The following is a 121,896-nucleotide window of genomic DNA, read 5'->3' as shown; positions in this document are numbered from 1 at the left end:
CTACATATTCACTATAAAATTACGATACTATATATTTACTTTGTACATTGTATTAAGCATAACAATTTTATACTATTTGTTATTATATACTGTACCATTGACCGTCGTGTCAATGGGTGAGTGGGGGTAAAAACTTGCAGCGGAGCAAAGAATCCATTCCCTGCGGAGAATACAATGCCAGTGAGTGGAACGCGGTCTGAAAGTCACCGTAAATGTGAACACAATCAGTTAAGATGTACAAAGTAAATATATAGTATCGTAATTTTATAGTGAATATGTAGCATTGTGATACACTTTAAGGTGGGTAGAATAATACATATTGTTACATTAAAATGACGTATAATTGTAATGTATTACTTACTGTTAGTGGCTCAGCTTATTGTAGATTATAGTGAGTATACTGATGATGCTATGTAGTTTATACTTTAGTTGTTCATGCAGTTTATACTTTAGTTTTTTACGTGGTTGTTTGGTAACTGCAGCTGCATACTATTAACATTCCTTTCCTTTGATGATGCTACCCGCCTTCCCCCTCCCTTTGATGCTGCTAATCCTGCATAATGCACGGGCATAATATTAACTTGAAACCCCCTCCGTCCACCTCCTACGCATTCTCCATATGCTAAATTCCTCTTGATATGCAAATTATTTTGTTAAAGCGCTCTTCTTCGCACCTCCCCCCCTCCAGCCCAGCTTAAATATACGCTCCTAGCTTGGTGGTGTTTCATTCTTCACCTGAGGACGGCTGCTTGCGTTGTGGCCGAAACGTCGTGAGAATTATATTATTTTATTACGTTTTGTTTTTATTATTGTATTACTTCCCTTCTACGTGACTTTACCGAAAGAACCAAGAAGAACAAGATAGAGCTGTTTAAGTCCTGTCTTGTGGATAAGTGGATCGAGGGGGGGCGGGGTGTGGGTGAGTGATTGGGCTGTTGTGGCTGTACAGCTCCGACACTGTGGAACAACGCGTTGTGCCTTTCCTAATAAGACAATCGGAGTCGTTAGATCAATTTAAGTTCTGTCTTGAAAACTCACTGGCCTGTTCCCCCCGCCTCGTCCTGGCCCTGTGGCCTGCAGGTGCTGTTCACTACTCGTTGTTCACGCATGGGGGCGCACTGGGAGCGAAGGATGAAATTCGCCTCTAGACAATTGTACACGATTAGAATTGTTACACTCATCTATCACACACTTCGATAATCGTGCTGTTTGTTGCTGGCTGCTGCCTTTCCATGGCCTCTGCTCAGACCACAGCACACAGGCACACCCATTCACACAGACGCCGGAGAAGCGGTCAATTCACGAGTCATTTATAGCCAGCAATTAAATAACGAGTACCACAACAGTAGCAGCGGTGATAATGTTGGTAATCGTTGTTGGTGGTAATGGTTGATGGTAATGGTTGTTGATGCTGGTGTTGGTGGGAATGGATGTTGATGGTGGTGTTGGTGGTAATTGTGTGATGGTTATTAATGATGGTGTTGGTGGTTGTTGATCGTGGTGGTATTGGTGGTGATGGTAAGCCTGTGAACATTAGGTGCCCTAAACCAACACTTGACCGGCGATAATGGTTCATCACAAACAAAACCTCAACACATTTCATGTCGATCGCAGTCCGTGGCCTTCAAAGGTTAATGACCCTTCTTCATCGCACATTTTACGTGCCATGAAAAGGTGCCATTGCCCAAAACGTCGCATATATTGTTGACCTTTTCGGGCCACTGTGCTTTTGTTGTTATTGACACTGAACGTGTCGAGTCATTGTTTTGTCTGTGCAGCACCAGATGCCAAATCTCAACGGAGGTGGTGCGTGGTAGAAGGCTCCACGCGCCGCGACTCCACCATGACCCCTGATGCCAATGCCCAGCTGGAGTTTGTTTTGCCACCCAGCCCCAGGTCCTCGTTCTGGTGATGTAGTATGTGTGTTTATTTTGTCCAAGGATAACCACCCAGCAAACCGAACACGAACATTACGACTAACGCGAACCAACCAGCCACTAACCCTCATCAGCCAACCAACCACTAGCCCTAACCCTCACCAACCACTAGCCCCAACCCTCAATAGCCCTAACCCTCACTCGCCCGAGCCCTCACTTGCCAACCAGCCACGAGCCCCAACCTTCAACCACTATCCCTAGCCCTCACTAGCTATCCAACCACGAGCTCGAACCTTCACCAGCCAACCAGCCATAACGAGTCAACCCGGCTTGACGAAGTGGCTTGTGAACACGGGCGACCTGTTAGATCCCAGCTGTGACGGACATCCGTGATGAGTGATAAATATATAGACCTGTCACGTGCCTCCCGTAAGACGACTTAGCCTCAAATGAGTACCTGACATGGCGTGTAAACATCAGCATTGGGGAAACGAAGGCGGCTGGCCGTGATTGCTCGTCCCACCACCATCCTTGTGCGCAGTGACGGCTTTAATAGGTGCTCGCAAATAGCAATTGCTCCAACGGTGCGTGTATTCTACGGAGGGGATCTGTGTGTGTACAGCATGAGTGGGTGCTCGCCACCCTTGTGTACCGTGCCGGCCTTCATAGGTGATACTCGCCAACAGCACTCTTGCCCCCTATAGTTAAGGCTATATAGGCGATCTTTGCCTTACGTGTGTACGTGTGATACGTATGCGCGCGCGTGTGCATATTTGTACATACAGTGCACAACAAACAAAAACGACCGGTGTGTAAACAAATCTCTCTCGATTGTAAAAGCGACGGCAAGACACGGACCACTGCCTCCACACAGCCGCGCATCTCCCCCGCCTCGTGGAGCGTTCATCCGGCACGCGCCGGGCGGCTCCCCCGCTCCTCGCGGGGCACCGCACGGGGCCCTCTCGTGCCCAACCACCGAGTCCACTCGGCTGTGACGCAACCCGCAGGTCCCTGGCAAAGGCGCAACCCTGCAATGTCCTGCTCACGGCCACTGCTGCCGGGTCTTCACTGGAGAGAGCTCAGGAGCGCCCCCACCGGGAGGTATATTTTGGCCTACTCTTCCACGCTGGCCAGATCTCTTGGGACGAAGCGGGGGGAGTGCCGCCCGCGCGTTACTCCCATCGCACACGGCCTGCCGACCGACCGGTGTGAAAAACGTCCACACCGCTGGGTGCGTAGAGGCGGTGGCGATGGATTTGATAAACTCGCAGGGCCACCGTTTCAACTGCCGCGTGTCGACACGGACAAACAAACGCGGCGTGCGGCCCCAGTTTCGTGAAGCGGTGGTGTAGACCTCGTGTGGCGGTAGGGCTGCGTGAAACGAAGCGGCGGGTCTGGCCCCACGGCCTATACAGGTTCCTCACCCCGGATTTAGATCTACGAGAACTCGTCCGCGTCCGACCCTCCCAAGGCTCGCGGCCAAACGCGCAACGGCCGACTCCGCGCGAACGTAACAGCTTCTTCCTACTTGGGGGTGCGAAGGCTCGCAGGCACCCCCTGACACATTCCTAAACCGGGGGGGAAGAGATTGGGGGGGGGGGGGTGCAGTTTTGCATCACCTTCGGTCACGGAGAGCTCCAGAACCTCTCTCGGCGTTCATGTCGGGCAGGGGTGGGAAACCTTTTTTCTGCCAAGGGCCATTTGGATATTTATAACATCATTCGCGGGCCACACAAAATTATCAACTTAAAAATTAGCCTGTTATATTTGATCAAATATTTAATTAACTCACCCCTAATGTGATGGCTGGAACTGCTTCTCTTTGGTGAGGCGAGTGATGTTAGCTGGTATTGATGATGTTGCTGCTACTCGCAACTGCTTTTCCAGGTTTGCTCCTGGATTTATTGAATTTCGAGTCCCGCCTGCGGTTGCCTTGGCATGGCCACACCAATGATTTCGCGGGCCTTGTACGGCCCGCGGGCCGGACGTTCCCCACCCCTGATGTAGGGAGTGTTGTTGTTGTTTTGGCCGTAGCCCCGTCCCGTAGACGACTACCTCCGTGCGTAGGCTTCACGGAGCCACCCTCCCTCTGCGACGGCTCGAGCAGCGGGTGGCGCAGCGACTCGCTTCAAGGTCACAAACGGCAACCTGGGCCTCTGGGTGACCTCGGTAAACCCGTTAATATGCGCACACGGATCCACGTGTCACGCGTCTGGCCTTTCTCGGCGCGACTACAAGAGACCCCAGGCCGCGTCTTCGCTAAGGCTGTCCACCTCGTCCCGTCCGGTCTGTGTCAGGCAGTCAGCCTAGCGGCCCGGATGGTGGTGGTCGAGCTTGTAGTGATGATAGTTGGGGTATCTGTGGTGGCCATGACGACGGTGGTCATGATGATTGTAATCATCATGATGGTAGTGATGGCGGGGGTAGTTGTGGTGGTGGCAGTGATGATGGTGGTATTGGTAATGATCATGATAGTCGTGATGATGGTGGTAGTGATGGTGACAATTGTAGCAATGATGGTGGTAGTGATTGTGGTGGTGGTAGAAATTATGAGTGACGGCGGTGGTGATGATCGTGAAGACATTGGTGGTGGCGCTGGTGGCGGCACTGGCGGTGATGGTCAGATGATGGTGGTAGTGATGGTGGTGGTAAGTGACGATGATTGATGATGGTGTTGGGAGCGACAATGAGTGATGATGGGATTGTTGATGGTGTTGGTAGCGCAGTGGCCGTAGTCATCGTCACGCTCGATCATGACCGTCCGCTCACTGTCACGACTCCTCCAATTACAAACGCTCGGATCAATGGGGCCTTTGTTGCCACCCGTATCAAGCCGATAAAACATTAATAGGCTTCATCCTTCCAGCAATAACACAGGCGTTAAGATGTTCAAACACCAAAAAGACATCCATACGTTTTTTTTTAAACCTCTATTATGGATATTGGTTACCAAAGCCTACGTGTTAAACTGACCAAATAGACACCAATTGCAAGGCATCAAGTCTGCATTAACCACACATCACGCTTGTGGTAAAACATGCTCCGATGATAATCATGTATGCATTGTCCTTGACACCAGACAGCCTCCTCTATGGTCCTGTCTCACCACCAGTGTTTGACCAGAGAACACCACCAAAAGGCGACCAACACAAAAGTCACCGCAAATGTCACAGCATTAATAGTTCGGGTGGCACATTTGGGACCCTTTTTGTCGGTATCAAGAGGAACGGGTGGCACGGTGGCTAGATGTTAACTACCTCGCCTGGTATACAGGAGGTCGTAGGTTCGATCCCGACCCGACGCCTGCTGCTGTGTATTTGGAATTTGCATGTCTCTCGCTCTCCCTGTGGTCGTGTGGATTTTTCTCCGGGTCCTCTGGGTTTTCCCTCCACATTCAGAATCAACATCACGCATTGAGAGTATATTGCTGCTATATATTTCCACATGATGATGATAAGCCAATTCGTTGAGCTATCATTTGTGACAGCCAGGTCGCTTCTGAAAAAGACCCACATAGCTCAGTAAGGCCTTAACCTGGTAAAATTTAAATTGTTTTAGTTTAGTTATGAACATCTTAACACCTGTTCGTCAGAAACACTCGGCTGGCTGAACAGTTTACACCACGAACGTTCATGAGCGACGTTCACACGGAGGGCGCTCCACCGCACCGTGCGCCACAGCCACCACCCACCCGTGTGTATTTATTATTTACAAACGGTACCCCACGTAGCCACAGACAACACTGAACCTCGACACACACACGCACGCGCTCGTGCGTGCGTGCATGCGCGCGGGCCGGGCCCGGAACAACTTCCGATGGCTGCCAAGGCGCTACAACTTAATGCTGTCAGAGGGTAGATCATGGTCAAGTGGCCATCCTGGCGAGGGACAGCCAGTCAGGTCATCAACTCCGATCTTCTCGGGGATTGTTGGCTCCGTGTATCCGACGTGGCCATTGAGGACCCGATGAGAGAGATCGACCTAACGCTTGGATCACTGGAGTGCTGGGTCAGTATTTCTCTCTCTCTCTGACACAATCACCAACAAGGCCATTGCAAATCTCAAAATAGACACTTTGGACCTCGGGTTTGAACCCAGGATATGTGGTGCCAGTTAAATAATCTGAAACAGAATCACCGACATGGAAATTGTGAATCTCAATACATAGACAACCACAGGGCCCAAGGGTTAGAACCCTGGATATCAGTGGTGCCAGTTCAATCATCTGATACGGAATCACCGACATGGCCATTGTGAACCCGGCATCTCTAGGCGTCTCCGACCACGGCCGTTAAACGAAGCCCCAGTCCATGATCACGAGGGGACCCCGCGCGTCATTCCCGACAACATTGCCAATGGCTTTAACGTCCATCGCTAAAAAACACACAACACGGTGCAAGTCGCAAAAGGGGCAAAAACAAAATAACACCGCCACGCAACACGCTTGTAAAATAAACGCGCCCTCGCGAGTCAGTTGAGCATCGCCGGGCCGGCCTTCCTCTCATCACCGAACCGCACGGCTCGCATGCTTCCCTGCGGCAGCTTCGTCGACCTCTGAGCGAACAGAAGGCGGGGGGATTCATCTCAGTCGCGTCCGGTCCTGGGTCGACTGACTCCAAAAATATTTTACACATCCTGCAACCTCCCAACGTCCAGTATTTTTTGTGCGTTTAGTTTGTTGTCCTTTCCCCCCGCACCTCCGCTTAGCACGGTTGGTGGCTACGTACGTCGGTGCGAAAGAAGTTCAACATTCATACAAACATATCCTGTGTCTGGGGGGTGGGGGTCACCACCTGCGGTCAAGTGACGCCTGCACTCCCAACTACCATACCAGCAACCCCGAACGCATCTCCACGCCTGGCGTGTACCCCCGGCTGACAAGTCTGAGACCCCACCCCGGGTCCGACCACTCGCCCCCGTCAACTGTCATGATTCCTTGTCGCGATTCGATTCAAGAGCATTGCAGTGAATGCTATGGCGGCCTATAGCGGTTGGAGGGAGGGAGGGGGGGGTCACGATGAAAATCGATTACCTACACCTGTGTGCGATACCCCGTGCGCCTTGTGAACTTAATCAATCACTGATTATAATTTATGCATCTACATAAACGTGCGCACACGCACACCTTCGCCTGACCCGGTACATTGTTGTGGGCCGCAAGCACCAGGTGAAGGGGAGTGGAGTCAGCTGGGTAACGTGGAGGTTGGAAAGAATCGAGACCAAAGGGGGAAATGGAAAAGTAAGGGAGAAACTGGAGCATTGGGTCAGGAGAGGTGAGGATGGATCGGAAGGGGCTACACGAAGACCTCGACGCTGCCGATGCCCCACGGAACAGAGGAGCAGCGTCCATTTACACGGCGGGCGACGGGGAGAGGGGGACAATTCAGAATGATGTTGACCATTCATAGAATCCGCGTGGTTTACGGGAGGCTTTAAGCTTGGAGATATATAGATGAGAGGGGATTCAGAGTGGGGGTGACCACACGGAAGCCGCGGGGTTTGCGGGAGGCTTGAGCCGATTTAGATTGTAAAGTGACAATGCAAGAGCTGCGCTGCGATTGGCCGTTACCAGGTCACATGGCTTTTGTCGCCTCCCGTCAGGGGCAGCCGTGTCTCTACAGGACATCGGAGCGGTGGGCAGGCGGGCGAGTGGGTAGGTCGAGAGTTTCGAATCCTGGTTGACTCAGCCCATCCCTCACTCTGGGGTGGATAAAATTATCTACAACTTTGTGGAGAAGTCATCGTTTTTTTCTCTCCCCTCCCTGTGAATGGATTTGCGCCCGCCATGAGAATGTGGAATTTTCCATCAAAGCCTCAAAGCTCATTTAAGCAGAAAATCACTTTGCCCCTTTTTTAAATTTAGGATCACGACACTGGCAACGCTATTTTATCTTTCAAGGAAACTAACTTCACGATTTTACATTCATTCATAAACGTCGGCCTCCCATGACACGTTCAACTTGTTAATTTTCCACAGCTTAAGCAGGCCGCAAATCCTCGCCTCAACATCCTGCTTGGCTCGAGTGAGCTCCCTGGGTTGTGGCATCCAAGCAAGAGGGTAGGGCGGAGGGGGGGCGACAGGCACCTCGGCCTAAATCAGTCCTGCAACATTAACGATTAAATAAAAGGTGCACATAGCCTGGCGCTATCGGCTGCGGCTACCAGTGACCCGGCAAATATTCAGCCATAAATAACGTTCTGGTCACAAGTCACTCGTGGCTGCGCCTCAACTCAGCGTATGACGTACAAAATTAAGATCCTCAGTTTTAACCTCCATAGTTCTGGAGCAGGTGTTGTTAGCGAGTACCTATTAAGGCGGTCTGCACAGTGCTCAAAGAGTCTGGCTAACACCACCCACCTTCCTTTCACCAGTTCCGATGTTGAAAACCGGTTCCGATGTTGACAACCAATACCATTCAAGAACTGATTCACGTTTTAATATTGTGGTGAATGGTAGCGCCTCTGGTGGCTGCAGGAACCCAAGCGGGCCCACCGTACATGAACTTGTACGATTGGGAAAAATATTTTGACGCATGTGACACGAGGCAGCATACGAGTGTATGTGTTGTACTTGTGTGCCGAGTAGATCATTATGGGGAGCGGTAGTGTAGCCGATTCGCTGATAGCGCGCTGTACTATGAACCCGGTGACCTGATTTCGATTCCCACTCACGGCCAATACCAGTGATGATTATCTTTAACCGGTCCTGGGCCTCCCCTAGGTTGACTCAGCTTCAAATGAGTATCCGGTGCGGTGTGTAAATACATTGCGAAACAAAGACGGTCAGGCGTGGTGTTCATAGATGCTCTCTAACAGCACTTGCCCCAACAGTCTGTTCAGGCTATATGGGGGTCTTTGTGTGTCACGTGCACGTATGTGTGTGCGCGCATATGTGTGTGCGCACGCATATGTGTGCGCGCGCATATGTGTGCGCGCGCGTCTATGAGTGAGTGCGCACGTGTGTGTGCGCGCGTATGTGTGCACGTATGTGTGTGTGTGCACGTGTGCGAGTGTATGAGCGAGTGCGCACGTGTGTGCGCCCGCGAGAGGAAGCCGGTGACCGCTGCGCTCATGAGTGTCCGGCGCTGGCACAGGATGGCGGTGGAGAGGAGGAGGAGGAACAGCAGACGGAGGGACAGGAAGGGCCGCGAGTGAGCGGCGCCAGAAGCGGGGTCAGGAAGCTGAGTGCCGGCCGCTCTTCCTGCAGCCCCAGCGCCCCCAGCACCCCCAGAGTGAGCCCAGTCAGCTTGTGCTCCGTGGGGTTCACCGGCATCAGCTGGGGTGCAGGCACACATACGGACATGTCATCGTGGGCAAAGCCTGCGATGCCACCTCCACCACACCTCCTCCACCACCTCTCCGGACTGAGGAAGAGACACTCAGATCTAGATTTTTTACAAGGCCATAGACTTATCGTATAAAGACTCATTGATTCACACGAGACCCACAGATTTGGCTTATCAGTCTCCCACCATCTGCTCTTAGGTCTGCTCTTCCCCTCGGTCGCGGGACCCGTGAAGACTGCTCCTATGATACCAGGGCTCACCAATCGACTCTCATCCATCCTGCTCAATCGCATCACTGCCACTCACCCGCCACACTCTTCCTCAACCTCCAAGTTGCTGACACTATCCTCCCCAACCTGCACGTGTCCCACCCAGCGCAAACAGTGTTTTGCCGGATCATGTCTACAGCCCTCGTCTGTTTGTTTCTTTCGTACTTCTGCAGTGCTTACCCTAATATATATACACACACCCGTGCACATGCAAAGACCCCCACAGACCCATAGCCTTCACAGACTGTTGGGGCAAGTAGCACCTAGAGAGGCCAGCACAACACACTAAGTGGTAGGTGGCCATGCTTACTACACACCACACCTGGTTCTCATTTAAGATCGAGTCGACCTAGAGGAGGCCCAGGACCGGTTCAGATAATCATGACTGATATTGGCCGTGAGCGGGATCGAACTCGGGTCCCTGGGTGCGTAGCGCAGCATGCAAACTAGGCCTCGGAAAGGTTGGGTAATTTACCCTTTTTACCGGGTAAAAGGGTAAAGGTGGCGCCATGCCAAGGGGTAAGGTAAAGGGTAGGGTAAAGGTAGCGCAAAGTATTTACCAATACCTTGTTAACCGCTCGCTAAAAGCTCCGTGGCGCAGTCCGTGGCCTCCATTTAAAATTGGAATCATCGAGAGTATTCTAGACTAGCTTTACTACCCGGCTTCGCCCGCGACTTGGATTCTTGTCTTGGATTAATACACGGCCTACGCGGAGGGTGGGGAGGGGGGATGCGTGACGTCAGCAGGAACACTGCGTGACGCTGCCACATGCGGGTGACATCACAGATGTGACGTCACCGCTCACTTGCCGTGCAAAATAAATGCATTATTGCGCCCCCCCCCCTCCCCAAAATATAAAAGTCTAATTTTATACTTTTTACATTGTGTACAGTCTGGAAGCTGCCCACATGTCAAATTTCAAGTTTGTTGCATGTCGGGAAGTATGCTAAACATTTCGAACAGACACACATTCACAAATTTCCCTTTTATATCTATAGAGGAATAAAGCGCTCTACCTAACATTTACCTGTTATAAATCTTTTTTATGTGTAGTACCCCAGTAATTACCCTGTAATCGGGTAATTTGTATGGGGTAAGGGTAAAAGGTAGGGTAGAGTGATTGTATTGTGGTAAGGTAAAAGGTAGGGTAAAGATAGGCTCGTTGTTTTTACCTTTTACCTTACCTTGCCGAGGCCTAATGCTAACCACTACAATACTGCCCCCCCACACACACTACTACACAACAGACAAAGATCCCCCTCTATCCTTGAACACTGTTGGGGCAAGTGCTGTTAGCGAGCACTTATGGCTAGAACGGTTTACGAGGGAGTGGGTGGCCAGTACCACGCCAGACCGCCTTTGTCTCCCTAGTGGCCATGTTTACGCATCACACCAGGTACTCATTTGAGGCAGAGTCGACCTAGGGGAGGTCCAGGACCAGTTCAGATAATCATCACTGGTGTTGTGGCCGTGAGCGGGAACCGAACCCGGGTCGTCGGATTCGTAGCGCGGCGCGCAAACCGCTACACTACCGCTCCCCACACACACACAACTACACATACACAGGGGAGGGAGGGAGGACACGGGGAGAAGACGGGAGGCGTAGGCAGAGGAGGATGGAGGCAATAGGCAGAGCGAGTGAGAGCGAGGGAGAGCGAGTGAGAGCGAGCGAGGCTGGCCATTGCAAACTCGTCCTCACCTTGGCCACCTTGTGGCAGTGTATGAGTCCGTCTGGCCCCACGTAGAAGGTGGAGTGTGCATCATAGTACCTGCGCGTCACACAGCAATGGATAAAAAAACAATAAAATGGGAGTACACCGCGAGCGTGGCGAGGGGCGCAATCCTTCCCCTAGCGACGGGCTGACGGTGACGTAGGAAGGCGCCACCGCGGCAGTGAGACGCAGGCTGCGGTGGTTCCGTGGTTAGAGGGTGATGATTGTTGCCCGCTGCTGCTGCTGCGTGCGATCCCAACCGAGTGATTTGCGGAGTCATTTTTACAATTTGGCACGATGGCCAAGCGTTCTTTTAGGATCTGTAACCTATGCGGACTCCTTTGTTGCCACCGGTAACAAGATAATGAATAAAAATAATCGGCTTTAACGTTTTCCGGCAAGAATACAGGTGTTAAAATGTTAAAATACACAGTCCCGTATATTAAACTGCCCTACCCGAGCCATTAATGCTTTGCGTCGTGTTTGTGCCGTTTGGCCTTCTCTGGTCATTAAGGAGGCCGTCTATGGTGTCGGTCAATTGGTTCCAAGGACAATGCGTCCATTATTATCAAATCACATTTGTTTGCATGTTTTACCAGAAGCATGCAGGCTCGATGCCTTGCGATGGGTGTTTATTTGGCGTCTGAATCTTAAACACCTCCTATATTCTTGCCGGGGGCTATATAAAGCTCCTTTCGGGATCCGCTGACGTCCGCTGTAGGGTGAAGCGGGCGGCGTGCGGGCATCTCGCGGTAAACGGCGCGACGGCGGCATGAACCGGGACGGCCTGCCGGAGTCAAACCGTGAAACCTCCGCAACGAGCAGCGAACGCGCCACCGTTGGGGTCATCGCCCCAAGCAACGAGAACAACACAACCGCCGACGTCACGTCGATGTTACGTTGGCGACGCAATGTCGACGTGACGTCGCCAGCACAACCCTCATCGTGTGCGACCTCACGTCACCATCCTCACCCTCTTGCGCCAGCTCGTTAGCTTTGACTATAAACTATTTTTCATTTTACCAAGTAATGCCCACCGAGCTATGTAGCTCTTTTTCAGAAGTGACCTGGACCACAAATGATCGCTCAATGAAGTGGCTCATCATGTGGAAATTTATAGCAGGAGCCAAATACTCCGAACCTCCGATTACCAAGGTTGGCTCCGAGCGGTGCGAAACAAGTTCAACATGTACACATACGTAAACGCACGATGATTCTCAATGTGGTGGGAACAACCGGAGGACCCGGAGAGAAACCCACGCGACCACAGGGCGAGAGAGAGAGAGAACACGCGGACTCCAAATAGACAACAAGCATCGTCAAGGTGAGGTCGTTAACATATCGCCGCCCCGTAACGAGCTTCGAGCACCTGTAGAGCGTGGATTTGTCGCGGCGGTAGAACCGCAGCAGGAAGACGTGGAACGGCAACCCCCGCAGGCGCCAGCGCGCCTGCACGCTGGCGCTGTCGTCGTGGCGCGTGAGGCTGAGCACCTCCATTTGGCTGTCCACGAAGTAGAGGGAGGAGAGGAGGTTCAGCAGCGAGAGGGAGAGCTGGTACAGCACCACGCCTCTGCGCAAGGAAGGCACGCACGCAGCACACATAGCCCCATCAATACACACACGGCACCGTCAATACATTCACACAGCGCACACACACGGCACCGTCAATACATTCACACAGCGCACACACACACGGTACCGTCAATATACACACACACACAGCGCACACACACGGTACCGTCAAAACACACACACACAGCGCACACACACGGCACCGTCAATACACACACTGCGCACACACACGGTACCGTCAATACACACACACACACACACAGCGCACACACACGGTACCGTCAATACACACACACACACAGCGCACACACGGTACCGTCAATACACACACACAGCGCACACACATGGTACCGTCAAAAACACACACGGCGTCGTCAACACACACACAGTGCACACACAGCACCGCAAACACACAGGTGCAGTGTTCCTGCATTTTTGAATTCTGCATTTGCGAACGTTTTCAAGAACGTGAACCCCTCACAGATAGAGACGGGGGTTTAACGTACGCACAGCACGCACACGACAGAGGGGAGAGATCTGGTGTCACCCCCACCTCGTCTTGAGACGGAGGAACTCGACAATGAAGACGACGTTTGACGAGTAGAGTTTGAAGTTGTGCCTCTTCATGAAGAAGTGGGGCAGCTGCAGGTGACACCAGGGCAATCCACCATTAACCACGGAAAACCATGGGCAAGCATTGGCACCCACGGACACCCACGGTTAACACACGGGCAACCCACAACCGCGGGCAATTGTAGAGCCCTGCCCGAGCGCGTCGCAACATTTACAGCAACACGACTCCCCGCCCCACTGCTTACCCTCCCCCCCCTTCACCCTTGCCCAAACACTACAATCTGGAGAGGACAACGTCGCCCAAGGCTCCTTTTCCCCCTCCCCTTCCCCCACCTCGTGCTGCAGGGCGCTGTGCACGTTGATGAGGTGCTCCTGCATGTCCCCGCCGCGGCCTCCCCCGGCACGGCCGCTCCGTGCCGACGACCCCCGCGGCGCTGTCGCGGCAGCAAAGCTCAGCCGGTGGCGGCTGTGGTCGCCAGCACAGCTCCCGGCGCAGTCGGCAAAGTCGGTGAAATCGGGGAAACCCAGCTCTACAACGCCGTACGGCGAGGGGCCGTATCCGTTGCCGGCGGCGAGCAAAGCCGGGCGAGAAGAGTCGAGTTCTGAGCCACTTGGCGTCAGCTCGAGATGGAGAGGGGCGGCTGCCCCCGCGGCCGTGACCGCCAGCGAGTGCCGGGAGTCGTCGCGAGCGGAGAGCGCCGATCGACGATGCCGCGGGGACGTGGGGGGTGGCGCCACCTCGGCGGGGTTGCCCCCCGACGGAAATTCCATCCGGGCCACCGGTCCTCGCCGCGGCTCTTCCGGCGTCAATACCACGGGCGGGCACGGCGACACTTTCGACGCCGGGCCGGGCGGTCCGTGCCAGAAGCCGTCCACAGCCTTCAGCGCACCGTCCCGCCGCGGACCGTCGAGGGAACGGGTCATTGGGTGGCCCGGTGGCCCCGCGCAGTCGAGGCTGTGGCGCACCGCGATGTCATCCCGCTGGCTCCCGTCCACGGCCATGAAGGGGCCCAACAACATCCACTCGAGGGGAGCGGACATGCCGGGCGACATCAAGGCCATCGCCTCCTTCTGTGCGTACACACAGCGTTACACACACACAGAGCGTTACACACACACACACAGCGTTACGCACGCACGCACACACAGCGTTACGCACGCACGCACACACACACAGCGTTACGCACGCACGCACGCACACACACACAGCGTTACGCACGCACGCACACACACAGCGTTACGCACGCACACACACAGCGTTACGCACGCACACACACAGCGTTACGCACGCACACACACAGCGTTACGCACGCACACACACAGCGTTACGCACGCACACACACAGCGTTACGCACGCACACACACAGCGTTACGCACGCACACACACAGCGTTACGCACGCACACACACACACACAGCGTTACGCACGCACACACACACACACAGCGTTACGTACGCACACACACACACACAGCGTTACGCACGCACACACACACACAGCGTTACGCACGCACGCAAACACACACACAGCGTTACGCACGCACACAAACACACACACAGCGTTACGCACGCACACAGACACAGCGTTACGCACGCACACAGACACAGCGTTACGCACGCACACAGACACAGCGTTACGCACACACACAGACACAGCGTTACGCACGCACACAGACACAGCGCTACGCACGCACACAGACACAGCGTTATGCACGCACACAGACACAGCGTTACGCACACACACACAGACGCAGCGTTACGCACACACACATAGCGTTACACACACACACAGACACAGCGTTACGCACACACACACAGCGTTACGCACACACACACACACAGTGTTACGCACGCACACAGACACAGCGTTACGCACGCACACAGACACAGCGTTACGCACGCACAGACACAGCGTTACACACACACACACAGACACAGCGTTGCGCACACACAGCGTTACACACACACACACAGACACAGCGTTACACACAGACACAGCGTTACACACAGACACAGCGTTACACACACAGCGTTACGCACACAGCGTTACGCACACAGCGTTACGCACACACACAGCGTTACGCACACACACAGCGTTACGCACACACCCACACAGCGTTTCACACACACACAGGGACAACCGCCATTAGATGGCGGTGACGTCACAACGGCGCTTGTGCCAGGCTATGTGGCAGGAGGTCACGGGACAGACCCAGCAGGTGCCATGGGTTGACTGACTGAGATGACTGGCTGATGCACAACCTGTGCCCCCTACTGTGCCAACTTTGTGTTTTAGCCGCCCAGCGCTCCGCTCATTGTTTTGAGCGTCACTCCTCTGCCCTCCGTTGTTGCACACACGGTTATACACAGCAACACACACAGCACATACAGTTACACACACAGTTACATAAATACTGTTCATACACACGGCACAGACACAGCGCGCACACACACAAAGGCAAAAAAAATCCCCCGTCCAGCCTTAACAGACTGTTGGGGCAAGTGCTGTTAGCACGAGGCCAGCACGGTACACGAGGGGGTGGGTCGCTAGCACTTTGCCCGGCCACCTTTGTTTCCCCAGTGGCAATGTTTACACATCGCACTTGGCATTCATTTTTTAGGTTAGGTCGACCTAGGGGAGGCACAGGACCGCTTCAGATATTCGTCATTGGTGTTGCCGTGAGCGGGAATCGAACTCTGGTCATCTGGATTGTAGTGCAGCGGGCTAACCACTCCACACCCGCTTCCCAATTACACACAAAACAAAGACCCCGGTATAGCCTGAATAGGCTGTTGGGGCAAGTGCTGTTAGCGAGCACCTATGAAGGCCTTTACGGCACACGAGGGGATGGGTGGCAACGACCACGCCCGCCTTTGTCTCCCAAGTGGCGACGTTTATACACCGCACCAGGTACCCATTTGAGGCATAGTCGACGTTGGGGAGGCCCAGGACCAGTTTGAACTTCGTTCGCGGGGTTCGTAGTGCAGTGAACTTCCCACTAACTCCACCACTCCCCACACGCACACACAGCACCGACATATACACGCAGTTACATACGTACACACCTTCACGCGCACACATACAGATGTGGCTGCGTCCGTAGGGTGGCTGTGTGGGGTGTCTGTCGTGTGGTTTTGTAGCATCTGTGTCGTGTGTCTGCTTGGTTTGTGTGCACTGTGTACGCGAGTGGTTTGTCTGTGGAGTAAGCATAGCGTGCATATGTGGTGCGTGATGAGTGGTGTGTATGCTTAGTGTGTGGTGTGTGTGTGTTTTTGTGTGCACGAGTGGTGTGTGTGGTGTGCGTGCGATTTGTGTGTGTGGTGTACGCGAGTTGGGTGTATGCATCGTGTGTGCGTGTATGGTTTGTGTGGTGTGCATGTATGGTTTGTGTGGTGTGCGTGTATGGTTTGTGTGGTGTGCGTGTATGGTTTGTGTGGTGTGCGTGCGTCGTGTGCCTGAGGGCTGTGTGAGTGGTGTGTATGCGTTATCGTTCCCAGGTATGTGACGTATCTGTTCAGTATGTGCGAGTGGTGTGCACGAGTGGTATGTCTCTGTGGTGTGTACGCTTCGTGTATGTGTAGTGTTCCTAGTTGTGTGATGTGATGTATCTCTGGTGTGTGCCGTGTCCCCGTGGTGTAGATGTATGTGTGTGTTGTAGTCTTGTCGTCTGTGTGTGGTGTGTGTGTGCTGTGTGTGGTGTGTGTGTGTGGTGTGTGCCGTGTCCCTGTGGTGTAGATGTATGCGTAGTGTGGCCTTGAGGATCTGTGTGTGGTGTGTGTGGTGTGTGTGGTGTGCGTGTGTGGTGTGCGTGCGTGGTGTGCGTGTGGTGTGCGTGTGGTGTGTGTGTGCGTGGGGTGTATGGCGTATCTGCATGCTTAGGGTGGTCTTGTTGTCTTTGTATGCGTGTGGTGTGCCCATTGTTTGGGGCCGGCTGGATCTCACCGGTACGGGCCGGGTGATGAAGTCAGGTGATCGGCTCATTTCTAGGGACCAGCACAGCAGGGGCCTCACTGCAGCAAACACAGGCACACAAACCCTGCTGTGATGATCTCAAACACTCCCTTTGTTCTGGCACAGCAGCCTCCATCTGCAGCTCACTGGAGGGGCTTAACCAGTACCAAGAATAATTAATCAAGATGCACTGATACATTGCTGAATTACTATCCCCCAGACACTTCCATGATAAACAATTAACTCTGGTTAAAGGTCCCTTGCAACTGTGTGTTTACTGTGCGTAATAAACCATTGTGGGCCATGCTGACCACCTCCTATTAGCACGGTTGGCTACATACAGTGCAAAAGAAGTTCAACATACAGATGGGTGGTCTCCGGTCTGATTTAAATTGGTTCCACAACGACGACCTTTGTACAATGTCACCATGGATCCATTTCCGACGCAGAAATTCATTTTACGTCGCGTTTTCCGACACGACATGACTCCGAACGCATTTGAACAGCCGCGCTGGTTACCGACGTGAATTGCCGTGGAGATTTTTGTTCCTCGAGCTTTTCTGTGGATGTCTGGCTATTAAACCCGCTAAAATATGCCAATAAATGGCAAAAAAAAACACATCGGCAAGTGATGTTTCTACTGTTTCTCCTGTCTATGGGAAAATGGGGCCCGATTAACAGTAACTTTAGGACGAGGTTTCCAGGAATGCATGCATTGTATTTACTTATTCCTGCATTGTAATTACTACGACGCCTGTTTACAGATTTACATATTAAAAGCCTCACGAGTCTTACGACTCTTTATTAGGAGGGTCCTGCCGGGTTTTGGTGGGGGGGGGCGAAGATTGCTAGAGGGGTGCCTCGGTGGCGAGATGTTAACAACCTCGCCTGGCATGCAGGAGGTTGTGGGTTCGACCCCGACCCTGACGCCTGCTGTATACTTGGAGTTTGCGTGTCTCTCTCCTCGTGGTCGCGTGGATTTTTCTCCGGGTCCTCAATTTTTTTCCCTCCACATTTAGAAACATGCGTTTAGAGTATTTGGCTGCTATAAATTTCCCTGTCATAAGCCACTTCGTTGGGCAATCATTTGTGGCCAGGTCGCTTCTGAAAAAGAGCAATATAGCTCAGTGGGCCTTAGCTGTTAAAATTTAAATTACAGTAGACCCCTCTAAAGTACAGGAAGTACATGTTAGAGGCTTAATTCATTCCGATAGCACAAACAAAAATACTTTGATATTTAAACAATGGATATTAATTAAAATATACTAACAACATTAAAATAAACATGGTTAATCAATGCATTAATTAATATTTACTGTACCTACAACAACCCGTCGTAAACAGGGAAATGGTCGGTAAGCGAACACGTTGTGCTCTATGGAGGCTCGTCTTTAAGCCATTAGCCGTTAACAGGGGTGGTCGTTAAGAGGGGTTCTACTGTAGTTAAAATAGTTAGTTATAACTCCGACTTGTAACACGCAGCCCAGCCGCACTTAGGCATTAAGAGGAACCGCAGCACAAGTTGGAACAGGCGGACACGCGATGAGCCAGCACCAGCAATTTGCCTCAGTTCTGCTGTCCTCTCTATATTAAGGTGTTATCGGCCAACCAAGTGTTTGTATATTGTGAAAAAACCCTCGCGTGCAAGTGGGAAACACTCGATCCACACAGAGAGACCAGGTGGAGTACACACTTTTGCTGTACCGCCTTCTCCAGGGTACAGCTCCTCCTCCTTGACGTCCACGGGCAGAAGGGAGTTTCGCAACATCTGTGCAGCAATCCACCAAGCCCTAGCTGCCGATGCCTTCACAACTGCTGGATCACAGGCAGCCACGCCACGTGTGGCAGCGTAGCCTCCACACTGCTGGATTCCAATGGGAGTATTTTTTCACATGACTGCAACGGCACGATTGTGGTTCGTGATAAAATATAGCATTGAGGACTGTGGGGAGAGCGGATTGGTGGCTCTGCACGTGGCCTGAAATGCGGCACTTTGAAGGCAGCAAGGGTTGGTGGATCGCACACTAACGTCATGAACATTCCTACTCGTGGGCGCTGGGAAGGAGCCATACCCTGGCTCGCCAAGAGAAGGCAGTACAGCAAACATGTGGACTCTGCCTGCCCCATCCGAATGGGATATAGTGTTTCCCCCTCGCATGTGTGGGCTTCCAGTTTCTTCCCACACATGTAAACACTCATTGATTGGCCTATAACACCTTAATATATAGAGGACTACAGAGCTTGGACAACTGTTGGTGGCACCACGCTCCCCGCATGGCTGCTGCCTTCCCAGCTCGCCTGCGGTTCCTACCCACTCATTGAGTCGTTATCTCTCTCTAAGAGAGCGAGCAAACACTGTGCGGTGCGCCATGGCGGCTAGATGTCAACGTCCTCGCCTGGTATACAGGAGACTGTGGGTTCCATCCCTACTCTGACGCCTGTATATTTGGAGTTTGTATCTCTCTCTCTCCCCCCGTGGTCACGTGGAGTTTTCTCCAGGTCTTTTGGTTTTACCCTCCAGATTAAGAATCAATGTCACTGCGTTTTCAAGAATATTTCCACACTTCGTTGAGCTATCATTTGTGATGGTCAGGGTCGCTTCTGAAAGAGCGCTATACAGCTCAGTGGGGCCTTACCTGGTGAAATAAAACCTAGTTTATATAAATCGATTCAACTTGGTTGTTCCATGTGGTCGACGCAACTTGGAGGCTGCGTGAGGCTGTGTGGGGCTGTATAGGACTGCCCGTGTCTGTGCGGTGAGCACTCACGCTCGGGTCTCTCGGGAAGGCAGCGGAGGCCCCGAGGGCAGCCATGGGGGAAGCTGGGCAGGGCAATGGGGGCAGCAAGACGTCGGGGGGGTGGGCCCAGTTGACGCCCCCCCCACGGCCCAGCGCCAAACCATCGCACCGAGACAAACGCCTGCGGGAACACGATGATAGGTTACACACCTCTGATTAGCGTGCTTGGCTACGTATGGTGCGAAAGAAGTTCAACATACATACAAGTAGCAGCACTACACCCTTGGCCAGCCACCGTTGTCTCCCGAGTGGCAATGTTTACCCATCGCACCAGGTACTCATTTGAGGCCGAGTAGACCTAGTGGAGGCCCAGGACTGGTTCAGATAATCGTCACTGGCATTGGCCATGAGTGGGAGTTAAACACGGGCCAAAGGGTTCATAGCGCAGAACGCTAACTGCTACAACTACCTCTAGCCCACCCTATCACACACAAACAAATATATATGGTTAATTTTTATTAGCCATTTGCTTTTGTTATATAATATATACAAAGCAATATAAAACAAGTACAGTAAGCACAAATGAAACCACCAAAAACACAATCCAATTCTGGATTGCACGTCCAATCCCGCAGCACTTCAGCAGTAGTCACTGTGCAGTGTAGAACGACACGGGGACTGCCCTGGCCCGTGTGGCATTTCTGCGCGGTTTGGAAACTCCGCAGCTAACCGTTAGGGGCCATCCATTTAGTACGTACGCATGGAGGGGAAGGGGGGTTAACCAAAATGTGTACGCTTGCGTATGGGGGGGGTCTACTGACAATGTACGTGGGCCACTGGGTTCACGCATAGGAAACGGGGGGGGGGGGGGGTGAAGCCTCGATCATAATTTGCCTACATTGGCCTTCAAATTAGTTAGATAGTCCGCCGGTGGACTATCTGATTGCTTAAACACGTTAATATTATGAATCCTTGACCGCTTCTGCGTGGATTAAATATTGGCCGTTCTATAGGATTGGGGGGTGCGCCAAACGTGCGGGGGGGGGGGGTCAAGTTGTGACAGATTTTTGCGTTCCTACTAAGTAGATGGCCCCTTAACAGTCATTAAATCAAAAAACACTGCGCTCTTAAAAAAGCATACATTATATTCTTGGCTCTTTTGGTAAAGTCACGGAGATAGGTTAAAAGAGAGTAATCAAAAATAATAGAAAACTACGATGTTTCGATCACAACGCGAGTGGTCGTCTTCAGGGAAAAGGTTTTTTCCTGAAAAAGGTTTTTTCCTGAAGGTTCAAAGTTTTATCCCTGAAGACGACCACTTGCGTTACGATCGAAACGTCGTAGTTTTGTTATTTTTTATTTTCTTTGAACCTATCTACGTAAGAATAGGTTTTCCCCTTTTTTCTGGCAACAAAACTGGTGTTAAGATGTTAAAACACCAAACTGAAATCTTTGACAAGGAATCATGTCTGCATTAACCACAATACTTGTGGTCAGAATGCAAACCATACAAACTTACTCTGATAATATATGCATTTTCTTTTAAACTGTTTCAAAGAAAATGCATATATTATCAGAGTACGTTTTTGTTTGCAAAAAACCTATTCTCATATTTTGGTACTGGCAGAGGAGAGCCCATGATCTTACACGTGACTTTACTGAAAGACCCACGAATATGAATTCCTGCAGTCACGAAAGCTTTCAGTCAAGATTTAAGCATTAGTCGACGTTTCGGAGGAATGGCCCTCATTCAAAGCACAAACATAGCACAGGGCACACACAGGGAGTGGATAACAAAAGTTGGAGGGTTGCACAGGGCTATACCTAAGAAATGAAACTGAACAGTCATCACGCCTCTGCATGCGGCTCCTTTCTTGAGTTTGTTTAAATGTTTTACATTGTTAGGGCCCCAAAAAAGCCCGATGTACATCCGCCCACGTGGTCTTAAGGATGAACTGGAACTGGACTCTGGGCGTGACTCTCAGATGCCCCCCCTAGACTCCCCCCCACTGTGCAACCTCTTACGTGTTTTATCCGTCCTGTGGCTTTGCATTTAAATGAGCATTCACATTCCCAACGCCACGTGTTGTGCGTGCCATTGTCTATGCGTTCATTCAAATAACCTCACTCTTCCACGTACTATTCACGTGTGCATATCCTCTATATGCGTGCACGCTCTTTTCTCCACCCGACAAACCTGACCCGCATTCAGATGAACAATTTGCGCTGGCCTTTAACATTCAGGCCGGCTAAGATACCACGATCCATTCCGGGTTTAACCAAACTGGATCGTGTGAGGAGATCGCACAACCTTGAAACATCCGGACAGTGTCTACGCTAAACGATTTATTTGTATTATACCAGGTAAGGCCCAACTGAACTATTTAGCTCTTTTTCAGAAGCGACCAGGCCACAAATGATACTTCAACGAAGCGGCTTCTCATCACTTGTAAACGTGTAGCAGCCAAACTCTAAACGCGTGATGTTGATTCTAAATATGTGGAGGGAAAAACGGGAGCTCATTACAGTGAGATCATCACCCAAGTCACGTGCATGTATACATGCATGCCCTGTCTCTTGCTTGTGAAAACGTGGACCCTCTTGTTACATTCAGCTTAGCAGGTCTATCCTGGTCTCTTGAGTTATCTGGTTAAATAAAATACTTGGATGCCTGAGTTCAAAGGTTGTCTGGTTTCCTTTCACAAGAGGCCAGACCAGCAGCATCCATCACTCATCGAATTTAATGCCAAAATTCCCCACTGCGGTTAATAAACCAGCCAGGGTCACCTGTATCTTTTGAGTTATGTGGCTGCGAGACATTTCCACGCGATGATGATGAAGCCACTTCTCGTCGCGCTATCATTTGTGATATAACCAGGTCGCGTCTGAAAAATATCTATATAGCTCACTGAGCCTTTACAGGTAAAATAAAAAAATCGCATCTGTTCCGTACAAAATACATTGTCTCTGCGCTGTGAAGGCCATTGCATTTCAGGGCATTGCTAACGTATCGATTTTGTTTTATGTTCGTGATTAAAATAATAATTATGGTAAATAACGTTAACAATTCACGTTATTTACCCAGCAAAGCCTCGCTTAGTCTCAAGGCTGTTGTGCTCATGAGGGTGCTGCTAACACTGCGATATTTGTCCAAGGTGCACGTCGGGGTCTGTAGGCCGTTGGGGGCTGTTCGCGAGCTGATACAGCGCCTTTGTATCTCCAGTAACAGGAAACCGTTTAAGGTTGAGCCAGCTGATGGGAGACCCAGGACCACGTTAAATATTCTCCACGTCAGATGTTAACCGTGAACGGGAATCAAACTCGGGCCCGTTGAGCCCGTTGAGCTCCTAGAGCAGTGTGCTAACTGCCCACACTTCACAGCGCAATAGCCCGAGCCTATAACACCTCCTGGTATTCCCGGGCAGTTTTTCCCAAGCATCAACCACGATCTATCCACTGCTGGCTGAAGGCCTGCCCACCCCGCCACCAGTCTTCACGGTCCAGCGCTGTTATCACGATACATTTCACCCCCCCCCCCCCACCAGCACCAACACTGACCTCGCCGCTCCGTCTCAGCGGCTTCCGTCCCTTTCGGTCGCATTTACCCGAGCACTTAGCCAGGCTCAACCCCGCTTAGCTTGCGAGATCGTGGCGAGATCAAATTTTAATTTACTCGGAAATAATTCGAGCTCCGAGCCCGTGACCTCGTTCACCTTCCCCGGCAGCCAAGGCCTAACCAAGAGCCGAGGCGTCGACCTCGCCTGGATTCCCTACCGGGATCGGGGCGCCTAGGCCCGTGGGGAGGTGAGGGTGAGGGGGGGGGGGTTTGAGTGATACGGGGGTCGGGGTGGTGGTCATCCTCACCGGCGTCTGATCGCGGTCCTGCTTGGCCAGGGCCCGCAGCTTTAGCCTTCTTCCCGCGGCCAGGCAGGGCGAGGCGAGGAGGCGCTCGTAGACGTAGGGCGACATGCTCGGCGGTTGCGTCCCGCGAACTCACGCACGCGATGCCGCCGCCTTCATCGCGGTCTCTGCACTTTACGAGCAACGTGCAACGCGATTGGCTGGGAGAATCCCCCGCAGTGAGCCGAGACGTAGCTTCTTTAACCCCCCCCCCGCGCCATCTTAGGTAGGGATGAGGGGGAGTACGTAGTGAAAGAATGGGGGCGGGTGGCCATCTTAAGTAAGGACCGACGCGATTGGCTGTGAGACCTCCGTCAAGGCGGAGAGACGCGCGCTTTCAATAAGATAAAATGAATCCGCGACGGAATTCATGATAAATTATGTTAATGTAGAAAAGGAAGCCAATCAGCGGGCGCGTGTGGCTTGATGCGCCATCTTAGGTGAGTGGCAGTGCGGAGGACGCCCAAAGGGAACGTTGGATAGCCATTTTAGGTAGGGGTGAGTTTGATGTGGTTCGTGGAGCGATTCTCAACTGGGGGGTTAACGACGCGGACCCCCTCTGGGGGTCACGTGGCAACGTCCCAGGGGTATGTGGGGGTCACGTGGCAACGTCCCAGGGGTACGTGGGGGTCACGTGGCAACGTCCCAGGGGGTACGTGGGGGTCACGTGGCAATGTTCCAGGGGTATGTGGGGGTCACGTGGCAACGTCCCAGGGGTATGTGGGGGTCACGTGGCAATGTTCCAGGGGTACGTGGGGGTCACGTGGCAATGTTCCAGGGGTACGTGGGGGTCACGTGGCAATGTCCCAGGGGTACGTGGGGGTCACGTGGCAACGTCCCAGGGGGTACGTGGGGGTCACGTGGCAATGTTCCAGGGGTATGTGGGGGTCACGTGGCAACGTCCCAGGGGTATGTGGGGGTCACGTGGCAATGTTCCAGGGGTACGTGGGGGTCACGTGGCAATGTCCCAGGGAGTGTACGACGAGGAGATTTATAAATGTTAAATTATATCGTACGTGGAAGTCATTGGTGACGATTCATAAATGTATGAATCTGCCAATATAAAATAACTATGATAAAGTGTAAATCCATATGGTAATCTAGGTCGACGTAAAAAGGACCTTTCTAAATTCGTTTATCGTAAACAATTGGTTTCCAAGCAGAACCAGCGAGCGCGAACAAATTACTCCGCGCGATTTATTCGCTAGTTCAGGATATCTCACGACCAAATGGACAATTGGTTAAAATATTGACTGACGTTCATTCATTTATACATTTATTTCTCAGAACCGTGTTGGGTCAGGCAAGGGGGGGGGATACGGGGCCGTCCATAAATGACGTCACGCACCTAGGGGGGGGGGGGGATCAGATATTTGTGACGATGTGTGAAAAATGTGACGTCACATCAAAATGCTCAACTTTAAATAAATATAGAAAACACGTTTTACTTAATTAAATAGACTTTTTAATAAATGTTTTCTACAACATCAGAATGCGGCGCCACATTAAATACGCACTACAATGACAATAGTTTAAAGCGATTTGAAGCATTTTTTGGGGGGCGGGGGGGGGGGGGCAGAGCTTTGTGACGTCATATTTGAGGGGGGGTCTGACTTTTTGTGACGCTGTGTGACGAGGGGGGGCGGGGGGGTCAAAAATCGTCCAGAATCGCGTGACATCAATTATGGACGGTCCTTAGTCATCTCGGTGATCCATCATCATGGATAGCCGTGATCAATCCCCTGCTCGATAGAGGCCTCCTTTCCACGTAAACACCCTCCCGCGCACGACCATCCACCCGAAAGAATCCACGGCCTCTGCGCAAGGGGCTAGAATTCGTGGCTTCGTCTCCTCAGTCGACGTGTCCCCTCCGTTCTGGAGTCTCGACCAGTGACGAGACTGGGACTATAAATAAGTAATATAAAAAAAACTTTTTTTATAAAACACGCTTTTGTAATAAAGGTCGTGGAAGTGACTTCTGGAATCCGGTCTTTATTTGTCTTTCGTTCACAACACTCCCATCTTACTCCTTCACGCTGCTGACAGACAGCGTGAGAGGGAGAGAGAGACACGCGTGGCCACGTGGCAGCCTGGACCCCGCTCCAGCGTCGCCTCACCCTCCGTTCGTTCCAGATCTGACCACGTGTTGTTCGTCTCCACCCCTTTTAATACCTGGGTCACGTGGTACCTTTCCACCAATCCTGGTTAGCCTCTATGGAATCTTCTAGACTCCATGCTACGCTCCCAGGACCGCGCCCCTGACTCGTCCCCCCATTGGCTGTGGCTAAAGCCAGCAGAACCAATCCTCTACTTACAGATGTCACCTTCCCATTACGTCAGGGCCACGCCCCTAGACTTCTCCCCATTGGCTATGGGCCAGGACCGGCAGAGCAAATCATCGTATGAGGTGTAATCCAACAGCAACCCGGATATGTCCTCATATTACACTTTTATTAAATGTACCGTACTCGTAATGGCAAAACTCCACGACTGCAAGAAGTGGCCCCGAAGCTTGCCATAACGTAAGGGGCCGTGGTGATTTACAGCCAACGTCAGTTGAGTGTGGACAATTAGACCCAAGCCGAAACATAACATAGAAAAATAACGTTTCAAAATATATATATTGATAGAATATAGTATTGTCATTAGTATGGCATAAGTATACCAATTTTTTTGTCGATACCACATTGGGAAGTGGGTTAAAATTGAGTTACAAGATTTGAGGATACGATAACAACAACAACAGACAGATGGAGTTAAATAAAAGCGTGTAAAAAGTAGTCTATTCTCCTATAACGTGGCGGTAGTAGTTGCGTCCCTGAAGAACATAGGGGTAAAGCACAGTCTGCGATAACACGTGAGATGAGTACGCAGGCTGAACAAAGACCGAGGCGCGTGGGTGGCATCTAGAAGCATCCAGCAGCATCCCGCTGCCTCGTGTGACGATGCTTCGCCGACCCAGTCGTACAACCGCTGATTCCTACTCCCGCAACGCAGTTCCATTCACTCAATTGTGTTCTTTTCGATTCGCATCGGCGTTATAAAAAATGTGTTCCCGAATATATTCATCGCGTTGTATCCAATTCGCGTTATAAAAACACGCGGCGGTACAAGAGAGCCAACTGTAACTTGTTCACAGTGACACGTGACCGATGGCTGGCGTCACTGACCACACCACACTGAGCTCACTCAATCGGCATTGATGCCTCTGTAGCTCAGCACTTCGAACGGTTTTGAAAAGTAATTTGTCCGAACCAACATTTGTTCATAGAATGATATGTTATCTACGATTTTTTTACTTATTCTGTAATGCAGTTGTTTTTGCTCCCATTTCTTTTTGGTGAGATGTTATCTCGCTCGCCTGGGTTTGAGCCTGACCCTGACGCCTACAGTATATATTTGAAGTTTGCACGTTTAACTTCTTTCGCACCGTAAGTAGCCAACCACGCTAATCGGAGGTGCAGGAGGACAACAAACTAAATAGAAAAAGCAGTTTTAAAGAAATAAGTGGTCAATCTACTGTATATGTAAAAGTGCATTGCTCCAGTGGCTTTCTAATATCGGAAGGAAGAGCGTTCCGGACGGTTGTAGGAGCGCATCTGAAAGCACGTGATGTGGTGACCATCTTTGTTCGATGGCTAGCCAAAAGCTGCTGCTGCGAGTAGTTAGCATGATGGTTTAGTAAAGTATTGTTGTTTATTTGTGGCACGCATTCTGTGTGTAATGAGTGCGACCTTGTAATGTATTCGTTAGGCGACCGGAAGCTAATGCAGCGCTGGATGTGGTCGTGCGGATTTTTCTCTGGGGTCCTTGGTTCTTTTTTCTCCACATTTAGAATCAACATCACGCGTTCGGAGTATTTGGCTGCTATAAATGTCCACATGATAAGCCACTTCATTGAGCTATGATTTGCGGCCAGGTCGCTTCTATAAAAGAGCTCATAGCTCAGTGGGCTTTACCTGGTAAAATTAAAATAGTAAGAAAACGTATGCTGTTTTGCTCCGGTTCCTATTTGCTTTCATTATTGCTCTCGTCTTTGTGTTGTTTCTTTTGTCACTGTGATGACGCAGATCATCAACTCTTGCGACTGAGACTCCAATTACCCTGCTCTCTCTCTCTCGAGAGAGAGACTTGTCAACAAGTACGAACTGCAGACGTGGGTGGCTGGCTCGTTGGAGGGCTCAAGACACCGAGGCAGCCCTGCTGAGATCCTGGCTCCGAGCGACGTCAGTCCAGGGGGTTATGGCGACCTGGGACCGAGCTGGATTCGTCGGTGAACGAGCAGTCCCGGTGACTTTTATACTCTTGAGACATTGTGGAACGGTGACAGATTTGTTGCCAGAAATGCGACACTGTAAGCAAAAATCAAATTGACTTGACATGGGTGCGTAGAACGGCCTTCAACAGCTCCACATCAGCCATCATCACCATCATCGTCATCAGAATAATCGTGGAACGTTGACAGATTTGTGCCAGAACCACGGCACTGTGTATGTGAGTAAAAATGAAACTGATTTGACTTGACGTGGGTGGTTGGGTGGGTAGAACGGCCTTATACAACTCCGTGCCTGCAATCGTCAACATCGTCATCATCAGAATCGTGAAGGCGGCGAGATCCCAGCGGGGCAAGTGGCCTTTTGCAGGCCACAAGGGGGGCCGATTTAGAAACCCTCCCAACAGTGGGGGTGGAGGGGGCCCAGTCCATCGGCTTTTTGAAGTAGGCCCCAGCAGAATCGTTAACATCACGTGGTGGAGCTGGCTGCAGTGCGTTGGAGTGCGTGGGGAGACTCTACACAAGACCTCTTAGTTGCGTGCAACTTGAGAGAATGAGACTCAAGCCCAGACATGATAACAACACACACATTAATCTGCACCCCAAAACTTTGCGCGTAACAATTCAGTTTACAACCGAATCCCTCTTTATAGCGTCCACCACGCACAGCTGGGCATCAACACAAAGGCCCCTTTCAGAAACTCGGAAGTTATTCATCGGCCTTAAGCCCTCGGTATTCAGTTTGTAAGACGCAGGAGCTGTAGAGGGTGAGGAACGGGGAGGAGGTTTGTTCGCTGTGCGCATCCCAAAGACGAATAGCAATAGGAATGTCACTTGCAGTGAAGGATGGACGCCTCCGAGGCAACATAAGTGCTGGATACAACTTCATTTGCAAATTTGATCCGTGCATTTGATCGTTCATTCATTCGTTACACATAGTCAGCGAAGGACCCTTGCGCCAAACGTGTGACCCTCTTGCGACGGCATTCACATACATTGCTCTTGCTGCCGTACACCGGTGTCCACTGATATGTTTGATCCACGTATCGAGAGTTCACTGTTAATGTGCAACTTTAGTGAGAAGACTACTGTGTGTTGTTGTTTTGGCGTGGTCTGGGACTGTTGTTGTTGCTGTTGTTTTGCTGCCTCACCCAATATTGCATTTGGTATTGAAACATGGGAAGTACATACTTATGAAATTTGTACTGATATACTTTATATATGTTAGTGACTTGCTTACCTTTGATCTACTTTGCACTCCTGTTGTGTTTTTGTATTGTGTGTTATTGAATCTTGCTGACCTTATGCCTGTCCTGGACATCTGTGAAAAGAGCTTCATTGCTTATCGGATTCCTCCTCCTCCAGTCTAACCAAATATTCTGATTAATACAGACTAGTGCCCATCGAGACCATTCCTCGTTAAAATCAGTCTTAATTAGGACCAGTTACCTTCATAACCAGGCTTAATTAGAACCAGTTAACTTCATAACTAGTCTTAATTAGGACCATTTAATTTAATGTATACATCTGAATTGGAACCAGGAATTTATGTACATATGCACACACATTCCACCACCTCCCCAGCCTCTCGATGATAACAACAATACAAAACGTTCATTGTATTTGCTCTGGGGATACGATTTTATGAACGTTATTTATTTTATAGACTTGTACCGGCTGTAGCCTAAGAACACATTCAGAATCGGAATGATTATTTACATTGGAGGAGGAATCTGATGCGCTGTGAAGCCCTCGTTTCACAGCTGTCCAGTTGGGGCGTGGGGTCGGCGAGTTACACCGACAACAATCGATACAAAACATGAGAGCAAGATAAAAAAAAGGTACGCAAGTCGCTAAAAATAAATATAAATAAAGTAGAGTCTGTGTTCTATAACGTGGCGGTAGTAGTTACGATCCTGAAGAACACCGCTTTATGAAATAATCGCCTCGTAATAAATAATATATAAGGTAAAGCACAGTCCGCGATAACACGTGAGATGCGTAACGCAGGCCGAACAAACACTAAGGCACCTGGGTAGCATCTAGAAGCACCCAGCAGCATCCCAATGCCTTGTGTGGTAATGCTACCTCGAGGCAGCCGTACGAACACTTATTCCTGCTCACGCTGCTGCGTAGTTTCGCTCGCTCGATCGCGTTCTATCCAATTTCCATCCGCCTTATAAAAAAGTTTTCCCTATAATACATTGCTCGCTTTATATATCCAATCACGCGTTACGAGAACACGCGGCGTTACAAGAGAACAGACTGTAAGAATTGCACAAGTAAATAAACTCCTGCCGATTGATCCCCGGTCGCACCCATAGCCCACCGAGACCACGACGAACGGCGGGGAGCGCTCAGAGGGCTGAACCTCCTCCTCCCCGGCGCCGCAAGTCTTGTTTGCTTCATGCGCACGGAGGGACAGCTGGACCGGGTCATAACGGAGTGGTTTACGGACCCATTTATGGAGCCCGAGCGTGGCCCAGCGGCCTCCCACGCGTCACCAACCATCATCACCACCACCACAATAACGAGCACCGTCATAGCCATTACAATAATGATCATCGTCATTACCATCATCATTATAACCATAATTTATTATCATCATCATTGTAATAATCATCACCACCATCATTATGACAGCCATCATGAATGATCACCATCATCATTATAGCCATAATAATGATCATCTTCATCGTTATAGCCATCCACAGAGGCCAATCTGGATACTGCTGGTACTCGTCGTCTGCAGCCCATCTCTTGTCTAGTCCATGCGCAACTTTTTAACTTCCTCTATCTGGCGAAACAGAAGCTGCTTGGTCATGTGGTGGCTGGGCATGCGGAATACGTGACCCACCCAAAATGGCCTCGCCTGCCGGAGGAGTTCACTGATGATGGGACTGTGTCCAGATCATTGAAGCATATGTGAGCTCCTCACACTGTGATCCAGTCTCTTTTTTGGCAAGTTTACTCATTTCCATGACTTCCTGAATGCGCACACAATGAAGGCAAAGCTCTCCCGTATAATCTAGGGGCAAGTTCCGCTGTTAGCGAGCATCTACGAAGGCCGGCACGGCGCACAAGTTGGTGGTGTGACCGCCAGTACCTCGCCTGGCTGCCTTCCTTTTCTAAGTCCTGACGTCTACGCATCACACCAGGCACTCATTTGAGGCCGAGTCAACTTAGGGGAGACCCAGGGGCCCGGTTCAGACGTTCGCCGCTGCTGCCCACGACGAACAAAACCGTCGCACACGCCTCGATCTCACACCACCCTCAAGCCCAAGGGGCCCTCCCCTTCCACCACCGCCACGAAAACAAAAGCCAAGGTAGTTTCATGGCGCCGTGTAATTACGCGGTGCCGTTTGACAGGACCCGGTGGGAGGTGGTTAATAGCGGGACAGGTGGAGGTGCGCTCCTGTTGACACAGAGGATGCTCTAAGGTTGGTGGAGCAATTGTGGTGTGGGGCGGCGGGGGGGTCTGGCTGGACCTTAGCCCCAAGGCCACCCATGCGGCCACTTCACTCACGCGCGGACGCACCGCCGCAGCCACCGCTGTTGCCACCACCGCCGCTGCTCCTGCTGGCTCCAGAGAGTCCCTGCGACTGGTACGCTCTTGGACCAGCCTCCTTTGTTCCTGCATTCACATCAGTCTCGAGCAGGACCGGGTCATTGTTAGAATCGGTTTTTAATGATCACCGGTCATCCTGGTCACTGACCAGTAGTCATTCATAACTGGTCACTGACCAGTACTCATCCCTGTTCAGTGCTGGCTTGGATCAGTCACTGACCAATACTCGTTTAGAGTGGTACCAGTTCCATTTGGTTATTGACCATTACTCATCCAGACCGGCTCATGCCCAGGACTCTCTTTGATGGGTCGCTGACCGGCGCTACTGCTCATTTGTTGATTTGTGTTTACTTTTATGAAAGGCAAGTCCCTTCATGGTCCATCCTGGTCGCTGCTCATCTTGGTACCAGTGTTAGGGCCGCTATTTATTGAGACCAGTCTCGATGGGGCTTGGCCCTCTTTGGAACTCGCCCTAATTTGCCGTAGCTAACTTAAGAACCAGTCAACAATTTAGAACCAATTAACATTAAAATAGACTCTTACCTTAGGACCGATACATTTTTCGAGCCTGTCCTCATTAGGCCAGTCTGTGTGTGTGTGAGGGCCTCCCTGCCATCCAGGTTTTGCCTTATTTCGGAGGAGCCCGGAACGAGTCAACACAAAGACCACACTTCAGTCAGGCGAGTTCCTCGCTACTATCGGCAGTCGTCTCTCCCTCCACATCAGAGACCTCTACCTCGGTCGGTTCTTTTAAATTAAGCCTAAACACGTGCTTTTATCTCCGACTGATTCTATTTCATGGGTAACGTGATATATATTGTAACCAGCTTTTTTGTTTTTTTATAGCAGTAGCTTCCCTGAGCACCAATGCTAGTTGCCTACGTTTCCATATTGGTTTATCTTCGGTTTTTATTGTGATTGGGGTTTTACTGGTGTGTCGGTGTTTTATTTTTATATATATTTTTACCTCTGAGATTACCAATTTGAAAGGCGCTGTATGAAACTGAGTTTATTATAACATTTTTATTATTCATCCACTCTACTCCTCCTAGACTCCTCCTCCTCACACTGTCACCCACTCACTCTGTTCCTCAATAACGTTTTTCCTCTTCCTCACCCTGCTCCTCCTCCGTTCTGTTTCTCCGATGTCACTTACTCACCCTCCTCACTCACCACCTACTCTCTTACTCGGCTGCCTCTGTCACTCACCCTCATCCTCACTCCTCACCCTCCTACTCACTCTGTTCCTCCTCACTCCTCATCCTCATCCTCCTACTCACTCTGTTTCTCACCCCCTTCCTCACCCTGTTCCTCAACGTCTTTCCCCATCTCTCCCAATCCGTTTACCACATCACTCGGTCAGAGTTGTGATTTGTACAATGACGAAGATGATGATCCTAACGAAGAATGGTTGTAGAGTTTACTGGTATGAATTAAGACCAGCTATGAAGTTAACTGGTCCTAATTAAGGTGGGAAAGCTTTCCCACCTGATGACGGACGCTTGTGTTGTGCCCGAAACGTCGTGATTTATTTAATTTTATACCGACGTTAATTGGTCATCATGAAGACGCGGCGGTGGCTTGATATTAACTACCTCACTTGGTATGCAGCAGGTCGTGGATTCTTCCCCGACCCTTACACTTGTACATTTGGAGTTTGCACGTTCTCCCTGTGGTCGCGTGGATTTTTCTCCAGGTCCTCCGGTTCTAAACACGCGTTTAGAGCATTTGGCTGCCGCTATAAATTGTCCACATGATAATGAGAAACCACTTAATTGGGCAGGTCGCTTTTGAAAAAGAGCTGTAAAGCTCAGTGGACCTTTCCTCGTAAAATAGAAGCAGTTTTTCTATATATATATTTTAAGACTGGTTATGAAGTTAACTGGTTCCAATTAATATTTATATATTAAATTAACTGCTTACAATTAAGACTTGTTATGAAGTTAACTGGTTCTAATTAAGATTTATCTATGAAATTAACTGCTTACAATTAAGACTGGTTATAAAGTTAACGGCTCATTATGCCTGGTTCGAAAGTTAACAGCTCCCAATGAAGACTGCTTCTAACGAGGAATGGTCTCGATGGATACTGGTCTGGATTAATCAGAATATTTATGTAGACTGGAGGAGAATTCCGATGAGATCTGAGGCTCTTTTTAGCAGATGTCCAGTAAGGGCACAGGGTCAGAAAGTTACATAAAGTTCCAACAACAAACTCCAAAATGACGATAGGAGTGCAAAGGTAAGCAAGTCACTAAAATCTAATTAAATAAAGACCTACATATGTCTCAAACATATGTAGGGTATTTCTTGACAAGGTAGGAAACTGAAAATTTGAACAAATGAACCTTTGGGCGGGACCCCCGTTACCCATAAGCCCCCGGCTCTCGCATAAACATCAAATTATAATGTAAACAACAACTTTCCTCTTTTTCACCAATGGGGTTGAAGGATGGTGGCACGTGTTGTCTTGTTAAGCTATGTCGCCTTTACAACTGAAACTACTTACCTGCAGTACCTCAATTTAAATACACTGTCGAAAAAAAAATTGCACCCCTCTGTCAATCATCGTGTTTCTCAGTGTGGATTTGTGAACACACTTTGTAAACAGTACTTAAAATAGTATGCGTTGTTCAGATTGTAACAAGCGTTTATACCAATGTTACTCTACAGAGTAGTGGGTCGCCGCTGCTCTTATCTGCATTGATACGAACGGTACGTGGGGACTACGGCTTAACCACAAAAAAAACCTATCTGCACAGATGCATACGGACAAGAGAAGTATTATCAAACAGGAGGAATTAACGGTGCAATGCATCTCATTTGTTAAATATCTGCAGGTAATAGGATTGTCATCGATTGATCCTGGCGGCAGACATTGTTAGGTCACAAATAATAATGAAAATAAGAGAGCAGTTTCACTGTATTGTGCATACCGTGATGACAAATAGAGGACTCAAGTCGTGTAGGCAGTTTGAGCAGCTTTGGATAAGACTTATGATCATGCCCATACTCGAGCATGCAGTGCATTCGCTTGTTCAGCTGCTCTGCGCATTCGTCCTCGCTGCTGCGCATGGACACGACACGACAACAGAATGATCCGCGCCAGGTGGGTCGCGGTGTTTATGTGCGCGGAGTCGCCACAAATAAATAAGTGAATTACGATTTTGACTTCCGTTTATTCGGGACCCCGGGGTCCCGCCATAAGGTTCATTTGTAGCTTTTCGGACACAAACATCAGGAACAATCTGAAAATCCGCGATTTTTCATTTGAAGGCCCCCAACTCTCGATTTTTATTGCCCCATAAACATGTGTGTGCGTAACATTCAGAAACCGTTCAAAATATAAGATTGGGTTTTTTTTTCGTTTGATGGAGCGTTCGACGGCAAATACAATTAAAGCGACAACTACTGTTCTCTCTTTAATTGTTTTTGAGATATCACGGGTTAAATCGGTTTTGTACAAATAATATGCATTGTATGATGTTCAAATCTGAATAATTGGAAAACGGTAAAAGATAGAAGCTTCCCCTCATAGAGTATTAAGTTCATAGAGTTTTGTTCTTTCTAATAAAATAACAATATTAAAATTTTACGTTTTCCAATGGGTACGTCTTTAAATATGAGAAGTTGAATCAAGTCGTCAACAATATTTTTATGGAAAAACACCAATGTTTGGGTAGGTTGTTAGTGTCTGATCGTAGATAAAAATTGTAAAAAATCATATCAGGTTAATTATTATATTTGAAAACTTTTGCCTGGCGAAGACAATCTTCATGAACCAGTATATATAAAGTATATCAGTACAAATTGCATAAGTACATAAATTCCTGCATATTTTTCAACACTAAATGCAAGCTTGGACAAGGCAGCAAAACAACAGCAACAACAACAGTCCCACACCACACCAAGACAACAACGCACGGTAGTCCCTCACTAAAGTTGCACATTAACATTGAACTATTGATACTACGTGGGTAAATACTGGCCCTGACCTCTATTTGCTTTGTCGCTGTACTTTTATCACAATGCAATTTCATACAGCCTCATTCACACAGTTGTATCGCAAACAACGCAATGTACGGTATTGGGCAGCCTATACACATTAGAACGGGCCACAAGACCTTAAACCCAACGACCCTGTGAACATGATTAGGGTTAGGGTAGGGGAATAAATACAATTGACGATGTCAGTCTGATGATGTAGCCAGCTCGTTACGACGGCCTGAGTCACCGTCTCGCCCTCGTTCTGTCTGCAGGTCGCCCCCCACCACCTCCTCCAGCTCCTCCTGCTCATCATTATCCCCATCAGCGTCTCCACTATGACTGAGGCTACACTGGGCCACCCGTTCGCCGTGGTGCAGAGAATCTACTACCCGTGCGTGTGCGCAATCGGCATTCCCGGTGAGGATTGTGCTGCCGCTTCACCGTCCTAGAATCTCAGCCAGATCCACATCAACGCTGCTGCTACTATCGCTATCCTAGAGTCTCAACTAGATCTGCAGTAACGCTGCTGCTGCCACCATCCTACAATCTCAGCCAGATCCGCAGGAACGCTGCTGCTGCTATCACTATCCTCAAATCTCCGGAATAATGCTACTGCTGTGCTGTACAGAGTGGAACTACGCGGCGGACGTCCAGAATAATGAACACCTCATTCGAGACCCAAACATCGTCGCACCCCCGCACCTCCTCCTGGCTTTGAAATCCGCTGGTGGAACCATCAACCGCATCACGACATTGACAGGCCGATGCGCAGCTGTCCTGCATTAAGGGGAAATTAAAGGCACAGTCACAGTGATGCGTGCGATCGTGGCCTTGCAACTCACACTGTTAGACCGTATAGTAAACCCCTATAGACCCACAAGGACACATAGACTTACAGGGACACGTAGAGGCGCCCATCGTGGGTGTGATTTTTATTCCTCATTAGGAGAGGTTTAATAATTTGTATTTATCTGTAGCTTTTCACGACTAACATCTCGATTCATAATTAGTTTCCTGTTGGGTTAGATTGTAGTGGAGGTATTATGCCAATGTATAACTGCAGTCCATTCTCCTGTAACGCTGCTTGCAGTTTTTAGAACACAAATTAGATATAAAGCGATGAATGTATTAGGGAACACATTTTTTTTATAACGCGGATGCGAATTGGATATAATGCGATAGAGCAAACGGAACTACGTCGCGCGAGTCGGAATAAGGGGTCGTACGGCGTAGCATCACGCAAGGCATCGGGATACTTCTGGATGCTTAGAGATGACATCTACCTGCCTCAGTCTTCGTTCAGCCTGCGTACGAATCTCGCGTGTTATCATGGACTGTGCTTTAGCCCTTTATTATAGACTAGCTTTACTACCCGGCTTCGCCCGGGACTTGGATTCTTGTCTTGGATTAATACACGGCCTATGCGGAGGTTGGGGGGGGGGTGCGTGACGTCAGCAGGCACACTGCGTGATGTCAGCAGGCGCACTGCGTGACGTCAGCAGGCACACTGCGTGACGTCAGCAGGCACACTGCGTGACGTCAGCAGGCACACTGCGTAATGCTACCGCGTGCGGGTGACATCACAGATTTGACGTCACCACTCACTTGCCGTGCAAAATATATCCATTATGGCGCCCCCCCCCCCCAAAATACAAAAATATATTTTTATACTTTTTACATTGTGTACAGTCTGGAAGCTACCCACATGCCAAGTTTCAAGTTTGTTGCATGTTGGGAAGTATGCTAAACATTTCGAACAGCCACACATATTCACAAATTTCCATTACATATGTAATAAAAGACTTGACCACGATATCTGGCTCAGTGTCCTTTATTCGGTCCGTACTGCGTCCCCACACGGCTGTCTCTCTTATTCTCTCTGTGCTGGTTCCGATGTCACTCCAGTCCACATCAGCAGCCCCGCTGCTGTTCTTGTCGCTCTTGCAGCCCCACAGCAGCTCCGCTGCTGTACTCTCACACAGCTCCCTTGGCTGTTCCTGCTGCAGCTCTGACGGCCTCGTGCTGTCTCGCCTTCTCGTCGCTCCTGCGACTCCTGGCAGCCACCCCGCTGCTCCTCACACACAGCCTTACTGCCTATCTCTATCTGCAGCTTTACACCTCCCAGTAGCTCCCTACTGTTCCCAGGGTTGGCTCCCGCTTCTGACGGTGCCCCCTCGGCTCGTACGCCCGCGTGGCCCCACACCTTTCCATTCACACCCCGACTGCCTTCTCCTTCCGGTTTACCCGCTTAAGGACCCCCTACCTTTCACCCACGTCACCTGGCTCCGCCTCCTCGTGACGTCACATCCGGAAGGTCGCTTTCGCCCGCATTACACCACCCTCCCCCATAGAAAAAACCCAGCCGACCTCGGCTGAACAACACCAAAGCGTAATGCGGTGAACCGACCTTCCCCCTTAAAGGACACTAAGCATGCAATATAACAACAAGAACAACACACAAGTAACATCGACGAACGTACGAAAGCATGCGATAAATACGACGGCAAGAACAAGAACAATAACAACATACAATCAACGAAACGTAAGCGATTTGGAACGAGTGCGGGTCGCCGGCCCGTCCCGGACGGTCGGCGGCCCACTTGTAGAACGGGGACGCGATGGAACACGAGAAATGACAGGGGGTAATTCCCCTGCTGCGATTGGAAGTCCACCGACATCTCGTGTCCCTGACGAATCAGTCTTGGTCATATTCGGCGAATGCGCCTGCAGCGGGGTCGGAAGGGTCGCCGGGCTTGAAGGTCCCGCAGCCTTGGCAGGCGCCCTCCGAGCAGGCCCACTCCTCCCCCGCGGTGTCACGGTCGGCCTGTCTGGAACAGGTACGACAGGCGCTCTAGCAAGATCAATGGACGCAGGCGGGGAAGAGTCAGAGTCAGCAGCAACAGACCCCGGCAAGGCAACATTGGGAGATGACGCATCACGTAGGGGAGCAACATATGGTTTCAACCGCGACGTATGAACAAACCAACGGCGAGAACCAAACTGAACGCGCGCCGACTGCGGATTGGGAACCGCAATGAGGCGCACAGGACCATGCCAAGGTTTGTGCAATTTAGGAGAGGTCCCCGGCCGCACCTGCGGGCAATGGAGCCAGGCCAGGTCTCCCACCTTCCAGGGGCACTCCCCCTCAGACCGCCGAGCATACCGCTCGTTCCGGGCCTGGGCTTTGGCCGTAGCCACGCGGGCGTTTTCCCGCGCCTCCGTAACCCGGCGAACCGTGTCCTGAATGTATTCAGGGAGTGGTTTACGAGGTCCCTTCACCCCAGTACCCAATTGCACATCCACCGGAGGCACGTTTTCCCGACCATACATAAGGTAAAACGGCGAATATCCTGTAGCCGCATGGGGCGTCATCCTGTACGCCGAAAGCACCCCGGGGATGTGCAGATCCCAATCCGATTGCTGCTCACTCACAGTATGGCAAAGCATGGCAGACAATGTCCTGTTCAGCCGCTCAACCATACCATCCGTCTGCGGATGGTATGGAGATGTCCGTATCTTCTTAGTCCCAAGGCCTGCGCACACTTCAGCCAACAATTTAGAAGAGAAATTTCGGCCCTGGTCCGTGAGGAGTCTCTCCGGCGCCCCCTTGTCCATAATGTACCCAAACAAAAAGGCGTCGGTGATGGCCGCGGCCGACTGATCGGGCAACGGCCAGGCCATCGGCCAACGGGAGAGATACTCGACCCCTACCAGCAAATATTTATTTCCCCTCGCCGATGGTGGGAAGGGTCCCAATATGTCCAGTGCCACCAATTCATTGACTCGAGACACCTGAATCGACTGGAGAGGCGGCACGTAAGGATGTTTAGGCGGCTTACGCCGGGCGCATTCAGGGCACGCGCGCACGTGCCCTACGACATCTGTCGCCATGCCGTGCCAAAAATAATGACGTTGTAACGTCAACAAGGTCTTCTGCACCCCTAAATGCAATAGTGTGTCACAATGGAGAGTTCTAATCAACTCAAATCGCAAGGACGTTGGTACCACCACACGCCAGCTTTCCTGGAACCTTTCTTGCCACATAAGCAGACCATCTCGGAGAGCGGTTCGCGGCCCCACAGCCGAACTCGGACTCCCCTTGTCCCTCATAGACCGCTTCCGCATGGACAACAACGACTCGTCCATCATCTGTTCCCGAATCCAGACAGACCGCGGCAGATTCAAAACCCCATCAGTCGGTCCCGGTTCCATCGGAGTATCCGACTTCCCGACGGCCAACGTGAGCGGCTGAGAGGGGTTGAGAATCGGCAAACACCTATGCGTCCCCGATGCACATTTACAAGGGGCGCGCCCTGGTAATCTGGAAAGTGCGTCAGCGTTCGCATGGCGCACTCCCTTCCGATGTTGAATTTGGAAGGAAAACTCCTGCAGCGTGTCCAACCAACGTGCCCACTGTCCCGATGGCTGGTCCATTTTAAGTGCATATTGCAAGGCCGCATGATCCGTACGCACAATAAAAGAACGACCGTAAAGGTACGGTCGAAATTGCCGTAGGAAAAAAACAACCGCCAAAAGTTCTCTACGAGTGACACAGTAGCGTGTTTCCGCAGGCGACAAGACTCGGCTACCATACGCCACGACGCGCTCTACGCCCCCTTTAGACTGTGATAATACCGCCCCAATACCTGTGTCACTCGCGTCCGTATCTAGAATGAAAGGGCGATCAAAATCGGGATAATCCAATGTCGGGGCCGTAGCCAATAGATCGCGCAGACTCCGAAAGGCCGCCTCTTCCGGCTCTCCCCAAACAAATTTCCGTCCTTTACCCGTAAGGAGATGCAAGGGCCTCGCAATCGTCGCAAACCCCGGCACAAATCTTCGGTAATACGAGGCAAATCCCAAAAACCGTCGAACATCCCCCACAGAGGCCGGAGTCGGCCAATCCCGGACACACGCCGTCTTTTCCGGATCCGTGGACACCCCCTCGGCACTCACAATGTGCCCCAAATAACGGACGGACCGTTGCAGTAGGTGGCATTTCTTTGGTTTGAATTTCAAATTGGCAGAGCGCATCCTCGTGAACACTGTCTCCAGCCGCGTTAAATGTTCCTCAAATGTGCGGCTGAACACAATAATATCGTCCAAATATATAAGACACGTCTCCCACTGCAACCCCGTCAAAACGAGCTCCATCAATCTTTGAAACGTAGCAGGGGCCGCATTCAATCCCATCGGGAGGCAGTTGAATTGAAATAACCCCTGCGGCGTACGGAATGCGGTTTTCTCCCGTGAGGACTCGTCAAGGGGAAGCTGCCAAAATCCCGAAGAGAGGTCCAGTGTGGAAAAGAACTTAGCCCCCGACAATGCGTCAAGGGAGTCGTCCATACGCGGCAGGGGGTACGCATCTGCCACCGATATCTTATTCAATTTCCGGAAATCGACACAAAATCTCAAGTTGCCATCCTTTTTCTTAACCAAGACCACAGGAGCGCCCCATGGGCTGTTAGATGGCGATATAATGTCCGCAGCCAACATGTCTTCCACCGCCCCCCGAACGTGTTCTCGCTCCGCTGGACTCATCCGATGCGAATTTAACCGAATAGGGGCAGCGTCGCCCGTCTCAATGTGATGGGAAAGCAAGGATGTGCGTCCCAAATCCAAATCGTCGGAGCTGAATACATCCGAATACGTCAGCAACAATTTACGCAGCGCATCACGTTGCCCCACGGACAGGGAAGAATTTTCGTCACATAAGGTAGCGATCCAACGATTGTCCGAACTCCTTGGCTCGGAAACACCAGCGACCACTCCTCGGCGATGCGGACAATCGTGCGTCGCAAACGTCGTAGTGGCATGTGCCACAACCGTACCGGCCGGAACACGGATGTTTTCCACCCCCGCATTAAGCACCTGTAAAACCGGTAATTGATCCGGCCGGACGATGGTCTGTGCCCCAACTAACGCCAATCCCGTTGTTATCGTGGCGGATGGTGACAACAAGACCCCTAATGCTCCTAGCCGATTGGGCAGGGGCTTCCGATACCGCAAGGGTATAAGCATCTGTGAACCAGGTGGGATGTCCACAGATGCGACGGACAGCGCCTGCACCTGTACGGCCGAAGCAGGTCGCCCCCAGGGCGACGGCAGAAACGAGATTCGACGGCCCCCCGGCAATTCAATACAATTCTCATTGATTTTAATCAAAATGGGCATCTTAGCCAAAAAATCCGTGCCTAGTAAGCAAGGAACCGCCAAAGATCTCGATATTAACACAACGCCCGAAGCCGACACATCCCCTATAGATATCTTAGCATCCACCTGGCCCACAATCCCCATACTACCCCCGTTTGCAGCGACGCAAGACCCATAAACCGGACGCACAGCCCCCGGCGGAATGCCCAACAGATGGAAAATGACATCCGATATAATAGTCGCAGACGCTCCCGAGTCGACCAAAATGCGCACGTCCACACCTTGTATGGCCCCCGGTACAGTGGACGAACCCGTAGCGGCCGCGACAACTCTCCGTGCCAATTTGCGCCACTGCGTAACTGAATGACAAGGCCCCGTCGATGGCCTTTCTTTAACAACAATAGGATCGCGCAACACAGGTGGTGGGTGAGGTGTAAAGCCTTGCCGAGTGTCTGGTGCGTGCCGACATGCCTGTTTCGGAGGTTCCTTGGTCGGCTTGTCCGGTGTTGTGGGCTCCTGCTGCGGCGGACCCGGGAAGCGGGCCCAGCAATCTCTGGCGTAATGGCCCCTACGGCCGCAGCGGAAGCAATCGGCCTCGTTGCGCCGAAGCGCAGGTCCTGCGTCCCGGCGGCCCCGTCCCGATGGCGTAGCGCGCGGCCCCGGCCTTCCGCGTCCCGGCCATGGAGAGGAGGCAGCCGTCAGCTCCTGTGGACCCCGCTCATCCGGCACATAGATCGCCTTTGTGGGGTCCCACCCCATCGCGCCTCCTTCCTTGACGGGCCCACCCGTCCATGCCGCCACTTGCTTCCAGCGACGGAGATTAAACTGCGCGTCCAGACACTTTGCTGCCGCCCGGGACGTGAGCTTCTCATGCCCACACACAGGCATGGGGATCCCCAGATCCCGAGACAGCTCCAGCATTTTTCCCAATATGAGGGGCTCGAGCAGATCCTGTGGCGTGTCAGGATATGCTGCCATGGCCAGCTCCAACACCGCACCCCTGAACGCCACGGGCGATTCTTCGGGTGCTCGTTGTCGTTGAGCGAATCGCCGATGCGCGTCGTCAGGTGGCTCATAGGCGTCGGCCATTTCCTCAAAAACTCCACATAACGTCTTCTTCTTATCGGCCGTTATGGAACGGAAAAATCGCACAGATTCGTCGTCCAGTAGAGTCGGCAACACTTCCAAGGCCTCCGCATCGGTCCATCTTGCTGAACGAACCGCCGCCAAAAATCGGCAGGCGAAAGCGCTCCAATCGCCCCCGATAGAGAATTCCTTAACCGTAGTAAGGTGGCGACTCCGACTCCTCTTCACGCCGTCTTCCAATGATGGTTGTTGTGGAGGTAAATTCAAAATGGCGTCGGCCCGCGGCGTGGCCAAGATGGCGGTTTGGCGCCGCGGAGCGCGCAAGATGGCGTCTTCTTGCCGCGTGGCCAATGGCGGCGGCAGGGCAGGCAACGTGGCGGCCCGTGGGGCACCTTCTCGTTCCATCGTCGTCCTTGGCGTAACGAGATGACACAGATGCGCCAGGACGTCCTTGAGTGTCTCCAGTTGTTCTGCCACCTGTTGCCATCTTTGCTCAGCGTCCGATGTTGTTGACGGACCCGCCATCGCGCCGACATCTTCCACGCCCGTCCCCGTGCTCGCCTCAGCAGGGCTCTCCTCCACCACCCCAGCAAAATCCGTGGTCGGAGGGAATTCGTCGTCGTCGGACGAAGAAGCCGATGCTGGCGCCGGGGGAATTTTCTTCCTTACTTGCTTAGACATGCCGTTTCACTTCTGACACCAGTGTAATAAAAGACTTGACCACGATATCTGGCTCAGTGTCCTTTATTCGGTCCGTACTGCGTCCCCACACGGCTGTCTCTCTTATTCTCTCTGTGCTGGTTCCGATGTCACTCCAGTCCACATCAGCAGCCCCGCTGCTGTTCTTGTCGCTCTTGCAGCCCCACAGCAGCTCCGCTGCTGTACTCTCACACAGCTCCCTTGGCTGTTCCTGCTGCAGCTCTGACGGCCTCGTGCTGTCTCGCCTTCTCGTCGCTCCTGCGACTCCTGGCAGCCACCCCGCTGCTCCTCACACACAGCCTTACTGCCTATCTCTATCTGCAGCTTTACACCTCCCAGTAGCTCCCTACTGTTCCCAGGGTTGGCTCCCGCTTCTGACGGTGCCCCCTCGGCTCGTACGCCCGCGTGGCCCCACACCTTTCCATTCACACCCCGACTGCCTTCTCCTTCCGGTTTACCCGCTTAAGGACCCCCTACCTTTCACCCACGTCACCTGGCTCCGCCTCCTCGTGACGTCACATCCGGAAGGTCGCTTTCGCCCGCATTACACATATATAGATTAATGATTATAACGTTATTTCTCTAAACGTGGTGTTCTTCAGGAACGCAACTACTACCGCCATGTTATAGGAAAACACGACTCCGGTTTTGCTGGTGAACCAAACCAATTGGCATATTTAGAATCGTGCGTTTAGAGTATTTGGCTACTATAAATTTCCACACGTTGAAAAGCCACTTTGTTGAGCTATCATTTGTGGACAGGTCGCTTCTGAAAAAAGAGCTACATAGCTCAGTGGGCCTTACCTGGTAAAATAAATAAAAAATCGTTTAGTATAGAAAATAGAAAATACAGTAGACTCTTGATTATCCGCATGTGGTTTATCCGATTTGTGGATTATCCTGGCACCTGAGATTTTTGACATGAAGCAATAATTGGCATAGAGATCCGTGGAAAATGGAAATTTATTTGTAATTTTTCGCGATTTTTTATTATCCGCGGCTGTCCTCCCCATCAAGCACGGATAATGGAGAGTCTATTGCAGTTTAGTTCTTAGTTTAAATATTTTCTAAAAGGAATTTATATAGCTCCTTATCTAAGGTGCTTTACAAAGCATTAACAATGGTACAAAATATTAATGTAATGGTGGAGATGAGGCGAATGAAATAGATTAGAGGAAGCAATGGGGGAAAATCTGTGATGCGTGAATTGGGTGAAAACAAAATCGATGACAGTATATGATGGATTGAATGAATGAATGGGGAATGAGAGATAGCCACATATATACACAGTAAAACCTCGTTATTTCGGTACTTGATCATTCGTAATTGGGGATAATTCAGCATGGCTCCGCCTTCGGCCTATATATACAGAATTAGTCATTCACCGTGAGCCGAATTTCCATACCGAATGGTTCAATTTTGACATAAACGTGGAGTGATGCTGCACGCCACAACCAAAACAATGACTCGTTCTGGTGGCGGCGTGCGTGGTGAGCATTAGTGCAGACCTGTTGCTTTGGACTTTACCTTGTTTGTGCACTCTGTCCAAGCCAACCCTCTAAGAATTGCAGTCTCCACCTACATCAAGAAGTAATTGAAAGGGACTGAAGTATAAATCCCTTAGACTGCGAGACAAAGCCAAAGATTTGCATAGAATTGGTGCAGGTGTATCAATGCGTATAGTGTGTGATGAGTTTGACATAAAATAGAGCACCTTTTACCACATCCAGAAAGGCCGGGAGAAGATTAGGAAGCATGCCTTAACCTTGGAGGTTAAGTGCATACTAAGTGCAGTAAGCCCCACTCCACAACCTCTGTCACCTATCACATGGAACCTACCACATCCTCTTTCACTGGTAGTGCTGGTTACTTATGGTAAGTGTAACTTTTTTTGGAAAACAAATTTTGAAAAAAATAAATTTTGGGACAGGATTCACTGGGGAGTACCATTGTACATAATTCGGAATATTGTATAATTCGGCAAGGCCAGAGTCCCATATGTGTAACATTTACAAGGGTTTACTGTAATAGATATTTGCCCACGATGTGACAACGTGATTTGAGTGGTCCTGCAGCCGGGTAGTTACAAATCGGCATGACGCCCATACGATGACGATCTAATCCAGGGGTCCTCAAACTACGGCCCGCGGGCCACATGAGGCCCACCAAGGGCATTTATCCGGCCAATGGTCACTAATTGGGCTGCGCTTGTGAGCACTCATTGGGCTGCGGTGGTGGGCACTGATTGGGCTGCGGTGGCGAGCACTGATTTGGCTGCGCTGGTGAGCACTGATTGAGCCGCGGCGGTGGGCACTGATTGAGCTGCGGCAGTGGGCACCCATTGGGCTGCGCTGGTGAATGGTTCAATGGGCCAATTGACTGGACTTGCCCCCCAGGCCTAAGGCTGCCAGCCCTCCCCTGGCTGCGCTTGACTGGCTCTCCCTCCCTCAGCTCCCTCACTTGCCCCTCGGTTCCACTTCCAGTGATATTCCTGTGTGCTGAGTAAATGAGAGAGGGGTAATACCAGAGTGATCTCTGATCTCTGGAGGGGCTGCCTGCTGTTTTCCCGTGCTGGTCAGTGACAGACAGCCGAGGAGTAGGAAACCCAATTTAAATCACAGTAAGTGCATTTATATTTTGATTGCTATTCAATTATATGAGGTTATATGTTGTATGTTGTGTAAGCCCCGGTTCATACTGTTGCGATCTCTGAGCAGTGCGAGTTCAGCCATATGCTTGTATGGCTGAACTTGCATTAGATTCGGAAGAAAAAAGGCACATGTGCCTTCTTTTTTCCTGCAGTTGAATCGGATCGCATGGGTATTCTCCCCCATGCGATCCGATTCCTATGCGAGTTCGCAGATCGCACTGCGATCTGTGAACAAAACTGCAGGTGTAATTAACTTTTTAATGGCACCCGCACCAGTGTGAGCCTGGGGTAAAAGCGGAGTTCCCCCAATCAGACTGCATTGATGGGCAGTGCAGTTTGTATGTCTCTGTGTGGGCAAAGTTATTGCTGGTATATTGTTTTTGTAGCGCTGTATATATATTGGTATTTTACTAATAGCAATTTTGACTCCCTAGGAAACAATGATGTCAAGAAAGAGAAAAATTGACTCGGAGTGTAGGATATTCAAAAAACAGTGGACTTATGATTACTTTTTCATGTAGTACAAGGAAAGAGCTGTGTGTCTGATATGCCAGAATATAGTGTCTGTGTTCAAAGAATACAATTTACGTCGACACTATGAAACTCAACATGAAGATAAATATCATTGTTTGATCGGAGAAGTGAGAAAAGATAAAATATTAAAACTGAAAAATACATTAACAACTCAGCAAAATACTTTTGTGAAGCAGAAGCAGCTAATTATTTCATCACTGCGAGTAAGTTTTCAAGTTGCCAAGCTAATAGTGTGCAATGGCAGACCATTCGTTGAGGGAAAATTTGTTAAAGAATGCCTTCTTTCTGTTGCCAAAGAGATGTGTCCAGAGAAGGCCGATTTATTTAGTACAGTGAGTCTTTCAGGACCTACAATTACACGGAGGATTGAAGAAATGGGAGACCATTTCCATCAGCATTTGCAAAACTCCACAAAAAAACTTTCCTATTTTTCCTTGGCACTCGACGAAAGCAATGATGTTCGTGATTCTGCACAACTTCTAATTTTTATTCGTGGGACGAATGACTATTTAGAAGTCACAGAAGAGCTTGCTGCACTGCAAAGCATCAAAGGAACAACTACAGGAGAGGATATCTATGAAAAGGTTTGCCAAACTGTGAATCGTTTGGAGCTGAACTGGGCTAAACTAGCCAGTGTGACAACTGATGGTGCTCCTAGCATGGTGGGGTCTAAGAAAGGAGTAATTGCTCGCATTAACCAAGAGATGGACAAACATAACCATTCTCATCCAATAGCCATACACTGCCTCATCCACCAACAAGCACTGTGTAGTAAATCACTGAAGTGGGACTCTGTTAACTTCATTAGAGCTCATGCACTTAACCACAGACAATTTCAGGAATTTCTGTCTGAGCTAAATGTTGACTATGAAGATGTTCTGTACCACACAGAAGTCCGTTGGCTGAGTCGAGGGAGAGTTTTGAAACGTTTCTATGACTTACTTCCACAGATTACAGCTTTTCTGTTTTCAAAAAACAAAGAAGTACCAGAGCTCAATGATGCAGAATTGAAATGGCACCTTGCCTTTCTGACAGATGTAACAGAGCTACTCAACAGTTTCAATGTGCAACTTCAAGGAAAGGGGAAGCTCATCTGTGATATGCAATCACATGTCAAAGCATTTGAAGTAAAATTAGGCCTCCTCATCAAACAAGTGAAGGAGGAAAACTTCTGCCATCTCCCCACAACTCAAAATCTGTTAGCGGAAAAACCATTGGTTGCATTCCCAAACAAAACATGTGTGGATTCACTGGAAAAATTGCAAAAGGAGTTCCAATTTAGATTTAAAGAGCTTCATCTCCATGAACAGAACATACAGCTTTTCCGTAACCCATTTTCTATTGACATTGAAAATGTGGATACAATTTACCAAATGGAACTGGCTGAACTGCAGAATTGTGACTCTCTGAAAGACGCATTCAAGTCAAGCAGCCTTCATAATTTCTATGCATTTCTCCCCTCTGAGACATATCCTCATCTCAGGAACCATGCACTCAAAATGGCAACCATCTTTGGCAGCGCTTATGTCTGTGAACAAACTTTTTCCAGAATGAAACATTTGAATTCTCCAACCAGATCTAGACTAACGGATGCACACTTGCATCACTTGTTACGACTAGCAGTGACAAATATGGAACCGGACATTGACCATCTCATTAGCCAAAATCAGGCCCATAGTTTCCATTGAAATACTGGCAAGTTTGTTGATTTAACTTTACTTGTTCTTCATTTTAAATATTGTATTTGTTCCCGTTTTGTTTCTTCACTTCAAAATAAGATATATGCAGTGTGCATAGGAATTTGTTTATAGTTTTTTTTAACTATAGTCCGGCCCTCCAACGGTCTGAGGGACAGTGAACTGGCCCCCTGTTTAAAAAGTTTGAGGACCCCTGATCTAATCAAACGGGAGAAACTCAGTCATGAATCAGGTTTCAGAACCCATTTCCATGACTGGCCATTTTCTCAAACCTGGCGCCGTGCCAACGTAAAAATCTTTGCAAACAAAATAGAAAAAACGGGGTTAGTTGGTGGGAGCTGTTCCCGCGGGAAATGGCCAAGGGGAAGGTGGGGTTCTGGAGACCTAGGGGAGGGGCTGTGGGGGAAAAAGATGTGAGGGGCGCGGGGCCACAGGTGCAGAAGAGGCGGGGCTAAGGGGAGGGCATGATCCTTGTGTAGGTGGAGAGAACGCTGACCATCTCACCCCCACTGAACCCGCACCTCCCCCCCCCGCCCTTCTCCCCAGCCAACCTGCTCACCACGCTTACCCTCGCCCGGCGCTCCTGCGGCCTATCCAAGGTGACGCGCACGTACCTCGTGGCCCTGTCGGTGGCCGACAGCCTGACTCTCGTCTGGCTGGGTGTGGTGGACCTCACGCTGCTGTGGCTGCAGCCCGAGCCCTTCTGGGGCGCCTACCCGTGGTGCGGCCTCGTCACGGTGCTCGAGTATGGCGCCATGTTCTCCTCCATCTGGATTATCGTGGCCTTCACCATCGAGCGCTTCCTCTCCGTGGCCCGGCCTGCAGGGTCGGGTCCCAGGCCCACGGCTGCGGCGAGTAGGGGTGGTGGCGGCGCCGGTGGCTTCTGTGGTGGCGCCACGACTCGGAGCCGCTCGCGGGCGGCGCTCTACGTGACGCTGGCCGTGTTCGCCGCTTCCTACGCCTTCGCCGTGCCGGGGTTCTGGCTCAATATCACAGAGGTCCAGAACGTCACGGCGGTGCGCGGCAACGTCACGGGGGTGCACGACGACAACGTCGCGGAGGCGGGAAACAACTTGACTGATGTTCGAAACGTCACCGCCTTCCGGGACGTTGCAGAGGTTCACAATGTGATGGAGGTCTGGAGTGACGTCACCGAGGTCCAGAACGTCACAGAGGTGAGAAAAGGTGGCGCCACGGAGGCCTGGAACGATGTACCGGAAGTCCAGGGAAACCTCAAGTCAGTCCGGACCAACGTCGGAGAGGTTTGGAATGGCGTCGTGAAGGTCCGCAACGCCACGGAGGTCCAAAACAATGTCACAACGGTCCAAAAGGGCATTGTGGAGGTCCAGAACATCACAGAGGTCTGGGGCAACATCACACAAGTCTGGAACGACGGAACGCCAGAGATGATAGCAATAGGCGGGAAGAAAATGTTGGAATCTTCTCTCCCGACACGGTCGATGTCATCATCCTCATCGTCATGGCCACCACCGCCGCCAGAAACGAGGCAATCTCAGCGCTGCCACCACAACGTCAGCCCCTATGCGGAGGCCATCGTGTGGGCCCACACGCTGGCTTCGGGCGCCGTGCCCTTTGCGCTGGTGCTGATCCTGAATGGCACAGTGGTGTGGCGCCTGCGCTCCCAGGCGTTCTCGGGGCCCCAGGGCCCCCTGCGGGCCAAGACGCGCCGCTCCGTGGCCATCCTCCTGGCCGTGTCGCTGGCCTTCGTGGGTCTCTCGCTGCCACGCTTCGTCACCTACTGCCTCCTCCGCACGATGGGGCCCGAGTGGGCACGGGACCGCAACGACTTCACACGGCCGCTCAATGTGGCGGCCGACGTTGCCATCATGTTGCATCTGGCCAACTCGGCTGTCAACTGCTTCCTGTACTGCCTGGCGAGCGCGGCCTTCCGCGCCGAGCTTGTGGCCTTGTTGGCCTGCAGGGGCTGCGCGAGGGGGAGCGGCAGGAAGGCCGTGGGGGCGCGTGCGCTCCGCTGAGTGGGGGCGCGTGTGTGCGTGTGTTTGTGCGTGCGTGTGTCCGTGCGTGTGTGTGTAATAGGCAGAGGGAGTGTAATGGTTAGCGTGCTGCGCTTACGGACCCAGCGACCCGAGTTCGATTCCCGCTCACAGCCATGAACACCGGTGATGATTATCTGAACCGGTACTTGGTGCGATGTGTAAAAACATCGCCACTGGGGAGACAAAGGCAGTCGGGCGTGGTGGTGGCCACCCACCCCCTCGTGTGCCGTGTCGGCCTTCATAGGTTCTCGCTAACAGCACTTGACCCAACAGTCTGTTAAGGCTTATTACCAGCTCCGATTTGACAGTGGAGGTCTCACTTTGAATCAGTTGGGTAGCATGTGTGGTAGCTACCCCGCCTGACGCTCCGCACGAAGCTCCGGGTCTTCTCAGCTACAGTTATGCCCTTCCTTCTCTATGCTTGCGAAATGTGGACCCCTCTGATTGGGCATCTGTGACGGTTTAAGACATTCAGCCTGACCCTGCCTTCAATCCATCCTGGGTTTAACCAGACTGGATTCCGTGAGCTCACAGATCCTTGACAGACCTGGATACAGTACCGTACGTGAGCTGCTCCAGCAGGCGAGGCTGCATTGGCTGGGTAATGTAGCCCGCATGGCCAGCCACCGCATACCTAAGCAGCTTCTGTTTTACCGGAAAGAGGAGTGATGTGGTTCAGGAGGATGTGGAGCTGTGTGGACTTGTCGATGACTGCTACCAGCGGTATCAAGATCGGCCTCAATGGTGGAGGCTCGTGCATGATGCTACTGGGTAGTTGGAGGAAGTCGCCCTCCAGCAACAGCGAAGGGCAGAGGAGCGATGCTCACAACAACTAGCGGAGCGACTAAAACGTAGCAAGATGACACAGTGGGGAGCATAGTTGGTGCATCTGCCAGTCATTTCAGTCATCTTATACCACCTGGGTCTTTCTCATGTTCTGCCAGCGAGCCTTCCACACTTAATGTGATGGCCTCGAAGTGCACCTAGCCTGGCACATGCGCTGTGGTGAAATCACCTTCACTCTGTCCATCCATCCATCAATGCATCTGTATGTGGCTCTGTCCGTCTGTCAATGTATCTGTCGGTTCATGCATTTGTCCGTGCTGTCCATCTGGTTGACCGAGGTTTTCATATGCCTGTCTGTCTGTCTTTCAGTCTGTCTGTCTGTGTCGATCTATCCATGTATCTGTCATTTAAACCATATGTCTGTGTGTCGATCTGTCTGAACGAGTCTCTGTCTCTGTCCATATGTTAGTGCTGTCTGCCTGTCCACTGCTTTATCCGATCTGTCTATCCTGATGCTCATTGGGTTGTGTCTTATAAGGGTAGATCTTAAAATTAGTTTTTTGTCATTAAACATCTTATTTTGTCAAGAAGAGATGTCTTTGTTAGTTGCAGTGTGAACGTGTTCGCCAGAGGGCACGATATTTGTTGTCTAGAGGAGCGGGGAGGCACAGGGAGCAGGAGGGGGAGGCACGTGGTTCTCACGCCGTGCTGCGAGCCAGCGCTGTGGGGGCGATGCCGCTCGACCTCTCCAGGATCTACGCACGCGGCATCATCACTGCCGAGCTGTTCCCTGCTGTCCCCTTACCCACCGTGGGTGCTGCTCCACACTCCGACCGGCAACGGGGTGGCGCTATTACGCTACAGCCCCCTGCCTCTAACAAAATACAGAGATCCCCCGTATCTTCCCTATAAACGTAATTGTTCGTCTGTCTGTTTGTCTGTGTGTGGACGAAACTTGCGAAGGATTTGGCTCGCCATAAGCCCCGTGGTGATCCAGCGCTATTCCATTTTCGCATCCGTCAACTTAAAAGTAGTTAGATTAACAATTTTGTGCTATTTACTATTATTTATTTCCTTACGCCGCTCAGCGCACGCCAAAGCACGCATTTGTGCATTCGCGACAAAGCTGACAGGGGTTGCCCCTAGTAACGCACACGCTTTCATTGGGAGGGGGGTAAAAATTATCTTTCGCGTAAAAAATGCACAACAAATCAACACAACGCTGACGTAAATTCTTCGAAGTGTCATGTCCTCTTCTCCTCACCCTAATATGTGCACTTACTACTATAGGGTCGGTAGATACTAATACTATAGCGCTTAGATACTATTATTGTAGAGCGGACGGGGGGATGGTGGGGGGATAGCGGCCCAGCCCCCAGCCTGCCAAGGTGCCACCTCGGCCGGCTGGGTAATCTAGGCGAGGCCGGGGGCTCTGCACGCGACTAGGCCTCACGATGGCACTGTGTCAAGTTCGTAGTTTGTGCTATAGAGTCGATATATACTGCGATGGAGTCAGCATGTACTACTTTAGTGATAGCAGATACAACCACAGTCGGTATGCACTGCTGTAGTCATAGCAGGTACCACCACAGTCGGTATGCACTGCTGTAGTGATAGTAGATAATGCTATCGAGTTGGTAGATACGACTATAGAGTTAGTAGATACCACTACAGTCAGTAAATACTGCTACAGTCAGTAGATACTACTACGGTGAGTAGCTACTAGAGTCAGTGGATACCACTATAGAGTGAGTAGATACTGCTATAGAGTTAGTAGTTACTACTATAGTCAGTAGATACTACTATAGAGTCAGCAGATACTACTATACAGTTAGTAGTTACTACTATATAGAGTCGGTAGACACTACTGTAGTCAGTAGATACTACTATAGAGTCAGTTGATACTACAATAGAGTCGGTAGACACTACCGTAGAGTCAGCAGATACTACTACGGTCAGTAGTTGCTACAGCCAGTAAATACTACTACACAGTCAGTAGCTACTACTGGCTCAGTAGATACTACTGTACAGTCAGTAGATACAACTACAGAGTCAATAGATACTACTTACTCTGTTGTATGTAGGATGTGTAGGTATATATACCTACGCGGGGGTAAAGATATTTTTGAGGGGGTGGGTCGACAATTTTCGGAAACCTTTTATTTTAACTATTTACCCCACACTTTCTATAACTTTTTGGACTTCTGTAAGCTTCTTATAATTCTGTTGGTGAAGAAATGGACAAATGGCCCACCGGGCTTTCACAATAGCTTAGTATCTGTGTATGTATATGTAAGGTTTTTAAGATAAGTTTGGAAATATATATTTTCGCCCGGGAAACGCCGGGTACTTCCCGCTAGTAAGCTTTTATTTTACGTGTCATGAACTTATTTCGCTCCGCACGTAGCCAACCGTGCTAATTGGGGGTGCGAAACAGGCTATTGGGGCAAGTGCTGTTCGCGAGTCGTACCTATGAACGGCACACGAGGGGGTGGGTGGCCAGCACCACGCCGGGCCGCCTTTGTCTCCCCAACGGCGATGTTTACTACACACCGCGCCAGGTACTCATTTGCGGCTGAGTCGACCTAGGGGAGGCCTAGGACCGGTTCAGATAATTGTTACTGGTGTTGGCCGTGAGCGGGAATCGAACTCGGGTCACACCCACACCAACCGAGAACATCGCGACCCGAACATTGATGAACACACCCACACAAAGACAAAGATCCCCCGTATAGCCTGAACAGATTGTTGGGGCAAGTTCCGTTCACAAAACGCCATCAAGGCCGGCACGACACACGAGTAGTGGGTGCCCAGCACCACGCCCGGCCGTCTTTGTCTCCCTAGAGGAGGCACAGGACACACCCACACACACGGAGAACATCCCGACACGAACACTGACAAAAACAACCGCCATTCGCCACCAAGTGGCGGTGACGTCACCACGATGCTTGTGCCAGGCTAGGTGCAGTTTAAGTGGTAGGAAGAGTAGAGTTGGGCCAATGGGAAGCGGAGAGAGAGGGATTTATGAACGGGGGGAGTTGGTTACAGGTGGCGAGATGTTAACTACCTCGCCTGGTATGCAGGAGGTCGTGAGTTCGATCCCGATCCCGACCCTGACGCCTGTTGCTGTATATTTGGAGTTTGCGTGTCTCTCTCATCATCATCACGGTGGCTAGGATATGTTAACTTCCTCGCCTGGTATGAAGGAGGTCCGTGGGTTCGATCCCGACCCTGACGCCTGTTGCTGTGTATTTGGAGTTTGCGGTCTCTCTCTCTCCTCGTGAATCGCGTGGATTTTTCTCCGGGTCATCCGAGTTTCCCTCCACATTTAAAAAAACAGCACTCGTTTAGAGTATTTGGCTGCTACTATACATTGGTGAGTTAATCCTCTTCATCCCCTATGGGACATCAGGTCCACGTGATGGTAAGCCGCTGCGTCGAGCTGTCATTTATTATCTCCAGGTCGCTTATGAAAAAGAGCTACATTGCTCAGTGAGGCCTCAACTTGGTAAAATAAAAAATGTTTTAATACTCTTTGGTTCTTTCGGTAAAGGTATAAACTAAATCACGACGTTTCGGGCGCAACACAGCAGACCATGCTTTCCCACCTGATGACGGACGTTTGTGTTGCGCCCGAAACGTCGTGATTTATTTTCTTTTCTACCCACGTGACTTTACCGAAAGAACCAAAGAGTATGGATCCCTGCAGTCACGAAAGCTTCAAATCAAGATAAAAAAAAGTTTTCAACCTCGACAGCGGTGGCGATGTCTCTCAAACTTTGTTTGGGCTCGCAGACCACTCAGCCGAGGCAAACACAGCACACCACTACCCCTGGCGACAAAACGCATTCACTTATCTCTCTCTCTAAACGGTGGTACAATAATACAAAGTGATGCATGTTAACCGGGACACACACACATTTGTGGTTATTATCTATTCTGTGTTTTTGTTTTGGCGGAGTTTGGGGGGGGAGGAGGGGCGGGCGGGCTTGGACGGCACATTTATTAATTTACTTTTTGTCGTTTACAATGAAGATTACATTTAAATTAATTATATGCACCAGCGATTAATAATTTCGTAATGTGAGCGAACCCCTCCCTGCCCCTCCCCCGAATGTCGTCGCTAACCCCCCGCCTATGGCTTTAGTGGCGAGGTGCATTTCGATGTTAGGTTTACGGGTAAGTTAATCGGGGTAGTTTACCTCACTTGGCACTGTTTAAATGTGATATCACGAGTGAAATATGAATAAACGTCGGAAACTAAAGATGTAATCAATATTGTCATTATTAGACCTCCTTTGTCAGTACCAAAATATAATAATAGGGGTTTCCCCCCCTTTTTCCTGGCAACAAAACTGAAACCTTTTTGCAAGGGATCATGTCTGCATTAACCACAATACTTGTGGTCACAATGCTTGCAGTTAATGCACACACATATTTACAACTTGTCAAAATGCTGTTGATGCACACACATATTTACAACTTGTCAAAATGCTGTTAATGCACACATGATCCCTTGTAAAAAGGTTTCAGTTTTGTTGCCAGAAAAAAGGGGGGACACCCCCTATTTATGAATATTGTCATTGTTTCCGGATCAACCCGAGTTTGCATATCAGCAGCCCTTGCAGGCGACCCTCGTGAGGAGCGTCGCGATCCGGGGACTCCGCTCTGAGAGGCACCGCTGGGCAGGGCGGTCCAGAACTCTTGTGACCACCACGGCGGCTATGAGATGTTCACTCCCTCGCCTGGTATACAGGAGGTCGTGGGTTCGACCCCGACCCTGACGCCCGCTGCTGTGTATTTGGAGTTTGCGTGTCTCTCTCTGTCATCTCTCCCCGTGGTCGCGTGGATTGTTCTCCGGGTCTTCCGGGTTTTCCCTCTGTTTAGAATTGACGCGTTTTGGTTGTTTGGCTGCTGTTGTCCACCTCCACGTGATGGTGGTGGTGGTGGTGGTGATGTTAAGCCGCCAATTCGTTGAGTTGTCACTTGTGATAGCCAGGTCGCTTCACTGGGCCTTGCCTGGTAGAATACAAAACATGTTTCAAGTTTAGCTTCACAGGTTTACTTCTCTAAAACGTAATTTGTTAAGTAAGGGTTATTTACAACGGAAATGAATATGCATGTGTGGGGTCAATAACTATGGATCACCCTGCACAGTAAGTCTGAGCATTGCTTATTGCGGCACCCTTACGGGTCGAGTCCGTCACGAATACGCAACAATCACGCGTCCTCAGCTCTTTGGAGCAACACTGTTTTAAGCCTCCATGTATGGATATTGAACTTCTTTCGCACCAGCGAACGTAGCCACCAACGGTGCCAATGGGAGGCGCGGGGGAAAGCACAGCAAACTAAACACAACAGCAAGCAGTTCTAAAGCAATGAGTTCGTCAATCTAGACCAGGGGTTGGGGAACCTTTTTTCTGCCAAGGGCCATTTGGATATTTATATAACATCATTCGCTGGCCATACAAAATTATCAACTTTAAAATATGCCTGTTATATTTGGTCAAACATTTAATTAACTCGTCCCTAATGTGATGGACTGGAACTGCTTCTCTTTGGTGAAGTGTATGATATTAGCTGGTATTGATGATGTTGCTGCTGATGGCAATTGCTTTTCAAGGTTTTCTCTGAGATTGATTGAATTTCTGGGGGTCCCAACCCCAACATTTTTTAAAACTAATTTCCTGCCTAAAATATAAAAAAAAATCCACTAACACATGGGATGGACTATTTATTTATTACAATAATGTCTAATGGTGTATTGTATTACAGTGCTCTGTTTTTACTGTATGTAATGGAAGAGATTAGGGATTCATAAAGTAAAACCATAACCACAATCATATAAACAGAAATCTATGCATTGATTTATATGAAGACAAGTCCAGATATTGGGGCCAAGGTTTAGCAAATTGTTGTTTTTATTTACAGAGCATTGTAAATTTTCATAGCAATATATTGGGGGGGGGGGACATTTTGAGTGTGGCTGCGTGAAGCTGGGTGAGTGTGGGTGCGTGTGACTGGGTGAGTGTGGGTGAGTGTGGCTGAGTGAGGCTGGGTGAATGTGGGTGAGTGTGGGTGAGTGAGGCTGGGTGAGGCTGGGTGAGTGTGGGTGAGTGAGGTTGCCTGAGTGTGGGTGAGTGTGGGTGCGTGAGGCTGGGTGAGGCTGGGTGAGTGTGGGTGAGTGTGGGTGCGTGAGGCTGGGTGAGGCTGGGTGAGTGTGGGTGAATGTGGGTGAGTGAGGCTGGGTGAATGTGGGTGAGTGAGGCTGGGTGAGGCTGGGTGAGTGTGGGTGAGTGTGGGTGCGTGAGGGTGAATGTGGGTGCGTGAGGCTGGGTGAGTGTGGGTGGGTGAGTGTGGGTGAGTGTGGCTGAGTGTGGCTGAGTGAGGCTGGGTGAGTGTGGGTGAGTGTGGGTGAGTGAGTGAGGCTGAGTGAGGCTGGGTGAGGCTGGGGGAGTGTGGGTGAGTGTGGGTGCGTGAGGCTGGGTGAGTGTGGGTGGGTGAGTGTGGCTGAGTGAGGCTGGGTAAGTGTGGCTGCGTGGGTCTGGGTGAGTAGGCGGACAAATGCATCACCACAGCTCTCGGCAATGAGCTCGAGGTGTGGCGACGGACACGCAGCGAGTCGAACCGGTTTCAGAGACAGCAGCTCTACGCACAGGCGACTGCGCATCGAGTGGACGCGACCCACCCCGTTGCTGGCAGCGTGGGGGGAATACAAAATACAATGCACACGCACTCATCCAGCAGTGGAGTTGCTCGAGGGCTTGTACACCTAAAAATCCCGCAGGTGCGTGGTGAGCGGTGGTGAGCGTGTGGGTGAGTGATGTGGTGAATGATGGAAAGTGCTGAGTAACGTGGTGAGCGATAGTAAGTGATAGTGGTGGGTAGCGGTGATAAGGTGAGTTGGTGGTGAGTGATGGTAAGTGATGTGGGGTGAGTCATGGCGAGTGATGAGTGGTGGGGGGGTGACGTGGTGAGCATTCCTCACCAACCCGTCGTGACATCACGTACCTGCGTCACGTGACCCAGTGCTGCCACACCTGTGGTGGATGTGACGTCACTCGAGTTCCCAGGTAGGTGCCGTGTGTGTGTGTTCATGTCCGTGTGGCGCGTAAACATCGCCACTGGGGAGACAAAGGCGGCCGGGCGTGCTGCTGGTCGCTCACCTCCTCGTGCGCCGTGCCGGCCTTCATAGGTGATACTCGCTAACAGCACTTTCCACCAACAGTCTGTTAGGGCTACACGGGGGGTCTTTGTCTTTGTGCTTGTATACGTGTGCGTATAAATATTTGCATAGGGGTAAGTGCGTGTGTCTACAGGTGTGTGTGTGTGTTTACAGGTGTGTGTGTGTGTTACAGGTGTGTTTGTGTTACAGGTGTGTGTGTCTTTGCATGGAGTAGGGAGCGGTGGCGTTGCGGTTAGCACACAGCGCTACGAACTAGGCGATTCCCGCTCACGGCCACCAACATCAGTGACTATTATCTGAACCGGTCCTGGGCCTCCCCTAGGTCGACTCAGCCGCAAATTAGTACCTGGCGCGGTGTTAAGTAAACATCGCCACTGGGGAGACAAAGGCGGCCGGGCGTGGTGCTGGCCACCCACCCCCTCGTGTGCCGTTCATAGGTGCGACTCGCGAACAGCACTTGCCCCAACAGTCTGTTAAGGCTATACGGGTGATCTTTGTCTTTGTTTATAGCTGTATGTGTGTTTACAATGTGTGTGTGTTTACGTTCCGTGTGTTTACGTCTGTGTTTATAGCTGTGTGTGTGTTGGTGTTTACAATGTGTGTGTGTTTACAGTCTGTGTGTTTATGTGTTTACAATCTGTGTGTGTGTTTACAATGTGTGTGTTTATGTGTTTACAATCTGTGCGTGTTTACAGTCTGTCTGTGTGTAGCTGTATGTGTCTGTGTGTTTAGAAGGCGTGTGTTTGTCTGTTTATAGCTACGTGTGTATGTTTACAATCTGTGTTGATGATGTGTGTGTTTACATGTCTGTGTGTAAAGTTGTATGTGTTTCGGGTTATCTCTGATTTATAGTGGGAAGCAGTCGTGTAGTTGTGATATATTATTTTTTGTTTTATTTTATTTTTCTACCTTCGTGACTTTATCGAAAGAACCAAAGAGTATAGTAGTGTAGTTGTTCGCGTTGCTATTCCCACTCACGGCCACCACCAGTCACGATTCTCTGAATCGGTCCTGGGCCTCCCCTAGGTCGACTCTGCTTCAAATGAGTACCTGGTGCGATGTGTAAACATCGGCACGAGGGAGACAAAGGCGGTCGGGCGTGGTGCTGGCCACCCACCCCCTCGTGTGCTCGCTAATAGCGCTGGTCCCAAAAGTATGTTACGGCTGTACGGGGCATCTTTCTATTTTGTATGTTTGTGTACGTATGTATGTCTTTGTATGTTAATGTATTTGTGCGTGAACAAGTATGTGTGTGTTTGGTTACGTGTCTGTGTTTACAGGTGTTGTTACAGGAGTGTGCATTGTGTATCTGTGTGATGGTGCCTGTGCGTCTAGGTGTGTATGTGGAAAGGTCTGTATATGTGTGTAGGTGTCTATGTGTGTATGTATGTGTAGGTCTGTATGTGTAGGTCTGTATGTGTAGGTCTGTATGTGTAGGTCTGTATGTGTAGGTCTGTATGTGTAGGTCTGTATGTATGTATGTGTGTATGTGTATGTATGTATGTGTGTATGTGTGTGTATGTGTGTATGTATGTGTGTGTGTGTATGTGTGTGTATGTGTGTATGTGTGTGTATGTGTGTATGTGTGTGTATGTGCGTGTATGGGGAGCGGTAGTGCAGTGGTTAGCGCTACGCTGCGCTATGAACCCGGCGATCCGGATTCGATTCCCGCTCACGGCCCACACCAGTGACTATTATCTGAACCGGTCCAGGGCCTCCCCTAAATCGACTCAGCCTCAAATGAGTACCTGGTGCGGTGTGTAAACATCGCTACTGGGGAGATAAAGGCGGTCAGGCGTGGTTCTGGCCACCCATCCCCTCGTGTGCCGTTCCGGCCTTCATAGGTGCTCGCTAACAGCACTTTCCCCTACAGTCTGTTAAGGGTATACGGGGGATCTTTGTCTTTGTGTATGTGTGTGTATATATGTATATGTGTGTATGTGTATAGGTGTGTAGGTGTGTATCTGTGTGTATATGTATATGTGTGTTATTGTGTTTGTATGTGTGTAGGTCTATATGTGTGTGTATGTGTGAGCCTGTATGTGTGTGTAGGTGTGTGTGTAGGTGTGTGAGTGTGTAGGTGTGTGTGTATGTGTGTGTGTATGTATGTGTAACTATGCGCGTGCGTCCGTGTGTTGATGTCGTCAGTCACGGAAGAGATTTGTGGTTTAGGCATTTGGTTCGTGACAACCACAGGTGTATACAGGTGAGTGTGTGTGTGATACAGGTGAGTGAGTGTACAGGTGAGTGTACAGGTGAGTGTACAGGTCAGTGTGTGATACAGGTGTGTGTGTGTGATACAGGTGTGTGTGTGTGTGTGGTACAGGTTTGTGTGTGTGTATGTTGGGAGTGGTGGCGCAGCGGTTAGCGTGCTGCGCTACGAACCGGGTAAGCCGAGTTCGATTCCTGCTCACATTCAACACCAGTGACGATTATTTGAATAGGTCCTGGGCCTCCCCGAGGGAGACAAAGGCGGTCGGGCGTGGTGCTGGCCCAGCCACCTTCTCGTGTGCCTTTCCAGCCTTCATAGGTGCTCGCTTACAGCACTTGCCCCAACAGTCTGTTTAGATTATACGGTGGGGGTCTTTATTTCGCGTGTGTATTGTTGTCTCACTGATTTATTTACTTTTAAAGTTTGTATAATTATTGATATTATGTTCAAGTGGCTGAAGTGTAAAGGTGACGTAAGTACTGTCCAGGAGATGCGTTGGTCTTTGTAGAAGTGTGCGTACACCTAGCCTGGCACGGGTGATGTGAGTTAAACCCCCCCCCCCCCCCATATAATTCGCATTAAGTGGTTAGGGGCCGTCCATAAATGACGTCACGCACCTAGGGGGGGGTCATACATTTGTGACGATGTGTGACGAGGGGGGGGGGTCAAAAATCATCCAAAATCGCGTGACGTCATTTATGGACGGCCCCTTAAAATGTATTAATTGTGCACGCTATATATGTGTGTGTTTCAGTCATGTGTGTAGTCAGTGTACGTATATGGGTGTGTGTGTCTTTGTGTGGGAAAGCGCTGGTCCAGTGGTTAGAACGCTGCGCTACGAACCTGGCGAGCTGAGTTCGATTCCTGTTCGCCGTCAACACCAGTGACGATTATCTGAACTGGTCACGGGCCTCCCGTACGTTGAATCAGCCTCAAATGAGTACCTGGTGCGGTGTGTAGTAAGCATCGCCACGAGGGAGACAAAGGCGGTCGGGCGTGGTGCTGGGCACCCACCCCCTCGCGTGCCGTTCTAGCCTTAATAGGTGCTCGCTAACAGCACTTGCCCCTACAGTCTGTGACGGCTCCACGGGGGGGTCTTTGTCTTTCTGTATCAACCCATGGCACCTGGGGTCTGTCCCGTGACCTCCGGTGAGAGCCCTCGACACTTCACGTGGTTTCAGAGTGCACCTAGCCTGGCGCTGTGATGACGTCACAGTCACTGAGTGACGATCGGCTGTGGTTGTTGTGGCTGTGTTAGTTTATGTATCTATTGTATGTACAGTAGTTTGTGGGTACAGTGTCGTGCATAGCATACAGTAGTGTGTAATGTTGTAAATATAGCAGTGTGTTGTGAAATATGGTGTGTATTCGTGTAGTGGTCTATAGTGTAATATGTGGTGTATCGTGTGTTGTAAGCGTGAGACGTAGTGTCGTGTGAGGGTGAAGGCAGTGAGGTTGACCTGAGTGTGGCGAGTATGGGGTGAGTGTGGTGAGGCTGAGGTGAGGCTAAAGTGAGCGTGAGCAGGGGGTGTGTAAGACTGTGTGTATGTCGCGAGATTAGTGTTTAGTATGAGGAGCTGGTACTATTTTCTATCAAATACCACGGTGGAAACACCCAACCTATCTTGTGCAGGAGGCCCCAGAGGGATGGGCGTTCATGACGCCCCATTGCCAAACCCACATGGCGAAACGAGACTGTGTTGAAAAATAGAACTTTTACAGAGTAGACTCGATTATCCACTTATGACTTATCCGATTTGCGGATTTAACGTGCACCTGAGATTTTGACATAAATTAAGAACGCGTGGATTTTCCCTCAAGCCCAAATTAATAATCTAAAAACAGTTGTACCTTCTTATTCTTGGAAATGTTGATTACAAGTTACGTGCTTAAACCAAACAAATATCTGCTCCGGTTAATCCGAAATCAAGGTGATCCCCTCTACAGTACAGTAGTTGCATGTTTTTACAGTAGTTGCATGTTTTTACAGCAGCGGGCGGAGTTTGATTGATGTTGATTGGCGTGGCTCTGCTGCTGTCCACTTAGTGGGCCGAATTTTCTGCACGGGAGCAGGAAAAGTGTTATTGCTGAGCACGCGCATCGATCAGATCGTTAGTATTTGTTCTAAATCGAAAGAGTAGCAATCAAACTCGTCAGTTGTGCTTCATTTTGAGTGATTTATCCGATCAGTTATTTTGTGAGTTTTCATTGACGAAGCTGTGTGATGGCATAGAAACTTAAACATAATTGACATCTATATTATTGGTTTTTGGCATCGATATCCGCAGAAAATTGGTATTTATGAGTTATCCGTGATTTAGAATAATCTGCTGCCATCCTCCCCATCGATAAGCTACTGTACTTCATATGTATTTCTTATTTCGTGACTTTCATTCCTTTTTTCACTATTTCGCACTTATATCGTGTTTTTGTATTGTTTGTTGTTGCAACGTTCTGACCCCATGCCCCAACTGGACATCTGTGAAAAAAGAGCTTCATAGCTCATCGGATTCCTCCTCCAATCGTCTAAACATAGATTCTGGTTGGGACTCTGAACCACCCCTCCTCGGAGTTCCTCGAAAAACAGAAAGCCACTGTGGTTGGCCACATGGAATGTGCGAATGCCTCCTGTGGACGAGAGGCTGTCACTCCTCTTTCGGGAACTGGACCCGTGCCTGGACTTGCGTGGAGCACAGGAGGTCCTGTGGACTGGTTATGGCTCCAGTCATCGTGAGGGGTGGACAGTCTTCCACTCGGGGCAGGAAGCTGCCCAACAAGGAGTGGCTCTGCTTTTGAACAAGAGCATGAAAGGGGTATGGAAGTGGGGTGTAGGAAGCCGTGAGTCCCAGGCTGCTGTGAGCTCGCCTCCCCATCAACGGGAGGCGAGGAATGGGGGTGGTGGCTTACGCCCCAACCAAAGATGAACATCAGTTGAGGGACGCAGACAAGGCCGTTGAGTCGGATGCCTTCTACAGCCTGCTGTCTCATGTGCTGGCTAAAGTGGCCCCTTGGGATAGAGTCATCCTGTTGGGTGACTTTAATGCCTGAGTGGGTCAAGATGCCTGCATCTAGGCTGGAGTGATTGGAAGGCATGGACCAGACCTGCTCAATAACAACGATAAGGATGCTGCTAAACTTCTGTGCAACCCATGGGCTTGTCATTACCAACACATTGTTCTGGTATCGGAACATCCACATAACATCATGGATGCATACTGGGTCCAAGCAAGAACATCTGCTGGACTAGATAGTGATGGAACTACAAAAGCAGGCCCTTGTCCTTAACACCAGGCCCTACCATAGAGCTGTTTTGCTCACTGACCATCAGCTTGCCATTTATAACATGTGCCTGCCATTTTTCCACTGGATGGGTGTCCACCTGGGACTTAAATAAAACCCAATATAGCCTGGTCTTGGCAAGCTGATAAAGGTTGTAAGTGTGAGTTTCATCATCACTTAAAGCTGGAATTTGCATCGTCTTCCCATCTCATACCGAGGGGAAATGGGTAAGGTTCAGGACTCTGGCTTTTATGCAGCTGCTATGGCTGCATTGGAGATGTGGTCCCAACCTCCCCGGAGACCTTGGCGAACGGAGGTGTTCCAATGAGCTGAGAGAAAGCGGCAGGCCCACTCCCACCATATACTACATTCGAGAATGAGCAGGTTTCCTGCAGCCTTCGCTCGGAAGTTTGGAAGGCTGCATTGTACTGGTGGTCGCAGGTTGCCGAGGAGATAGAATCTGCTTCAGCAGTGTGCGATTATAAGTCACTCTTTAAAGTCATCAAAAAAGTAACTTGCAAGACCAAACCTGTTACCATCCTTACAATAATAGGCCAGGGCTCTAACCCCCAGGAACGGGTTTTCAGGTTTGCTCAGGACTTTGGGGATGGGGAAATTTTGAACTTATATAACATGGGTAATTTGGGATTGACCCTGCTGGGATTGCAATACCTCAAATATTGTAGGAAGTAGGAATCCCCCGAGAGTGACTGGCTGACGTTGCCATCTGTTGAGGAAGTGTGAAAGGCGACCCAGAGCCTGAGACCACATAGAGCCCTGGGCAGAGATGACCTCTGAATTGAACTCCTTTTGGGAGGGTGGTATTTGTGCGAAGGCTGCCCTATATGACATCACTGCTATTGTCTGGTCCATCGGATGGCTTCCGCAGGATTGGAAGGATGCCCTGATGCTCCCCTTTAAGAAAAGGGACCACACAAATTGTAACAAATGCAGGGGCATCTCCCTCCCCAGTATACTGGGAAAGGTCCTGGCAAGGATTCTCATCGCCTTGCCAGGCACACTGAGGAGAGGCTTGCAGACTGGGGCGGTCCTGCACTGACACCATATTCTCTGTCTATCTGCTACAGCAGAGGTATAGGGAATTTAAACGTGACCTCCATCTCTACACTATTGACCTCGTCAAGGCCTATGGTGCACTACTAGGCCATTCTAAATGCTTTTGGGGTCCATGACCCTCTGCTCACAACCATTCAGGACCTTCATGATGGTGGGCAGGCCCAGGTAAAGTTGCATGGTTGGGAGACAGACCCATTCCCTGTTCACATTGGAATGGGACAGGGATGTGCTCAGGCCTCTACATAATTGAACGCAATTTTTACCACTATGTAGTTCATGATGCTCTATATGGCTGTACCGGAGGAATTTCCATCTGGTATAGATACAAAGGGAGGCTGATCGATGCCTGGGTGCAGTAAAGGGATGGCTCCCTATTGGTCAACCATGTTGCGTATGCTGATGATCTGGGAGTTGCCGCTGACTCATTAGTTGGATACTTTGATGCAGAACTTACTAAGAGATGGGACCTTACCATCAGTCTCGCAAATTAGAGCACTTTCCTGGGATTTGATCTCTACCCCCTCCACTCCCTATTGGTGGAGTCTTCTTGGCCACGTTCATGCCCCCCCCCCCCCCCGTTCTTTGCTTGCGAAACGTGGAGTCCTTTGGAGAAACATCTGTGCAGGTTAAAAACATTCAGGCTGGCCTACCTACGATCAATCCAGGGTTTAACTAGGATGGATTGTGTGAGGAGCTCACAAATCCTTGAAAGATCTGGACACATTCCCTTTGGTGAACTCCTGCGTTGGTTGGGTCATGTTGCCGGCATGCCCAGCCACTGCATGTCCAAGCAGTTTCTGCTTGGCTGGATAGTGGGGGCTTAACGGGCGTGGGACGGGCTAGAGAAGAGATGGAATGATGTGGAACAGGAGAATGTAGATCTGAGTGGACTTGCCAATGACTGGCTTCAGTGTCAGTTTAATTTATTAGGTATAACCATGTGAGCCATGCGGCTCTTGACTCGGGTGCAACCGCAACAAAACAAAAACATGAACAAGAAACATCTTAAAGTGACTACACGCAACAGAAAAATTCTGGAAAAACAGCAAAGTCTTCCAGGAAAACCTAAATCAGCCTCTGTTGGGGAGGCTCGTGAAGGATGCTACTGGGCAGTGTTGGAAGTAGTTACCCTCTAAAGTGCATGTGGGCAGCGGTGACGCAGTATTGTGACTCATATATAGTGACTGTGGTGTCTATGAACCAATCGCAACCAATATCCACAATCCTCACCTCTTCCCCTCATTCCTGAACCCTGACCCCCCAAACCCTTACCTCAATCTCTCACCCCTGAACTCTGAACCCAACATTTTTCACCTTCAGCCATCACATCCATCTATCAACCTTCACCTCTACTGCTCACCCCAATCCCTCGCTCCAATCCCATCACCCTTAACACCTCTCCCCAATTCCCAAATCCCTTTGCCCTCTGCTGTCAATCCTCCCCTCCTTCCCCAAACTCCTTCACCTCCATTCATGACCTTCGGCCCTGGATGTTACCCCCCTCCTTGACTCCCACAGCCACCCTCCGCCCCAACCAGCAAACAACCCCACCCCCCCCACCCACTGTAACCCCTCCACTGGGCAACCAGAAGGAAGAGATGGCCGCCCGGCTACCGGACGTGACGGAGCAGGCGATGGCGAGGGACGAGGGCGCGGGGCGGTCTGGGAGGAGGAAAGACCTCGGCGGGTTCGCCGACTCGGCCGAGAGCGCCACCGCCGCCTCTGCCACCCCGGTGTACTTCCTGCTGCACAGCCCCGTGGCGCTAGCGCTGGGCGTGGTGCAGCTCGTGCTCGCCTGTGCCATGCTTGCGCTCGGCTTCGTCGACATGGCCATGCGGCGGCAGACGGCGCTCGTGCAGACACGCATCCCCATCGTGGCCGGCGCGGTGAGCGGGGCGGCGTGCGTGGCGAGGGACTGTGATGATGACGATGATGATGATGACGACGACAATGATGACGACGATGATGACAATAATGATTGTGATGATGATGACCATGATGATGACGATGATGATTATCATGATGATTGTGCTGATGATGATGATTGTGATGATGATTGTGATGATGACGATGATGACGATTGTGATGAAGACGATAATGACGATGATTATGATGTTGATAATTGCGACTATAACGATAATGTTAACGTCAGTGCTTTCTCCCGAAAAATGGCTATGAGCCAGACAAGCTGACACCATCACGCCCATTCAATCGTTATTCACGCCCACATCGAGTAGCCCCACCCACCACTGGTAGCTCCGCCCACCGCTCAGGTAGCCCTGCCCTCTAGCCGAAGCATGTGTAGGTGACGAGGGTGGGAGAGAGCTTAGATGATGGCAAGAGAATAAGAATCAGAATATGTATTTATTCTGGAGGAATCCGATGAGCTATGAAGCTCTTTTTCACAGATGTCCAGGAAGCTCCTCCTCCACACTGCCCAACCTCTTGCCCAACGGCCAGAACTCTGCCAAATGAGCCGAAGGATGGAGTCGATGCTCCCTTCCTCCCTCCCAACAGCCACAACCAGAGTCTCGCCCTCCCCCAATTATGCTCGCACCTCCACGGTTGAAGAGAGGTGTCTCTCCACAGACTCATTGCGAAGCCTCTGATGATGGTCGTCGTGGTCGTCATCGTCGTTGTTGTATGCGTGGGTGTGGATGTCGCTCACTCGAACGTAGCCGCGCCTGACGCTCCTCCTCCTCTGCCCTGTGTCCGTAGCTGCTGGCCGTGCCGGGAGTCCTCGCGCTCTCCGCGGGCTTCAACAAAAACATCAACGTGGTGCGTGCGCGTGTGTGTGCGCGTGTGTGTGCGTGTGTGCGTGTACGTGCGTGTGTGCGCGTACGTGCGTGTGTGCGTGCATGTGTGTCATTGCAGATGAGGAGTAATAGCTTTAACGGTTAGCGTATTGTGCTACGAAGCCAACGATCCCGAGTTCAATTCCCGCTCACGGCCAACACCGGTGACAATTATCTGAACTGGTCCTGGGCGTCCCCTCTTTGTCCTCGTAGTCTGTTCAAGGCTACATGGGGGATCTTTGGTGTGTTTAGTGGGCCCGGGCAGGTGCAAACACAACCCGCACCTCATCGGTAATGTCGGTCGGTAACGCTGCGGTGGTCATGAGCAATGCCACTCACAGCCACCACAGTGGCCAATGGGGAGAACTGGATGTAAACACTTTTGTTTTTACTTCTATTTTACCAGGTAAGGCCCACTAAGCTATGTAGATCTTTTTCAGAAGCAACCTTGCGATCATAAATGATAGCTCAATTATGTGGCCTATCATCACGTGGAATTTTGTAGCGGCCAAATGCTCTAAAGACGTGATGTTGATTCTAAATGTGGAGGGGGAAAACCAGAGAACCCGTAGAAAAATCCACGCAACCATGGGGAGAGAGACAAGCAAACTCCAAATATAAAACAGGCATCAGGGTTGGGATTGAACCCACGACCTCCTCATACCAGGCGAGATAGTTAACATCTCCTACCTACCAGGGCTGGAGACCCCTCCACCTTAATTTCAATTACCACAAACCCACGATTTAAATATCAAACTAAGCCTGTGCTGGATGCCCCGCGGGGTACAGGTGTTTATGACGTATTCCTGGCCAAACCCTCATTTCGCAGAACCAGGAGACTGAATCTGCACCCTCAGGGTTCCTCCAGAAACAGCAAAAAGTCACTGCAAGTGGCCATGTGGAATGTTCGAACACTCACTGTGGTTTAGAGGCTGCCACTCACCTGTTTGGAACTGCACCGGTACCGCCTGGACCTCTGCGGAATACAGTCGGTCCCATGGACTGGTTCTGCCTTCTGGCTTCATAAGTGGTGGACACTCATATCAGGAAACTGCCAAATAATAGGGATGTGTCTGTTGGTACAGAAGGATTTGGAGCTGAGTGGACTTGCCGAACAATGGTACCAGCGGTGTCATGATTGGCTTCTGTGGAGGAGGCTCGTGAAGGACGCTACTGAGCAGTTGGAGGCAGTCGCAGGGCAGAGGAGTGACGCTCATAACAGCGAGCAGAGCGCCGGGCAGATAAAACGCAGAAAGTCGGCACGCTGGGGAGCACAATTGGTGCATCTTCCAGTCATCTCAATCAGCCAACCCATGGCACCTGGGTTGGTCCCATGACCTTCTGCCAGCGAGCCTTTGACACTTCGCGTGGCCTCAAAATGCACCTGGCACAAGTGCCACGGTGACGTCACTGCTACTTTGCGGTGAATGGGAGCTGTTGTGGTGGTGTGTATAGTGGGGAGCGGTGCCGCAGCGGTTAGCACGCGTCGCTCTGAACCCAGTAACCCAGGTTCGGCTCCAGCTCACGGCCAACGCCATTGATGGTTTTCTGAACCGGTCCTGGGCCTCCTCTAGGTCGACTCATCCTTAAATGAGTACCTGGCGTGGTGTGTAAACATCGCCACTGGGGAGACAAAGGCGGCCGGGCGTGGTGTTGGCCACCCACCCCCACGTGAGCCGTGCCTGTCTTCATAGGTGCTCGCTAACAGCACTTGCCCCAACAATCTATACAGGCTATACAGGTGATCTTTGTGCGTGTGTGTGTGTACGCGTGTGTGTGTGTACGTGTGTGTGTGTGCGTGTGTGTATGTGTGCACGCGTGTGTGTGTACGCGTGTGTGTGTGTGTGCGCGTGTGCGTGTACGTGTGTGTGTGTAGGTGCTGGCGTGGCTGCTGGGCTCCCTCAGCGCCGCGGCTGCCTGCCTCGCGGTGCTCGTCTACGCCGCCCTCACGCTGCACTTCAGCCGTGACGAGCTCGCCTACATCCACTCCAGCATGGACATCTTTGTCTTCAACGAGGTGAGCGGACGCTCGCTCGCGGCACGGCTCGGCCACCGCAGTGGAAAAAAACAACCCGGGCTGGCTCGGCACGGCACGGTTGTGCGGTGGTGATACAAAACAAAATAGAGAAGTTGCTTGGTCAATGGGCTCCACGGTGGTGAGATGTTAATTCCCTCGCCTGGGTGTACAGAAGGTCGTCTTGGTTTCGACCCCAACCCTGACGATTCCTGTTGTATATTTGGAGTTTGCGTGTCTCTCTCGCTCTCTCTCGCCGTGGTCGCGTGGATTTTTCTCCGTGTACTCCAGGTTCCCCCCCTTCCCTCCACATTGTGAATCGACGTCGGGCGTTTAGTGTTTAGAGTATTCACTGCAGGCTATAAATGTCTACATGACGACGATGATGAGAAGCCGCTTTTGTTGACCTATCGTTTGTGATGGTCAGGTCACTTGTGTGAAAAAGAGCTACCGATAGTTCGGTGGGGCCTTACCTGGTAAAAAAATACATGTATTGTACTAACAAATTTCATAATAATAAAATATAATAAAAGAACATAAATTATAATCAATGAAAAGGAAAAATATATATATATAATTGAAAAATATTAATGAAATTAAAAAAATGTAAAAAAGACTGCTGCTGCTGCTGTGAATGACACGGGTGCCACCGCTGCCACCTCGCTGACCACGCGCAGTACACGGCACACGACCAGCTGGCGCGTGGCGCCAACGCGGCCCTGCTGGTGACGGCGCTGCTGAGCATGGGCTTCTGTGGTTACGCGGCGTGGTTCGCCATTCGCTGCCTGCGCCACTCCTGGGTGCCACCACACGGGGTCTGCTGCTCCTGCCTGGAGGTCGAGCTGGAGCTGGGAGCGGTGAGAGAGAGAGAGCGAGAGAGCATGAGAGCGAGAGAGAGAGAGTGCGATTGTGGGCATGCAACTCAAAAAATGGACCACATAGTAAACCCATAGAGATACAACATAGACTCATAGAGACCCATAGAGATACAGAGACACATTGAGACCCATAGCGAAACACAGGTATATTAAAGGCAAGTCACAGTCGTGGCACTTTCTCAATGCAACCCAAACTCGGACCATATATGATTTGAAGCTTTCGTGACTGCAGGAATTACTCTTTGGTTCTTTTGGCGAAGTCATGTAGAAAGAAAATAAATTAAATAATAGAATACGACGTTTCGATTGCAATACAAGCAGTCGTCATCAGGTAAAACAAAATTTGAGAGAGAGACAAAATACAGACGCGGAGACACACAGACAGACACACAAGCAGAGAGACACAACACAGAGACACACAGAGAGAGACACACAACTCAGGGTAAGAGGGCAGGGCTAGATATGGTCTCCCTGAGGCTGTGGAAGTGGCCATTGTATTGTGAGAGATTAGCATGTCAATGATGCATTGGTGACAGAGCGAGTAGGACATCCAGCCTGTCAATACAACCTAGTAAAGCAACTCAGAGAGTCAGCTAACATCGTTTATATTTACACGATCTAAACCAAAAAAAACCTCGATTATGAAGCCTTACCATGGGCTAGACGGGTAAGCTTTGTCTGGGTTGACCTCGTGTGTCCGTACACAGGTGGCCCTGCTCGATGAGGATGACGACGACGACGACTCTTTCCTGCACACGGAGCTCTCCGATCTTTCACCTGATCCAGGTGAGAACCCGGCCCTCGAGAGTCGAGCGCCCCTCACTGGCTCCTCGGTGTGTGTCAATGGCGACCTTTTTTGCCGGTAGTTTAGTTTTTGTTTTATTTTCAGGCAATAAAACAGGAGTTGTGTTAAGCACCAAATAGATAATACGTTTGGCAAGGCATCAAGTCTGCATGAACCAGAGGTGTGGACTCGAGTCATGTGACTTGGACTCGAGTCAGACTCGAGTCATGAATTTGATGACTTGCGACTCGACTTGGACTTGCATAACAATGACTTTGTCCCACCTCTGAGATGTGGACTCGAGTCATGTGACTTGGACTCGAGTCAGACTCGAGTCATGAATTTGATGACTTGCGACTCGACTTGGACTTGCATAACAATGACTTTGTCCCACCTCTGGCATGAACCCACATGGACTTGTGGTGAGTATGTGTGGTTGTTTATTGCCAGAAAGGGTAAAGCCTCTTCTGATTTTCTTAATTCTTGATTCGAGCAAGAAGGTATCCCAAAGATATCAGTACTCGACCCGAGCTTTAAGTGCACCGATCCTTGTATTGTCTTTGCACTATCTTGATTTGAAGCTTTCGTGACTGCAGAAATCCAAACTCTTTGTTTTTATCGGTAAAGTCACGTGGGTATAAAATACAATAAATGGTTATTTATTTTATTTCTTCCCCACGTGACTTTACCGAAAGCACCAAAAAGTATGTCGTTGTACTGGTGAGACAAGGCCATAAAGACAGCTGTGTAGGCCAATCGGCTACAAAGACAATGTTTACATTATCAGAGGCATGTTTGTTGGCATGTTTTGCCTCAAGCACTGTGTGTAGTTAATGCAGACTTGATGCCTTGAACCTGGGAATGGTGTTTTCTCCCCACTGCCGGCATTCATAGGTGCTCGCTAACAGCACTTGCCTCAAAAGTTTATTAAGGCTATATGGGGTGTCTTTGTGGGGAGCGGTGGCGCAGCGATTAGCGCGCTGTGCTATAAACCCGGCTAACCGAGTTTAATTCCTGCTCACAGCCAACACCGGTGAAGATGATCTAAACCCGTCTCCGCCTGAAATGAGTACCTGGTGCGGTGCGTCACCATCGCCGCTGTTGTGACAAAGGCGGCCGGGCGTGGTACTGGCCACCCACCCCTCGTGCGCCGTGCCGGCCTTCATAGGCGCTGCTCGCTAACAGCACTTGCCCCAACCGTTTGCTTCGGTTACACTTGGGATCTTCGTCTTTTTGTAATGGCACAGGGGCTGTGCATGTACATGGCTCTGTGTCTTCATCTGCATCGAGTTGTCTCTGTGTCTCTGTCTGTAGGGGAGAGTGCACGAACTTCGTTCAGCACATCCGTCCTTGTGCAGCAGAACCCTGATGATGACATTGGTGGTGATGGTGGCGATGGGGTTGGCAAAACCGTGGGGTGAGGGTGAAACTGAGATTCACACCCTCACCACACACTCACCACACCCTCGCCACACCCTCCCCACACACTCACCACACCGTCACCTCCTCACCGCACCCTCACTTAACCCTAGCCTCATCCTTACCTTACCTCACCATCAACTCACCCTTACCTCATCTACAGCAGGTGATGGGTGAAAGTCTCCTTTTGGGAAGTGGGGCTACAATATTATTTAGAGGGGGTAGGGTGAATTTTTTTTAAATAAATATTTTAAAATAAAACGTGTTTGAATCAATGTTGTAAAATATAAATGTCTAGAAACAAGAGGGGGGGGGTGCCAGGTCCCCACTGACAGAGCACGCGGTGGGCACACAGAGCCAAGGGTACCCCCCCACCCCACGTGCCCCCCACCCACGCCCCCTCCTCATCTCCCCCCCCCACGCTCCCTTCCCACCCCCACTACGCTCCCCCACATGCTCCCTCTACCCCCACCACGCTCCCCCCGTGCCCCCTCCACCCCCATCACGTGCCCCCCACACGCCCCCTCCACCCCCACTACGCTCCCCCCACCTGCCCCGAACGCGCCCCCTCTACCCCCACCACGCTCCCCCCGTGCCCCCTCCACCCCCATCACGTGCCCCCCATGTGCCTCCCACACGCCCCCTCCACCCCCACTACGCTCCCCCCACCTGCCCCGAACGCGCCCCCTCTACCCCCCGTGGCCCCTCCACCCCCACCACGCTCCCCCCTGTGCCCCTTCCATCCCCATCACGTGCCCACCACGCGCCCCCCCAAGCACCCCCCCCCCCCGCACGAGCCCACCCCTCCATGTGCCCCCTGCCCCGTGGTGGTGGGGGGCCACGCGGCGCCCCCTCAGGACCCGTGGGCCTCGGTAAACCATTGTCGGCGCCCTCCTCGCTCCCCGTGGCGGGCTCCTGGCGTCCGCTCGACGCACGGCCGTGGTCGATGCTCGTCCCGTGCCGTCATCTCTCCCCTCCTCGCGCTGGTTTGGTTTCTGCGGTGGATCTCGGACACCCTTCATAGCATATCGAAATGTGTATCAGGGAGACCTCCACATCACGTCTGGATGTGACTCAGGGAGACCCTCACAACACGTCTTGATGTGACTCAGGGAGACCCTCACAACACGTCTTGATGTGACTCAGGGAGACCCTCACAACACGTCTTGATGTGACTCAGGGAGACCCTCACAACACGTCTTGATGTGACTCAGGGAGACCCTCACAACACGTCTTGATGTGACTCAGGGAGACCCTCACAACACGTCTTGATGTGACTCAGGGAGACCCTCACAACACGTCTTGATGTGACTCAGGGAGACCCTCACAACACGTCTTGATGTGACACAGAGAGACCCTCACAACACGTCTTGATGTGACTCAGGGAGACCCTCACATCACGTCTGGATGTGACTCAGGGAGACCCTCACAACACGTCTTGATGTGACTCAGGGAGACCCTCACAACACGTCTTGATGTGACTCAGGGAGACCCTCACAACACGTCTCGATGTGACTCAGGGAGACCTTCACAACACGTCTTGATGTGACTCAGGGAGACCCTCACAACACGTCTTGATGTGACTCAGGGAGACCCTCACAACACGTCTGGATGTGGCTGAGTGACGTTTAAACAGACCAGGTTGAGGGTTTCACGGTGTTCAGTGTCTCTGAGCCACGTGTAGTGGGACCCGCTCGCTCGTCACAGACCACCCCACCTCCTCCTCCAGAAACGTGAGGCCGGTTCTCCCTCCTCGTCGCGCGCTGTTTCATGTTGCCGCGTCGTCTTCCTCTTTTTCTCCCTCTCTCTCGCCACGGTTCTCAACGTTCCCCGTGCTCCGATTTCGTGTCTGGATCGTTGTGGTCGTGGTTGTGGTGGTACCACGTGATAATCCTGGGCGTGGGGACCGTCTTATGCGTGTGGGCGAGCGAGTGAACGAGCTTGTTGTCTGTTACTGAAATGTGTCCTGTTACAGCATGATCGCCCGTGTGTGTATCTGCACCGTGGTTGCTCCCCCGTTGCTCTGACGAATAAATGAATAGATAAATAAAGACAACTCGTGCGGTCAGTGATATGGGCGCTGTCAAGCGATAGAACGAATCCACGAAGTGTGCAGAGATAACTGTATTTATGCTATAAACTACTACTATTTATTTTACCAGGTAAGGCCAACTGAGCTACACAACTCTATTTTCAGAAGCGACCTGGCCACAAATGATAGCCCAAGGAAAGTGGCTTCTCACCATCATCATCATGTGGAAATTTGTAGCAGCCAAATACTCTGAACGCTTGTTTCTAAATGTGGAGGGAAAAATCGGAAAACCCGGAGAAAAATCCACGCGACAACAGGGAGAGAGACACACCGCAAACTCCAAATATACAGCAGCATGCGTCAGGGTCGGCGAGGTAGTTAACATCTCCTAGCCACCGTGATGATGATGATGAGACACGCAAACTCCAAATATACAACAGGCGTCAGCGTCGAGATCGAACCCACGACCTCCTGTACACCAGGCGAGGCAGTTAACTTCTCGCCACTGTGGCGCCTATTTCTATGATGCCAGCGCCCTGCATTCTCTAACCATGCGATAGACACACAGGGAGATTCAGCGGTAGTGATTTAATATCGGTGGTAATGATGCTGATGATTAAGAGCAGCTTAGTACATGAGGTATCATCGCTGACATTCTTGCAGGGCAAGGTGCAGCCATCGCGCAGGAAGGCGCCACTGCAGGGCTTCACATATACAGCCTGCGCGAGATTCAGTCGGGGCGATGATTGTTGATGTGTGGTCTCGCCTAGTGCACTCCCTGTGGCAGCTGCCCCTGTGTATTCGTCTGGTGGGAGGGGGATCTCATTCTTGCTGTGCACGATCCCTTTATTGAGTGATTTTGAGGGTGGGGTGGGGGCGGGAGATTTTCGAATTTGGACTGCGGCTTCGGCCGGCTCACAATGGCCCCGCTCCTCGTGTTTGATGCAGGACGTCACAAAAGGATTTTTAACTCTGGCCGAAGCGCCTCTCCACTCGCGCGCTGTGACTCTGAAATATGGCGCTGGACAAACGAACCTCATGACGGGACCCCGGGGTCCCATAAGCCCCCGGCTCTCGCATAAACATTTTATTATAATGTCAACATTATATTATAATGTAAACATTATATTATAATGTGAACAACAACTTTGCTGATAATTGTTTTTTTACCCTTCTATCTGGCAACAAAACTGACACCTTTTTTTGCAAGGAGTCATGTTTACATAGACCACAATACCTGCAGTCATAATGCAAACAAAAAACATAACTCTGATAATGTGCACTGTCCATGAAGTTGATTGGTCCACACCCGAGACAGCTTTCCGTAGAGCCTAGTCTCACATGGGTTGGACCAGATGACGCCAAAAGGCGCACTAAAAAAAAAGGTGTCAGTTTTGTTGCCAGATAGAAGGGTAAAAAACCAATTATCATATTTTTTACTGGAAAATGAGGTTCCAATGGTGAAAAACTTTGCTCTTTTTCACCAATGGGGTTTGAAGGATGGTGGCAAGTGTTGTCTTGATTTGAAGTTTCCGTGACTGCAGGGATCCATACTCTTTGTTTCTTTTGGTGACGATTGCTTGTGTTGCAATCGAAACATCGTGATTTTATTTATTTTATACCTACGTGACTTTACCGAAAGAACCAAAGAGTAAGTGTTCTCTTGTTAAACTACGGCTTTTAAACTGAAAACTGCCGTACCTCTATTTAAATACACTATCGAAAAAATAATTTACACCCCTCTGTCAATCAACGTGTTTTTCAGTGTGGATCTGTGAACACACTTTGTAAAGAGTACATAAAATAGTACGCGTTTTCAATGCGCTGTTCATGTTGTAACAGGCGTTTATACCAATGTTACTCTACAGAGTAGTGGATCGCCGCTCCTCTTATCCACATTGATACGAGCGGCATGTGAGGACTATGGCTTAACCGCAAAAAAAACCTATATGCACAGATGAATACGGACAAGAGACAGATGCCATCCAGACATCCACCCTACGTTCTTCCTTGTGGAAGAGATACGTACAGTGAGGGAAAAAGTATTTGATCCCCTGCTGATTCTGTACGTTTGCCCACTGAAAAGAAATGATTAGTCTATCATTTGAATGGTAGGTTTATTTGAACAATGAGAAACTGAATAACAACAAAATCCAGAAAAACGCATGTCAAAAATGTTATAAATTGATTTGCATTTTTACGAGGGAAATAAGTATTTGACCCCCTCTCAATCAGAAAGATTTCTGGCTCCCAGGTGTCTTTTATACAGGTAGCAAGCTGAGATTAGGAGCACTCCCTTTAAGAGTGTGCTCCTAATCTCAGACACCTGTTCACAGAAGAAATCAATCAATCAGATTCCAAACTCTCCACCATGGCCAAGACCAAAGAGCTCTCCAAGGATGTCAGGGACAAGATTGTAGACCTACACAAGGCTGGAATGGGCTACAAGACCATCGCCAAGCAGCTTGGTGAGAAGGTGACAACAGTTGGTGCGATTATTCGCAACTGGAAGAAGCACAAAAGAACTGTCAATCTCCCTCGGCCTGGGGCTCCATGCAAGATCTCACCTCGTGGAGTTGCAATGATCATGAGAATGGTGAGGAATAAGCCCAGAACTATACGGGATGATCTTGTCAATGATCTCAAGGCAGCTGGGACCATTGTCACCAAGAAAACAGTTAGTAACACACTATGCCGTGAAGGACTGAAATCCTGCAGCGCCCGCAAGGTCCCCTTGCTCAAGAAAGCACATATACATGCCCGTCTGAAGTTTGCCAATGAACATCTGAATGATTCGGAGGACAACTGGGTGAAAGTGTTGTGGTCAGATGAGACCAAAATGGAGCTCGTTGGCAGCAACTCAACTCGCCGTGTTTGGAGGAGGAGGAATGCTGCCTATGACCCCAAGAACACCATCCCCACCGTCAAACATGGAGGTGGAAACATTATGCTTTGGGGGTGTTTTTCTGCTAAGGGGACAGGACAACTTCACCGCATCAAAGGGACGATGGACGGGGCCATGTACCGTCAAATCTTGGGTGAGAACCTCCTTCTCTCAGCCACGGCATTGAAAATGAGTCGTGGATGAGTATTCCAGCATGACATTGACCCAAAACACACGGCCAAGGCAACAAAGGAGTGGCTCAAGAAGAAGCACATTAAGGTCCTGGAGTGGCCTAGCCAGTCTCCAGACCTTAATCCCATAGAAAATCTGTGGAGGGAGCTGAAGGTTCGAGTTGCCAAACGTCAGCCTCGAAACCTTAATGACTTGGAGAAGATCTGCAAAGAGGAGTGGGACAAAATCCCTCCTGAGATGTGTGCAAACCTGGTGGCCAACTACAAGAAACGTCTGACCTCTGTGATTGCCAACAAGGGTTTTGCCACCAAGTACTAAGTCATGTGTTGCAGAGGGGTCAAATACTTATTTCCCTCATTAAAATGCAAATCAATTTATAAAAATTTTGACATGCGTTTTTCTGGATTTTTTGTTGTTATTCTGTCTCTCACTGTTCAAATAAACCTACCATTAAAATTATAGACTGATCATTTCTTTGTCAGTGGGCAAACGTACAAAATAAGCAGGGGATCAAATACTTTTTTCCCTCACTGTAGATGACACGTTTGTCATCTGGCCACATAGCCTGCCAGCACTGAACCAATTTCTCAACCACATCAATTCCATACACCCGTCTATCAAATTCACCATGGAAGTGAAAAGCATGGCAAGCTACCATTCCTGGATGTTTTGATCGAGAAAGCCACCCCCACGGATGCCTATGTTAAGCCTGACTCCCACCACCATCCAGCCCAGAAGAATTCCCTCATCAAAACACTACACCATAGGGCCCGTTGCATCTCCGACTAGTACCACCTAGCCAGTGAGTTGGAGCACGTACACAAAGCCCTCAGGATGAACGGATACTCGGACCGTACAATCCGCAAAGTTGTCTCCTCAGCCATGCGGAGACAACCTTCTGAGGATCCAACCATAACCATCACTTTACCGTACATAGCAGGGGTTACCAAAACGATTTACAAAATCTTAAACAAACACAAGATCCAGGTTCGTTTCAATACAGTACACAAAATCTGTGATTTAATCCCATCTGTAAAATATGTGATTCCTGACATGCAATACCCTGGCCTCTGCTGTTGCTGATCATTGTTTTACGCTGTGGGCTCACACGAAATAGATTTTTCCAAGACGGAGGTACTCTGCAAACCCACCGGCTACCTTCAGAGATTTGTTCATGAAGCCATCCAGATATATAAACACAGACACAACTTTAACCGAGAGGATGGGTACAAACTGAGCAATCATTGGAAGGACGTTATTAACCAGGTAAAGTCTTAACTGACTGTGATGTTTCCATCCTACCTGCCTATGTCAGCTGTTATTTCGACTCTCTGTGTATCTCTCTCTCTATGTCTCTCTCATGCTCACATGTCCGTTGCATTGCACTCTCTTGCCTTTGGATTACACTCTCATGCTCACAGGCCTTTTGGATTACACCCGTTGGGTTGCACTCCCTCGTCTAGGAGGCCGCTCTCCTTCTTTTCTACAGTTACATGCTAATTTATCACATTAACATAGCCACTTCCGTGCCCTCTAATTTCTCACATAAACATGCTAATCTCTCACAATAACATAGCCACTTCCGTGCCATCGTCGAGGAGGCCGCTCTCCACCTATCTTAGATTTACATGCTCATTTCTCACATTAACATCACTAGCCCCGGCCAATTCTTTATGACCCTTAGGCTACACCCATTTCAAACCTTTTTAAAACAGTTTGCCTCAGCAGCAGGCCGAAACGTTGTGATTTATTGTATTTTCTACCTACATGACTTTACCGAAAGAACCAAAGAGTATGGATTCCTGCAGTCACGAAAGCTTCAAATCAAGAAAGAGAAGTATTATCAAACAGGAGAAATTAACGGTGCCACGCATCTCATCTCTTAAATATCTGCAGGTAATAGGATTTTCATCGATTGATCCTGGCTACAAATAATAATGAAGATAAGAGAGCCGTTTCACTGTATGATGCATACCGTTGTGACAAATAAAGGACTTAAGTCGTGTAGGCAGTTTGAGCAGCTTTGGATACAACTTATGATCCTGCCCATACCCGAGCATGGAGTGCATTCGCGTGTTCAGCTCTTCTGCGCATTCATCCTCACTGCTGCGCTTGGACACGACACGACAACAGAATGATCTACGCCAGGTGGGTCGCGGCGTTTATGTGCGCGGTGGGACGGAGTCGCCAAAAATAAAAATAATAATTACGATGTTGACTTCCGTTTATTCGGGACCCCGGGGTCCCGCCATGAGGTTCAAATGCACGTGGTGCTTATTGTTATAAAGCAGACGGCATGTAGTAGTAGTAGTCGTTTTTTACGATTAATAAGCACCGCAGCATTAACCAGGACAGCCTGCCAGAATCGAGCCGCAAATTTTTGCAACGAGCCGGCCATCTCGTCGCCCGCACGTACATCCCTTTGTCTTTAACAATACGAATTGTAATGTACATTTGTTAAAGTGGCACATTTCATCCGTAGATCCCACCAATGCGCCGCCGTGTGTGGAAAACCAATGAATAACAGAACTTGCAGTGTAGACAGACAGAACTAGGTGGGGGGTAAAGGCTGGTTTACCGACTTACTCACCCACTCACCGACTCACTCACCCACTCACTCACCCACCCACTCACCCACCCATTCACTCACCCACTCACCCACCCACTCACCCACAAGACAGGACTTAAATGTATCTAGCAATTCTGATTGCCTTATTACCAAAGACAGAGCGTTCCACCGCTTGGGAGCTGTGCAGTGGTAAAGCCTGATCACTCACCCATCCACTCACCCAGGCAACCAGCAACCCACCCACTCACTCACCCACTCACCCAGGCAACCAGCAACCCACCCACTCATCCACCCACTCACCCAGGCAACCAGCCACCTCCCCACTCGCTCTCTCGCTCACTCACTCAACCACCCACTCACAGCTTGGGAGTTGCACACTGGCAAAATCGCGATCACCCCAGGCACAGAGCCTTGACCTCGGAGTCCTTAGAAGAAGGAGATTGGGGACCTCGTTGGAGAGTCAACATGGAGCGGTTCCTCTAAATATGTTGGGGTTAACCCATTGAGAGCCGTGTAGGTGAGCAGGAGGATCTGTAGTCCTTCCACTTGATACTTAACTGGTGGCCAGTGCAGAGACAAGAAAGCAGGTGTGTGGTGATGATTATGATGTGTGCTCGCGAAACGGTGTGAGGACTCACGGGCTCGTTCCCAGTTGGGAGGGAGAATCCATTCGGGAAATCTCTCGGAGCAGCGCAACGCCACCGCGCGTGTGACAGAACAACGGCCCCCAGAAGTGGATACCACAGAGCGACCTCTGACATCCCTTCTACAAGTGACAATGGTCCACACAGAACGACCCTTAGAAGAGGATACCACAGAGCTGCCTCTGACATTTCTTCTTTTTCAAGTGACACTCTGGTACACACACAGCAGGGAGCACCCGCCATGCCACCACAGCCTTCTCACCGATGCTATTCCATCAGTAAATTCCAACCTCCACAGGACCTCCACCAGTGGACGTCCACCACTTGGAGCTCCATCACTTGGAGCTCCACCACTGGACCTCCACCACTCGACCTCTACCACTTGGAGCTCCACCACTGGACCTCTACCACCTTCCACCACTGCCCATCCACGTGCTGGCCACGCGAGCCCCCGCTGCCCCCCCCCCCCCCGGCGGTCTTCCCGTGTGGCCGCTCACACGGAGGCGCCCACTCTGGCGGGCCGCCGCGTTGCGCACAGCGGGGGGACGCGCGGCAGCAGCTGCTGCCAGTTGCGGCGCGTCCACAGGCAGTAGAGGAGCGGGTTGAGAGCGCTGTTGAGGAGGCCCACGGCCATGCACAGCTCGCCCACGGTGTTGGCCGTCCTCTCGTCGCCGCTCCGGACCTCGCCGAACCCGCCGCCGCCGCTCGAGTAGAGGTTCACCACCGTGTAGGGGCACCAGGTGACGCAGAAGACTACGGTGAGCGCGAAGAGGAGGCGCAGGACGCTGTCCTTGGGGATGCGGCTGCCGCCGAAGCGCGAGAGGGCGCACAGCCGCCGGCACACGGCGCCGTAGCTGGCGCCGAGCACCGCGAAGGGCAGCGCGAAGCCCACGAAGTTGAGCAGCAGCCCGCGACCCGGCCGATTGCCCAGGCTCCACATGGCGAAGCGGTCTTCGGCGGCGTAGCCGCACACGGTGGCGCCGCCGGTGCCGTTGGCGCCGCCGGTGCCGTTGGCGCGGGCGTAGGCGGAGACGTCGGCCGTGAGGAGCGCGGCGAGGGCGGCCGACGGCAGCCACGAGGCGCAGAGCGCGGCGGCGACGACGCGCGGCGAGCGCAGCAGCGCCGCGGAGGCCGGCGCCAGCACGACGGCGCAGCGCTCCACGCTGATCCAGCTGAGCGTGAGGGCGCTCGCGAAGAGGCCGAGCAGCAGCGAGAGGCCGGAGGCGCGGCACAGATGGGCGGCGGCGGCGCCGCGCGGCCACGCGTAGCCGTCGCGCACGTAGAGGCCCCAGGGGGGCAGCGCGGCCATCACGAGGGAGTCGGCCACGCTCAGGCTCAGGATGGGGATGGTGGTGGTGGCGGTGGCGGCGGCGGTGCTCGTCGCGGTGTGGTCCCGCAGGTGCTGCCGCACCGTCACGAACAGCACCAGCGCGTTGGCCACGGAGCCGACCGCGAATATTGAGAAGAGCATCGACGAGAAGAGGGGAAGAGTCCACGGGTAGACGGGGAGGTCGGGCTCTGCGGTGGCAGACGAGTCTCTGAGGCCACCACCACCGCTGCCATGACCGCCACCATCGACGATTGGGCCTCCGGGCCAGGAGGTGGCCTGGGTAGCCGCCTCAATCACGCTCAGGTCGGATTCCATGTCCCCCCGCGTGCGTCCTCCGAGGTGGCGGAGAGAGAGAAGAGAGACCTCTCGCTGTGGTCTTATCTGCAGAGAGAGACCGGCTCAGTTACATCACCAACATCATCATCATCATCGACAATCATCAATATCTTCAACAACAACCACCATCATCAACCATCATTATCAACCAAGGCCGTAATTATAATATATATTGGGGGGGGACACATCCCCCACAATAATCAAATATGCCCCCCTCCCCATATATTGCTATAAAAATATTTTTAAAAATAATAATTGCGATGCTATGTAAATAAAAACAACAATTTGCTAAACCTTGGCCACAATATCTGGACTTGTCTTAAAAAACAAGGCATAGATTTCTGTTTATATGATTGTGGTTATGGTTGTACTTTATGAATTTCTAATCTCTGCCATTACATACAATGAAACAAGAAAAAGCAATGTAATACAATACACTATTAGGCATTATTGTAAAAAATAAAATAAAAAGCCCATCCTATGTGTTCGTGAATTTTTAATATTTTAGGCAGGAAATTTAGATTTTTTCCTGGGGGGGACCCCAGACTCCCTGGAAGATTTGGTCCCCCCCAATGTTGACTCCGAGGCCACGGCCTTGTTATCACCAAAAAGCTATAGACCATTGAGTCAAGCCACTGGTCTGAGCTTCTTCGACGGAGAAGCAGAAGAGCGTCCGCACACGAACTCTCTCTCTGCTGAAGACCTTTCGTCGTGGCCAGCAGCAGTAGCAGCAGCAGCAGCCGCAGCCGCAGCAGCAGGACCTCCACATTTCCATCTGGCCCCTGGACATGTTTCTGCTGCTGCTACTGCCATGATTCGCAACAGGAGAATATAATCACCAAAAATCACCAGGATAATCCACAACAATCAAAATCATCAAGAAACATTATCAACAACAATCATAATCAACAACAACCATAATCATTAATCAACACCATCATCAACAATCCTTAACAACGATCATCATCAGTATTCAACATCATCATGAGCGGTCACCATCAACATCAACTCAAAAATGGTTACCACAATAATTATCACCGCCTCATCAGTACCAACTATCACAAATAACAAACTCCGTAACATCCGTCAACAACACTGCAGCCTTAAAATAATGTAGAGGGTGTCCGAAAATTAATAAACCAGAAGACAATGTAATCGTGTTATTGTTATTCGAGATACTGACGTAAATTTGGTTTGGATGTGCGCATTAGACGTAAGACAAGTGCAATGTACGGTGCATGTCTACAAAAACAATCCGAGGTTATTCTACCAGGAATTAATCCTAAAATCATACGAACTGATTTATAAAGCTTACATAATCGGGAACAAAACGCAGATCTGCCTCTCTGCATACACAATAGCGGTATTGCATATCGTATACGAGCCATCAGCCCCGCGAACCACTCACATGTTGCAGGGAGAGGCAGGGCTCATGGCTATAAACATCTGGGCAGTTCACCAGCACTGTTCAAGTGAATCCGACTGCTGCTGATCAGAAACTGGATGTCTCAGTTTCAGTTTCATTTATTTGGTATAGCCCTGGGAGCCATTCGGCTCTTGAATTGGGTGCAACCGTAACAAACAAAAAACATGAACAAGAAAACATCTTAAAGTGACTACGCGCAAACAGAAAAATCCAGGAAAAAACAGCAAAAAACAGCAAAAACTTCCAGAAAAAGCACCGTATACCAACGCTGTGTGCAAAAATCCCAGTGTGATGCAAGTCAAACAACAACAACTACAAGACAACTTAGATTAAAGCCATCAGTCTAACTCCGTACTACAACAAACAAACATGGCCAAACCCAAAAACTTTTGAAATCACCAAAATAAAGCCATAAAAGCAAAGTAACAGTGATCATAGGAACTGTGACCGAAATTTCACAATACACGACATAAACAACATGTACCACCAAACCCTGCAGCCATAGCTGGCTGTCAAAACCACTCCTTGCCTATGAACATCTGACAGTTCACCAGCATTGGGTTGAAGCGAGCCTGACTCTGCTACTGATGAGACACTGGATATCTAAACCGGTCACAGAGTGTTGTTTGGACTGAATCAATGCTGCTGCGATTATGCACTCCCAGAAGGCGGTGGGGCTGCTGAGATAGGCAGACAATATAGACTGTACTGGTATTTTGTTGATGTGGAGAGACATTGCCTGCTCATCAAAAAACATTGATGCATGGGGTCAATTAATGTCCAGAACTTTGCTCACCCAAGCCACTGACTCCCCTCCGTACAGGTTCGACTCCCGGTCAGTCCGATAGCCGCGTGGTGAGCAGCATTCCCACCAAAGCCACTGACGTCCCTCTCTAGAGGTCCCACTCCCTGTCAGAAACGAAAGCCATGGAGTGAGCAGCATTCCCACCCGAGCACCGTTGCTTTTAATGCGTTGCACGCCCCTCCCCTCGCCCCCACCGAGCTCCAGGTGAGAGGGGTCGCGCAGTCTAAGCACACCTGTCACCACCACCGCGCACCGTGGGGGGCAGGGGGGGGAGGCGGGGGGGCGGGGGGCGGGGGGGCGGGGGGGCAGGGGGCGGGGGGCGGTGTGGATCGACTCCTGGCGCAGCTGCTCAAAACCGGAGCCCTCTTTTGTGGCGGGGGAAGAGGAGGAGGAGGAGCAGGAGGAGGAGCAGGAGGAGGAGGAGTGAGTCCATCGCGTGGGCAGCCATCGGGTCGAGGAACACCGGGAACGGAACAAAAAACTTCCGACCTGTGAACCAGACAATGGTAATGATGCCATATGGGGGGCAGCCTTCACAAAAAATATGCCACCGCCCCTCAGCAGACCACTTGAGACATCGTCTCTGCCTGACACTTTACTCGCTCTCAGGCTCTGAATCACCTTTCGCACTTCCTCAACGGTTGGCACTTCAGCCAGACATTGACTACTTCCTCCAATATTTGAGATATCGCAAACGCCAGGAGGGTCAACCTCACCGTCCCCCACGATGCTGTCTGACCTGAGGCGTTTCCACTCCACCTTACAAATAACCTTACAAACGTTATCAGCAAACCTGCAAGCCTGTTCCTGGGGATCGCAGATCGGATCGCTATTTCCTTAAGAATGGTGTTAGGCATGGCGCTGCAAGTTACTTTCTGGATGGCGTTGTAGATGGCTGGGAGTGGTCCAACCACTTTCCCTCACCTCCTCCTTCAGCCAGGGTCTCTGGGGAGGTTTGGACCACGTCCCCAAAACGAGCCATGGCAGCTACACGGGTCACAGTCCTGAACCTCACCTATTTCCCCTTGGCATCAGGAGGTTGGGGTACGATGCCAACCGCAGCTGCAAGCATTGATGATGAAATGTGCACCTGAAACCTTCACCTGTAAGCCGAATCCAGGCCACTGCGACTTTGAATGTGGGCCGACGTGGACATCCACCACCGCAGTGGAAGAATGGCAGGCACATCTTACAAACGACAAGCAAGTTTAACACTTAATGTACATATATTATGTAAAGTGTGTGCATTACATAATGTGGCAAGTGGAGATGCACACAGGCCCTGCTCACACTCACTTCAAGCCTCACTACACTCACCTCCTGTTCACCACCACTCACTTAAGCCCACCTCACCAAGTTCCCACTCACACTACGCCTCACGCTCATGCATTAAACTACACACGGGCACTCTATACTGGAAAGGACGCTATATAAATTTGAAATTGAATAGAATAGAATGTTGATTAACTGTGAATAACCCAACTACTAATAGAGGTCCATTGTCATTTATATGAATACGCGAACCCTCCCCACTTCTGGTCTTCACAGCTGATTGGCTCACAGTGACGACATCACATTAATCCCCTCTATTTAAGACCGAAACAGGAGGAGGATTTCTCCACAACTCTGTGGCTGTCGCCTGATGATGCTGGTTGTCGTTGTTGTTGTAATCACCGGGCGAAACGTCATGGTGCTTGAATTGTAAATGTTGTAGTGGGTTTACTTTCGAACACGCAACCGGTAAGTGCTGAACTAGTAACGAATTGGCATGTTTTGTTTACGTGACAAACCTTGCTAATTGGCTGCGTCGGGTAGTGGCGGGTGTAACGACACAATTATATTTATGCAATGTAACACAAACTAACAATAAACTCTTATAAAAGACAAACCTATGATCAGTGTACAGATCAGCTACACGGTAGGTCCTGGTGCCAAGGATATGGGCCCGCATCTGCTGTTCCGTCACTATATAGTCGAGCAGATGTTCTTGCTTGGACCTGGCGTGCATCCATGATGTTGTGGGGATGCGCCGTTGCCAGAACAGGGCATTGGTGATTACAGGCCCATGGGCTGCACAGAAGTCTAGCAGCCTACTACCGTTGTTATTGAGCTGAACTGGCCCATATATTTCAATCAATCCGGCCCAAGTGCTTTTGTCATGACTTACTCTGGAATTAAAGTCACCCAACAGGATGACTCTATCCCGAGGGGTCACTTTAGCCAGCACCTGGGATAGGAGGTCATAGAAGGCATCTGACCCATCGGCCTGGTCTGCGTCCCTCCACTGATATTCATCTTCGGTGGGGTGTAAGCCACCACCTCGCCTTTCTGTGATCGGGAGGCGAGCACACAGCAGCCTGGGACTCCCAGCTTCCCACACCTCGCCTCCACGCTTCCACACCTCCTTCATTCTCTTGTTCAGAAGAGCCACTCCCTGTTGTTTTGCCAGCTCCCTGCCACGAGTGGAGGACTGTCCACCCATCACGATCACTGAAGCCAGATCAATTCCACCGGACCTCCCGCATTCTGCAGAAATCCAGGCGGCACTGGCCCAGCTTCCACCAAATTGGGATTTGGTGAGAAGGCATCATGAACGCCGGTCCTCCTGGGGCCTCCAGCATGAGCTTGGTTGGCTGTTTCCACCGTGGTAATTGGTCGGTAGAAAGTGTCAAGTGGAGACCCACACAGGCCCTACTCGCACTCACTTCAAGCCTCAAGACACACTCACCTCCTATTCACCACCACTCACTCAAGTCCACCATACCACGTCCATTCTCACTTCAAGCCTCAAGACACACTCACCTCCTGTTCACCACCCCTCACTCAAGTCCACCATACCACGTCCACACTCACTTCAGGCCTCAAGACACACTCACCTTCTGTTCACCACCCCTCACTCAAGTCCACCATACCACGTCCACACTCACTTCAAGTGTCAAGACACACTCACCTCCTATTCACCACCCCTCACTCAAGTCCACCATACCACGTCCACACTCACTTCAGGCCTCAAGACACACTCACCTTCTGTTCACCACCCCTCACTCAAGTCCACCATACCACGTCCACACTCACTTCAAGCGTCAAGACACACTCACCTCCTGTTCAACACCACTCACTCAAGTCCACCATACCACGTCCACACTCACTTCAAGCGTCAAGACACACTCACCTCCTGTTCACCACCCCTCACTCAAGTCCACCATACCACGTCCACACTCACTTCAGGCCTCAAGACACACTCACCTCCTGTTCACCACCCCTCACTCAAGTCCACCATACCACGTCCACACTCACTTCAAGCGTCAAGACACACTCACCTCCTGTTCAACACCACTCACTCAAGTCCACCATACCACGTTGACACTCACGCTACGCCTCACGCTACGCCTTACGCTCATGCATTGCATTATACACGGGCACCCTATACCATATACTATACTACACACTATACTGTTTGGTTATTTCGGTAAAGTCACGTAGGTAGGTGATCTATTATTTTTCTACCTACGTGACTTTACCGAAAGAACCAAAGAGTATGGATTCCTGCAGTCACGAAAGCTTCAAATCAAGACTACACACTATATTACATCACATACAACATTTATCTCACACTTCTGTACGACACGCTACACTTTACTCGTCTCCATCCTACTGTGCATAACTGACGTGTATTAGTAGTCCACGTTAAATATAATAGCACGCACACAGAGCCGTGCACACAAACACACACAACACGAATGTTCGGCAACAATCACCTCGACTCACCGTGAGATATCGAGACACACAGCCATAAACACAACTGCGACACAAAGTAAAACGACAAAGATCCCCCGTGTAGCCTTCATAGACTGTTGGGGCAAGTGCTGTTAGCGACTAGCCTTTAAAGGCCGGCACGACACACGATGAGGGTATGTGGCCAGGACCACGCCCGGCCGCCTTTGTCTCCCTAGTGGCGATGTTTACAACACACCGCACCAGGTACTGTACTAATTTGAGGCTGAGTCAACCTAGGGGAGGCCCAGGACCGGTTCAGATAATCGTCACTGGTGTTGGCCGTCAGCGGGAATCGAACTCTGGTCGCCGGGTTCGTAGCGCAGCGTGTTAACCACTACGCCACCGCTCCTCAGTGACACACACACACAGCCACACAAACACAGACACACACACACAGCGACACACACACACAGCGACACACGCACACACAGCGACACACGCACACACAGACACACACACATCAACACACGCACACACAGACACACGCACACACAGACACACACACATCAACACACGCACACACAGACACACGCACACACACACAGACACACGCACACACAGACACACACACACACAGCGACACACGCACACACAGCGACACACGCACACACAGACACACACACACACAGCGACACACGCAGACACACACACACAGCGACACACGCACACAGACACACGCACAAACAGACACACAGAGACACACACACGCACACAGCCACATACAGACACACACAGTGACACACGCACACACAGACACACACACACACAGCGACACACACACACAGCGGCACACAGCACAGTGGCGGCACTAAAACAACACCGGCATATTAAAAACCCATCAGCAGCAGCACGCGGGGCAGAGGTTAAGAGGAACGTGGGGGGTCGAGGAGCTGGGGGGGGAGGTTGTCATGCCGCCGCCACGAAGCCGTTCAGCAGGCGCCCCATCTCCGACCTCGCCACCACCAAGCGACGGAGCCGACCCCGCGTCCCCCTCACCTCACCTCACATGAACACACCCGCACGCATTCCCCCCCCCCCCCCATAGAGCTCCTAGGGGAGGTCACCTGGCCGACCGGTTTTTATCCGAGAAGCCCTTACTGGGATTAAACTTTCACGGTTTCCGGCGACCAGGGAATTGGACGACCTCCCCCGACGCTACTTTGCACCGCGGCGCTGCGACCGGCCTTAAAATTGCAAGGTCGCAGCGAGGGGCCACTCGGCCACCGCGGGTGAAACGCATCCCACACACCCCACACACGCACGTATCGACGGGGCAGGCAGAGGGAATAAGCATTGTGATGGAGGAGCATCATTAGAAAACACGCAGCGCATCTGAATTGCATAATCAGGCACCCCCGCACAGGGAGCGGAGGGACGGCATAATTACGCTCGGGCACGCAGGCACCATTGTTAGGGGAGTTAAAGGATAAGGCTGTTGGTATGAGTAATCGGGAGAGCGGAGTCACGCGGGGAGCCGTGCATAAATTCCCACGGCGCACCTTTGTGACGGACGCCGCCGCATAAACTGCGATAATGGGGGGGCCTGCGTGAGAAAGGGATTGATTGGAATTTGCGCCGCGCAGGTTGAGCATTAATTAGCATATCAAAAGCGGATTGATTGGAATTTGCGCCGCGCAGGTTGAGCATTAAGTAGCATATCAAAAGCGCCCGGAACCGCGGTGCGCGTGCCAGAGGGTCGCGAGCCTATTGTCCAGAGCCGCATTCCCTTTGAGGTAGGGAGGATAAATAGTGGGCGCAAAGAGGAAATCGGGCTCTTACTCCAGCGCCAGGCGACCAGACGCAGCTCAAGCCAGCGACCCGGACGTCCGTGCGACGCGCCGAGGTACGCTGTTAGCACAGGGATCAGCGGACCGCCGTGGATACTTAACGGTGAGTAAGGAGGTAAAAGTAGGATCATAGCCGATAAATAGAGAATAGATTCAGAGGTATCAGCGTAGGCCAGCCTCGTCGACTCACTGATTTTACATCTAGTTCCAGGTAGCGGATAATAAATCATTAATAGCTGATCGTGGCCTCGTGTGATCTCGTGTTATAAGTGCGAACGCGTGTGGTACTGTGTATGCGTAAGCTCGCGGCGTGCGTAATCGGCGTACCCCAGGTGCGCGATCATAACGTGAGCGGCGAGCGCGGCGCAGAGCGGCGCAAGAGTGGGTATCGCGTGTGGAGCTGTATGTGTGTGTGCGCGCACATTCACGACGTGTATAATACAGGTGCGCGATCCTAACGTGAGTGGTCAGTGTTGAGTGAGTGCCGCGCAGAGCTGTGTGTGGGTGTGGGTGTGCGCGTACGTAATTAACCATGCCTACTACGCGGACCCGCGGGGGAGGGGAATCCTCGAGCGACGGCTCTCACCCCATGGGTGAAGAACCCAGCAGCGGTTCGCCTAGCAGCGAGGGGGCGAGTAATGAGGTTAACCCGGCCGTTAGGGGTACCGAGGGAGGGATCTCGGGGGCCAGCGACCCTCACAAGGTCAGTCAGCACCACGGACAGCTGCGTCGCAGACAATCAGCGCGTGTGGTTCACATTACGAGTGCTGGGTTGGGCCAAGTTCACGATTGATGTGGGATGATCCGGGACAACTCCACGTCGAGCCGCTCAACCCGGAGCCCAGTGGCGTGACGAGCAAGAGGGGGAGGCAGGGGGTGCATGGCTCCCTTCCCCGAGAGACCAAAGCTATGAGTATGGGTCCCCCTTGACAACCACCACCGTGGTGAGATGTGCTTTCAACAACAGTGTAAAAGAACAACATTTTATTTAAAACGCGGTCATATATATATATATATTTAAATGCTTTCATTTATTTTCCACGTTTCATAAAAAATTGTAATCAGAGTCAGTAATGTAATACTGCAAAAAGGTAACTACGGAGCTGTATCGGTTGCATTTGTGCGAAGACGAAACGCCCCCTACAGCGCTAAATGTTCGAGACCGTGAGGCCGCGATACATAAAAGCCTCGGTGCGAACGTGCGAGACAAATTACAGCATTGGGGCATCACCCTGACCAATTGCCACACCCCCTGAGCTGATAATGTAGTTACTACACCACTGATAATATAGTTACTACGCCACTGATAATGTAGTTACGATACCACTGATAATGTAGTTACTACGTCACTGATAATGTAGTCACTACGCCACTGATTATGTAGTTACTACACCACTGATTATGTAGTTACTACACCACTGATAATGTAGTCACTACGCCATTGATTATGTAGTTACTACACCACTGATAATGTAGTTACTACATCACTGATAATGTAGTTACTACGTCACTGATAATGTAGTTACTACGTCACTGAAAATGTAGTCACTACGTCACTGAAAATGTAGTCACTACGTCACTGATAATGTAGTTACTACACCACTGATAATGTAGTTACTACACCACTGATAATGTAGTTACTACACCACTGATAATGTAGTTACTACACCACTGATAATGTAGTTACTACACCACTGATAATGTAGTTACTACACCACTGATCATGTAGTTACTACACCACTGATAATGTAGTCACTACACTACTGATAATGTAGTTACTGCACTCCTTATAATTCGATGAGATGTGTAAATATTATATCTTTAATATTGGAGATAAGTGAAGGAGGAGGATTTCCTGGTTATCTCGGGTTTATTTATATTCTGCGCAGTGATGTTATTGGGTCTGAAATAGAAGCGCGTGCTTGGTCAAATGTAGGAAAAGACAACACAGCGAGACACAAACAAAGACAAAGATCCCCCGAATAGGCTTAACATACTTTCGCGGCAAGTACTGTGAGCGAGTAGCACCTATATTGAATGTCGGCAAGGCACACGAGGGTGTGGATGAGCAGCGAGACAAGACAGAGAGGCACACACAGCGAGACAGAGACAGAGCGAGACACAGACAGAGATACACAGACAGAGAGACACACAGAGCCACTGCGAGACACAGACGGAGAGACACACAGAGCGGGACACAGAGACACAGCGAGACGTACACAGAGAGACACACAGAGACACAGCGAGACACAGACAAAGAGATACACACAGATACAGCGAGATACACGGAGTCACAGCAGTAGACAGACAGCAAGACACACACAGAGACACAGCGAGACACACACATTGAGACACACACAGAGACACAGCGAGGCCCAGACAGAGAAACAGCGGGGCAGGCAAAGAGACACACAGAGAGACACACACAGACACACAGAGAGACACACACAGACACATAGCGAGACACAGAGACAACAATACCACGTTTTGCAAGCAAAGCGACACAAAAACAAAGACCCCCGTATAGCCTTCACAGATTGTATGGGCAAGTGCTGTTAGCTAGCACATATGAAAACCGGAACAGCACTCGAGGGGTGGGTGGCCAGTATTATGCCCGGTCACCTTTGTATCCCCAGTGGTAATGTTTACTATGCACCGCACTGGATACTCATTTGAGGCTGAGTCGACCTAGGGAAGGCCCAGGAACCGGTTCAAATAATCGTCACCGGTGTTGTCCATGAGCGTGAATCAAACTCAGGTCGCCGTGTTCGTAGCGCAGTGCGCTAACTGCTACACCACCGCTCCCCACAAAGACAAAGATCTCCCAAATAGCCTAGGCAGACTGTTGGGGCAAGTGCTGTTAGGGAGCACCAATGAAGGCCGGCAGTGTACACGAGGGGGTGGGTGGTCCACACCACGCCCGGCCGCCTTTGTCTCCCCAGTTGCGATATTTTCACACCGCACCAGATACTCATTTGAGGCTGAGCCGACCTAGAGACAAGAACACACACCAGCGACACACACACAGAGACATACACAGCACCGTGGCGATACTAAAACAACTCGGCATATTGAAAACCCATCAACAGCGCCACGCGGAGCAGGGGTTAAGGGGCCCCTGGGGGACTGAGGAGGCGGGGCGGAGGGTGGAGGAGGGAGGGGTCAGTCGGCACCACGGACAGCTGCATCCCAGACGCAAGCAGCCGGTGGGTTTCACGCGAAGAGTTTGGGAGTTCCGGCCACGTTAGCGGATAATCTTGAACAATCTTGCGGCACATTTGTTTCGTCAATAACTCCTCCCCCACCTCTCACCACCACCACCCAACTGCAACGCAGCCAAGAAAATACATTTAAATTGTCATGTGGTGCACTCGCGTTTTAAGGACTCGATCGCGAGCGTGTGAGAGGCAGCAGAAGCAACGGAAGCAGCAGCAGCAGAAGCAGCAGCAACATAAGCAGCAGCAGCAGATGCAGCAGCAAAAGCAGCAGCAGCAGATTCAGCAGCAGGAGATGCAGCAGCAGAATCAGCAGCAGATTTAGGAGCAGCAGAAGCAGCAGCAGATGCAGCAGCAGAAGTAGCCGCAGATGCAGCAGCAGCAGATGCAGCAGCAGAAGCAGCAGCAGATCCAGCAGCAGCGGATGCAGCAGCAGCGGATGCAGCAGCAGAAGCAGCAGCAGATTCAGAAGCAGCAGCCAAAGGAGCAGGAGCAGCGTGGTTCCCAGACTCTCCCAACTCGCCACCCACCTGAGTAGCCAGGGCTTTGTCCCGAGATCCTCGCTGATCTCATCAAGGAGCCATCATCACCACGCCTACTCCCGTCATCCTCGCAGCGGCTGACGTCTGCTGATGTCTATTTGGAGTTAGAGGTGTTTCTTTCTCTCCCCGTGGTCGCGTGGATTTTTTTCCGGGTCCTCCGGGTTTTCCCTCCACGGTTTAGAATCAACGTCACTACGCGTTTAGAGTGTTTAGCTGCTGCTCTCAATGTGCGCGTGATGCTGATAAGTCCACTTCGTTGAGCTATCATTTGTGGTCAAGTCGCTTCTGAAAAATAGCTACATTGCTCAATGGCCCTGACCTGGTAAAATAAAGGTATGGTACATATAGTTGTGGTTAACCGTCGAACAAAGACGGCCAATGCGCTTTCAGATGCACTTCTGCGGCCGTCTGGAACGTTCTTCCTTCTGATATTAGGAAGCAACTGGAGCTATGCACTTTTAAGTAATTTAAACTGAAAACTCAATTCTTTACCACTGCTTTTTGCGTTTAGTTTGTTGTCCTTCCCCCCTCACCTCCGATTGGCACGGTTGGCTACGTGCAGTGTGAAATAAATTCAACTTCTCACATCATGGTTACTTACATAGAGACCCATGCCCGGTGAGGCCGCGTGAGAAAAACAGCGGCGACCACTGCTGGTGACTTCTAAGCAGCTACACAGCAGCAACCTAATTCAACTAGGGGGGCTATGCAAGATCCGACTGTGCCCCCCCCCCCTCCTTTCTCCCACCTCACTTTTACTGAAATAGCTCCGGATGGTTGAACTCGGTGGTTCTTATTAACCTGGGGTGCACGCTGCACCCCCTGGGGGTGCGAGATGCCCTTCATGGGGGTGCGAGACGTGGACAGATTTTTTTCATCGAAACACGAGTTAACTACGGCCACGCTAAGTACAACTTACTTTTATAATTGAGGTTTGTTTTGGGTTAGATCGCGTAAATATATAAATGTGTCGTTAAATCCGCCACCACCCGACACAGCCAACTAGTAAGGGTTGTCACGTAAACAGAACATGGCAGTTCGTTACTAGTACAGCAACACCGTTGTATTGGAGAGTAAATCCACCACATTTACCATCTGAGTACGACGTTTCACCAGTAATTACAACTAGCTTCATCAGACGACAGCCAGATTGGTGGAAAAATCCTCCTGTTTCGTTCCTTATATAGAGAGATAGCTGTGAAGACGTCACTTGTGAGCACTTCTGGAGCGAAGGGGGAGGGGGGGATTAATGAATGCATATAAATTACAATGGGTATCCATCGCCGGCTGTGTTATTCATATGGTAATCAACGTATATTGTTAGTTTACCTCCTGTCGTTTGCGTGCAAAAAAAACTGTTATTGACGGCGTCCACGTAATCCCCATTGATGTATGGTGACCTGTATATGGGCATGCATTTAAACAATGAATTATTTGATGATTTGTTTCCAAGCAACAATAAGTGCGTATTATCCGAACGGTTAAATTGTTTTTCTCAATTTCGATGGATTTACTAATTAGTGTTGACCAGTAGTAGCTAGTTTTGCACAGAACTTCAACATTATCAAAATCAAGGTGGGGTATAAAGGGGGACGCGCGAGAGCACTCGGGGAGAGTTACCCAGTTGAAGACCCGAAGACGGAGCTGAAGACCTAGTGAAGCCGAGTAGCTCAGTGGCGTTAGTCGCCGAGTAGCTAAGTGGATGTTGGTCATCCGAGTAGCTCAGTGGCGTTAGTCGCCGAGTAGCTAAGTGGATGTTGGTCATCCGAGTAACTCAGTGGGCGTTAGTCGCCAAGTAGCTAAGTGGGTGTTTGTCACCCGAGATACAAAGTAGGTGTTAGTCACCTGTAACCAAGTTTGATAAAATAAAGAGTGTGTTACCCGTGAAGTCGTCTCCCGTGGAGTTACTACGTTACAAAATCAATCAGCGAGTGGCGGTCAGCACCCCCCACCCCCTAGACAGCCTCGCTCAGCCCGGCCGCTTCTTCTCGGCCACCCAAGCGAGTGGTGTACACAGATCGCGGGCCGTGTTCAATCCGTGCCATGCTGACAGATTGGGAGGGATCCGTGGGGTGGAAGTGGGGAGGGAGGGGAGGGGAGAGGCGGGTTGACGTTTGCTCAACCGGCTCCGGGCACCGAGCAAGCGAAATCGCTCTTAGCCCGACGCCGCGAGCGATCTCAATCGTCCCCGCGTTCGGAGCTCGTGCGCCGGCGAGCGTGAAAGTTTTTTCGCCGTCGCTCAAGCGGTGTGAGCCCGTTGGTGCTTGTGTTCTGCTCGTCCATTTGCGCGCGATGTCAAGCAACAGGCCGCCGTCCGGTGAGCCAGAGTCTCCAATGCGTGTTACGTTGTGTACGTTGCACTGCTTTCGCACGGTACGTAGCCGACCGTGCTAACCGGAGGTGCGGGGTCTACTGCTGCTGCTGGCGATGATGAAGAGGACTTCAGGAGATAGACAGTTTTGTGTTACTGTTCCTCCTCCTCTGCATCCGTTTGTAGTGACATCGCGGGATGTCGCTGTGTAGTGCCAGCCCTAGAGAGGCACGGCGTGCGGTGTGGCGACATCGCGGACACCACGATGGTGTTGGTGTAGTACCGCCCCTAGAGGGGCGTGGTCAGCGCTGATTGATAGTGCTGAGTGGCACCACGCTTGGCGTGCAGTGCCGGCCCTACAGGATAGGGTGTGGGAGTGCCGGCCGTAGGAATGGGGTTACTAAAGGCCATGGCACTCTGGTTGACCCGAGAGGACAGGTGACCGGTTAAGTCTACAAAGGGCTAGGGGTGGTCACGTGGTCGAGGTCGAGATCCTGCTCGAGGATTCTGGAAGGTGGGCGTGGCCAAGGGCGGAGCCAGCCACGCCGCAGAGGATATAAGTCGGGTCCCCCAGAGGGACTGGCGTTGTTGTTCATCCTGAAGAAACCTTCGTCTACGTTCTACGTTCTACAAGTTTCCAACACGTGGACCTGGACCCAAGCTGTGGTCCCGTCCGTAGTAGCCAGTTATGTTGTAACTGGTGTAGTTAGCCTGGTGGTCACCACCACAGGTTGTTATTCTGTTAAGGGGCAGTTACCCCGTGTGTTGGTGTTAAATAAATGTGTTGCCTCCAAGTGTACGTCTGCGACTCAGTTGAACTCACTACACGTTCAAGGAGCGCAGTCTGCAGTGGTTTACTATGTATCTCTGCGTGTATCTATATGTCTCGATGTGTCCCTATGGGTTTACTATATGGTCCATAGTTTGGTTGCATGGCCACAATCGCACATTGGCGTGTAGTGCATCTCTACGGATCTCTCGGAGTCTCTACGTATTTATGTGACTCTCTATGTATCCCTATAAGTCTATATGTGTCTCTATGGGTCCCTATGGGTCTCTGTGTATCTATATGGGACTCTAAATGGCTTTATGGATCTCTATTTATGTATATGGGTGTCTATTAATCTATATTGATGTCTATACATCTATATGGGTCTCTGTGTGTATCTCTATACGTCTTTACATGTCTCTGTGGATCTCTATATATGTGTAGTGGTTTAACGTGCGCCAAGGGGGGTAATTGTAAATACGTGCGGGTTGGGAACAGTGGGGTCGAATCGGGACATGCTGCTGTTGCTGGGGGCCAACGAGTGAGTCGGAGACGGCCTGTTAGGCAATTATGGATGTAGGGCAGTGATTGGCCGGTTGTTGTTGTTGAGTACAAGGTGGCGCCTCCAAGCCTGGGAATGGAGACAGGTGGCAGCGGGGCGTTAGGGGGGGCGCCAACTAATTAATTGGGAATTAATGAGGACGGGGATAAATAGGGGAGCGTCAGAGCAAGACGCGGAGTTGTGCAGGGAGCTGGACGGAGTCGGTCGGAGCAGAAGAAGAAGTGTAGAGTAGCAGTGGAGTAGAAGAAGAAGTGTAGGGTAGCAGTGGAGTGGAAGAAGAAGTGTAGAGTAGCAGTGGAGACGGAGAAGCTGAACGAGAGAGATAGTCGGAGTGAGACGGAGAAGCCGAGAGAGAGCGACGGTTGGAGTGGGACGGGGAAGCAGAGAAGGGAGAGAGAGAGGGAGGAACGAAGCGAGCGAGGCCGGAGGAGCGCGGCGAGCGAGCGGAGGACGCGTTAAAGGATGGTCGCGAAATGTGCTGTGTTGGACAAATAAAGTGAAGACAGAAAAGGAAGAAGTTGTCCGCGTAAAGTTCAGCACTACATATGTATATGATGGTGAGCGAGATGGCGACGTCCAGGTTGGAGAAGAATGCCCCAACGATGGGCAGCACGATGGCGTGATGCTCGACAATCCTGCGAATGACGGTGCGGGTCGACGGGCCTTCGTATTCATGCGTAAATATGTGGACCAAGGTCTTGAACTTGTCACTGCCGGCGGCTCGCAAAGAAATTCGCACCTTGGATAACAAAATCAACCACCGCGTTCTCAAACTTTACTAGGAGGCGATCCGGGATTGCTGGCCAGCTCAGCGTTTTCTGCATTAGGCGGCTCGCTGACGCCGACGTCCCGACCTCGCTGCCTGGGGCGAGCACATTGTGCTTCTTGAGGTGGGCTCTCCACCCCGACGCGTTCGTGTGGGAGGAAAACCACTTGCGGCAGTGCACGCACTGCATGCCGCTGCCTCTTTCGATTGCTGTTCGCAGCGATCCCAGAAATGTCGTTGCTGGCATCCACGACCTCATCCTCTACCACAAGAACGTCGTCCGTCTCCATCTGGTCCGACATCAATGATTGTAATTTCAATTGGAGGCCACGGACTGCGCCACAGAACTATTAGCGAGTGGTAAACAGGGTATTTACCGGTTAATATTTCACGCTACCTTTACTCTACCGGGAAATTCGTCCGCGCTACCTTTACCCTACCCTTTACCTTACCCCTTGGCATGGTTGATACCTTTACCTTTACCTTTTTATCCGGTAAAAGGGTAAATTACCTTACCGTGCCGAGGCCTATAGTGAGGGAAAAAAGTATTTGATCCCCTGCTGATTTTGTACGTTTGCCCACTGACAAAGAAATGATCAGTCTATAATTTTAATGGTAGGTTTATTCGAATATTGAGAGACAGAATAACAACAACAAAATCCAGAAAAACGCATGTCAAAAATGTTATAAATTGATTTGCATTTTAATGAGGGAAATAAGTATTTGACCCCCTCTCAATCAGAAAGATTTATGGCTCCCAGGTGTCTTTTATACAGGTGTAGGGGTGTTACGGAGGGGCTGTTATACAATGGTATCAGACGGTAAACAAACACAGTGGGCATGGCAATGTCGGTGCACAGGGGGGTGCTCACAGCGACGTCCGCACCGGGCAGCCTGGGGGGCTGACTCAGAGCTGGGATCCCCCGGGGCCCCACCCCTCAGGGGGGAGTTGGTATATAAGGGGGTGAGCCGGAGGGCTCGAGGCAGAATGTATGAAGCTTAACCAGTGAAGAAGGAAGATCTGCTAGATAGAGCCCTGGACTCCCCTGGATCGCCGCCCTTGTCCGGGCCGAACAGGACCGAGCCAGTGGCGTGGCCCCGAGAGCCAGAGCCGGTGCTCTTGTCAGAGCTGGTCTGTGGACTCCGGGCGCTGTGAGCCCAGTTGGCCAGTGCTGGGCTAGCTAGCCTCCCCTAGCCCGATAGTGGAGGACCGAGAGGTAGGCTAGGGGTAGCCTAGAGTGTGTCTCCCCAGTTAGACGGGTGAAGGGGCCGACACCCCTTCCAGTGTTGTATGTCCCGGTCTGTATTGCGCCTTGTACGGAATAAATAAGTGTGCCTCCAACCCCGGCGTCTAAGTCCTCCTGAACGTTATTACATCTGGCGTCAGAAGTGCTCTTCTACGAACATGGACACGCGACGGACGGCTCGTGCCAGAGAACCGGGGGCGGAGGAAACCGATGCCGACTTTGAGCGCGAGATGGCTGACGGTGACGCCGGGAAGCCAGGGCTGGGTCCATCCACACCGCAACGTCTGGACGGATGGGAGCCGTCGGCTGACGGACTACGGCAGGCTCATTCGCGACTGGCGGAGCTACTTTACGCTGCTGCCGCCACACTAGAAGAAATTACGCGGCTGGGGGCTGGTGGAGCGCCGCGGAGCGACGACGGCCAGCGCCGGTTCCCGCCGTTTCCACGGGGCCGGATTTCGAATTTCCCGCCATGACTACAGTGGGTGCTGAGGGCGAGGCCGGCCTGAGCCACGCGCCCGACATCGGGCATACAGTAGCCGCCACGTCATCAGAAGCGGTCAGCGCGTCACCAGCAGAGCGACCGGCGATGCCACACGCTCTTCCCGCCAAAACCGTGCCGAGTGACGGGAGCGACGGAGGGCGACCATCGACTGCGGCCGCCACGTTACACCAGCGCTTACCACCTCTCAAGGAGTTCGTGGGCGAAGACGGTGACTGGGGCGGTTTCCAGAGGCGTTTTCTCGCCCACCAGGAAATGGCGCAGTGGACGGATGCCGAAGCTCTCCGCGCTCTGCCGGCGATGCTCGACAGTGATGCCCTCGCTACTCTCACCTCGGCGCCGAAAGCGAAGCGCGCCACACTGCAGATGGCGTTTCAACTCCTCGCTGCAGTCTATGGACTACCTTCGGACTGCAGACAGCTGTTTTATGATCGCCAGCGGGGTGCCAAGGAGTCGCCCCTGGCGTACCGTACGGCTCTCCTGGCACTGGGGAAAACGGCTTTCCCGCGGATGGATGAAGAAGGGGTGGACGCTATGGTCACGGAAAAAATCCTGCTGTTGGCTGACGAGTTGGACATTGTTGTCTTGGCGCAAGACGACACGGAGATGTGTTCCCTGCAGGCCGCGCGACACATCCATGCAAACTTGCTGTCCCAGCGTCGAAAGGCCAGCAAGGCGGCGGCCGTCCATACCGTCGCTGCAGCCACCCTCCCAGCGGAAGAAATCTGCGCCGTCGACCGCCCGACGGAATGGAGATCGGGAGTACGACCGGCTCGGGACGGACCGAGCCGCCAGGACCAACCCAAGTCATCGGGAGCACTTACGCGCTGCTACAATTGCGGCCTCCGGGGCCATGTGGCCTCGGGATGCCGCTCTCCTCGGCAGCGCGGGACGACGCCTCGACAGGACGTCGCGCCTCTTCCCAAGCCTCACCAACAAAACCCGGCGAGTCGCGGCACCCCACATGTTTGGCCCACGCACACACCCGTCGCACACTCACGCACCGCAATGGACGGGGGTCGTAAATTACCTGTCGTCGCGCCAAAACGTACCACTGTGGGGACTGCATTTCAGCCCAGCCAGTGGTCCGAGTTGGCCCATCGTGTTGTTGCCGCATCGTCGGGGTCGTCGGTCGTTGTTGGGCATATTGACGGGGTTGAGGTGCGAATCCTTGTCGATACGGGAGCATCGGCGACTATTGTTTCCGAATTGATTTATAACATTCTTCCCATTCAAAGCCGTCCTTTGCTTCCCGTTGATGTTCCGTGCTATGCTGCTAACGGGGGCTCACTGGGCATAATTGGACAAATCCGCGCACAAATTTGTATTGGGGATATTAAATTATCTGGCCCAATATTGGTCTCCTCCTCGCTGGCGGTTCCGTGCCTGCTGGGGACGGATTTCTTGGCCAAAATGCCGATTCGTATCCTGGTCGATCAAGGTTGCATTGAGCTTCCGTCGGGCCGACGTGTTTCGTTCCTGCCATCCCCCTCTACGGGTCGGACGGCGTTTGCAACAGTACCGGCACTGGTTGCAAGGACAGTACGCGTACCGCCGGGAGCCCAGATGCTCGTGCCTCTTAGGCTACGTCGACCATTTGCTAAGGGGATTGGGGACCAGGGGGTTCTGCTAGGACCATCTAGGGTCGGGGTTAGCGGACCTGACTTATTACCGGCCCAGACCATTGTGAGAGGGGACGGGGACCCTTTCATCGCGGTCCTTAATGTGGGGTCGCGTACGGCGGTGGTTCCTCAAGGGACCGTGCTTGCGCACGCAACGCCGGTGCCCTGTGAGGAACCCGTCATTAATCACGTAACCACTGCTCCTCCACCGCGACCACATACGGACGGGGATGAAGGGTGGCTCGATGCGCTTTGTGCGGGATCGTCGGACCTGTCCGACTCACAGCATGAAAAACTTAGAATCCTTCTGCGCGAGTTTTCCGACGTTTTCAGTCAAAACAAATATGATTTGGGCTGTACTAATTTGCTGCGACACCATATTGACACGGGTGACAGCGCGCCAATACGCCAGAATCCTTTTCGGTTGAGTCCCGCCGAAAAGGAACATGTCAAATCGGCCGTTGATGACATGTTAGCCGCCGATATCATTTCTCCTTCTACCAGCCCTTGGGGTGCGCCGATTGTCTTAGTTAAAAAACATGACGGCTCGTTGCGCTTTTGCGTCGATTTTCGTCGGCTGAACAAAATTTCTGCTGCCGACGCATACCCGCTCCCTCGGATGGACGAATCGCTTGACGCCTTGGCGGGGGCGCGATTCTTTTCCACATTGGATTTGCTTTCGGGATTCTGGCAGCTCCCTCTGGATGACGAACCTAAAACTGCTTTCTGTACACCGCACGGCCTTTTTCAATTCAACCGGTTGCCGATGGGGCTCCACTCAGCGCCGGCAACTTTCCAGCGATTGATGGAATTGGTCTTGGCTGGGTTGCAATGGGATTCATGTTTGATTTATTTGGACGACGTTATCGTCTTCAGTAAAACATTCGACGAACATCTCCAGAGGTTGCGGGCAGTTTTTCTCAAAATGCGGGCTGCTAATTTGAAATTCAAACACCAGAAATTGCATTTGTTATGCGAATCAGTGCGGTATTTGGGACATATCGTCGGACGCTCAGGTATTGCTACCGATCCCGCCAAAACGCAATGTGTCAGCTCCTGCCCGACTCCCACCTCTGTGGGTGAGGTCAGGAGTTTTGTTGGATTCGCGTCATACTACCGACGGTTTGTCGCTAATTTTGCGACGATTGCAAAACCCTTACATGCTTTGACATCGAAGGGGGTCCGGTTTCACTGGGGACAGGAGGAGGAGGCTGCTTTTCGATCCCTCCGGGACGCTCTGGTGAGAGCTCCGCCATTGATTTATCCGGACTTTACTAAACCATTTTTGCTCGATACGGACGCGAGCAACACGGGAATTGGGGGCGTGCTTTCGCAGGTAGTTGACGGCGTGGAACGTGTGGTAGCGTACGGCAGTCGGGTGTTGTCTCCGGCGGAACAAAGATACTGTGTCACCCGTCGGGAACTATTGGCAATTGTTAACATCATTTAACAGTATCGCCCATATCTGTACGGTCGTCATTTCACCGTCCACACAGATCATGCGGCACTACAGTACGCCCTGCGAGTTCAACAGCCATCGGGGCAATTGTCTCGATGGTTGGAGATTCTCCAGGACTTCGATTTTGAAACCACGTATCGTAAGGGCATTCGCCACACGAATGCGGACGCTCTGTCACAGCTGCCAACCACCTCCGAATGCGCGTGCCTCCTTGAGTCGGGGCGTTGCAAGCCTCCGAATGACATGTCTGATCCGGTTTTGGTGGCTGCCGCTGACGCGCCTTCAATGATGGGTCCGATTGAACAACAGGGAAAGGATTCCTTGCTGGGGTTGCCTGTTGCTGAATGGGGGCGCCTCCAGATGGAGGACACCTCCCTCCTCGCTTTGCGCCGTCGCATCGCGGGAGCCGGTCGGGGGGGGGGGGGGGATGTCGACTCGTGGGGGTTGGTTCAGGGTCTGTTGATGCATTGGGACGGGAGATCCCGCCGACACCGGCTGGTAGTGCCTTCGGTTTTGAGGGGTAGAGTGGTGTGGGCTGCGCATGAGCGTCTCCTCCACCTGGGATCTCAAAAGACCCTTGCCATGCTGCAGCTGGATTTTTCTTGGCCGGGCATGACAAGGGATGTCGGGGATCTGTTAGGGTCATGTCCTCAGTGCGCGCAACGGAAACCACCAGCGCGGGGGTCTAACCCACCATTGCAATCTATCAAAGTTTCCAGGGTGAACGAGCTTGTTGCGCTTGATATTCTAGGTCCATTCCCCGCTATGCCCAGGGGAAATAGATACTTATTGACCGGGGTTGAATATTTTATGCGCTGGCCTATGGCCTGGCCCCTCGCCAACCAGTCGGCAGCAGCCATCGCGGAGACCTTTGTCCAGGGATACGTCCTCGACTAAGGTGCTCCGGAGCGGCTGCTGACCGACCAGGGTAGAAATTTTTCGGGTAAACTTCTCCACGAAGTCTGCGAGCTCCTGGGAACGAAAAAAATTCGTACCTCCCCATACCATCCGCAAACTGACGGGATGGTGGAGCGTCTGCATCGGACTATCACGTCCATGCTGTCCCAACAGGTCTCTGACTCACAGACCGATTGGGACCTTCAGATTCAGGGGGTGTTGGCGGCATACAGAATGGCTCCCCATGCGGCGACGGGATTTTCGCCCTTCTTCCTAATGTACGGCCGCGAGCCTAACCCACCTGTTCCGACACAGCCGCAGATCTCCACGCCGCGGGGTAAATCTAAATTGGCCGAACATGTTAAATTCAATATCGAGAAATTGACAGAGGCACGGGAGGCGGCTATGCAGAATTCGGACCGCCGCCAGAAGGCTAATGAGAGACTCCGGCTGGGTCGGGCGCATGTACTTCAGTGGAAACCAGGTGACAGGGCGTGGTTGCACTGTCTCCAAGTACCACTGGCAACCTCCTCTAAGCTGGTGCGGCCGTGGCGGGGTCCTGTGGAAGTGGTGCAGGTTTTGCGGCCACAGTGTGTGCGTATCAAATGGGGGAAGCGTCGGTGGTTCGTGCACCCCTCCAGATTGAAACCGTTCGTTGCGGTCCGTGTTCCCACTTCACACACGCATGGCCAAACATGTGAGGGGTCCGCCGACTCCCGGGGTCCGGCTTCACTGCTCTCGCCTAACTTGCCGTCAACTGTTCCGCCTCCAGGTGCACCGGGAGTGACGGGCTCACGCCCGCCAACCCCTCCTGGGGATGTCGGGGGTCACTCAGCAGCACAGAATGACTCCCTCGAAACCGGACTGTTGACACCTACCATTGCACCAACCGGGGTTGCCCCGTGTGACGGGCCTGCTGCAAGAACGCGCGCAAAAATGCGCAGACTTTTGTGAGATCCTCAAAATTGTATATATGTTGGTTTCCTGAGATTTGTATATGTGTTGTTTTTTTCCTGAAAATTGTATATATGTTGTTTTTACGGGATTCGGTATTTATTCGGGGGGGGGGGGGGGTGCGTCGGGTTGTTTTATCTTCCTGTTGTTATTGTTCTTGTTGTTGTTATTGTTGTTAAAAATTTGTGAGGCACACACGGGTTCAAGGGGGGGATACATCTTTATTGTTATTTTGTTGCAGCCGGGACGGCTGCGAGCTGTACAGGGGGGGGTGATGTAGGGGTGTTACGGAGGGGCTGTTATACAATGGTATCAGACGGTAAACAAACACAGTGGGCGTGGCTATGTCGGTGCACAGGGGGGTGCTCACAGCGACGTCCGCACCGGGCAGCCTGGGGGGCTGACTCGGAGCTGGGATCCCCCGGGGCCCCACCCCTCAGGGGGGAGTTGGTATATAAGGGGGTGAGCCGGAGGGCTCGAGGCAGAATGTATGAAGCTTAACCAGTGAAGAAGGAAGATCTGCCAGATAGAGCCCTGGACTCCCCTGGATCGCCGCCCTTGTCAGGGCCGACCAGGACCGAGCCAGTGGCGTGGCCCCGAGAGCCAGAGCCGGTGCTCTTGTCAGAGCTGGTCTGGGGACTCCGGGCGCCGTAAGCCCAGTTGGCCAGTGCTGGGCTAGCTAGCCTCCCCTAGGCCGATAGTGGAGGACCGAGAGGTAGGCTAGGGGTAGCCTAGAGTGTGTCTCCCCAGTTAGACGGGTGAAGGGGCCGACACCCCTTCCAGTGTTGTATGTCCCGGTCTGTATTGCGCCTTGTACGGAATAAATAAGTGTGCCTCCAACCCCGGCGTCCAAGTCCTCCTGAACGTTATTACACAGGTAACGAGCTGAGATTAGGAGCACACTCTTAAAGAGAGTGCTCCTAATCTCAGCTTGTTACCTGTATAAAAGACACCTGTTCACAGAAGCAATCAATCAATCAGATTCCAAACTCTCCACCATGGCCAAGACCAAAGAGCTCTCCAAGGATGTCAGGAACAAGATTGTAGATCTACACAAGGCTGGAATGGGCTACAAGACCATCGCCAAGCAGCTTGGTGAGAAGGTGACAACAGTTGGTGCGATTATTCGCAAATGGAAGAAACAAAAAATAACTGTCAATCTCCCTCGGCCTGGGGCTCCATGCAAGATCTCACCTCGTGGAGTTGCAATGATCATGAGAACGGTGAGGAATTAGCCCAGAACTACACGGGAGGATCTTGTCAATGATCTCGTCAATGATCTCAAGGCAGATGGAACCATAGTCACCAAGAAAACAGTTGGTAACACACTATGCCGTGAATGACTGAAATCCTGCAGCGCCCGCAAGGTCCCCCTGCTCAAGAAAGCACATATACATGCCCGTCTGAAGTTTGCCAATGAACATCTGAATGATTCAGAGGACAACTGGGTGATAGTGTTGTGGTCAGATGAGACCAAAATGGAACTCTTTGGCATCAACTCAACTCGCCGTGATTGGAGGAGGAGGAATGCTGCCTATGACCCCAAGAACACCATCCCCACCTTCAAACATGGAGGTGGAAACATTATGCTTTGGGGTGTTTTTTCTGCTAAGGGGACAGGACAACTTCACCGCATCAAAGGGACGATGGATGGGGCCATGTACCGTCAAATCTTGGGTGAAAGCCTCCTTCCCTCAGCCAGGGCATTGAAAATGGATCGTGGATGGGTATTCCAGCATTACACTGACCCAAAACACAAGGCCAAGGCAAAAAAGGAGTGGCTCAAGAAGAAGCACATTAAGGTCCTGGAGTGGCTTAGCCAGTCTCCAGACCTTAATCCCATAGAACATCTGTGGAGGGAGCTGAAGGTTCGAGTTGCTAAACGTAAGCCTCGAAACCTTAATGACTTGAAGATCTGCAAAGAGGAGTGGGACAACATCCCTCCTGAGATGTGTGCAAACCTGGTGGCCAACTGCAAGAAACGTCTGACCACTGTGATTGCCAACAAGGGTTTTTCCATCAAGTACTAAGTCATGTTTTGCAGAGGGGTCAAATACTTATTTCCCTCATTAAAATGCAAATCAATTATAACATTTTTGATATGCGTTTTTCTGGATTTTGTTGTTGTTATTCTGTCTCTCACTGTTCAAATAAACCTACCATTAAAATTATAGACTGATAATTTTTTTGTCAGTGGGCAAATGTACAAAATCAGCATGGGATAAAATACTTTTTTTCCCTCACTGTATGTGATGCCCGTTCGTAAGTCAAACACTTCGTAAGTCGGAACACAACAATATACTGTATTTAAATTCCCATATGGTAAGTGTTATGAAATCTGTTACAGTGCAACGCATAAATAAGAAGTAATATTGTACAATTGCACGTAACACTCTAACATACTCTAAGTAAATAAAACGTAAAATTAAGCAATATAAATAGAGCAACCCTTTGGTAAAAATGATAAAAATAAAACATAATAAAATAATTATCACGACGTTTCGGCCACAACGCAAGTAGCCGTCCTCAGGTGGTGACTTTACCGAAAGAACCAAGAAGATGAATCCCTGCAGTCACGAAAGCTTTAAATCGAAATTTAACCCTTTGGTTCTTTCGGTAAAGTCACATAGAAAGAAAATGTATCATCAGGTAGAACTAAATTTGAGAAAGAGACAAAACACAGACACGGAGACACACAGACAGACACACAAGCAGAGAGAGACAACACAGAGACACACAGAGAGAGAGACAACACAGAGACACACACAGAGAGACACACAACATAGACACAGAGAGAGAGACAACACAGAGACACAGAGAGACACACAACATAGACACAGAGGTCATGACCTGACACGGGTAAACCGTATGGGTTGACAGGTATGCAGTTTACGATCAGTGAGTTTAAAAATGTAATTTATGTTGTTGTAGGTTACCATATGGATTTAAATTGTATCGTAGTTACAGTATTTTTCTATTGCAAGATTAAAATGTGATTATTCACCAATGACTCTCTCACGTACGAAATAATTTCACACATCTATAAATCATCTCACGTGGGACATTGCCCACGCGTATCCCCACCAGGGGAGGTCCGTACGTACCCACCAGGGGGTGAGAACCACTCACTGATTTAGACCAATCGGTCAAATGAACCTTATGGTGGGACCCCGGGCTCCCGAATAAACGGAAGTCAAAATCGTAATTAGTTAATTCATATTTTTTTTGGTCGATTCCGTCCCACCGCGCACACAAATGCCGCGACCCACGTGGCGCGGATCGTTGTGTTGCCGTGTCGAGGGCGAATGCGCAGAAGAAACAAAACGTTGAAACTTTGATGAGCGCACCGTGTAGAGCTCGTCGAGAGGAATAGATCGTCGTGTCGTTCGCCTTCGACAGACATAACATGACGTCGCAACGCAGTTGATGCGAGAGCCGGGGGCTTATGGGACCCCGGGGTCCCGCCATAAGGTTCATTTTGATGTCATACACCTCCACGGTGACGCGTTCTCTCTCGCACCAAACACAACCCCAAATGAGCCTCGCCATGCCCACTCACCCCACGGTGGCTAGGCGATGTTAACTCCCTCGCCTGGTCTACAGGAGGCCGTGGGTTCGATCCCGACCCTGACGTCTACTGCTGTAATATTTGGAGTTCGAGTGTCTCTCTTCATCACGGTGGCTAGGAGATGTTAACTACCTCGCCTGGTTTACAGGGGTCGTGGGTTCGATTCCGACTCTGACGATGCCTGCTGCTGTGTATTTGGAGTTTGCGGTGTCTCTCTCCTCGTGGTCGCGTGGATTTTTTTTCTCCGGGTCCTGCGGTGTTTCCCCCTCCACATTTTTCATGAACGTCACGCGCTTAAACCATTTGCTTGCTGGACAATTCCACGTGGTGGTGATGATGATAAGCCACCCACTTCGTTGATATATTATTTGCGACAGCGCAGCGAGGTCGCTTCTGAAACAAAAGAGATACGCAGCTCAGTGAGGGACTTTGCCTGGTAAAACAAACGTAAAAGAAACGAGTTTAAACTTAAAATATTTTAAAATATATATATTTTAAGTTGAAAAGGCTCTGGGGTGGTGTGGGGGTGGTGGGGGAGGTGGGGTAGGGGGTGGGAGGGTGGGGGAGGTGGGGTAGGGGGTGGGAGGGTGGGGGAGGTGGGGTAGGGGGTGGGAGGGTGGGGGAGGTGGGGTAGGGGGTGGGAGGGTGGGGGAGGTGGGGTAGGGGGTGGGAGGGTGGGGGAGGTGGGGTAGGGGGTGGGAGGGTGGGGGAGGTGGGGTAGGGGGTGGGAGGGTGGGGGAGGTGGGGTAGGGGGTGGGAGGGTGGGGGAGGGTGGGGGTGGTGGGGTAGGGGGTGGTGGGGTACAGCCACGAACAATCTGGAGGTTTTCGCACCACACGCGTCTAATAAACCCTCTGAGTTGGCAAGGGGCTTCTGCCGCAGGCTGCTCAGCTTCCGATCGCTCGCGACATGGTGAGTCCTCGCAGGCCGCCACATCGCTAACACACAAACAAATACACAAACACTCACACACAAACACTCACAAACACTCACACACAAACACAACAACAACAACAACCGCCGTTCGCCACTAAGTGGCGGTGACGTCAGCACGACGCTTGTGCCAGGCCATGTGCACCTTGCGCTGTTCGGTGTGGATCACGTGCACGTGTGTGTCAGTGTGTCGTGGGTGTTCACGGCTCGGCAAGTGAAGTTGGCGGTGTGGGGCCTCTTGAGTTGGGCCCGTTTTGGATGCGGGGGGGGGAGCGGTGGTACAGCGATTAGCGCGCTGCGCTACGAACCTGGCCACCCGAGTTCGATTCCCGCGCACGGCCACGAACACCCAGTAACTATTATCTGAACCGGGCCTGGGCATCCCCTAGGTCGACTCAGCCTCAAATGAGTCGTATCTGGTGCGGTGCGTAAAAAAACCCATCGCCGCTGGGGAGACAAAGACGGCCGGGCGTGGTGATGGCCACCCACCCCCTCTCTAGGTTGCTGCTCGCCAACAGCGACTTGCCCCAACAGTCTGTTGAGGCTTATACCGGGGGGATCTTTGATGATCTTTGTGTGGTGCGGTGCGTTTTGTGTGGTGGTGTTCGCTGTGTGATGGTGTTCACTGTGTGATGTGTGATGGTGTTCGCTGTGTGTGATGGTGTTCGCTGTGTGTGTGATGGTGTTCGCTGTGTGTGTGTGTGATGGTGTTTGCTGTGTGTGTGTGATGGTGTTTGCTGTGTGTGTGTGATGGTGTTTGCTGTGTGTGTGTGTGATGGTGTTTGCTGTGTGTGTGTGATGGTGTTTGCTGTGTGTGTGTGTGATGGTGTTTGCTGTGTGTGTGTGTGATGGTGTTCGCTGTGTGTGTGTGAGATGGTGTTCGCTGTGTGTGTGTGTGATGGTGTTCGCTGTGTGTGTGTGTGATGGTGCTTGCTGTGTGGTGTGGGTAATGGTGTTCGCTGTGTGTGTGTGATGGTGCTCAAAATGTCCCCCCCCCTCCCAATATATTGCTATAAAAAAAGAATTGCTATGCTATGTAAATAAAAATTACAATTTGCTAAACCTTTGCCACAATATCTGGACTTGCCTTCATATAAATCAATGCGTAGATTTCTGTTTATATGATTGGGGTTATGGTTGTACTTTATTAATCCCTAATCTCTGCCATTACATACAAAGAAACAAGAAATGGTAAAAAAGTAAAAACAGAGCAATGTAATACAATACACTATTAGACATTATTGTTAAAAAAAGTATCCCATGTGTTAGTGAATTTTTTCATATTTTAGGCAGGAAATTCGTTTTCAAATGTAGATATTTTTCTGGGTTGGGACCCCCAGACCCCCTGGAAGATTTGGTCCCCCCCAATGTTGACTCCATGGCTACGGCCTTGGGCCAAAGTAACGTCAAGGGGCATTTTGTTGTTGGGAAAGCCGCAAATGCGCGTTCGTCCGAGATGGTGGTTACCTTAAGTAATAAAAGTAAATCCCGTCACGGCGTAGCGGGCACTTCGAGAGCCGCAGATTTGTTGCATCCTGGGCCTGGCGGGTTGTTACAGTGCGTGCGAATAGAGTTATAAACCAGGGGCCCTCCCCTAGGTCGACTCGGCCTTTAAACGAGTTCCCAGCGCGAACTGTGCGAACGTCAATGGCGGAGAGACAAAGGCGGTCGGGCGTGGTGATGCTGGCCGCCCCATCACCGCTCGTAGGTGCTGTCCTGACGCTTCCCCTAAATCCCACCCCACAGATCTCAACCCTAGCCCGGCTGACGATTCATATCAGGCCATTGTGCTAAATGTGTGGTGAATAATTGTCAGGCGTAATACGCCGTCACCACTACTGGTTATATTTAGCGGGTCCGTCCTGTACCAAGTAGGACTGTTGGGTCAGGCACTCTGGGGGGCGGTTAGGAACCGGAGGTGGACACCCCAGGCCCCCAGTGGGGGCTCTAAGGGATTGCGCAACAATCTAGGTCCCTCCAGAAGGTTCCAGAGAGTGGGCGTGGCCATGGGCGGAGTGACCCTGGGAGCCCCGTAAAAGTCGGACCCCCCAGAGCGGCTCTGGCAGTCGGCGTCAAGCCGAAGACCGAAGAGCTCGCCTGAAGACTAGGATCCTGAAGATCCCCGGCCCCGAAGGCCTTATCAGGGCTGGGTCTGAGTGGGCCAGTGGTCGAGACCCGGGGACCTTGGCTGGGTTGGGTCAGCCTCCCCTAGGTCCCCTTAGCCGGAGGGCTAAGATTAGGTGGTCCCAGTGACTAGGGCACGTTAGCCCGGAGGCTGTACCTCCTTGGGTCATCGGGTGTAAGGGGCCGTTACCCCTTCGTGTTAGGGGCCTCGTGTGTGACCGTTATCTATATATAAAAGGGAAATTTGTGAATGTGTGTGTCTGTTCGAAATGTTTAGCATACTTCCCGATATGCAACAAACTTGAAATTTGGCATGTGGGTAGCTTCCAGACTGTACACAATGCAAGAAGTATAGAAATAGACTTTTGTATTTTGGGGGGGGGGGGGGCGCAATAATGGGTATATTTTGCATGCCAAGTGAGCGGTGACGTCACATCTGTGATGTCACCCGCATGCGGCAGCGTCACGCAGTGTGCCTGCTGACGTCACGCATCCCCACCCTCCGTGTAGGCCGTGCATTAATCCAAGACAAGAATCCAAGTCTCGGGCGAAGCCGGGTAGTCAAGTTAGTTGTTAAATAAAAACCTGTTGCCTGCTAAGAAGACTCCGTCTCCATACAACCCGCTACAAATACAACTGCGTGTCCCGGTCCCCTTGTCCCCCATCTCCCTGTCTCTTCCACTTGTCTCCCTCCCGCGTGTCTGTGCCTGCCCATGGGTGGCGCTGGCCACGCACCCACTCGTGTGTCGGTGCCGACCTTCCTTCATAGGTGCCACTCGCCAATAGCAACTTGCCCCAACAGTCTGTTACAGGCTATACGGGGGATCTTTGTCTTTGTCCGTGTCCCCCCCTCCCTATGCCCCCCGTGTGTCCCCCTGTGCCTGTCCGTGTTTCCCTCCGTGTGTCTCCCCGTTTCTTTGCAGTTAACATTTCGCCACGGTGGTTAGGAGATGTTAACTACCTCGCCCGGTGTACATCAGGTTGTGGGTTCGATCCCGACCCTGACGCCTGCTGTATATTTGGAGTTTGCGTGTCTCTCTCTCCGTGGTGTTGATTTTTCTCCGGGTCCTCCGGTTTTCCACCTCGACATTTAGAATCGACATCACGAGTGTTTTACATTTCCACGTGATGATGATATCAGACACTTTTTTTAGCTCTTGACAAAGAGCTTCTGACAAAGAGCTACACAACTCAGTGGTAAAATAAAATAAAAAAAATGGTTTAGTTTTAATATTGCTCCCCTCCACGTGTCCACCCCGCATGTCTCCAGGCTGTGACTCTACACACGGATCTGGGGGATCTGAAGCTGGAGCTCTTCTGTGAGCAGGCGCCACGTGCGTGCGAGGTACGGGGTGACTCGGGGTGTACATAGCGTGTGCATGGCGTCTACACAGCGTGTCTCCAGTTCGCCGTCTCCCCTCGTGTCTCCATTGCGCTGTCTCCCCCCCCCCACCCCGTGAGCAGAACTTCCTGGCGTTGTGTGCCAGCGACTACTACAATGGCTGCATCTTCCACCGCAACATCAAGGGCTTCATGGTGCAGACCGGAGACCCCACAGGTTCAGTCTGTTTTCTTGTCACGCCGTTTAGGCTTTTTACAACACGAATTGGATATAACGCGATGAATACATATTAAGGAACACGTTTTTTGCGTACAACGCGGATGTGAATTGGATGTATATAACATATTTTTTAATATTACTCATTTTTAAAGGACATTTACAATATTAAGGGAGGAAACAAGGTTGTTCCAAAACGCCGGTGCTGCATCGGCAAAGGATTTGTTTTTACCTACTCCAATTCTCGTTCTTGGGATAGTTAAAAGGCAATCTGATGGACGCCCTTGGTTTGACAATGGGGTTAATGAATTGACTAAGTATAGTGCAGAGTAACCAATACGGATTTTATGGATGAACAAGCCTCAATGTGGATGTCTTCTTGCATCAAGTGGCGTGAGATTGGATTTTAAGTTGAGGTGGCAATGGTGGATCCTGTACGGTACATCCAGTGCGATGTCTGTTTCGGTGGGCGCGTGGTGACACAATGGCGTGAGCGTGCTTGGGGCAAATGCCGAGGGGGTGAAAGATCAAACGTCTAATGAGGAGAGCCTGGAGCCTGGGTCTAACTCGTACACTGCACCTCTACAGGAACCGGGAAAGGAGGAAACAGCATCTGGGGGCGCAAGTTCGATGATGAATTCAACGAACACCTCAAGGTGACGATGCCGTGTGTTTGTGTGACGACACAGTGTATGATGACGCAGTGCGTGTGATGACGCTGTGTTATAACGCAATGTGTGTGTGATGATGCTGTGTTATGATGCAATGTGTGTGTGATGATGCAGTGTGATGGCGCAGTGTGATGACACTGTGAGCACGCAGTGCGTGCGATGATGCTATATGATGACGCAGTGTGTAATGACGTCTGTGTGTGTGTGTAATGACGTCTGTTTGTGTGTGTGATGACGCCGTGCGTGCGTGGGGGCAGCACAACGTGCGGGGCGTGGTGACGATGGCCAACAGTGGCCCCAACACCAATTCCAGTCAGTTCTTCATCACCTACGCCAAGCAGCCGCACCTCGACATGAAGTACACCATCTTCGGCAAGTGAGTGTCACCGCATCGACACTCCTCCACGGCCGCTGCGGTTTTGCCAGGCTAGGTGCACTTGGAGGCGTGTCGAAGGCTTTCCCCGGCATGGATGTGTGTGTCTCTGTGTTTGTGGGGAGCGGTTAGCACGCTGCGCTACGAGCCCAGCCCACCCGAGTTCGATTCCTGCTCACGGCCAACACCGGTGACGATTATCTGAACTGGTCATGGGCCTCCCCTTGGTCGACTCGGCCTCAAATGAGTACCTGGTGCGGTGTGTAAACATCACCACTGGGAAGACAAAGGCGGCTGAGCGTGGTGCTGCCCACCCACCCCCTCGTGTGCCATGCTGGCCTTCATAGGTGCTCGCTAACAGCACTTGCCCCAACATTCTGGTCAGGGTATACGGGGGGGGGGCGGTCTTTGTCTTTTTTGTCTCTGTGTTAGTGTGTATGTGTACGTATATCTTGTGCACCTCCATGTTTCTCTGTCTTTGTGTGTGTATCTGCATCTTGAGTGTCTATTTCTCTCTTTGTCTTGGTTGTGTGTGTACGTGTCTCTGTCCGTGATGGTCTGGAGACTGGACGAGTTGGTGTCTCTGTGTCTCCCATGTCCCTGTGTTCCCATGTCCCCCATGTTTCGCACGTCCCCCACGGCCCCCATGTCCCTGTTTCTCCATGTGTCTCCATGTGTCCATGTCCCCTTGTCCCCCTGTCCCCCGAAGGGTGATAGACGGTCTGGACACTTTGGATGAGCTGGAGAAGATCTCTGTCCATGAGAAGACATTTCGGCCGCTCACAGACGTCCGGCTCAAAAGCGTGCGCATCCACGCCAACCCCCTCGCTCCGTGACCGCCACGTCACAACCGCCTCGCAGCCACCGCCACCACCACCGCCACCACCGCATCCACTCCAACCCCCTCGGTCCGTCACTCCGTGCTGGTTGACGAGCAATAAAGATCATGACACACAATCAGGAGGGGATGGGTTTGAATCCCTGGGCAGGGTTAACTCTGCTCAGCATCATCATCAGCAGCAGGAAATATCAGCAGCGGTATCATTATCAGAAGCAATATCATCATCATCATCATCAGCAGCAGCAGCAGCCGCAATCTTGTGTCTTCATTGAAAGTAAATGTCTCACCCAGTGTCTCGATGTAACCCACAGCGTGATTGTTCAATGTAAATAAATTCCAATATTCACTCAAAACGTGGAACTCATCTTATTACGTCACAAGAGGGGGTAATTGAACCACCGCTGGTGAAAATACATTTTGGGATGAGAGGACTTGGAGCTCAGTAGCACGGTGTGTATCGTCAACCCCCCGTCCCCTGTGACTGACACAGGTGTGGGAAGGCCTCCATCCAGCAGTGGATTGACGAGAGGGATGTAAATAATGACGGTAAAAGCTCTTGTCCGTCATCCATGGGGAATGGAAGGTGTCTGGGAATCAAATTTGCCGGTTATCTGATAGTTATACTGAGGGTTCACCAACTTTTCCAAGCACGTAAAACTTTGCAAGAAAGAAACATCAGCCTACATTTTAACGATGTAAGAAATAATCTTTTACAGAGGTACTCGCCAGTCAGTTGTAGAACATTATAAGTTGATTGTATAGAAGCGGTAAAACCGTTTAGAGTATCCTACGGTGGTGAGATTTTAAATACCTTGCCTGGTATGTACCATGTCGTCGGCTCGATCCTGACCCTGGTACCTGTATATTTGGAGTTTGCATGTTCTCCCCGTGGTCGTGTAGATTTTTCTAAGGGTCCGTTTTTTTCCTCCACATTTCGAAACATGCATTTATTTGGCTGATATGAATTTCCATGTGATGACAAGCCACTTTGTTCAACTATCGTTTGTGGCCGGGTCGCTTCTTAAAAAGAGCTACTCATCTCAATGGCCCTTTCCTGCTCAGTAAAAATTGTTTCGTTTTAGTACAGTACTGTATGTACATACTGCCGCTAGTGCCACCTGAAGCTCCCGTTCACAGCGGATCTACGAAAAGCACACGGCAAGATGCTGGATGGCTGTCGGAACTTTTCCGGATATGGTGAAGGAAGATTTTGTGTTGTTGTTTATGGATTTGGAGGGGCGTCAATGGGCTGCGGGGCGTCCTGGGATCCCCCGGGGCCCCGCCCCTCGGTTGGGAGGTGTATAAAAGGCAGACCTCTACAGGCTCGGGACCAATTGAAGACAGAAGCTGAAGAGCAGCGAGATAGGACCCTGAGACCCCTAGCCCTGCTGTCCTCATCAGGGCCGGGACTCTGTGCGACTCAGTGGTGAGACCCTGGGAACCTCTGGCCCGACGTCCTTGTGAGGACCGGGTCCAGTGGGTCAGTGGTCGGAACTCGCACCCTGGCTCGGGCGAGTTAGAATAGCCTCCCCCTAGGCACCCGTAGCCGGAGGACCATGAGTGTAGTCCTGTGTTAGGGCACGTTAGCCCCGAGGCATTACCTCCCCAGACAGTGGTGTAGGAGGACCCTGAGTGTAGTTCTGTGTTAGGGCACGTTAGCCCGGAGGCATTACCTCCCCAGACAGTGGTGTAGGAGGACCCTGAGTGTAGTTCTGTGTTAGGGCACGTTAGCCTCGAGGCAGTGCCTCCCCAGACAGTGGTGTAGGAGGACCCTGAGTGTCGTCCTGTGTTAGGGCACGTCAGCCTCGAGGCAGTACCTCCCCAGACAGTGGTGTAGGAGGACCCTGAGTGTAGTTCTGTGTTAGGGCACGTTAGCCCGGAGGCATTACCTCCCCAGACAGTGGTGTAGGAGGACCCTGAGTGTCGTCCTGTGTTAGGGCACGTCAGCCTCGAGGCAGTACCTCCCCAGACAGTGGTGTAGGAGGACCCTGAGTGTAGTTCTGTGTTAGGGCACGTTAGCCTCGAGGCAGTGCCTCCCCAGACAGTGGTGTAGGAGGACCCTGAGTGTCGTCCTGTGTTAGGGCACGTCAGCCTCGAGGCAGTACCTCCCCAGACAGTGGTGTAGGAGGACCCTGAGTGTCGTCCTGTGTTAGGGCACGTCAGCCTCGAGGCAGTACCTCCCCAGACAGTGGTGTAGGAGGACCCTGAGTGTAGTCCTGTGTTAGGGCACGTTAGCCCGGAGGCAGTGCCTCCCCAGACAGTGGTGTAGGAGGACCCTGAGTGTCGTCCTGTGTCAGGGGGAGTCAGCCTCGAGGCAGTGCCTCCCCAGACAGTGGTGTAGGAGGACCCTGAGTGTCGTCCTGTGTCAGGGGGAGTCAGCCTCGAGGCAGTACCTCCCCAGACAGTGGTGTAGGAGGACCGTAGCCCTGAGTGTTCTGGGACTGCACTGCCGAGCGTGGTGTTAATAAATAGTGTTGCCTCCGAGAACCGTCTCCGACGTCTCCCGAATCCACAACACTACAAATTGATGCCGGTTAATTGAGCATTCCAGATGGTAAAGTGCCGGAGAAAATACATTTTGCCGTATTACGTTGCTGTGTGTGAGAGTGCGTGTCAATGTGTGGGTAGCGGTGGCGGAGAGCCATGCAGCGCTGCATGAATGAGTGGTGGTCGTGGATTGCTGAGGAGATGGAATCTGCCTCGGTCGCCCACGATCACAAATCACTTTAATTTCACCAAAAAAGTAACTATTTTCTGTCCGTCTGCTACAGCAGAGGTGTAGGAAATTCCAACAAGACCTACATCTGCTTTATTGACCTGGTCAAGGCCTATGATACCATCAGTAGGTCTGGGCTGTGGGTTGTTCTTTGTGCTTTCGGAGTCACTTACCCTCTGCTCACAATCATTAAGGACCTTAATGATGGTGGGCACGCCCGGGTAAAGCTACTTGGCCGGGAGTTGGAGACAAATAAAAATAGGTTTTACCCTAGATTTGAAGCTTTCGTGACTGCAGGAATCCATACTCTTTGGTTCTTTCGGTAAAGTCACGTAGGTATAAAATAAAATAAATCACGATGTTTCGATTGCAACACAAGCAATCATCATCAGGTGGGAAAACCACAGCTGTGGAATCCCTGCAGTCACGAAAGCTGTGAATCGAAATTTAATCTTTTGTTGTAGTTTGTGCCTCTTGTTTTCTTACCATTTTATGATTTGTCTGGTTACCCCCCCCCCCCTTTTGACCTTTGACTGGCTGCTTTCGATCACCATGTTTATGTTTTTGTTTGCATCCCCCCCCCCTGCTTTCGTGGTGTTGCTATCTCAAGGGTAGACACCTTCCCTTTATGCGTATTTTATTGCTATCATGTGCTGTGTCAAATTGTTGGAAGACAAAGGTGGCCGGGAGGCTCTGATTCCATGGAATACATATTATCTGGTCTTAAATGTCGATGTATTTGGTCTTGTGTGTTTGACCTATTTTCCTTGTATCTCTTTTGAGCTACCCTAGGTCTAATACCTCATCATTATTAATTGGTTTATGTTTAACCAAGATTCTAGATGTATCATAATTTTTACCACAGGGTATTCTGAGGGTTTTGCTAAGCTTTGTTCTCAGTCTGTGTCGCCAGGGATCGGTGCTTTATTCTCGAGTTATATTTTGATATCCTGAGGTTGGAGATATAAGTCTTGAGTTAAGCTTTCGTGATTGCCGGAATTCATATTCCTTGGTTCTTTTGGTAAAGTCACGTACATAGAAAGATACAATAAGAAACAATATATGAGGTGAATAAGGGTGAAATAAAATAAGTAATAATAAAAGCCACTAATGTAGACTGCAGTCTATAATGTCGACTTATTCTTGTCGCTAAGTTTCGAACTTTTACCGTTAAAGAAAACTCCAGTTGTAATGTCCGTTTGCCCCTGGTCTGTGTCAGGAAATGTTTGTGAAACTGTCCAAAACGTCCGTGGTGGTATGACCGATGGTCCCCCGTTTCGTGGAGATTTCCCAGATCGTCGTTAACCTCCCTTTGCCCCCGAGTTTATTATTTAATGGCTCTTCATGGCCTCCTCCCTCGAGTTGCTTTTAATGCGGAAAGGCAGCTGGGTGTGAGGGGTGGGGTGTGCCTCACCCTTTCATGCCCCATGTTCACCCCAATCGATTATTATAAAAATATATATTGGCAGAATTATTCTTAATATACATTTTTGAAAAGCCTATATATATACACAACATTTCACAGATGGGATCAGATCACTAAGTTTATGTACTGTGTTGAATAGAACCTGGATCTTGTGTTTGTTCATGATTTTGGAAATCTTTTTGGTGACCCCTGCTATGTATGGCAAGGTGATGGTTTTGATTGGGTCCTCAGATGATAGCTTTACGGATTGTGTAGTCCGAATATCCATTAATCTTGAGGGCTTGGTGTATGTGCTCCAGTTCACTGGCTAGGTGGTGATGTTCGGAAATACAACGAGCTCTATGGTGAAGAGTTTTGATGAGGGAATTCTTCTGGGCTGGATGGTGGTAGCATGTTGACTGTTGTGTTAGCCGACTCTCTGGGTTGTATTGCATTATATTTCTAAGTTTTCTATGTTTGTTTTCTCATTCATTCGTACCTGATGATGGTTGCTTGTGTTGCAATCGACAGATATCCTATTATTATGACTTTACCGTAAGAACCACAGATATACTCATAGAGTCTGTCAGAGCAAAACCCAACACTTAGCAACACAGTGCCTTCGCTTCTGCAAGACTCAACACTGTCTGGTTGTTTACGACGACCACCTCCCGGAGTTTGCCGTTGCAAGACTGACTTTCAAGATTTTGGGTGCTGTTTTTTAGGATTTGTAGCTCATGTGGTTAATTACCTAGGCCACATTATGGCCCAACATTCTCCTCTCATCTTTGCACACGTGGTGCATTCAGCGGGTCAGCCTGAGTTAACTTCTGGTTCTGGCTCCGCAGACATCTCGGCGCCTTATGTCATAACCCATGTAAACTTCCCTCCACCGGAAGGTCATCTTGCGATTTGTGTGGTCAGTTTTTAGTGGACCTTTTGATATGGCAGCCTGGATATCCTGAGCCAGTGATTGTCACCTCGGCCATACTTCCCCCCTTCCTACAGAGGTCATCTCAAGGCTTGTGGATGCAGATTTTCTTAATTGCCCCTTAGTGTGGTGCGTGTCTGTAGCCTTGTTTATTGTGAAACAGCCTCCCCCCCGCCCCCTCTTTAGGTCGGCTCACCCTTAAAATGAATTCCTGCTGCGGCATGCAATGACAGCCACTGGGACGACAAATACGATTGGGCAGGCTCTAGTTATACCCCTGGCATACTGACAGGCGGCTCGCAAGGAGGAAGCCTCTGGCCCGCCACGTGGCCGCTGGCGTTCTGGAGGCGCGAGACGTGGTCCCGTTTTCTGACTCCACAAACTGACCACGAGCTCTCTTCCGCTTTCCCTTATATCCCCTGACCTACGTCACCAAGCCCCGCCTACAGCCACGCCCCCTCACGATCCTTCGAGATGGTTACTCCCCAGAGCCGTTAAGCTCCGCCCATAACTTCGGCTCATCCCTTTGATTGGGTGATGGCCCAGGCGGCGGAGCCTATCGCACTGATCGGCGATCGGCGGTGAACTCTCGTATTACACATGTGTAGTGACATAAGAAGGGAGGGGCTGCTGGGGGCTCTGGGTTCCCGGGCGGGTCCAGATGCTTAAGCCTCTGGGCGCCAGGCGCTGGGTTCCCAGGGGGTCCAGACACTTAAGCCTCTGGGCGCCAGGCGTTGGGTTCCCAGGCGCTTAAGCCTTTTGGCGCCGCCAACGGGGGGGGGCTGTGTGTGCTCTGTGGGATGTCTGGTGGCGCACACGGCCCCACCCCTCGTTGGACTAGGCATAAAAAGGGGAGCTCCCTAGACGATCGGGGCCAGTTGTAACTCAAGACCCAAGACCCACGACCAGCCATCTGAAGACCCTGGGATGTTGTGAGAGCGAGTGGTGGGACTCTGGAACTCCCGACTCTACGACCTTGTGAGGGCGAGTTCCAGAGCATAGCCAGAGTAGAGTATCTAGGCTGTGTACCTAGGCTGTGTACCTAGGCTGTAACAGAGTATCAGGACTGTTGGAGTGTTGCGTTGTAATAAAGAAGTTACCTCTACAAGTGTCTCCGGAACCTGCTACATTTGGCGTCAGAAGTGGCAATGGAGACAAGAAGTAAGCCACGTAC

General features: G+C 51.1%; 5 protein-coding genes across 6 annotated transcripts; 3 read left to right on the top strand and 2 right to left on the bottom strand.

Annotated features, from left to right (window-relative positions):
- Window positions 1-1,294: 1,294 nt before the first annotated feature.
- On the bottom strand, window positions 1,295-24,059 carry C61H6orf136 (chromosome 61 C6orf136 homolog). Its single transcript, XM_078619038.1, has 8 exons — window positions 23,844-24,059; window positions 20,010-20,160; window positions 17,233-17,300; window positions 13,624-14,361; window positions 13,271-13,359; window positions 12,515-12,715; window positions 11,133-11,202; window positions 1,295-9,153 (listed from the first exon to the last, which is right to left on the bottom strand). The coding sequence occupies exons 1-8, from the start codon at window positions 23,946-23,948 to the stop codon at window positions 8,947-8,949; spliced, it is 1,629 nt and encodes a 542-aa protein (XP_078475164.1). The 5' UTR covers window positions 23,949-24,059; the 3' UTR covers window positions 1,295-8,946.
- An 11,925-nt stretch (window positions 24,060-35,984) lies between these two features.
- LOC144736503 (uncharacterized) lies at window positions 35,985-55,340 on the top strand. The gene is made up of 2 exons (XM_078619048.1): window positions 35,985-36,124; window positions 49,073-55,340. Exons 1-2 carry the CDS (start codon window positions 36,043-36,045, stop codon window positions 50,521-50,523), a joined length of 1,533 nt encoding a protein of 510 aa, XP_078475174.1. The 5' UTR covers window positions 35,985-36,042; the 3' UTR covers window positions 50,524-55,340.
- A 3,048-nt stretch (window positions 55,341-58,388) lies between these two features.
- On the top strand, window positions 58,389-73,235 carry LOC144736521 (uncharacterized). Of its 2 annotated transcripts, none has more exons than XM_078619068.1 (7): window positions 58,389-58,525; window positions 66,603-66,970; window positions 67,803-67,862; window positions 69,756-69,896; window positions 70,571-70,750; window positions 71,479-71,557; window positions 72,870-73,235. In XM_078619068.1, the coding sequence occupies exons 2-7, from the start codon at window positions 66,683-66,685 to the stop codon at window positions 72,974-72,976; spliced, it is 855 nt and encodes a 284-aa protein (XP_078475194.1). In that variant the 5' UTR covers window positions 58,389-58,525; window positions 66,603-66,682; the 3' UTR covers window positions 72,977-73,235. The 2 variants fall into 2 exon arrangements, with proteins under 2 accessions (XP_078475194.1, XP_078475195.1); XM_078619069.1 differs by having other exon boundaries at window positions 58,403-58,525; window positions 66,674-66,970.
- Window positions 73,236-81,788: 8,553 nt separating this feature from the next.
- Window positions 81,789-82,940, bottom strand: LOC144736553 (type-1 angiotensin II receptor A-like). Its single transcript, XM_078619103.1, has one exon. It carries the CDS (start codon window positions 82,938-82,940, stop codon window positions 81,789-81,791), a length of 1,152 nt encoding a protein of 383 aa, XP_078475229.1.
- A 27,018-nt stretch (window positions 82,941-109,958) lies between these two features.
- PPIL3 (peptidylprolyl isomerase like 3) lies at window positions 109,959-116,023 on the top strand. Its single transcript, XM_078619044.1, has 6 exons — window positions 109,959-110,082; window positions 113,498-113,572; window positions 113,692-113,785; window positions 114,374-114,441; window positions 114,714-114,832; window positions 115,539-116,023. The coding sequence occupies exons 1-6, from the start codon at window positions 110,080-110,082 to the stop codon at window positions 115,663-115,665; spliced, it is 486 nt and encodes a 161-aa protein (XP_078475170.1). The 5' UTR covers window positions 109,959-110,079; the 3' UTR covers window positions 115,666-116,023.
- The last annotated feature ends 5,873 nt before the right edge of the window (window positions 116,024-121,896 follow it).

The sequence above is a fragment of the Lampetra planeri genome, chromosome 61 (genome assembly GCF_965212315.1).
Source record: "Lampetra planeri chromosome 61, kcLamPlan1.2.h2, whole genome shotgun sequence".
NCBI lineage: Eukaryota > Metazoa > Chordata > Hyperoartia > Petromyzontiformes > Petromyzontidae > Lampetra > Lampetra planeri.
The sequence above is the reverse complement of the archived record's forward strand: the minus strand, read 5'-3'. Positions and strand labels throughout refer to the sequence as shown.

Bases quoted from the DNA above. Each gene is read 5' to 3' on its own strand.
- C61H6orf136 (XM_078619038.1), bottom strand. From the start codon at position 23,948: ATGTCGCCCTACGTCTACGAGCGCCTCCTCGCCTCGCCCTGCCTGGCC. The intron at 11,203-12,514 runs GTGCTCGAAGCT...TGTGACGCGCAG, and splicing joins GACAAATCCACGCTCTACAG to GTACTATGATGCACACTCCA. The intron at 9,154-11,132 runs GTGAGGACGAGT...CCTGCACCCCAG, and splicing joins ACTGCCACAAGGTGGCCAAG to CTGATGCCGGTGAACCCCAC.
- LOC144736503 (XM_078619048.1), top strand. From the start codon at position 36,043: ATGACTGAGGCTACACTGGGCCACCCGTTCGCCGTGGTGCAGAGAATC. The intron at 36,125-49,072 runs GTGAGGATTGTG...CCTTCTCCCCAG, and splicing joins GTGCGCAATCGGCATTCCCG to CCAACCTGCTCACCACGCTT.
- LOC144736521 (XM_078619068.1), top strand. From the start codon at position 66,683: ATGGCCGCCCGGCTACCGGACGTGACGGAGCAGGCGATGGCGAGGGAC. The intron at 66,971-67,802 runs GTGAGCGGGGCG...CTGTGTCCGTAG, and splicing joins TCCCCATCGTGGCCGGCGCG to CTGCTGGCCGTGCCGGGAGT. The intron at 67,863-69,755 runs GTGCGTGCGCGT...GTGTGTGTGTAG, and splicing joins TCAACAAAAACATCAACGTG to GTGCTGGCGTGGCTGCTGGG.
- LOC144736553 (XM_078619103.1), bottom strand. From the start codon at position 82,940: ATGGAATCCGACCTGAGCGTGATTGAGGCGGCTACCCAGGCCACCTCC.
- PPIL3 (XM_078619044.1), top strand. The intron at 113,573-113,691 runs GTACGGGGTGAC...CCCCGTGAGCAG, and splicing joins AGGCGCCACGTGCGTGCGAG to AACTTCCTGGCGTTGTGTGC. The intron at 114,442-114,713 runs GTGACGATGCCG...GCGTGGGGGCAG, and splicing joins AATTCAACGAACACCTCAAG to CACAACGTGCGGGGCGTGGT.